The sequence below is a fragment of the Pleurodeles waltl genome, chromosome 3_2 (genome assembly GCF_031143425.1).
Source record: "Pleurodeles waltl isolate 20211129_DDA chromosome 3_2, aPleWal1.hap1.20221129, whole genome shotgun sequence".
NCBI lineage: Eukaryota > Metazoa > Chordata > Amphibia > Caudata > Salamandridae > Pleurodeles > Pleurodeles waltl.
This window is the reverse complement of record NC_090441.1, coordinates 52,473,467-52,617,645: the sequence shown is the minus strand read 5'-3', so window position 1 is coordinate 52,617,645 and position 144,179 is coordinate 52,473,467. Positions and strand designations below refer to the sequence as shown.

Here is a 144,179-nt window from a genome sequence, read left to right as displayed (position 1 = left end):
TTCACATTGGCATACTGGAACACCCTTATAATTCCCTAGTATATGGTACTGAGGTTCCCAGGGTATTGGGGTTCCAGGAGATCCCTACGGGCTGCAGCATTTCTTTTGCCACCCATAGGGAGCTCTGACAATTCTTACACAGGCCTGCCATTGCAGCCTGAGTGAAATAACGTTCACGTTATTTCACAGCCATTTACCACTGCACTTAAGTAACTTATAAGTCACCTATATGTCTAACCTTTACCTGGTAAAGGTTGGGTGCTACGCTACTTAGTGTGTGGGCACCCTGGCACTAGCCAAGGTGCCCCCACATTGTTCAGGGCTAATTCCCCGGACTTTGTGAGTGCGGGGAAACCATTACACGCGTGCACTATACATATGTCACTACATATGTATAGCGTCACAATGGTAACTCCGAACATGGCCATGTAACATGTCTAAGATCATGGAATTGTCACCCCAATGCCATTCTGGCATTGGAGAGATAATTCCATGATCCCCCGAGTCTCTAGCACAGACCCGGGTACTGCCAAACTACCTTTCCCGGGGTTTCACTGCAGCTGCAGCTGCTGCCAACCCCTCAGACAGGTTTCTGCCCTCCTGGGGTCCAGCCAGGCCTGGCCCAGGAAGGCAGAACAAAGGACTTCCTCAGAGACAGGGTGTTACACCCTCTCCCTTTGGAAAAAGGTGTCAGGGCTGGGGAGGAGTAGCCTCCCCCAGCCTCTGGAAATGCTTTGATGGGCACAGATGGTGCCCATCTCTGCATAAGCCAGTCTACACCGGTTCAGGGATCCCCCAGCCCTGCTCTGGCACGAAACTGGACAAAGGAAAGGGGAGGGACCACTCCCCTGACCTGCACCTCCCCTGGGAGGTGCCCAGAGCTCCTCCAGTGTGCTTCAGACCTCTGCCATCTTGGAAACAGAGGTGCTGCTGGCACACTGGACTGCTCTGAGTGGCCAGTGCCAGCAGGTGACGTCAGAGACTCCTTCTGATAGGCTCTTACCTGTGTTCCTAGCCTATCCTCCTATCCTCCTTCCTAAGTAGCCAAACCTCCTTTTCTGGCTATTTAGGGTCTCTGCTTTGGGGAATTCTTTAGATAACGAATGCAAGAGCTCATCAGAGTTCCTCTGCATCTCTCTCTTCACCTTCTGCCAAGGAATCGACCGCTGACTGCTCTGGACGCTTGCAAAACTGCAACAAAGTAGCTAAGACGACTACTGCAGCCTTGTATCGCTGATCCGGCCGCCTTCTCGTCTGCTTTCCTGGTGGTGCATGCTGTGGGGGTAGTCTGCCTCCTCTCTGCACTAGAAGCTCTGAAGAAATCTCCCGTGGGTCGACGGAATCTTCCCCCTGCAACCGCAGGCACCAAAAGACTGCATCACCGGTCCTTTGGGTCCCCTCTCAGCACGACGAGCGTGGTCCCTGGAACTCAGCAACTCTGTCCAAGTGACTCCCACAGTCCAGTGACTCTTGAGTCCTTGCCTCCCCACGCTAGACTGCATTGCTGGGTACCACGTGATTTGCAGCTGCTCCGGCTCCTGTGCACTCTTCCAGGATTTCCTTTGTGCACAGCCAAGCCTGGGTCCCGACACTCTAACCTGCAGTGCACGACCTCCTGAGTTGTCCTCCGGTGTCGTGGGACCTTCTTTTGTGACTTCGGGTGAGCTCCGGTTCACTCTTCTTCATAGTGCCTGTTCCAGCACTTTTGCGGGTGCTGCTTGCTTCTGAGTGGGCACTTTGTCTTGCTGGACGCCCCCTCTGTCTCCTCACACAATTGGCGACATCCTGGTCCCTCCTGGGCCACAGCAGCATCCAAAAACCCTAACCGCGACCCTTGCAGCTCACAAGGCTTGTTTGCGCTCTTTCTGCACGGAAACGCCTCTGCAAGCTTCTTGACGAAGTGGGACATCCATCCTCCAAAGGGGAAGTTCCTAGTCCTCTTTGTTCTTGCAGAATCCACAGCTTCTACCATACGGTGGCAGCTTCTTTGCACCCTCAGCTGGCATTTCCTGGGCATCTGCCCACTCCCGACTTGAGTGTGACTCTTGGACTTGGTCCCCTTGTTCCACAGGTACTCTCATCTGGAAATCCATCGTTGTTGCATTGCTGGTGTTGGTCTTCCTTGCAGAATTTCCCTATCACGACTTCTGTGCTCTTTGGGGAACTTAGGTGCACTTTGCACCCACTTTTCAAGGTCTTGGGGTGGGCTATTTTTCTAACCCTCGCTGTTTTCTTACAGTCCCAGCGACCCTCTACAAGTTCACATAGGTTTGGGGTCCATTCTTGGTTCGCATTCCACTTCTAGAGTATATGGTTTGTGTTGCCCCTATACCTATGTGCTCTCATTGCAATCCATTGTGACTGTACATTGCTCGCATTGCTTTCTATTGCTATTACTGCATATTTTTGGTATTGTGTACATATATGTTGTGTATATTTGCTATCCTCATACTGAGGGTACTCACTGAGATACTTTGGCATATTGTCATAAAAATAAAGTACCTTTATTTTTAGTATATCTGTGTATTGTGTTTTCTTATGATATTGTGCATATGACACTAGTGGTATAATGGGAGCTTTGCAGGTCTCCTAGTTCAGCCTAAGCTGCTCTGCTAAGCTACCCTTTTCTGTCAGCCTAAGCTGCTAGACACCTCTTCTACACTAATAAGGGATACCTGGACCTGGTGCAGAGTGTAAGTACCCCTTGGTATCCACTACAAACCGGGCCAGCCTCCTACACTCACTTTCTTACATTTCTTACATTTGAGCTAACCTGCTATACATGGGTGCAGTTTGCTCCAGGAGTTTGAGCATATGGTCAACATCGTATATGATAAAAAAAGACAGAAATTCACTGGGGAAAAAAATAACAGTTAAACCGATGTTATAGTTAAGTATCATAATAAAATATCAGCTTGACAAAAACAAAGGGTTAAAGTGAATTTATAGTTGGGTGTTGAAATGAGAATTAACATTTAAATACCAAAAAACACTGAAGTTCACCCGTTATAGTTTAGTGAACTAATTATAATGTGCACCCCATCATGCACTATTTGTGACATCACATATTACATCACTCATTACATGTTAAATAACATCATTAATGACATCTCAAATGTTCCTCCTCATCATAAAATTGGATGAAATGCCAGCTGAGCACTCAAATTGCCATAATCAGTTCCTCAATGGGGAGCACTCAACAGCCCTACCTCCATTGACGCACCAGTTGTCATCTTCCGCACAGTTTGGAAGTCCTAGTTGACCTCTGGTTGAGTATATATGAATGCCCTCCTCAAAGCATGGATCATGAGCCTGGTCAGAAACTACCATGGGGCCTGCATCTCTAGACCAATTAACTCATGTTGAGCTTGCGGCAGAGTGTGTCGATGACTCGTGGTTAGTAAGCTGAGATATGGAAAGATATACACTCTGGAGACTCCCATTCTGAGACACTGCTTTTAGAAGCAACCACTATGCTTTTTTTGTACCTAAAACTGCTTTTCTGATAGTGGGTCCTCTAGTGTACAGCCACACTATCTTCAGTATTTGCAGAGGCAACTAACCTATAGATTCCATCAACTCATTTTATAGAAAGTGGTGCACCAGACTGTGTCTGCCTAGCTGATTCTGGCTCACTTTCCTGAAATCGGAATATTAGCTTAACAGGATTCATTCTTCAGATGTTCCACCTTTCCCTCAAGTTGTGCCAAAGAGGTCAATCTACCTTCCTCAGTTTTTTGTCAGGTGAGGGCCCCTTACTGTGATCAGAACAGTCTGCTCTTGGATGGTAATCCTCTGGTCTAGGTGCCTCATTTTATGTCACTCACCTGTTTCTTTATCTCCGCGGGAGACCCTTCTTTCATGGCCATTTTGCTCTCTTTTCTCATGGAAGCCCCCTGCAAATTTACGTATTGCTAAGACACGTCTCTCCCTATGAGAGATCCCACTATTGCCAGCTTGTTCCATCATTTCTCCTGTCACCTTTGTGGATAGGCACTCGCAGTTGGTAAAAGCCCACCCTCCGCTTCACATTTTTCTTATTGTCTGTGGGAGACCTTGTGAAAGCAGGGCATGCATCCCTGTGTACCCACCCTTTGTATCTGCAGAATGCTGTAAGACCTCAATATTTAGGTTCCACTTGGCACACAGCCCTGCTTCACCCATGGCAGGTTTCACGTGTCCACTTATTTCGGCCACCTTCTCTCTTGCTGTCAGATCCTTCATCTTGGATATCCATTTCGGCCCAGGGAGAAGCCTTGCACCATTAAATTGCATTGTATACCCTGGGTAGATATCTCCAAAGTTGCCTGTAGATCATTGCATAGCCTCAGATAGAACCATTTTGTTACTCAGTCTGCATTTCCTACTGGTGTTGAAAATAGAGCCAGAAACGAGCCCCCTATCCAAAGGGACCTACACCCGTCAGTCACGACTCACTTTCTCATAGCTGCAAATTGAACACCACAGTGTCAGCAGAGGATCATTGAATACTGCTGCACTGGAGCTTCAAAAGAGTGAAGATGGCTCACAACCCAGAAAGCTCTGCACTTCACAAAACTCGAAGCCCTAAATCTATGGGGATTTAGTGCAAGGCAGTCCAGCAAATCACCTTGCTGTGTTCCTCTGCATCAGAGTGAAAGGGCAGGAATGCATTGTATCTATGGCATTCAGCGCATTCCTGTCCTTTCCCGCGTGCTGGCGCCGTTTCAGCAGCCTAGCACCAATGCAGGCATCCTGTCACCATGGTACAAGAGTATCTCTATTGTAAACAGTATTGTTTTTGTACAGGAAGGGGTACCTTTCGGCACAAAAAAAATCCTGGGAGGCTTTTTCCTCTTTTTATGTGTGTGGCAGAACACAGCACACATAGAAAGAGGGAAAAGATTAGGAGAAATAAAGATATTTCTCTTTGTTGCGCCTCCCGCTGGGGAGGCGTACGTTGTTGGCACATCCTCAGGTTTACAGGCTCTTGTAAATCTGGGGATGTATCAAAATCTATGGGTGTTGCCTGGGAAAACCCATCACAATGCCCTGCCTCCCTGGTGCAGATAAGGCCAAGCAGCGATTTACACTTCCTTGTCTTACTCCATATATGTGAGGTCATTCAAAGCCACGCAAAGTGGCTCTGCGTGGCCCTATAGATAAGTTTGAGATGTTTGTGCCACTTCTGCGTCATTAAACGTACCGCTGCAGGCCTCTCATAAATATACCCCTAATTCTTCATGGTTTTATATCACTGCCATTCATTTCTACCACTACATTCCCTAGTTCCTTTTTCATAGAGTTCCTTCTGTGATGATGTATGATAAATCTAAGTCTTCCATCACTCACAGCTCCATGTTGACAATCTTCATGAAGGATCAGGAACTACATTGACTATTTCAATTATTATGCAACACCAAACAATCATCTTCCAACGATTGATCCCAAAACATATTGTCAATGAAAGTAGAATAAAGGAAAACAAAATATTTGTACTACTAGCTATGGTCACTTGGTGGTCCAGCCCAAAAGACCTTGTCATGCAGTGAACAATGCACATTGGTGGTAGGTTCAGCACGCCTAATGTAAAGAACGACACCAACATGTATGCAACTAGCTATGTCGAGAAGGCGTCACCAATTTCCTTAATTCTCCTTTTGATATTCTAGATCGCCCAGCATTTTCACTCAGCATCCGATTGCGAGACATAGGGCCAGATGTAGCAAAGAGATTGCGAGTCGCAAACGGTGAAAATTGCCGTTTGCGAGGCGCAAATGCCTCTTTGCTATGTAGAAAGGCATTTTGCCAGTCGGAACCGACTTGCAAAATGCATTTCCGACTTGCAAATAGGAGGGGGTGTTCCCTTCCTATTTGCGACTCGCAATGCTATTCATTTTAATTTCGCGGTCGCAAATGAAAGCGCAGTTACCATCCACTTGAAGTGGATGGTAACCCATGCGCAAACGGGAAGGGGTCCCCATGGAACCCCTTCCCCTTTGTGTCTGGAAAAAAAAAAAAATTTCAGAGCAGGCAGTGGTCCAATGGACCACTACCTGCCCTGAAAAATACCGAAACTAAAGGTTTCGGGTTTTTTTTTCAAAGTGCAGCTCGTTTTCCTTTAAGGAAAACGGGTTGCACTTTGAAAAAAAAACTGCTTTATTAAAAAGCAGTCATGGACATGGTGGTCTGCTGTCTCCAGCAGGCCACCATCCCCGTGAGTGCTCCTACTCGTAATGGCGTCGCAAATTGCGACCCACCTCCTTAATATTAATGAGGTGGGTCTTTGCGACCCCATTGTGAGTTGCAGAAGGTGTCTGAGACACCTTTCTGCATTCCAAATTGCGACTTGCAATTTGCGAGTCGCAGGGACTCACCAATTGCAAGTCGCAATTTGGAATCTTCCTACATCTGGCCCATAGTTCCTGTCTAGCCCTGGAATGAAAGCACTGAAAGCCTACAGCCACTCATTTGCTTCCTCTCACTTTCTCTCCTAGATGCAGGCTGTCTTAAAACCTCTGAAGCAGGCGCTAGCGGAGGAAATGAAATGGAAAATGGTAAATATGTTGGAAAACCAGAGGCTCTATGCAAATCCGGTAATTATAAAGCAGACTCACACTAATGAGGTTCCACAAATCACTGAGTGGTATCTGATGAAACTGGACTGCATTAGCGCCGCCAGTCTGCTCCACGTCATCAGTACACCATGCTTCCAGTCATGGCCAGTTTTTAATTACAAATCGTTTTCAAAAAGTGACTTAGTTCAATCAAAGCAAGCCAAGGTCTAGAATGCAGTAGACTGTCATACAAAAGCATCTTACCAGAAACTATGAGTTCTGTCAGGATGAGCAGAGTGGAGCTTAGTATGTGGGGAGTCATCCCCTAGAATATTATGGCACGAGGCTGGGAGACAGAATTCACTGGAACTCAGGTTGGTTGAAATTCAAACTGTAAGAAATGCAATCAACTAAAACGTAAAACAAAACACTGAACCACAAGAATAGTGTATCACAAGTCGTTCCACCAGTGGATTCTCTTCTATATGTAGTACTTCTTCCAAAAATAGGAGAATATTCGTTTACATGACAAATGTAAATCAGTACCAAGTTTACCTAAATATAGCGCACACCCAAAGAGACTTAAAATGTCAAACACGTAACAAGTCCGTCTTAAAATCCATCCAATCAGCGAAATAAGAAGACCTCCCACAACAGAACCAAAACACCCCATGACAAAACTTACGTAAGCGACTAACTTCTTTCAGAGCAACACTAAAAAAAAAGCTGGTCCACTTATAGCAGAGCCAACACCTCAAAACAATGTAGCTTGCCTTTCACATATTTAATCACAGAGACAATGACATCATCAGAAGTCCTCACTGTAACAGAAACAAGCATTGACAAAACCAATAGTTCTCGCTTACACAAGGTATTGACATTGTCAGTCTTGTTAACCATTGATAACGCGTCCCGACCTAGGTAATTTACTTCCTTTGGGACTCGTTTTAGGCCAATGAATCTTTTGACCCTGATTGGAGATACCTTAAGACGAGATGACTAATTAGCATGTCAATCAATAGATCAATAACCTCATCAATATTCACTATAACAAATCAATCAAATTAGTTAATGACATTAATAAGAATCGGAACACACCATGACCTTTCAGCCATGAATAATCACACAAAATGTAGTAAGATTTATGATATTTATCCCTATTTATTACACTCTACTAACAAGTTTATTAGTCTCAAAACCAGAAAACACATCAACAATGTCACAATATGGCAACTCGAATAAGATTTCATCAAGGCAAAGATCATAAACATTAGAACAAAACACGACGTCAACATGGATTAACTTTAGCAGAGTATCATTAGCGCGTTATTCAACAAAGCATCAATTCAGTCATTTGTCTATTTGCGTTTGTTTTAGTGAACCCCTTGACTAACCTCGAATTAGCATTGGCATGTTGGGCTTCAGCAAAACAATTTAGCAACACAAATTTAGAAAACATCTAACGATGGTCTCTATCAAAAGGAAGCAGTTGGTACCTAGAAAGGAAAGGCAAACAGACAATTACAATTTCATTAACATATAGTTACCCTCCATAATGGGTCAGCATACAGAGTCAGTCTTCGTCTTCAGGGCATCAGATGATTCGTCATCAGCCAGGAAACGCAGCAAAGTTCAGCAAGATAGGCAATACTGGACACTTCCCTCATAAGGAGGAAAAGTATAGAATGGGCAAGGCAAGGGTAAGGACGGTTTGAAGAATCAAACAGCAAAAGTCTTTAAGACAGAGTGACAAGGCAAAGAATGGCACGTAATGGCAATGGCAAAAAGTGGCTAGGAATGGCTGTTTTCTCCTTGTGACACAGGATTATATCAATTATGTTGTACAGTCTCCTAATTTCCAATTGGGCAAACTTTGGTGCATCATTATCTCCAACCAATAATCAGGTGGTCACCTCATTAGGCTTGTCACTTTAGAACAGTTCTCACATAGTTTATTGGCTCCTGCTATTGACGTCTCCAATGGGTAGAATGTCAGGTACAAACTTTTATTCTTGCGGTCCCAGTCAGTAGTTCCATTGTCTTTACCAGTTCAGGCGACCTTGTACCTGTTGCAAGTTTACACTGTTGCATTTGGAAAGAATGTCTCCTTGAGCAAGTCGAGTCTCATGAGAAAGAATTTACTACGATTACACACATCTTCTAGCTTCTGGAAAAGTACGGCTACATCTCCTTCAGCAAGTCAGCACATTGCACGTTAGAGAAACACATTTAATATGAGACCGGCAGCTAGGCCCAAACTCATGCTAACTAAGGTCTAGTTATTAATTTTTAGCGGCATCTTAACATATAACTCTTAACACTAATACAAAATCATACATTAGTACATCAATAATTCATTATTATTCAATTTCATTTAATCATCGTATACATTGGTGGCCACTCCCCGTGGGTACATTTCAAACACGCGTTTAGTTTTTCTATGCGGCATCATTAGGCATTAATTTGCAAACATTTCATGTTAATTTTGATTATAATAACTACACTCCAACAATCCCTCCTCTGATTTCTGTTTCGTCTTTTCATATCGTGCTCTGAACATTTTCTCCCTTTTCCTTTCTTCCGTCCTCGCTTTATGCTTTGCCAATTTTACCTTAACTCTTTCCATAATTTTGCTCAACAACCATAGTCCAAATAAACAAGCCAAAACAATTACTATTCCCTGTATTAGTTTTCCCAAGAACCCTTGCCAAAGACTACTAAACCAACTTCCCACACGCGCAAATCCCTCTCCAACCTTTTCCCAGACTCCTGGTTCTTTCAGTTCCTTCAAATCTGCACTATCTCTTGTTAGGCTAGTAAGCATACTTCTAATCTCATTACTATTGTCCAGTATGTAGGCACAACAGTGGTGCTCATTAAGCATCTTACAGACTCCACCACTTTTCACTAAAAGAATGTCTAAAGCAAGCCTATTTTGAAGAGTCATAGCCCTCTCCACACCAAGTTCGGTATCCATCAGGAGTATAGCCCCTGTGAAATGTGTCAGCATGTTATTCACAATAGTAGACAACTTTCGAATCTTTATGGAGTTCAAAACAACTCCCACTGAAGGAATTATTGCTCCAAATATGTCTCCTACTACACCAGCAGCAGTTTCTCTCTTTTGTCTAGCACGAAGTAATCCTGTCACTTTCTGAAATTTCTTTAAACCATCTAGTTGATAGATCTTTGGAAAAACTATTCCCAAATAACATGTCCCATACCATCCCTTTGGAAGACGGTAATAAGCACTAAGTCCACAAATGTAATAAACCCCTGGGATCGCTTGATCTATTCCATTTAACAAGAAAGTCAATTTATTCTGAAACAAAAACACATGCGTACACTCACTCGTTCCCACAAACACATTGTTATAGTATGATTTTGGTCGCGTAATGCAAAGCCTACCTACATGTTGTGCATCTAAAGCTAGCTTCCCTTGTTCCCTAATCCCATTATTGCTATTACTAAGAAATGATCGTTGCTGCAAGCCCTTTTCTAATTTCCCCTTTAAAACCCTCCTTCTATCTTCAATGTGATGTAGAAAGCTCTTTTCTACAGATGTAAGCAAGCATGTCAAATTATCGCGGTGCGCATATGATGTACTAATTCTCACCCTAGGCTCGAAGAATCCCTTAATCAACTTTATGGCATAATATTTAGCTACGCTATTCAAATCTTCTATGATAGGCACATAAGAAAATGCTAAATCGTAGTTAGAGTAAAAATAGTGCACTTCCTCTTGATTATAAAAGCGCGTTAGTAGCAGACTACAACTAATCCTGTATGTTAATGGCAAGCTGTGATATGTAACTCCTTCTTGGACTGAAAGAGGAATTTGTGTATACCCATAACAAGCCTTCGCATCCATAATGTCAACATACTCACTCAACAAGCGATAGAAAACATTAGTAGATAGCTCCCCTTTTGTATTAGTTTTGTCATGCAAGTGCTTAGTATCTTGCTCAAACTTATCCCATGGTGTTAGTGTAGCCGTCTCAGAAACTGTAGCATTGTTAGCTTCATACTCATCCACCAAACGCATTTCCACAAACAAGGCTATGACAAAAATCACACACATAACACCCAAAGCAATACCCAAATATTTACAACGCTTATTCCCCTCAACATCATCTCCTGACCTAGGCATGATCTGTAAAGAATCAGAAAGCAAAGCACTATAGATGTAATCAACTAATATGAGGATGGTCAATAACTTTCCCTCTTTTTCTTTTCAACTTTTTTTTTTTTTCAATAGAGCCAAGCAAAAAAGTATTTCTTCAGCAAGTATTTACTGCTTTCTCATGCACTCCCAGGGTCTTTTGTCAATCCAGTTAGCAGCTTGTCACAATCGGTTTTTCAAAAGTCAATTCAGGTTAACAGTATCACATCCGATAATTTATCAGTCTCTTTTCTCAGGTTTCCCTTTAACTCAATTTCAACTTAACACAGTCTCTTTTATTTGTTGCCAACTTCAAGTGCAATAATATTGACCTGGAAATCCACGATCAAAACAGAAAGCCAAGAACTCTTGTTACCATTCAGCTGAAGTTGCATAAGCCCATTCAGGACCTGTGTATCTTCTGATAGCTATTCTCTTTCTTTTCAACTTGCGGTCACCCTGCAATTCTCCTTCACTCAGGTCTTCTTTCCTTGTGGTATCGACCTCTTCCTCTATTGTTTCATAAATGACCACCTTCCCTTTTTCAGTTTGCGATTCTGGCCACTTATCCCCTCTCAATGTTCTTTTTCCGTTCTGCTTTTCAGGTTGCTGTTCAATGCCCTCCTCGTGTGCTATGGTGTTTTCTCTTGATGGATCTGTAAGTGGCTCGGGAGGAGTCTGAACACTTTGACTTCCCTCTGTTTCACCTCCTTCGCCTTCCGGGTCTGTCTGGGGTTCCACATCAAACCCGTATCCGTCTGCTTCTGGGAGAACCTCTCTTTGGGTCGGTCCTCCTGGGACCTCAGTTGAGATAGGCTCACCGTCACCCTTCTGGATCTCGTTTGCTGTTGGAGTGACCAAGCCATCCTCAACGGGCTCTCCTTCAGTCTCAGTTCCCCTTTGATTACTCTCCGGCCCTGAGACTTCCTTTTCTGTAGCTGTTATTTTCGACAACTCAAGTTCCTCATTAGTTGGACACCTCACCTTCTTTGTGTGACTGGCATGGATCCAGTTTGGAATTCCCGCACATTTCACAGCAGTAGTAGTTGTCAGTATCACTTGATACGGCACCTTTGAACATGGCTCCAAACACGACTTCCTCACGTGTTTCTTGACAACAACCCAGTCACCGGCTTTCAGATTGTGACCTGGATCATTTATCGGTGGCAATGTGGTTGCCTCCGCCTGGTGAGAGAAAGAGCGTACCACGTCACCCAGACCCTTGCAGTAGTCCAACACCATATCATCCGTGATATTCACAAGAGCATTTGCAGGCACTGCGGGCAATCTCATAGCTCGGCTCATGAGAATTTCATGAGGAGACAGTCCTGTTTTCTTGTTAGGTGTATTTCTCATTGACATTAGCACTAAGGGCAATGCATCTGGCCATTTCAAATTGGTAGCTGCGCACATTTTCACCATTCTCGACTTCAAGGTACCATTCATCTGCTCCACTAGTCCTGAGGCTTCAGGACGGTAGCTACAATGCAACTTCTGTTCAATGTTCAGTGCAGCACACAAGAACTTAACCACCTCATTGTTGAAGTGACTTCCTCTATCTGATTCTAAAGAGATTGGGAACCCGAAACGTGGTATCAATTCCCTAAGCAGCAACTTCGCTACTGTGAGACTGTCATTCCTACGTGTAGGGTATGCTTCAATCCAATGACTAAAGATACACACAATCACCAACACATATCTCAAACCTTCACACACAGGCATCTCGATGAAATCCATCTGCATCCTGCTAAATGGACCTCCAGCTCTCCCAATGTGTCTCAACTTCACCACAGTCCCCTTCCCCGCATTCATCTGCTGACAGATAATGCACCTGTGACAGATTACTTCTGCTTGTCTGAGTTTTGGATTGAACCAATTGATTTTGAACAATCTGATCATGGCGTCTCTCCCAATATGTGCTTGACCATGGTAAAACCTTGCAAACTGTGACAAAAGACTGTTAGGCAAAACCATTTTCCCCTCATCTGAAACCCACAAATCATCAGGTCTTTGTACACATTGCATTTTAAGCAAAGAACGTTTCTCTTCTCTGCTGGCATGTCCCTGCAACAATTTTAACTCTTCCATTGTGTCCACCACCCTCAATGCATAGCCTGTGCATGTCTCATTTTCAGTTCCAGGTAACAATTCCCACTGATCCTTGAACGATATACAGTTGAATGCACAAAACCTTGCGACTTGATCTGCATATCCGTTTCCCATTGACACAAAGGCCCTCATTCTGACCTTGGCGGTCGGCGGAGAGGCGGCGGTCGGACCGCGAACAGACCGGCGGTATTAAAAATGGCATTCTGACCGCGGCGGTCACCGCCGCGACCGACCGCCACTTCCCCACTCCGAAAGCCACGGCGGTCATGACCGACGGGCTGGAGTCTGCGCACTCCGGTCCGGCGGTCGCCCCAAGACCGCCAACGGTATCATGACCCTGCTTACCGCCGCGGTTTCTGGCGTTCGGGAACCGCCATGCGAACCATGGCGGTAGGCACTATCGGGGCCAGGGAATTCATTCCCTGGCACTGATAGGGGTCTCCCCCACCCCCCACTGCCCCCCCGAGTCCTCCCCCCACACCCTCCACCCCCCTGCCACCCCCCAGAGGTGGTACGAACCCCCTCCCCACCCCCACCCCGACATGCACATACACGCACCCCGACATGCACACACCCCCAACATGCACATATACACACCCCCTACACACACACATACACAACGGGGACACATACCCGCACACATACATGCCGACATGCGCACCCGCCGAACTACACACATTGCCCATAGGCACAGCAGCACTCCCCGCCCGCATGCACGCACTCACACACCCCCTCTACACACTCACACGCACACCCCCATGCACGCACACATCACACAACACCCCCCCACCCCCTCCCCTCACGGACGATCAACTTACCTTGTGCGTTGGTCCTCCGGGAGGCGACAGGAGCCATGGGGAGGTGACCGCCAACAGAAGACCGCCACACAGAAATGTGGGTCGTAATTCTGTGGGCGGTGTTCTGCTGGCGTGGCGGTGGAGGTTGACCAGTCTCCACTTTTCCGCCGACCTCCAGTGTGGCTGCTGGCGGTTTTCCGGCGGAACGCTCCCAGCGGTCAGAATGCGCACAGCGGCATACCGCCGCGGTCGGCGGTCTTCACCGCGGCGGTAACTCGGCGGTCTTGCGAAAAGACCGCCAAGGTCAGAATGACCCCCAAAGTCTTGTGATTTCACATGAGCGCTGCATTTCACCACAGCAATTTCAAGAGGTAACTGAATCGCGTGCAACAACTCCTTAATTCTTTCACCATTTTTTACTGGAGAACCAGAAGAGGTCATGAAACCCCTCTGTGACCATAGCTGGCCAAAATCATGAACAATTCAAAATCCGTATCTGCTGTCAGTATAGATGGTGACTTTCAATTTGTCAGTGGCACGGCATGCCCTAGTAAGACCAACCAATTCAGCCACTTGAGCAGAATACACTCTTTCGAGCCAATATGCTTCCAGGATACCGGTGATTGTACACACAGCGTATCCGGCTCTCAGTACTCCTACTGAGTCTCTCAGGCATGAACCATCAACAAAGATGATGTAATCATTTTCCTCCAATTGAGTATCTTTAATGTCAGGTCTCGGTTTGGTGCACAGTTCTGTTACCTCAAGACAATCATGTTCTACCTCCTCAGCATCATCAACATAAGTATTCTCATTGGGAAGCAAAGTTGCTGGGTTTAACACAGTACAGCGTTTCAATGACACATTAGGTGACCCCAGTATAATCGTTTCATATTTTGTATGACGAGCATTTGTCATGTGCTAGGTCTTAGTTCGAGTGAGTAGTATTTCGACTGAGTGTGGGACCATTACTGTTAAGGGATGTACCATCACTATACCTTCACATTGAGTGAGGCTTTGACCAACTGCTGCAACCGCACGCAGACAAGCCGGTAAGGCTGCTGCAACTGGGTCCAAAGTAGCTGAAAAATATGCTACTGGGCGGTTTGCACAGTTGCATGGACCTGTGTCAGGACAGACAAAGAACAAGCATCACGTTCATGACAAAACAGGACAAAAGGCTTTGTGTAGTCAGGCATACCTAAAGCTGGAGCCCTGCACATACATTCCCTCAGCTCAATGAATGCCCTAATTTCTTTCTCTGACATAGTTAGGGTATCCGGGCCATCCTTAACTTCCTTGACGGTCAACCTCACCAAAGGCTTAGAGATAATTGAGAAGTTGGGAATCCACTGGCGGCAGTAGCCCACCATTCCCAAAAATATCCTAACGTCTTTCTTGGATGTTGAGGGACTCATCTGTAATATGGCTGTCACTCTTTGTTTGGATATTCTACTTGACCCCTTCTCAATCAGGTGGCCTAAGTACTTCACCTCTTTCTGACAGTACTGTAGCTTCTTGGGAGACACTTTATGTCCATTCTTTCCCAAATGATTCAGTAAGGCAATAGTATCATACCTGCAGTCCTCTTTCCTTTTGGACGCAATCAACAAATCATCAATGTACTGTACTAGAGTCGAATTAAAAGGCAATTCCAATGACTCCAAATTCTTCTTCAATATCTGATTGAAGATGGAAGGCGACTTTGAAAACCCTTGAGGAATTCAACACCAACTGTAAACCTTGTCCAAGAATTTGAAACTGAAAAGATATTGGCTGTCCTCATGAAGAGGCACAGAAAAGAACGCTTGAGACAGGTCCACGACTGTGAACCACTCTGCATAACATGGAACCTGAAACATGATCACAGTTGGATTTGGCACCATTGGACAACATTTTACCACTATCTCATTCATTTTCCTCAGGTCTTGGACAATTCGAACTTTCCCACAAGGCTTTCTCAATCCCATTATTGGCGAATTACATGGGCTGCTCATCACTTCTTTTAGGACCCCTTGCTTCACAAAGTCTGCAATTATCTGTGTCACCTGTAAAAAGGGCATCTTGTGCCATGTGGTACTGTGGTACCTGGGGAAACACAGCATTTGGCTTCACATCCACTTTAACTGGTTCTACTCCTTTTATCAGTCCCACTTCCTTTCCTGTCAAATCCCACACTTTCTCAGTGACTGTACCCTGCAATTCTGCTGGCAAATCGGTCACTGTGAACATCGGCAAAAAGCTTTTCAAAGGGTACTCTTCATCTGTGTTCTCCGTCTCTGGTTCTAAGATCTGACCATCATCCCCTTCATCATCACTGTTTGTCTGTACCTCAATTCCTTCATTGGAACAGGTGACCGAACACCTCGTCTTACACAGCAAGTCTCTTCCTAGTAAGGACACAGGACTTGAATCACAGACTACAAACCTGTGCAATCCCTGAAAGGTACCAATCTCAACCTGAACAGGATCTGTAATTGGGTTAGTCAGGAGCTGATTTGCCACTCCCACTACCTTTATTGTACGTCCTGAAAGGGGCAATTTCGGCACCTCTGCACTTCTGACTGTAGAGTGTGTAGCTCCTATGTCAACCAGGAATGAAACCTTGTGACCCATCACCTTCCCCCGCACATAAGGTCCTCTCTGATCTACTTCTAGGGACGCTGCAAGCCTGCACTCCTCACTATCCGAACAGTCATCCGACCATTCATCGTTTATTCCATTCTCACCACGCAATGGGAACTGCTGTACTGCAGTATTTTGACTCATTGTTTGACCTGTGACCTGTTGAGGAAGCATCACCTGTTGCTGTCCCATTTGAGCTGCAGGCAACTGCATTTGCTGTCTAGGTACCATGGGAATCTGCTGTTGTACTTGCTGCACCTGCACTGGTTGAACACGTGGCATTTGCATTTGTTGCATAGGCTGGGGACCCTGCATCTGAACCATTTTAGTCTGGAAGTTCGGATTTGGATCCCTCATTCTTGGACCCCTCACATTTTGAAATGCACTGACATCGTTGCTTTGTTGAACAACACCATCCTGCACCATCATTGGACATTCCCGCTTCTAGTGTCCCACGCCCCAGCACGCGTGGCATGGGGACATCTTTTTCGTCCCTTGCACGTCATTTTGAACCACAACAGTATTCAAATCTGGACCACGGTTCACAAAACCCCCCCGACCTCTGCCTCTCGTTTGCGGCTGAAACATTCTGTTTCCTTGCAGTTGCTGCACCATCTGCTGCACTCCATTTCCCTGCATCCCTGCTTGAGCTGCCTTAATTTGCATCACCATCACCTTCTCTTTCAGCTTTCTCTGCTTCAACTCAATCTCATCACTGCAGTATTTTGCATACTGCAACACCTCATCAATCGACTTCGCTTGCCAGCAGATCAAATGATTCTTAATCATCTGACTAATCTCTGGTCTTAATCCTTCAACAGACCTGAACACAAGGTGATTCATGTCTTTCGGTTCTATGACCTCTGTGCCACTGTAGTGTTTAAACGCCTTTAACAACCTCTCATAGTAAGCGCGTATCGACTCTTTGCCTTCTTGTGTCGTTCGATCAATTTTCTGCCAGTCGGTAACTTTCGGCAACACTTTCTGCTTCAAGAACTCAATCACCTTATAGTAGTGCTTCATCACCTCTGGAGACGGTGCTCCTGTAGTCCTGTCCCATGGCGGTTCCGCTGTCGGCCAATCCACACTCCTCTTGCACTCAAGCCACAAATCAGCTGGGACTATAATCTCAAACAATGTGTTCAAGTCTTCCCAAAGACATTTCGCAAGCTTCACAAACCTATCCGTTTGCTGATACGACTCTATTGGCTTTTCCCTCAACCTGGGATAATCATTTGTGAATGACAAAATGTCACCTCTAGACCATGGTACATGAACTAGAACCCCTCCAGCTGTCTCTCTCGTCGGTAACATCTTTATTGTTCCTGTGTCTGGCGCAGCTTTCGCCTGCTGCTGTTCCAGGCAGTCACTTTTCCACTTATCTATCTTCATCGCCCAACCGCCTTCCCACTTCTCTAACACTCCCCAAACTTGAGCACTCTGTAGTATCTCTTTAAGGTGTGCCTTCATCCCAATAGATCTTATATGATCAAAGTCTTTAGGTTCGAAGTCTAACCTATAACTACTCTTCAGATGCTTAGTATTGTCTAAGTCTATGCCGTATTTGTCTGCCAAGTTTGCTAACCTCTGGTGCACCTTACTCACTTCTTTGGTTATTTTCGGGCACAGATATCTTAATTCTGCTTCAGTGTATGATTCTAACCTGTTCACTCCCATGCTCCCTTCAACTAGCTCAGCTGCTTCCACCCCCAACCTCACAAAATTCAGGTATTCTTCTCTTTCTGTCCGCTCTGCTGTCGCAGGAGTAGTCTGTGGAGTGTTAAGTTTATCTAACCATGCATTCAGTAGTTGCGCAGTCAAACCTTGCAACAAGATATTTCCAGCCTGCATCATTGGAGTTTGTGACGTATTTGCACTCAGTGCCTGTGGAGTCAGTAGACCCAACCCTGCTTGTCTCATTGTCTCTAACGGAACCCCAATCGGACTGAAGTCCAACAAGGATCTAGATCTCTCGGCTGTCTGTTCTCCCGGTGTCATCCCTTGAGAACTGCCTGTGAACCCTCCTCTTATAATCTCTTGAGTCATTACTCCTTGGTCGCATACACTAGGCTTCCTCTGCGCGTACAGCGGTACCGGCGGGCCAACGGTAATTGGCAAAGATATAGCAGCTGGTGTCTGTCCAGTTCCCAATCCCGGTGGGGCATTGACTCCCATAGCCTGATTCATTGCTGACTGCGGTCCTGTGACCGAAGTTTAATTCGTAACCACCTGTTGCTGCGGCTGGGGCAGCAAATGTGGAGTTGGCTCAATCTGCACTAATTTTGATCTCACGTATACTGGATCAGGCGGCACCATCAAATTCATAGTCGTTTCTAATACTAGGACATCAGGGTAGAGCCTCTGAACTGGTGGTGGCTGCAACTGTATCGGCGTCTCGGGTGCAGTGGATACACTAACATCATTCTATATCGGATCCCCTGATTCTGTGTCGAACTTACAGGACCGGCACTAGTACTCGGTCTATTGTCATTTATAGCATACGTTGGTGGTCGATCATGTAACAACTGATTTAGAAACTCATCATCATCAGAATCGCCTGCATCTACCCAAGACTTCTGCGTCTCCTTTTGCTTACTAGATCCTTGTCTGTTTTACAAGTGGCCTTTCTTCCCTGTGTTTCGTCCTCTTTAGCTATTGCCGGAAACATCCTAACTCCGTCTATTATTTCCATTCTCCACATCTTGGTCTCACTATCCCATCTAGCCTCCGCTAGAGTCTTTTCTGCTTTTCTCATCCTTCTCTCAAATTTCTGCTGCCTCTGTCGCATGGCCATTAATTCCCAAGTCGCTAATGCCTCAAACTGAGCTGGCCTCGGAGGCGGCTTTTGCTCATTTAACGCTTTCCGCAAATTCTCTAGAACCCCTATATTAAAGGTTCCATTCTCTGGGAACGCCAAACACCCATCTTTCTCTGTCAATTTGCACCATTGCTTTAGCCAAAGACATGGCGCGACTCCCTTCTCCTCCATTACGGCAAAAGCCGGAGTATCCTCTGGCGGTGTAGGCTCCCCCACACTCGCTGTAATGTACACATCTCCCCTCAGAGCACTCTTTAATGCTTTGAAAAACTTCATTTTGTGTCTTTTATTTTGTTTAGAATCTAATCAGGAAGTGACTTTAACTCCCAGAACACTCTTCGCCTACCTTCTCGACCAATTGCCTCTCACGGACGGTTGCCAATCCGTGCGCGACCCTTCTTACTAACTGACCAATCCCAGCGCGGCTCCAATGACGTCACACTCACACACACTGCAGCTGACAAAGTCTTGCAGCTTGTCTTCCTCACTCTAGATCCACACAAAACTAATGCAATATATTGCGAGGACCTTAACAACAAACTCAAATTTGCCGGTTTACTACAGGAAGGGTAACACAATCGCCTCAGAACTTTACAGAGATTTCACTTGAAGCCTCAGCCGCTACTCTCTCCTTCTCAGATCCTGCACTCGCAGGCAAAATTTGACCCGCAAATTTCACTCTCGACTTGTCAATGGTTCGTCCTAGTGCACTTTAGAACTCACCAAATCTCCATCGAAGGTTTTCACCCACACATTTTGACTCAAACTCGACTTGTCAACCACGCCCGATTGACCTATTAAACCACGCAAATTACAACATAAACCAAGTGTCTTATACACTTATCAATATACTCCAGAGTCTTAGACAACCACGTGGACAATTTTTGAGCACAAAGCGCCACACTCACATGAAGTTCACCGACTTCCCTACTCTCATACTGCGGAGTACGCCCACTCCTACTAAAACATTACCTGGCCTAAATTCTCACAAACCTCACAATTCACCTGCGATATGCATAAGCTGTTGCAAGCGCAAACCCTACTTCACTCATACCATCACTAGAATGCCAAGAGCATACCCAACTCACTTCGGCAAGCTCTGAGATTCCGGGAAAGTCATTTGGGACTTAGGGGCACATCATCTCTCCAATCTGCATCATTTCGAAAATACTTCCAAAACAATGGTCCCTCGTCCTAGGCCCCCAAAGGGCCTAAACCGTCCTCTGCTACCAGAACTGATAACGCATCCCTACCTAGGTAATTTACTTACTTTGGGACTCGTTTTAGGCCAATGAATCTTTTGACCCTGATTGGAGACACCTTAAGACGAGATAACTAATTAGCATGTCAATCAATAGATCAATAACCTCATCAATATTCACTATAACAAACCAATCAAATTAGTTAATGACATTAATAAGAATTGGAACACACCATGACCTTTCAGCCATGAATAATCACACAAAATTTAGTAAGATTTATGATATTTTTTCCCTATTGATTACACTCTACTAGCAAGTTTATTAGTCTCAAAAGCAGAAAACATATGAACAATGTCACAATATGGCAACTCGAATAAGATTTCATCAAGGCAAAGATCATAAACATTAGAACAAAACGCAACATCAACATGGATTAACTTTAGCAGAGTATCATTAGTGCGTTATTCAACAAAGCATCAATTCAGTCATTTGTCTATTTGCGTTTGTTTTAGTGAACCCCTTAACTAACCTTGAATTAGCATTGGCATGTTGGGCTTCATGCAAAACAATTTAGCAACACAAATTTGGAAAACATCTAACTATGGTCTCTATCAAAAGGAAGCAGTTGGTACCTAGAAAGGAAAGGCAAACAGACAATTAAAATTCCATTATCATATAGTTACCCTCCGTAATGGGTCAGCATACAGAGTCAGTCTTCGTCCTCAGGACATCAGATGATTCGCCATCAGCCAGGAAACGCAGCAAAGTTCAGCAAGATAGGCAATACGGGACACTTCCCTCATAAGGAGGAAAAGTACAGAACGGGCAAGGCAAGGGTAAGGACGGTTTGAAGAATCAAACAGCAAAAGTCTTTAAGACAGAGTGACAAGGCAAAGAATGGCACGTAATGGAAATGGCAAAAAGTGGCTAGGAATGGCTGTTTTCTCATTGTGACACAGGATTATATCAATTATGTTGTACAGTCTCCTAATTTCCAATTGGGCAAACTTTGGTGCATCATTATCTCCAACCAATAATCAGGTAGTCACCTCAATAGGATTGTCACTTTAGAACAGTTCTCACGTAGTTTATTGGCTCCTGTAATTGACGTCTCCAGCGGGTAGAATGTCAAGTACAAACCTTTATTCTCGCGGTCCCAGTCAGTCGTTCCATTGTCTTTACCAGTTCAGGCGACCTTATACCTGTTGCAAGTTTACACTGTTGCATTGGGCAAGAATGTCTCCTTGAGCAAGTCGAGTCTCATGAGAAAGAATTTACTGCGATTACACACATCTTCTAGCTTCTGGAAAAGTACGGCTACATGTCCTTCAGCAAGTCAGCACATTGCACGTTAGAGACACTTAATATGAGACCGGCAGCTAGGCCCGACTCATGCTAACTAAGGCCTAGTTATTAATTTTTAGCAACATCTTAACATATAACTCTTAACACTAATACAAAATCATACATTAGTACATCAATAATTAATTATTATTCAATTTCATTTAATCATCGTATACATTGGTGGCCACTCCCCGTGGGCACATTTCAAACATGCGTTTAGTAAAAGCACAGCAATACATTTTCTATGCAGCATCATTAGGCATTAATTTGCAAACATTTCATGTTAATTTTGATTATAATAACTACACTCCAACACCATGCTGTATAGCAAAGCGGCAGCTGTGCACCTTGACTCAAAGTTGTAAAAAAAAAAAATGTGCTATGATGTGGCCAAAGTTGTATCATGGTGTGTTTTTTTGTTGATGGCAGACATTAGGAGGGAGGACATGCGACATGGAGAGTGTAGTAAAAAAAAGTGCTATGACACAGCAGCAGTGCCCATGCCAAGGTGTTTTTTTGTTATGGATAACAACAACTTGGGGCAGTGGAGAGCAACAGTTGGAGGAAGGAAGGGAGGGATTGTTTCATAGCTGAAAGTTTGGGGAAAAAGCGCTATGGAGCGGCCAGCGTCATTGTGCTTTTCTTTTTTATGGTGGATGGGGGCAGGGGCAACATGGACATCAAGAGGGGGCATGCAACAACATAGACAGCAGGAGGGGGGCTGGCAACAACTCGTAAGGCAGAAGGGGGCAAGTCACAACACTGAGCACACAAAGGGGCCAGGAGCAACACAGATAGTAGGAGGAGTCAAGCAACAACACATCAGAGCGGGAGGAGGGTAAAAAGGGGCAAGCAACAGCACAGAGGGGGCAAGCAACAACACTGCGATCACGTAGGAGCAAGCATCATCATAGACAGCAATTGGAGGTGGCAAGCAACAACACGAACAGAGGGTGGGAACAAGCAACAACACAGAGGGGGCAAGCAACAATATAGAAGGGGCCCACATCAACATGAAGGCCAGAAGACAACAAGGAACAACAGGTACAGTAGGAGGGGGCAAGCAGCAACATGGACGGTGGGAGGGAGCAACAACAGCATGGACAGAGTGAGATGGCAACTAACACTACCATCAGTGGATTGAGGCCAGGAGGGAACACGCACCAACACGGACAGCAGGAGGGGGCAAGCAACAACACAGACAGCGGGAGGGGGAAAGCAACAACACAGGACAGCAGGAGGAGGGTGCGGAAGGGCAAACAACAGCATGGAAAGGACAATAATACGGAGCGAGCATAGGGGCAGGCATCATCATGGATAGTGTATACAGGGGTGAGCAACTACACTGACAGAGGATGGGGCAATCAACAGCATGGAGGGCGGGAGGAGGTAAGCAACAACACGGAGGGGGCAAGCAACAACACAAAGGGCGCAAGGTGGCAAGCAACAACAGGGACAGCAGGAAGGGGCAAGTAACAATACGGACAGAGAGAGGGGGCAAGAAACAACAAAGTCAGTGGATGAAGGCTAGAAAGGAGCAAGCACCAACATAGACAGCGTAAGGTGCAAGCAACAACAAAGACAGCAGGAGTGAGCAAGCAACAACAAAGACAGCAGGAGAGAGCAAGCAACAACACAGACAGCAGGTGGGGCACGCGACAACACAGATAAGGGGTGGGGTAGCAACAACGGATAGCAGGAGGAACGTGTAAAGGGACAAGCAATAACACAAAGGGTGGGAGGGGCAAGCAACAAAACATACAGCCCCGGGAGAGAACAAGCAGCAACACAGGCAGTGGGAGTGGCAAGCAGCAACATGGATAGCGGTGAAGGCATCATGAGCACTTGAGGGGGACAGAAGCATAAAGGTGAGAGAGAGGGAAATGGGGTGCACATTAGGGAAAACAGTTTGTAAAAGCATGCACTATCATGGAGTGCGTAAATAGAAAAAAACGGATTTCCCAAACCACAAGTAGTGGAAGGATACAAATTCTTGAGTCATGCTGCAGGGGAGGATCAAATACAAGAAGACATGACGCACACATTAACCAATCAGCAAAAAGCAAATAAGCTTAATGGTGAAGTCAACCAATAGTAAACAATGGGTGAGCTCTAAGCCCACTATAAGTAAATAATATGTCACGCAAGTGACAGAGCATGTGCTTTCTCAGGGAGACCTAAAAAGGACCCTGACCTCACCCTCCTATCATCTGTCTTGATCACATGACAAGTATCTTTAAAGAGTATTTAATACAATTTGCCAAATAAACTGTTTCAAAGCTGCATACCTACAATCTCCCTTTACAACTATGGGTCAGATTTAATAAAAGTGGTGCTGCATCAACTGCAGTGGCACTTTCCTTGTGCCCCATCAACCACCACTAATTGTGCGCCGTATTTAAAATACAGTGCACCATGGCGCAGGGTAGGGGGCAATAGCGTCAGAAATGTTTATGCTATTGATGTACTGTTCGGATTAGCGCCAACATTTTTTTCGCTAACCCGATCAGTACATAGGGGCCCATTGTAACCAATGGTGTGCCCCCTTTTAACACCTGCTCTAAGCAGACGTTAAAAATGGTGAAAAAATGGCGCAAACAAAATCTTTTATCCATTTTGCGGCCCCCCTTGCATGCATTATGCCTGCAGAGGCATAATGTGGTGCAAGGGGTTACAAAGTGGCACATTGCATGTATTGGATCACTTTGTAAGTATGGCGTGGCGTTTTTGCCATAATATTGCCACATTAGCGTAAAAAAAATGATGCTAATGTGGCGATATATGTGGCAAGAGGCTCTTAAATCTGCCCCTATGTTTATAGTCAGTCTGGGTTTAGGTACAAACAACCAAATTATTTTAATTTTGCACACTATTCTGTCCCTTTCTACTAAAGACCAATTGAGCTGTGTTATATGGACAGACTGTCAATCATGCCAAAGTGACAAATTTAGATGAAATGCGTTGGGCCGGTGGAGAAGAAACTCCTTAATGGGCAGAGAACAGAAGCCACAGGGCAAATCACACAGACCATGGGAAGTGAGGGCAAATCTAAGGCGGGAATAGCAAGGGAAAGTAGACAGGTCACAAGAGGATGGTGCAGAGGATAAGAATATGTGATGTCCTTTGTTTTTATTCTTTTCTCTCTTATTTCCAACCTTATTCTTCCTCTTCTTCCTGCTCTTTGGCTCTTTATTCAATTCTGTATACTCGTTCTGTGGATGTCTTTTCCTTTCTTTTTGTATCCTTCGCCTTTCATTTTCTTTGACCCTTCTTTTATATAATTCTCTGCATTGTTCCTTCTCCTGTTTAATTTTCTCGTTTTGTCTCACACGTATCCCATTTGTAGGAGGTTGAACAGGAAGTAGCCAGGCTGAGTCGACTAGCCTGTGAAATGATGCTCCAACAAATAAAGTGAGTGGCTTCATTTTCCTCTCTAGTGAGCAAGCTTCTTCTACAGCAGGGCTTTCAAGCTTTTAATCACCAATAGCTTGGACAGTGTTGTGCCCCAGATACTTGAGTTTCAGCATTATTGAGATGCCGAAGAATTAGAATTGGTTCTTCCGACCCCAACAAGCTTCCCACCACAAACTTCTGACCTGATGGATCTTCCGCAACAGAATTGTCAGGTCAAAGGGACAGATGTCCCGTCTCTTTAGGTTCGGGCAGTTGTCACTTGTTTTCCTCACTTAGGGCCAGATGTAGCAAATTTGGAAATTGCGACTTGCAATTTGCGAGTCGGAGCGACTCGCAAATTGCAAGTCGCAATTTCCAATGCAGAACGGTGTCTCAGACACCGTCTGCGAGTCGGTATGGGGTCGCAGAGACCCACCTCATTAATATTAATGAGGTGGGTCGCAAATTGCGGCCCCATACCGACTATAGCCACTCGCAAACATGGAGGCCTGCTGTAGTCAGCAGACCTCCATGTTCGTGACTGCTTTTAAATAAAGCAGTTTTTTTTTTTTTAAGTGTAGCCCGTTTTCCTTAAAGGAAAACGAGCTGCACTTAAAAAAAAAACGAAACCTTTAGTTTCGGTATTTTTTCAGGGCAGGCAGTGGTCCCTTGGACCACTTCCTGCCCTTAAAAAATTGTTTTGGGTCCATTCACAAAGTGGAAGGGGTCCCATAGGGACCCCTTCCAATTTGCGAGTGGGTTACCATCCACTTGAAGTGGATGGTAACTGCGACACCATTTGCGACCGCATGGTATTGCATGCCACTCCGAATCGCAAATAGGAAGGGAACACCCCTTCCTATTTGCGATTCTGAAATGCATATTGCAAGTCGGTCCCGACTCGCAATATGCATTTCTGCATAGGAAAATGCGATTTGCGAGTCGCAAACGGCAATTTTTGCCGTTTGCGACTCGCAAATCGTTTCCTGCATCTGGCCCTTAGTACCGCCATGGAGAAAATTCCCTGCGTTTCAGACCTTTGATATTTTTGCTTTTGAAAACAGCTCCGACTTTTGGAACTTGTTTACAAAAAAAAAAAAAATCTTTGCGGAGCGTGCACATTAATCCTTCACCCACTCAGCAAAGATTTACTGCTTTCAATTGAGTCCCTGAGCCAGCAGCTCAACTGAAGGTAGCAAGAACCCTACATGCCAGGCTGTAGTATGGTAAGCAGGTAAGCAGCCAGTGTAAACTAAATTAGCCCTATTGTCTTTCCAAGTGATACAACTATAGATACACACCAGGAACTTCAGGCTCTGGGATCCGTGGGATAGACCAGGACTCTTTTCTTTTAAGATGTCAAGTTGGTTTAGAGGCATGACAAAGGCATTAGATGGAAAGCTAGCAGGACGTTCCAGGACTCCCTTGTGGTCCTGTAATGGGCAGGATATTTTAGTGTTCTTCGTGCCCATTTTACACTCACTGTCAAAAGTGCACAATTGTTTTTGGAAGGTCAAGACATTCACTCCAAAGCTGACACTTGACTCTATTTTTAGATGCATGAGTTGGAAAAACAGACTTGGTTCCACCTTTGACACTGAATTAAATGCAAGCTAAGAGCCAGTATAGGAATCATTTGTGTTCATCCTAAACTGCAGACATCACCAGTGATTTCCGTCATTGTGAAGATCTTCAGATGTTTTAGGACGTTGGTGCTGCCCCTATAGCCCCTCTAGCACACCAGGACCAGCTCCAATGAACTCCAGGTCGGTTTACACCAGCTGCAATCCTTCACTTACCCAGACATTGGTACCATTGACAGAGACTCACTGCTGGCACCATGTCTTGATGATGCTCAAAAGTAATTGTGGTGTATCATGCCGTAGGTAACATGAGGGTGAAGTGCATAAGAGCAGCATGTCTGGTGGGGCCAATGAACAAGGCATATGCAGGGTGTGGAATTGTCAAGAAGACCTGGAAAAACAGGGAAGGATGTGATAAAAACAAAACAATCCTAGGCAAAACTCACAATACACCACAGTGGATTGTGCAAAGGACACTCCAACAAGTCAGCCAGGGTGGGTGTACAGTGGTTAGCTCAGAAACTGAGAAAGGCAGGACTATTATTTGGCTGATGCACCATGCCTACCTGTTGAGTGTACCACTCTTACTGATTTAAGGTAACCAAAAAGTGTAAGGAACTGGCCTAAAGGGCAGGTGGCTGCAGGCTGCACAGTTGCACTGTGCAGCTCACAACACAGCAGTATCCACTTCAGAGGCTACTGCGAGCGGCTTAGGTGTGAAGCAAGACAGAGTCTATCTCAGTTGCAACAAAATCATCTTAAAATATTCCAGCAGAGGAGCTCTTCCAGGTGTGACAACCACTGATGAAAAAGAGATGTGTGCTAGCGCCAACTAAATTCTAGACCGACAACATCTGAGTTTCTTAATGTGTGGATAACAACATTGAAATCTTTCACGGGAAACAAAGGAGGCGCTGTGAGGAAAAAGGTGCAAGTTTCTTTCAGCAAAGGGTGAATTGAGTGAGTTGAAGTGGGATGCCTCAATGAGAAACAATGTCAATGTATTTTATTGAAACAGGGGAGAATACACACCTTGCTTTGGTAATGTTAACCATCTGGGGCAGTTAGGCGGGGGCGAAAGCACATCCTGGGTCAAGGGGCAGAGCCTTGTGCATAGGTATACTGCATTATAACAAGGGAATCTGGGAACAAAGAAGGATTGGAATGTTACACTAGAAAATAACGCTTAACCCCAGGTTTGTGTAATGGTGTGAGGTGTTTTCAGCAGAGACTTCGCAATTTCTAGCAATCTCAGCACTGAAGGTAAGAGTGGTGCACTGAGTGGTCCAAGATCACTCAGTCAATGCAAATCCTGGGAGATTAACTTTGCAGTTGGTAGGCGAACCTAACCCGTCTGACTGCCCCCACAGTGATAGGATGTTTTCCATACAAACACTGTCAGTGCTTGCTCTCACATTGACAGCTACTGTCCAGCACCCCGTAGATGCTACTTCATTGCTCAGCGCACCATGGGGCCAGATGTACGACGCATTTTACCGGTCACAAATGGCCAATCCGGCCATTTGCAACTGGTAAAATGCGTTTTGGCATGTAAAAAAGGTAAAATGCGAGTTGGTAACTTGTTACCAACTTGCATTTTGCTTTTGCGATTTGGTATTAAAAAGGGGCGGGTAAAGGGCATTCCTTCCTAATAGCGAGTCGCACTGGTATGTAAGGAATGTTTTGCGACCGGGAATGCGGTTGCAATACAGTCATACTTTTACTGACTCCTTGAAAGAGGTGGTAACCCATTTGCAAACAGGAAGAAATCTTTCACATATCTGGCAGCAAAGGTTGGAACACCTTACCCCTTCATCTCAGACAGTCGCCATCACTGCCTCAGTTCAGGAAAGACCTCAAGACCCAGCTCTTCACCTGATATATGAGGACACACCGCTCAATGCCTTGAGACCCTATGGGTGAGAAGAGAGCTTTAAATCATATGATTGATTGATAGGTATCTAAGGAGCCCCTTCCCCGTTGTAAATGCTTTTTTAAAAAGCAGTCACAGGCGGTGTTCTGCTGACCCCAGCAAGCCATCACCCCTGTGAGTGCCTACCATTCCCAATGGGTCGCAAATTGTGACCTGCCTCATGATTATTAATGAAGCAGGTTGTTGTAATCTGTCTCGAGGATCCTACGTGATGCAGGCCTCGAGACAACGGAATGGAATGTAAAATACGTGTAGCTCGGCGGTGCTCTCTCCGCGGCAGTTACTTGCTGACCTTGGGAGAGAGTGCACCGCGTCAGAGTTGTTCTTCAATAAAGCTTTCTTTTCCGTCTTTACGGTCGTACGGAGCGTTATTACTTCATTTTTGGCGACGAGTTGGCCAGCAAGATCACTCACCTGATGACAACCCGTCGTGGATGCTCAGGACTCACGCATCACAGACTCGCGAATTCCAAGTCCTGATCGGAGGTGTGTCCGACTTCATTTCGGCGATCCTGGTGTCAAGAAAACATTTCCTTGTACTCTCCGGTATTGACATTCTTTATTTGCTTCTTTTGTTTTTAGAGGCCGTTTGCATCCCATACGTGCTAGCTGTGTTACCTAGCAACGTGGGAACGCTGTGAACGTAGTTTTCTTAAACGCTGCGCGTGCTCTTTTTCTTGCAACACTCGTAGTTTATTACACGCTGGTTACGTCGCAACTTCTGTATTCTGCACGTTTTTATCAACGTCCCTGCATGGCGGCCACCTTTGATGATGCAAGGCCAGTGAAATTAATACCAGCTTTACTACATATTACCCCTGTTGGCCATACTGGATATATATAGTACACAGACTAATTCATTCAATTGAACAATGGGAATTTCGTGCTGTTTCACATATTGAATATGGTCCTCAACGGTGATTGACGTACTTTATACTTACTTATAAACATGGAGAATTCAGCTGCAGCAATCAGCTCTCCTCCACTATTTTTAATGCATCCTGGCGCTCCGCCAATTGAATGGAAAGAGTGGGTGGAAATATTTGACAATTATTTGGAAGCGCTGGATGGGTCGGGGTTTTCCTCTAACAGAAAAAAAGCGATTTTGCTCAGTTTTTTGGGCAATGATGGTCACCGAGTGTTTAAATATTTACCTAAGGCATGTGATCAATCTGGGCAACCTATAGATGATGTGTTTGTTGAGGCAAGATATAGATTGGAACTGAGATTTGCTAAGACTGAAAATGTGGTTTTGCGCAGATTTAAATTCTACACGCAATCTCTAAAAGAGGGAGAATCTGTAGACGAATTTGTTACTCGTTTGAGGGAGTTGTCTATTAAGTGCAAGTTTGGCCCCATGACGGAGCAGTTAATTAGGGATCAACTTATAGTGCAATGTAGAAGCAGAAAAACGCAAGAAAGGTTATGGGCTGCAAGAGATCCAAAGTTGAAAGATGCTATTGAGATCGCTAAAGTGGTTGAAGAGTCTGAGTCATGTATGAAGTTGATGGATAAGAGGGAGGTTAAATATTCTGATGATGTGACATGTGTGGAGAGTGAGGTTGCAGTTACCTCCAGAATGTGGGGTGGAAAGTCAGGTAAAGGGATGCCTGGCGGTAGTACAAGCGGTAGTGCTTTTGGCAATAAATTGTGTGCTAAATGTGGTAGTAGATATCACACTTCTGATTTTAAGAATTGTTTCCCCATAGGGAAAGAGTGCAGACGATGTGGACGTAAAGGGCATTTTGCCAGAGTATGCAAGGGAAAAGACGTATCCAAAGGGAAAGTAGCTGTGGTGGTTGATGAGGGAGAAAACCCATATGCGTGTGATGTGGTTGACAGGGTACTATATGTATCTGGGTCTGACACTAGTCTAGTAGGCGTAAGAAGAATGCAAAGGCCCAGAGCTACGTTCATTATTAGGAATGTGCCTGTTGAATTAATGGTGGACTCTGGCTCTTTATACACCATTATTCCAAAGGAATTGTTTCTTTGCAAGTGGCCGTCCACTAGATTATTACCCAAAGACATTAACCCGGGGGGTACCAAGGAGAACAAATTGATATTATAGGATACATGCTTGCAGAAATAGCTTTTAAAGGGAGGATGGTCATGGGCAAAGTGTACATATCGGAGTCAGGTCCTCCTATTTTGGGTTGGCAACATCAGTTTGATCTGTGCATTACGATTGATCCGTGTGCTCCCAGTCAAGTTATGGTTATTGGTGAAACTACTCTAGACAATATTTTGTCTGGTGCTAAGAATGTGTTCAAAGAAGAAATGGGAGTACTAAAAGGTTATGTTCATGAGATCAAATTAAAGCAAGGAGCTGTCCCTGTGCAGTACAAAGTCAGGAAGGTGCCAGTATCAGTCAGAGGTGAAGTCAAAGCACTTTTAAGTGAAATGCTGGACAGTGGGGTCATAGAACCTGTGGAGGCCTCTGAATGGCTTTCGCCTATTGTTATTTCCAAAAAGAAAAGATGGAAAGTTAAGATTTTGTGTGGACTTGAGGGGTTTGAATCAAAACATTGTGACAGACAACTTTCCTTTGCCAAATATTAGTGAATTGGTTTTGCTATGCAAAGGAGCTAGATATTTTTCTAAGTTGGATCTTAAACATGCTTATCATCAGATAAAACTTCATCCAGCATCCAAAGCTCTCACAGCCTTTGTTACCATGGAGGGGACATTTCAATTTACCCGTATGCCTTTTGGTTTAGCATCGGCTGCGAGTGTTTTTCAAAGGATGATGAGCGATGTCTTCAAAGGATTGCAGAATGTTTTATTCTTCCAAGATGATATACTTGTTTTCGGTGATTCCATTGCTAACCATAATGTCACTCTGAAAATGTTGTTGGACAGACTGTCAGAGTGTGGCTTGACATTGCAGAAGGAGAAATGTCAATTTCTGGTGAAGGAAGTTGAATACTTGGGCCACACTCTATCCGAATTTGGAGTCAAGATCTTTTTTAGGCTTAGTGGAATACTATTCTAAATTTGTAAAAAAATTTGCAAGCAAAACTGAAAATATGAAGACTTTACTACGCAAAGGAGTGAGTTTTGTGTGGGACAAGGCGCAACAACAATCTTTTCTTTCTATAAAACAAGCTGTGTGTGGTGCTGGTATTTTGATGCTGTTCGATACTAAGAAAGATACCATCATTACTGTTGATGCCAGTGCCACGGGAATAGGCGCCGTCATGTCACAAATGCATGATTCTATTGAAAAGACAGTTGCTTTTGCTTCACGGACTTTGACGACCACAGAGAGACATTATGCTGTTATTGAACGTGAAGCATTGGCTGCAGCGTGGGGTGTGGAGTACTTTCGCACATACATTTGGGGTAGTAGGATCACTCTACGCACAGATCATAAACCTTTGCTGAAGATTTTGTTGCCTGGTGGTACTGGCAAAGGTTCAGCGAGATTAGCCAGACTGGCTTCACGTCTGCAGGAATATAATTATAATATTGATTATATTCCTGGCTGGAAGAATGCTCAGGCTGATTGCTTGTCACGTCTGGCACTTGATTGGCATATTGTTGATGAGCATGAAGTTTTGAAGAGTGAGCGCGAAGGTGCTGTTGCTTCTGTATGTGTAGTTACTCATTGGAGTGGCGGAATCGTGAATGAGCAAGAGTGGCATTCAGCAATGGACGAGGACAATGTGCTGATGTATGTAATTGACCTTATTAGGAAAGGTGGTAGAAGAGAAAGTACTCTTCCTCCTTTGTTGCGACCATATGGCAAAGTGCTGGATGAACTTTCAGAGGTGTTTGGTAAAATGGTTCTACGTGGAGACAAGATAGTTCCACCCATGGGTGTCAGAAAAAAATTGTTTGATATAGCTCACGAAGGGCATCTGGGGCAGACTTTTACAAAAAAAAGGCTCAGGATGGAGTTTTGGTGGCCAGGCATGGACAGTGATGTTGTAAGCTGGATAGAAAGGTGTAGCGAGTGTATTCAGAGTGAAAAACGCCTTAAAGTTGGGGCACAGTTGCAGGGCGGTAGTATAAGAGATCCTGGAAGGCCATGGCACAGTGTGTGTTTGGACTTTATTGGACCTTTGTCAGGGGTCGGTAGAAGCAAAAGCTTTGCGCTTGTTTTGATTGATGTTTATTCGAAATGGTTGGTTGTCAAATTCATGGCTGAGGTTACCACCTTAGCTACCATTAGTGTATTGTGTGATATTTTCACAGAGGAAGGGTTTCCGGAGGTGTTAATCACAGACAATGGTACTCAGTTAACCTCCAGGGAAATGAGAGAATACTTGGAATCATGTGGGATCAGACATGCGCGCACCGCTTTGTATAATCCTCGTGCTAATGGTATTGTGGAGCGCGCCAATCGTATGATTAAAGGAGGGATACAATTAGCTAAAGTTAACAATTTGGATGTAGGGAGTGCCATTTCTGAACTGATCTGGGCATATCGCACCACTGAACATGTGAGTACTGGAAGGATTCCATTCGAGGTCATGAGGGGCAGGAAACCTGTGGGTAGAATTAAGCCATCGTGGATGCAAGAGTTCATTTCTGGATGTCAATGCCATCATGGCAAGTTCAATAACACGTTTGATTGTATAGACAAATCTGAGCGAGTTGATGTCAGAATCAAACCAGGTGATTGGGTAAAGGTTAAATCAGGAAGAGTAAGGGGAGGTATGTCCAAATTCTTAGGGCCATTCAAGGTTCTTGAAGTGCATAAATGGCATGTTGTTCTCTCTAATGGCCAACGATGGAATAAGAGGAGGGTGGCTACGTTTGCATCGAATTGGGGCGATGGTGTGTATGGAGAAAGTTGTACAGGTTACATGTTGATGGGGGATGGTGAGGTGGTGAATGATCTGTGGTGGTGATGGTTTTTCTGTGCCTGATAGTGGTGTTATGAACGAGAATACTAGGACTGCACACTCCAGTGGTGTTAGTTCAAGGCTGTTCAGTCTTAGGCCTACTCGGTCTAGGAGACCACCTGTTTTTCTTAAAGATGTTGTGTCTTGAGTTTCTTTTTCCTTTGTTCTTTACAATTATAACTGGAATTGGTTTATTGGTTTCATTTCTTTTATGTTTATGTTTTTACATGTTTTATTCCTCTTTGTAATATTAACGGGAAGAGATGTGTTTTAATCTGTCTCGAAGATCCTACGTGATGCAGGCCTCGAGACAACGGAATGGAATGTAAAATACGTGTAGCTCGGCGGTGTTCTCTTCGCGGCAGTTACTTGCTGACCTTGGGAGAAAGAGCACCGCGTCGGAGTTGTTCTTCAATAAAGCTTCCTTTTCCGTCTTTACGGTCGTACGGAGCGTTATTACTTCACAGGTCCCTTGCGACCCATTTGGGAATTGCAAACAGTATCTCAGAATCTGCAGTACATCAGTGTTTGTGACTCGCAGTTTGTGAGTCACAAAAATTGCAAATTGCAAGTCACAAACACTGAGCGTCGTGCAACTAGCCCCATAATTCTTGCACTGTTGGTCTTTTCATCCTTCACCTTGATGCAATCCATGACATTTTAAGATTGATTGAGCTCTTAAGACTGACTGATTGCTTAAAAGTGATTAATACTAGTTGATTGTTTATGGACATTTCTAACTCGCTCACTATCAGAAGTTTCTTGGCGAGTGTCTTGAAAGTTAACTAAAATGAGTGCATTTTGAAAGGGGGCATTAAAGATACTTGCAGTTTTGCCTAAAAGCGATGGCAGCGTAATTTAGATGTCTTTGTAAACTGCCGCGGCCCAAGGTCCATTGCTGAAGCCCAGCACTTTGCTATATGTGGTATATGTTGCGGTGCTAATAAAATCAACAGGGACTGATGATTCGATTCTTGTGTATGTGGCATTTATGACCCCTCTGTCGTTTTCATCGGTATTGCAGGCTGGACCGAGAACACGATGAAAAGGAAGCTCCTACCTGCTGTTTCCAGCTGTTCCGTGGGCAAAGTAGAAAGGAGCGCTACAGAGCAGCCAGCAGAGAGCGCTACGAGCAGCCAGCAGAGAGCGCTACGAGCAGCCAGCAGAGACTAGTGCGCGTAAAGAGTTCGCAGGCTGAAGACACCACCGCAAGACATCCAGCCCAGTGATGGGGTGGGCGTGAGGGGGCCATTGTTGCGAAGTTCAGGCTTCCTTATAAATATGTGACAGTTTGTGAACACCGCCCAGCACTTAATAAAGTATTTATCGAAAACATATATCAGTCTTATGCGTCACTATAAATGTTTGTGCACCCCAGAAGGAACAACTCAAACAAGAAGTCGTCCCGTAACTGCGACTCAGAGACAGTGCTCATGGTTGAAGAAAATGTTCTCAGTCTCAGGGTCTTGGTAGACCCCATAAAATGTGTAACTAACATAGCCATGTTACTGGTTTGATTGCTTAGCGGGCACCTTGATTTTTTCTAGCGCCAACGTCTTAATCATCTTCCTTACGTCATAAGGCGACCCATGGTCAGCCTCCCTGAAAACACCTCTTTACCTGAAGTGATGTTCCTTAGTGCCCACACGCTGGGGGAGGGTGCTACAAAATGGCTGGGCTTCAGCTTATTAAATGTAAAGAGCGATCTGTCTTGGAAGTGCATCATGGATCACCTCATGATATAAGGAAGAGCGTAAAGTGACGTAAAAGGGCGTAAAGCAACGTAATTATAGAGCAAACCTCGAAGGTTAAGTCTCAGTTGATGAAGGCCCATCAGGACAACCGTAGCCAAACGCATGTGTGAATGTATCGCTCTCTCCTCTTTAGCCCACTCCACGCTTAACTGATGCTACAAGATCACAGCAAGGCAATAAGACCAACCACTGGACACCAGGCACAACATCCGATAACATCCGTTGTACACCCACACTCTAGCAGCCAACAACAGTATTTAGAAACAAGCAAATCTAGATCTCTCTAGTTCGTGCTCCGCTGCAAGTTTATGCACAGCTGGACATGACATTTAAGGGACACCTCTCAGGTCCTCATGCATGACACCAGTGTCATATAAGCCACACTATACACACTCACTCTCCTGACCAAGCACAACTAAAGGAGTAGCGTGCAATCCGTCCACGTAGGGCACTCCAGGGTTCCATCAGGGTATGATGTGCTACACAAATGCAACTACAATGCATGTCCTACATATTCATTGGGGGAGAGACCAGATGCAATCCCTGCAGCATCCCAGTAAACTACTGTGAGGACTGCAGGTGGGTGCGCTCTAGCAGATGTATATGGAGAGCCAAGTATGAGCCAAGCCAGGAGTCTGGCTGGGCTCCAAGAGTCACAAAACAAGCTGTGCCGTCAAAAGACTGATACAGCAACTGTCAAATCAAATGTGATTAAGAGTCTTTCAAATTAAAGCAGGTTATTTCGTCAGCATTTGTGTTTCACATTAGTGCATCAGATCATGTCACTGCATCACCATCTTTGAAAGTTAATAGATATTAAACCATGTTGAAGTGAGATTTTTACACAGCACATATCCCGAACTTAGGGCCAGATGTAGCAAAGGTTTTAACCCATTCTGTGTCTATGGGAAAAAGTGTTCGTACATATAGCCCTTAATTTCTTCCTCAGTTTGCCTAAGGTTTGCTGCTTAATTACAATGAGACACAGTGAAGTAAACAGATTAGCATAAGACCACACAGTTTTGTCAAGGAGCTGCGATTTGGAATCGCCTTTGTTGGTTACACATTGTGCTGTTTTGCCACTTGATAAATATCTATTCTCTCACTTTCAGCCACATAGGATAATATTTTGAGTTCAGTTATTTATTGAACTAAATTAGTTCAGTGTTCAATAAATACAAGTACCACAGGTTAGCTGATCCCACACACGTGGGTGCTTTAATTGTTTCGGCCACCCCATTTTCCTTGTGGCTATTGATGGTTCACGTGGCGTTGAGTGGAGGGCTAAAGTCCACCCAGTGCCTACTATCCCTATTACGCCCCTTGATGATTATGGGTTGAAAGGCAGTGCCTGGGATAATTGGCTCAGCTCTGTTTTGGCTCGCCAGCCCCAATGGGACAAGGGCCGAGGTAGAGACAGTCATTCATCCTGAGCAGGCTCGAGCCTTGCTGGCTTACCCAACTGTGGCAGGGATCATGAGTTACCCTCCCTCCACCCCCTTCGGACCCATGCACCCACACTGGATAACTATGGACTGCAACAAACAGGTGTGGCTTTGTATAAAAATGCTGTGGGCTCCAGCAGAGGTGCTTTAACATTCAGTCCTCTATAGAGTGCAACGCAGCGGCGTGATGCATACATTCAAAAAAAGTGTATGTCTTGTGACGTTGGAGTGCAGAACGTGTCCCATTTTTTACGTCATAGCATTGAGGTGTGCAGTCTCTTTCCTGTCTCTCGCTTGTCATCAAAACACGTGACGTTTTAATACGAGTACAAACGTTAATCAGTTTTAATTTCTCGGCGTTAAATTCTTCTTAATTACGCTGCATCCCTGCTCATGCACCAGTCATTTCACTAATGTCCCTCTCAATGCAAGGCCGCAGTGGTTTCCCAGGTTTCGCAAGCGCCTACCGCGGCCTAGCCTGGAAGGTGCCGGCCGCTCCAGCACCTTCCAGAACCTGCTGCGCTTCTCTGGATGCAGCAGCTGCCCGGGCCGTCTCACCCCAGCCATGTGTTTCCCAAGCCCCAGCTGACGCCCGCTTCCATAAATAGACAGGTAGGGTCGTGGGCATTAGGAGAAGAGGGGTGCGGGGCGCGGGTTTCATCAATATTTCCAAAGCTCTGGAGCTCAGAGTACCCCGTTCTCCACAACTGGGCCAGTGTTCCAGGTAGCGAGCTTAAATGCGGTGCCCGGTGGGTAAATTCAATACTCTGTGTCATTATCAGCGCCACTGAAGCAGGAGGGTTCCCCCGGGGCCCCGTGGTGAGTGCACCCCCCCATGGGCGCTTGAGCTCATATCATGGAGATATATATAACCTGAATGAGCCTCGCCTACCAGAGCACACGAGGGGACGAGAGCAGGTCGACGGGCGAGCACAAGAGCCCAGAGAGTTTCCAGCACTTCCTTTTAATACAGTGAGTGTCTTTCTGTTTATTTGACTTTTTTCAGAGCTGTCGATGTTGTGCACGGGGTATAGTATAGGAACGCTTCATATAAACAGAACTAACAAGTGCAGGCCTGTGCCCACTAAGGCCCACCCGAGATTCTGCGCTAGTGCTAAGACTTGTCACTGGCTGCACAAAGCGCTAGGCCTCCTTGTGTAGGCTTCACAGCTTCCGAAGATCAACGCAAAAGCAGCAATAATTTTAAAACCCTCTATAGATTTGACTTCATGATACAAGATCGGTGGAGCCCCGATTTTTGTTTTAAGATCTACAGTTGTATGTCCAGGATGTTTAAGTCATAGTCAGGCATGTGACTGACTGACCCACTGCTACCGACCTTCCAAGGGAGGCAGCATTCGTTTGGAAAATCGCCCATTATTCCTACAGGCTGGCCCCCGGGACCAAGACAAATTGTCAGAACCTTAATCAGTGTATGCCAGTGACATCTTAAGGATTTGTGGGTCTCCCGGCGAATATATTTTGGGTCTCTCTATATGGAACAGATTTGAACCCATTACCCGTTTTTGGCTCATTAAAGCCGCCATGATACCATACAAGTTGGAATTATATGTTAAACGTGCGGAAACGGGGACAGGCAAAAACTGTCCGGAGTTCCAGCCGCGTGTCCGCCAGGCACATAGTACCAAAGAAAGCTTGAGCAGGCATTGCTAAAGTCATTTATTTTCGAGTTTGGATGTAGAATTGTTTACTTGCAACAAAAACACTTTATGTGAAAATCAGTGTCTAACTAGCTTGTTACTCCCACTGTAAGAAGAAACATGCTAAGGATGACTTCTTAGATGTTCAGTAGATTCGTGCATAATAAAAATGCTACTTGTGCACATGGAACTTGAAATTACAGATTTATTTGCAAAATATGTCTAAGCCAAATATATCCGCTGTCATTATTGGCATTGTTACTGCAACAGTGAAAATCAAAGTGTTGCTTTTAGTATTTTGACCATCCTGCTGGTTAGAATCGAATAACGTTCTTCTATTTTCTCTTGCACTGCATTGCCCCTCTTCACTTTATGTGTAAGCGGTTCAGTGGCCAGACAGTACCTGTGATCCCTATGAGTGAGATGAATGGGGCAGGGCGAGATGCAGGAGATGGACCGCGACCTAAAGATAACAGTGTTTGCAGCTAGAAACCTGAAGTATAGGAACAAGATGACAAGGATAGAGGTGATGTAGGAGGACACAAGCTATGGTGAGAAGTAAATACAGAAAGGTGAGGTAGCCCTAAGGAAATATACAGGGGGGTCGAAAGACAAAGATGTGGGGGTGGCAGGGAGGCAGGGGAATGGGTAAAGCTTTAGAGTGAGAAGAGAAGCAGAGCTAGGTAGAACGAAATGTAGACAGAAAGGCAGAGCACTACGGTACTTCAAGAGGCGAGGTAGAGATACAGAGGGGTATTGTATAAAAAGAGGTGAATTACAGGTAAATGCAGCAAAACGTTAAAACTTGAGAAAGAACAAAGATGCAAGGTAAATAGAGAGCGAAATGAGAAGGTTTAATGGAAAACAGGACAAGTAAAGAGAGCTACAGGGAAGAGGAAATGCAGAGAGTAGGCCACGGTAGCAGAGATATGGAGCGAGGAGAGGGAAAGATGATTATTTTAACTACAGCTCTGATTGCTGAGCTGGTCACACAAGGGGGAGGAAGCAGTGCAGAGCCAAATGTATTCAAACCCTGGCTGGCTGCGGCTTATTCCACCTGTGATGATTGTCTAGCGCCTCGCACAGCCTTTGCACAGGCTTGCAGAGGTTGTGTGGACTGTCTAGCAGGACATTTGTACTGGAACCATACTCTTCAGGTACAAACTCAAATACATGCCTAGACAAACTCTTAAACATTTCACACATTGTAAGGGTGCTCTGTAGTGCAACACACATGCAATGTGTGAAATATTTGGCGAAATGAAAGCATTTTCCAGGTTAAGGCCTGCTTAAAGGAGGCTTTATTTTTTAACGCAAACCCTGCACTGCTGCCTTAGTAGATTGGGCTTTCCTCCCAGAACCGTGGATGCTTTTGCTAATCCACCCAAGTGATGCCCCCTTGTCGGCTATTTTGGGGTGAGAAAATGACACATTTCCAGCGTAAAAAAAGTAACCAGCCATGTAAGAATCTGAGCTGCTTTGCATCACTCTGTTTGACTTTGCCCCAGTGCAAAGCCTAAGTAAATATGGTTCCAGGTTTATGTTAAGCATGCTGGTTTCTCAAATTAGAATACGTTCTTTTTTATGAGCAGTCGTACTATAGCAGGAATTGTGATTGTCCCACACAATTTACCAGGAGGCCCCTGTCAGTTGCCCACTGTGCTCAAGCCTTAGAAGGCCCCTGTGTGTATCCAAGGCCTCTGTGCATCATTTGTGCCTCAGTCCGACCTATGCTGCGAGCACGGCGAGGCCTGGGACTTGGCAGTGTTCCAGTTCTCTCCAGCGAAGCTGCACATCCGCAGCTGTAGCGCTGAACTTGCCAGCAGCAATGTGCCTACCATCATCATAGGCTTTTGTCTCTCCCACAGCGCTTTAACAACCAGGCACTACTAACTATTTCTGACTTGTTAAGCCATTCTCCACTTACAGCATCCCTTATCCAACGAGGCCCTGTTATGACACCGTCATTAAATAGGACTGTACAACCCAGAGTAGCAAACAATTTAACGCTATACCTCCAGAAAGGAAAATTGTTTAAAGGGGTTTGGATGAAAAACATCTAAATCGATTACAAGCATTGGCAAAGCCACAGGGTTCTGTTTATATTCAAGTGAAAACGCTTAATTATTGATTGTCTAATTTGTGTGTGAATGAGTGTGTGCATGGTCCAGTGAGTACGAGGATGGATGAATGCCTGGGTGCCTCTGTGGATGAGCACGTAGATAGGTACATGTTACACCAACCCTACCAGTTAAGACCTCAGACAGTAAAGTCAGGAAGTATGAACACCATGCCAGATGACACAGCTTTTCACGTGACTCGCTAGCTGAACTCACTCCTCCCTGCTTTTTGTGGGTTCAGAGGCAGAGAGCTGGGCCCTGCTTCTTCGGCAGGCATCGCGTGTCCTCCATCCCGTGTGGCATGCGTTTGTGGGACGGCAGCATACAAGGCCGCCATTGTCCTGTCCCCGGCAACATGGCAGGCTGGGCTCCTGCGTGCTTCTGCAGGTCTCCCTCGCCCTGCAAGCGCGTGCACCTGCCACACTGCTGGGTGACCGAGGTGGGGTCATTTACAACAAAGGGATCTTGTTTCCTGAGTGTGGCACCCAGTGCTAACACTACCCAGAGATACTACGACCCGGATGTTACGATATTGCGCAACATTTTGGGAAGCAAACATTTTAAAACGCACTGTCTTTAAAACAAATTAAGTAGACACTTAACAGAGTGGCAGCTCAAAATAAAGCTATTTTAACCTCAAATGCCAGCAAGATGACTGACTGAGGGGGAAGTTGGCTGCTGGTTAAGGTGATGTTCTAAAATTCAGAAGTTCAAATGCCATAGGAACCGAGATGCACCTCAGTGACAAACCCCACAAAACATGAAAAGGAATTGTTTGTGTTCCCGTCCAGAATGCCTGATCTAGCAGTTGGAACTGGACAAACATTTTATTTGTGTGTGTATATAGCGCTGGCTACCCTAAATGAGGTGTTGAAGCGCTTTGCGGCAAGTAGCACTCTATTCCGAAACCTAAGGTTAGAGGTAAATAGGTAGTAGAGAAATAATGTGTGCTTCTTTTTCCTTGTAGGATTAGTTGTGATTAAGTTTGTCAAGTTTGTGCGCTGGAGATTTCATGCATTTCCTCTAGTACTTTGCATAGGGATATATTAATTGAAGTGGATTAGTAAAGGGGGGAGTTGAGATGTTATTGGTAGTATTGGACATGCACACATTAGTGGCCTGAATTAGACAGAAAGAGAGAAGAGTTTGGAAAGCATGTTTGGGAGTCTATTGTAGTCTGAAAGGCTTGGGATGAATCATAGAGTGTAGAGAAAGGCAGAGGTGGGAGGATTGGTTTTAAATAAAAATAGTATATTCATGAAGCATACATACAAACACATATATGTAAATACATGATGGACTCAAATGCAGAGCAGAGTAATTACCAATGGATGGGATTGTTTTAGGATCCCCACCCATCACTCATTTGCTTTTCCCATGTGTTTGTATCCTGGCAAGGCAGACTGTGCTTTTGGTCGAGGTTGGTAAATTGCTTAACATAAATTGTGTAATAGGGTTTAATATTTACAATCCTTGGAAATGGCACAATGCGTTATTTAAATGTTGTTAAAATCTTTCTTGAGTTGAAAGCCCCCAGGCTTCGCCTGACTCTTACTTGCAGGTATGGGGAAGCCTATAGTTGAGAACTCTATCATTGCCCCATTCCCTGAAGCTGACATCCAGAAGGCAGGGCGAGAAGGGTGGTCGAACATTACACAAGAAGGGATGAAAGGCCATTCTTTGGTGCAGCATGGGCACGCAAGGGCACAGCGGCCTCAAGCGATAGCACCATTATACAAATACTGAGGGCTTATTGGAAAGGAGACTTTAAACACTGAAAGCAGCACCAGTAACATAAGAACCAAAGGCTTACTTGAAATAAGACCAAGAAAAATATTTCAATTCTCAGTAATGTCTTACCCGGTGCTTCTGATCCTGAAAACAGTGTCCCTCATGCGTTGTGATGGAAGTGCTCCCTCCCTATGAGGTGACCTAACACACCTACAGGAGGACACCATGATGGTGGGAAAGAAATACTCCTCTGGTCTGATCCAAGATGTGATTGGCATATTCTCCAACCAGTGGCTGAAGAGGGTTGACCCAAAAACAACCAATGACTGAAAGGGATGGCCCAAAGACTGTGTATGTTTTTCCAAATCAAAAGTTTTATTGTTGTGTCAGTGGGACAGGGAGAGAGGTTTTCAGGATATGTAGAGGACGAGAGGAAGAAAGAAGAGTACATGGATGTCCCCCTGTTGTGTAGGCTTTAAATTAAAACAAGCTAATCAGTGGTGGATAATTGTCCGCCTCAGGGTGGGAAGGTGGTGGCACCACGTTGGAAGTGTTCATTGAAAGAGCTAACAATTCTCATTATAGGACATTAAAATGTATTATTTTACACTAAATATGACATTTACAATTATTTCTTCAAAACTTATTGCGTTTTCCAAATTTTGATTTTACTTTTTTACACAGATCCCATAAAACAGCCACTGCCACACACTTTTAGACTGGTCTCCACAATTGTTTAACCTCTCATCGTATACATCAGCCTTCATGCTTTATAAAAAAAAAAATGTGTACCTCAAAGAGGGTGTCTGCGATAAAGAAATAAATGATTTATTGCATGATTAAACGTATGAGTAAGGAACAAATCAAAGGCAAGAATGAATGCATTTTTGATTGAATGAAAAACATGAATCCCTCATGTGGTGTTCGTAATAACCATTCTAATCAAAGATTAACACCATGTGGCACATTTCGCAATGGAGTTGACACTATGATGTAACGATTGTTGGTTGTAGGGTACACTGCTGAAAAGGTAGAGAGAGGGGTTTGTATTAACTGTGAAGTTCCACTCACTCACAAAAATGGTAAACTTGGGTGCTTATGTGCAGTACTTTTTTGCCGTCGGAAACAGGCCAGTTTGCAAAGTTGGCCTATTTCCGACCGCCAAAAAGCAACTTCTAATGTCCATATACCAAATTGCGATTCAGTTACTTGTTTCCGAGAGCCAATTTAGTTTAGCAATCAATATTTGAAAGGGGCATGTTTAGGGCATCTGTTCCAAATACATATTCGCAATGGTATGTATGAATGTTTTGTGAACTAATTACGGTCGCAAAATATTCATATTTTAGCGGCATCTCAAAGAAGGTGTTAACCATTCCCAAATGGGAAGGGATCCCCAAGGGAACCCTTCTCCATTGTGAATGCTGAAACAAATATTTTTTAAGGGCAAGCAGTGGCCCCCTGGACGACTTATTGCTCTTCAGAAATGAAACAAACGTTTCATTTTATTTTGTGACACACATCCTGTTTTCCTTTGAGGAAAACGGGCTGCCTTTCAAAAACACAGAAGACTGCTTTATTAAAAAGCAATCACAGACATCGTTGTCTGCTGTCCCCTGCAGGCCGCCAGCCCTATAATGACTGCGATTCCTAATGGGTCGCAAACTGTGACCTAGCTCATTAATATTCATGAGGTAGGTTGATTTGCGACCCACTAGGAATCCCCATTTAAGTGGTGTACAGTGTTGTACATTAGACATCGCAATCCATACATTTTGTACAAATGACCCTTAGTTTTGACAAAGGTGAGCAAAGCAGGTGCTTCTTGAGGTGGTGTTCATAACTTGCTCCCTGTAATCAGTAATAATGTTCTGGTAAAATTAGGTTTCCAAACTTCTACAGATCTTTTACAAGTAACTATACAGCGCACCTAAGTAAGTCATCAATTGAAGAAAGGTTTATTTCAAGGCACAGTTACTTATGCATAAAACAACATGTGAACATTATGGTTGGGACTCATTCCTACTGATTTTTCACCAAAACATAGTTCTCCCTCTGGCGTTAGCCGGCCACCCAGCATTTCTTTGCCTTATAATGCCTAAAATCATGGGTTCATAATGGAAAACTGTAGGTAGAAGAGTGCAAATTAGAAAGACGTCCAGATAGATTATCAAGCCTGAAATGGTACTGTCTGAGATCTCCGCACTTTGTTATGCATGTTTCAGTTTGCTGAGCAGTATCACACTTTACATAACAGTACACTTCATTTGAAACCTCACAGCTGATGTTTGGACTCACTCCTTCCAGCACTGACAGCATTTTAGATGCACTGGCCAGCCCAGTGACTTATTGTCTGTGTGAATGTCAGTAGCTTTTCTGTGGCCTCTGTTCTGTGGCCCGACCATCTAAATAATTGCTCCAACCCTACTGGCCTTTCAAATGTACTAGCCTGGCTATAATTTTCACTCCCCCAAAGCTACACTGCCCTGTAAGAGACACTTGCATCATCATGTTACTGACTACTTTGCAGTCAGGTACCCAGCACTGGTCAGTCCAATGTGACGGAATCTTTCCAAACCAACTTGCCTCTCCGAGGTACCAACCTACCAGAAATTCCCCCCATATTGTTATCCCGTCGGCCTCTACATGTCATGCAGTTTGAAACATGAAGGTTTCAGCCTGGTGCTTCATACATGACACTGGTGAAGTGTAAGCCTGGTTCATCAGCTTTAAAGTGCAGGCAGCCCTTGGCTATCAATAACTCATAATATTGATTGATATATGGAAGGCTCTGTTTTACTTGTGCGTGCTGAATGTCTGGTCATGGACACAGCACCTGTAGTATTTGTTATCAGCCTTCAGCTTATGTGTCTGTTGTGAGTAGTAAATGGTGCCTCTGAAAATACTGACCATAAGCTCCTAGCGCACCTTCCAGCTATTAACCATCCTAAGCAATCTTTCCAAAGAATGTTTCTTGTCTGTCTACACCATTTTAATTGAGCGTGGATCTTCTCTCCATCCCTTAGGTGTAACAGAAATCGTCATTGTTGGAAATGGCCCTTTCTTCAGGGTTATCCCCAAACCTTTTACCTTCCTCCTCCTATTTTTCCAACCCTCTTTGTGTTGGCTTTAGGACTTTGGACACTTAACCACTGCTAATCAGTGCTAAAGTGCATGTGCTATCTCACCTAAAACATGGTATAATTGTCTTACACCTGTTTAGCTTATTTAATTTACCTTTAAGTCTCTTGAAAAGTGGTATACCATATACCTAGGGCCTGTAAATTATATTCTACTAATGGACCTGCAGTGCAGATTGCACCACCCACAGAAGTAGCCTTTCAAAGTTGTCCCAGGCCTGCCACTGCAGTGCCTGCATACGCAGTTTACTGCCCCATTGACATGGCAAATCAAACTACTTGTCAAAACATCAAGTCCCTTGTTACTTTACTTTTACTTTTTACTACACCTACGTCACCCCTAAGGTAGGCCCTAGGTAGCCCCATAGGCAGTGTACTGTGTATGTAAAAGGTAGGACATACATTTTTATGTGTTACATGTCCTAGTAGTGACAAACAGCCTATTTCGTTTTTACTACTGTGAGTGCTGCTCCTCTCATAGGTTTGCATTGGGAATTCCTTATATATGTCTAAGTGGTAAATCTTGATCTGTAAGGAGTAGCGTGGGCATGTTTGGTATGTTTGGAATGGTAGTGCGAAATCCTGCTTACGGGTGTAGGTGGATTTTACATTACTATTTTAGAAATGTCACTTTCAAAAAGTGGGCATTTCTCTGTGCTTATAACTCTAGTGCTTTGCAGCCTGACTCCAGTCCATGTCTGGGGCAGAGCGACAGCTCCACTTGGTGCATACTTTCCAGACAGCCATCACACAGGAAGGGATGGGTGTGACAGAGGAGACATCTACATACGTATAGTCATTACGGGCTGGGGAGAAGGTGGGTCGTTCACACCTTACATGTGAATAGACTGTGTCCTGCCCTCACAGAATGGACTGATTACCCCCTACTGATGTCTGGAGACAGGACTGGGTTGAAAGGGTGTTGTGCTTCACTTGAAAAGGTTTCCTTTGAAGTTAGCCCCTAGACAAAGGCATTTTTGGAGTATATGTGCAGGGGCTCTCGCCCATGATTTTTAGAGCACTTTTGGGACTGGGACTGAACCTCTTCGAGAGCGTGGGCAGAGGAAGACTATTGGAAGCTACACAGCCCTGGAGCGAGGGTGGGGGGGCGCCAGCAGCCCCAATTTTTGTCCTTGTTGCCCATTAGCCTGCCTGGGACCTCAAGTGTGCAGCTTCCCCTCCTAAGAAGGTATAAAGAAAACAACCCCTAAGGGTGTGGGACCCCGCACAGCAACTCCAAGGAACATACCTGTGAGACACTTGGCCTGAGATGTAACATTACGGTACAGATTCCCCATGGAGGCCCTAATTGCCTCAGAGGGGGTGTTGTGTTTATGGATCTAGAGATAACCATATTACCAGTAGTAGGTGTGCAGGAGCTCCTGTGCCCTGCGTAAGAATGTTTAATGAGCCCGCCCAGTCTAGTAGGGATTCAGGTGTTCCGGGGCCTATGTTTCATTACTACTGCTGATGTTGTTATTGTAACCTTCTGTGCTTATGGTAATATTTGGTGATGAATGTGGCATGTTCCTATCCTTTGTACTGTACAGTGCCTAAGAGGAGCATAGGAGCGTTGTGCCCTATAATGTTTTTGGGACATGTGTGCAGTGGGGATGCTGTGCGCAGGGGGGATGCTTTGGTAATTCCATATGTATTGTGGTTGGTGCCCTGATGCAATGATGTATGCTGTTTTACCCTTGCATTGACAGGATAGCGAGAACCATTTCAAGGATTTCATAAGATGTACAGTGTTGCTGACTCGTGTGTTTTCATTCTCCAACCTGCACATTTCCTGCCCTGATATCCTAATATGTCATTATGTCTTGTAGAATCAGGATAATGAGTATTATCTTTGAGGTTGCATTGTATGCGCAGGGTTGATGGTCTCTGTCAGTTGGCCTTGTGTCACTGATGTGAGTGTGTTGCACAGGACCTTTACCCATGACCTGTGAGTATAATTCTGACTGCTCTGTACCAAGCTACCAGGGGGTGAGCACAGGTTATCTTTGGTGTGTAACTTACCCTGACTAGAGTGGTGGTTTCTGCCTGGCTGAGGTGCTTACCCTAGCCAACCAGAAACCCCATTTCTATCAGACATGAAGTATCACCTATGTACAACTTGAAATCACTCCCAAGGTATGAGTGCTGCAGGATTGATGGCACTCACAGCTCTCTGCAGCCCTTGCGAATGCCACCTCCTGCAATACGATTCCTAAACTGCCTGTGCTCCCACCACCACAGAACCAGGAAGCGTATCTTTATTCCATGACCAAGTCTTTTATTACACACTGCTTTCTTACATCCACTCCCTCCATCTTCCAGTATAGAACCTTTTCTCTGCTGCCTCTTCCGATAGTTCTTTGCGCTCTTTGAAGTGTCTGAACTACTGTCCCTTTTCCTTGTACCTCCTCTGTACCTCTTCAGTACTTCGCCTTAATGTTTGCTATCTTCTCTATTCTCATCCATCACCCCTCAATACATCCAGTTGCCTTTCTCTACCATTGTCATTCTTTTAATATCTTCAACACCTTTTTGCAGAAGTTGTCCTCTGCATCCTCTTTCTCCTCCAGGGCCACCATTCCTGCAGGTATGTGTGAGAGTCCCAGCAGAGTGTTGCGACACCACAGCAGTTGCAAGGTCTTGCAGAGCTGAGTACAAGCTCAGTACAAGCCACATGTCTGGAGGTCCTTCAGCAATCCAAACAGTGTTTCTCCTTGAGGAAGGAAAAATAATTCAAGTGTACATGGTCCCTGGATTACTTTGGGAGACTCCAGAATAATGATTGGTCCCTTTGCAAGACCATGGATTTATGAAGAAACCAGAAGAAACTTTTCGGAAGAGTGTGAGAGAACACTCTAATTAGCAAGCTGTAAGCAGGTTCTCTTGAGTGCTGCAACACAGAGCAGCACTGTGAGGCCTCAGCCCCACCACGCTTTGCATGGATTGCAAGTGGCACTCATCAACCCTTTGGGAGGACCCTCAAGTGGGTCCATCTCCAAGTGGAATTACCAGAATCTAGGAGCCCAATAAAATAGATGGCCCCAGCATTAGGCCTGATTGAACTACCGGCACGCAGATACTTGTATGCAGGTGGTGTCACAAATCATGTCATTACAAGGTACAGAAAACGACGAAGAATGACTAGAACCTAACCCACTGATTCCTTGTGAGTGCAATAAGAGGGTGATGCTCAGTGATTTACTACAAAGGTTACCAATCCTGTTGGGATGTTGGAGGAATTGATCTCACATATGTGGTTTCTTGTCCACAATTGTCGTTTCTACTCACTACTTCTGCTACAACCCCAGAGTAGCTGTGGGGCACTTATGGGTAGCCCCCTCTAGGGAGGGAGGAGGTGCCTCTGCCTGTGGTGAGAGAGATGGAGCATTAACTCACATGAGTAAGACTTTGCCACAAGTACTGGAGTCTATGAGGTGCAGTGAGTGACTCTTTGATCCTTAAGTGTGTGAATATAACTGTCCTTCTGAAGGATCAGGGTTGCCTTTAGCGATATCGCGATTTTATGCCCTGCTGCGGCACATAAATTGGGTAAATCAGCTTCCTGCTTATGGCAGCCAGTTATTTGGGTGTACTTGTATTTCTTTCATAAACGCTTTCTGAACCCACCACCGAGAGGGAGGCACTCCAGATATTCTCGACGGACGATCCTCTAGGCCCCTATTGTACATGTGCACGGTTGACAATGACGAGACCCCCGTCATCTACAGGTAATGTCAGGAGGTTTGCGACTTAAGTGGTAAAAAGTGTGTGTGTGTGGAGAAAGCAGGACTCTAGTCCCCTGCCTCGGCAGCCTACCCTCTCTAGTACACAGATTTTTCGCTCATAACTGTTCCCTGCCATGGCCCTTTTTTTGAATTTTCAGTGCACTGTTCCCCTTCACACCTCTAACAGACACTTCCACACTTTCTGGCCGTTTCATTTCCCCTCTCCATCCAGTGTCATCTTAAGGATTTTGGGGTCCCTGGGTAAATATAAGTTGGGGCCCATAGTTCGGAACAAATTTGCATTTTATTCCCCTTTTTCTGCTATTTCAAGACTGCATGATGCCAAACAACATTGAATTATATTTTAGATTCTCAGAAACAGTATACTACAAAAACAACCAAAATATGCCTTGGTTATGGCCCCAAAAATCCTTAAAATTTTACTTAGCAGAGAGAAAAAGATTTAGAGAGAGAGGTAGGCTGAAAGAGAGAGGTGGAAGCAGATAGAGACGGGGAAAATTTACTATCGTAGGCAGTCAGAATATTCAGAGCAGCACTTTGATGTTTATTGTTGCAGAAGGAATGCCAATAGTCACCAGTTTTAAGGCATGAACAAAGTGTGCAACAGTCCAGGGCCCCCACCTTCCAACTGCGTTTTGCTGTGCTAGTCGAGACAATATTTAACAATATGTTGAATCTCTAGAAATGGAGACACATGAAAACAACCGAGAACTCAAGTTGCCTCGTCTTCACCATCCAGATAGTACCAAAAAAAGCTTTATCAAGCATTGCTAAAGCCATTTCTTTTTGAGTCTGGATATAGTTTTGTTTTTTACTTTACACTTTATGTAGAATTCAGTGTATACACAGCTTGTTACTTACACTGTAGGTAAAACATGGTAATGAAGACTCGTTAGGTGGTTAGTGGATTAGTGCATAATATTAAAATAATATTTATGCACATAGAGCTTGAAATGGTAGCTTTACCATATATGAGATTCCAAATATTTCTAAACACAAATATATCCCCATTCACTATTGGCATTCTTGGTGCAACACTAAAAATCAAAGTACTGCTATAAATATTTTGACCATTCAATTGGTTATAATTGAATAACTGTCTTATAATTTCTCTTGGCTTGCCTTGTCCCTATTTCCCATTGTATATGTAAGCATTTGTCTGGCTAGACAGTTACCTGTGACACCTCTGAGAAAAATTAATGGGATGTGGTGAGAAAGAGCAGATGGCCAGAGACATAAAGATAACAGTGAAGCTATAGATGTGAAATAGAGGCAAGAGGGAGATAAGGAAAGAGATGATGTAAAAAGACGTGAGGTGGGGCGAGAAGTAAAGAAAATACAGAAAGGTGACGTAGCCATAAGGAAAGATAAAGAGAGGTAGAAAGAGGATGAGAGAGGTGGAGAAAGAGAGATAGGAGATAGGTAAGGCTTTTGAGTGTACAAAGAGATAGAGTGAGTCAGAGATAGGGAGAAGGACATTTAGACAGAAAGAGAAGTACAGTGTTCCAAAAGGTGAGATAAAGGTAATGTATAAAAAGAGGTGAATTGGAGGTAAATGCAGTGAGAGGTAGAAATAGAGACTTGAGGAAAAACAAAGAGATGCAAGGGAAAGAGAGCACAAAATGAGATTGCGTTTAGAAAAACAGGTCAAGTAAGGAGTGCAGTCGGAAGAGGGAAATGTAGAGAGGAAGTGGTGAAGTGTAGAAAAACAAACAGGTAAAACCGAAGGAGAAAACTGATGGACATACCTGAAATAAAGAGAGGTGAGGTGTGCTCTGATGTAGAGTTGTGAGAGAAAGAGATAGTGAGGTAAAGAGATCTATAAAAAAAGAAGTGCAGAGCAGATGCGCTGGAAGGTGTGAGTTGAAACGGAGAAGCTCCAGAGGTAGATGTGTGTTTGTATGTTTCAGGACAGGTAAGGGATGACGTTAGAGAGAAAGGGTTAGAGATAAAGAAACAGTGGTAGCCAGAAAGGAGTAAGACATGTAGAGACATAAAGGAAGGGGGACAGAGGTAGAATGAGAGACGAGGGTGGTGGAGAGGTGAGGTAGTGAACTAATGGTGAGGTAAATTGTGCGGTTAGGGAGTAAGAGATGGAGAGGTGGGGGGCTGGTGGGGGTAAAGAATGAGCTGAGAGAAAGGTAGAGGTGTATGGTAGTAGGAACATGGAGAGAGGGGATGGAAAGATAGAGGTGGCGTTGAGTAAGAAGTGAATTAGATAGATGAGAGATGCATGAGGTCAGATGGAAAATAGCAGTGAGGAGGCGAGAGGGATGGGATCAGAGAGATTCGAGGTACAGAGATGGGATAGGGAATGATAGATATAGCTGGAGACACAGTAACTCATTCTGTAGTGGTGGGGAGGAAGAGGTAGAAGAAGGTGAAGTGGAGTGACATACATGGGGTATATTGAGAGAGGTGAGGAAGACAAAGGGGAGGTGGAGAGGCTGAGATAGAACAGATGATGGTACAGAGAGAAGTAGAGACAGAAATGTAAGTTAAGAGCGGGTTCTGGTAGAAAAGATAAGATGCAATATGCAGAGAAATTACACAGAAAGATTATTATTCAGTGTAATGGCCACCGACTGTGAGGTGTGAGGGTTAGTTATGGGGGGCAGGCATGCGCAGCAAGTTACAGATGTGTGAGTTTTAGTGATACTTTGGTTGTTGTGCTGTGTCCAGAAAGGGAGGAAACACTGGAGAGACACATTTGTTTTGACAAATAACCTGCTGCTGCTCATGGTGCCTGTGATGATTACCGTACTGACAGCACACTCTTCCAGCGCAAAATCCTACGCCCAGACACATGTGGAAACATTCCACACATTGTAGGCGGTCTGTGCAGTGCGGCACACATGGAATGTGTAACGTGGCAGCGCCTGCTTAACAGTGTTTTAATACAAACCTGGTCTGCTATTTTAGGAGATTGGGCTTTGCATCAAAAACTATGGTTGCTCATCTACCCAAGTTACACAGGTAATGTCCCCGTGAGGGCTATTTGTAGGTGAGAAAATAGCACCTTTCTAGCGCAAAAAGTATATAGCGTCTTAAGAGTTTAAACTGCTGTGCATCACCCTGTGTGACTTTGCCACAGTGCAGAGCCTTAGTAAATATGATAGGAATACTCTACTCATGGCTTGAAAGTGACAGAAGAGAGAGCATTAATCAGTTTGGCAATTTAACAGCAAAATGGCAAAACTGTATCTTTGTGCTTTTCTTATATTTCGCTACATCTATTTGCCCTTCTGAGCTGTAAACTCGCGGTCTTTTTTAATGGCTAACACTCCTTTCTCTTCCCTCCCATTCTCTATCTCTAGCCTGTGCCTTCACCCCTTCTGTAACTTTCTCATTCCTTTTCTTTGGGTTTCACATTTTCAGCTTTCATTTCTCTATTCTCAGTCTTATCCAGCTCTTGTCTAACTTCATTTATCTTTTACGTCTTCTCTTATACTTTTCTCCCTCGCGTTCACTCACATATCTCCTTTACCCTCTTCTCTCCCATCTTAGTCTTATACTCTGTCACACTCATTTTTCCTTCTTGCACACCTCTATCTCTCATCCACGTCATCTCCTACTTTCTCCTGACCTTTATTTTTATATCACTCTCCACCATCAAGTCAGTGCAAGGATGTTTGTGACCCTAGATGTAGGCAGCTAATGCACCCACCTCTTATCTTCTTCCCCTAAGTACTTCCGCTGCTAATTCCTCTCTCACAGCCATATCCTGTTTCACTTCACTCTTGGACCCTTTTTAATCACTCTTCCACCTTTCTCCTCTTTAATACATGCTCCTCACACACTCCCTTGTTCGCCTCTCTTTCTTTGTCTCAAGACCACCTTCTCTCATACATTTCCTTTTCAAACCCCTTCTGTCTCCATCCTCTGGCAAAATGCTCTATCACGGCACGGGCACTGGCTGGTCTATTCCTGACGTCATCTCCCTGGCAGCCATCAGTTCCTTCCTTCCATATACAGCGAGTGCAGAATTATTAGGCAAATGAGTATTTTGACCACATCATCCTCTTTATGCATGTTGTCTTACTCCAAGCTGTATAGGCTCGAAAGCCTACTACCAATTAAGCATATTAGGTGATGTGCATCTCTGTAATGAGAAGGGGTGTGGTCTAATGACATCAACACCCTATATCAGGTGTGCATAATTATTAGGCAACTTCCTTTCCTTTGGCAAAATGGGTCAAAAGAAGGACTTGACAGGCTCTGAAAAGTCAAAAATAGTGAGATATCTTGCAGAGGGATGCAGCACTCTTAAAATTGCAAAGCTTCTGAAGCGTGATCATCGAACAATCAAGCGTTTCATTCAAAATAGTTAACAGGGTCGCAAGAAGCGTGTGGAAAAACCAAGGCGCAAAATAACTGCCCATGAACTGAGAAAAGTCAAGCGTGCAGCTGCCACGATGCCACTTGCCACCAGTTTGGCCATATTTCAGAGCTGCAACATCACTGGAGTGCCCAAAAGCACAAGGTGTGCAATACTCAGAGACATGGCCAAGGTAAGAAAGGCTGAAAGACGACCACCACTGAACAAGACACACAAGCTGAAACGTCAAGACTGGGTCAAGAAATATCTCAAGACTGATTTTTCTAAGGTTTTATGGACTGATGAAATGAGAGTGAGTCTTGATGGGCCAGATGGATGGGCCCGTGGCTGGATTGGTAAAGGGCAGAGAGCTCCAGTCCGACTCAGACGCCAGCAAGGTGGAGGTGGAGTACTGGTTTGGGCTGGTATCATCAAAGATGAGCTTGTGGGGCCTTTTCGGGTTGAGGATGGAGTCAAGCTCAACTCCCAGTCCTACTGCCAGTTACTGGAAGACACCTTCTTCAAGCAGTGGTACAGGAAGAAGTCTGCATCCTTCAAGAAAAACATGATTTTCATGCAGGACAATGCTCCATCACACGCGTCCAAGTACTCCACAGCGTGGCTGGCAAGAAAGGGTATAAAAGAAGGAAATCTAATGACATGGCCTCCTTGTTCACCTGATCTGAACCCCATTGAGAACCTGTGGTCCATCATCAAATGTGAGATTTACAAGGAGGGAAAACAGTACACCTCTCTGAACAGTGTCTGGGAGGCTGTGGTTGCTGCTGCACGCAATGTTGATGGTGAACAGATCAAAACACTGACAGAATCCATGGATGGCAGGCTTTTGAGTGTCCTTGCAAAGAAAGGTGGCTATATTGGTCACTGATTTGTTTTTGTTTTGTTTTTGAATGTCAGAAATGTATATTTGTGAATGTTGAGATGTTATATTGGTTTCACTGGTAATGATAAATAATTGATATGGGTATATATTTTTTTTTGTTAAGTTGCCTAATAATTATGCACAGTAATAGTCACCTGCACACACAGATATCCCCCTAACATAGCTAAAACTAAAAACAAACTAAAAACTACTTCCAAAAATATTCAGTTTTGATATTAATGAGTTTTTTGGGTTCATTGAGAACATGGTTGTTGTTCAATAATAAAATTAATCCTCAAAAATACAACTTGCCTAATAATTCTGCACTCCCTGTATATATTCCAGTCTCACCTTCTTCTCATCCCCTTCTACGAGCCCGCTTCTTCCCCCAAAGGCCTCTTTTACCATCCCACTCTCACTCACTCTCCCGCTCCCTCCCCTCACACCCCAGACATCTTCCCCTCTCCCCAGTCTTCAGTTCCCTCACAAACCCCCTCACTTGCTCGTCTCATAGACTCTGTTGGGTTCGACTCCAGCGCAGCATAACGCGCCCCACACTGTACCCTCTCTCCCCCACGCCACTCTTTCTTACCTCCCGTTTCACACTCTCACCCACGGTTTCACCTTTATGCTCTTTTTCACACTCACACACACCTAGGAAGGCTGTGTCGTGCACGCTTTTGTTAGGCACCAGTGCCATTGTTGACTGGGCATTTTTCAAGCTTGCACTGATTACAACAACGGCGTGTTCCACAATTAGCCACTGTCTAATCAGAGGCCCTATTGATGACGTCTGCAGTGACAATCCTACGCAGGGTTTTAGACTTAAATCAATGCAGTGATGTTTTGAAGATGGTTGCAAAAAAGAAACGACATAAGATGTGTAGTGCCTTTATTGAAGAGTAACACTAACTTCTTACAGTTTTGAAGCAGTTCCTGGGTCACTACGCTCCAGTCAGGCTCACACGTGGCAACAAAAAGTTGTGGATGCGCGTGGTGGGTGGCTTGCGTTTCCGGCCTCAGTGATGCACGTGTTTAATATGTTGAGGGCGGCCACTTTCACCGTTCGCTAGTTTCCCTCCTAACAAATTCTCTTCGGGGTCGATGGGATGCTGATGATCCATATATATTCTCCACGCATTCGGTGCCCAACCTTTACTTCCGGTGCCCTCATTCAGGAACGCCGATAGGTTCTCGCCGTCACCAGCTGCTTGTCAGCAGCGGTGGTTCGTTTTGTGGCCCCCATCCAAATTCCCCCCATCACCGTAACCACGGTCCCCCAAACCACTTACTGGTGGTTTCCTCCAGGGTGAGGTACATTCATCTTGTCTCCCCCACATCTCAACAATCTGCTCTCTACACACTCAGTCAGCCATCGCCCGTCCTCATCGTCAACACTTGCTGCGACTTGGTGAGTCCAGATGGACAAACAAATCAATTTAAGTCGATAAGGGTTACATATATACTCTCTCCCTCCCAGAGAAGTCCATTGTTGTAGTGAGGAGAAAATGTGTTTTTGTTGGCGCATTGCTTTATGCTGCCAGTGGGGAACAAGGTACTCCAAGCACGATGTGTGTGTATTTTTAGTTTAAAGCAGAGTCGGTTACTCTAATGGACAAGGTCTGACAAGTCGAGTACTGGGCGTGAAATAAGAGTTAGACAGCGATGCAGGGCCATTGCCGTCGCAGAAGGAAAATACAATATTTTGTATTTTTATTATAAGTTGAAACCGCAACGTCAGGCTTCAACGCGGCGGCTCGGGGGGCATAGGGTTCGAGGAGGGGGGCTTAGGAAATGCAAGGGGTAGAGGCCGGGGTGCCCCTCCCAAGCGCCGCCTGCAGCACGGGGACCAGGCCTGCACAGCGTGACAGGTGACGGTGACAGGTGAAGGGGTCAGGATGCCAGCAGCCGGCCCATATACGGTCAGGAGTGTGACAGCTGATAGGGCTCCCCTGCCACGGGGCCTGCGCCGCAAGTGCTGTGGGGAGACCTCCCCCACCGCAGTCCCTCGGAGTACCAGAGAGAGATACAGGACCGGAGCGCGCGCCGCCTCACTGCTGAGGTATTTTATTTCTTTCAATCCTATTTGTGCAACGCGCGCCTCAAATAAAGTGCATTCAATACAGGAAATGTGCGAGGCCGGTTTACTCTTTATTTTTGGGGTAAGAATGTAGACGTGTGTTTTTTAGCCGACAGAATGTGTGCAGACATTTCGAGATACTGTTGAGACATCACTTGGATCGCTGCCTGAACAGTAAGCATTTTTCTGAGGAATCTCAGACCTCTTGGTCAGCGGGGGCCAGTATTAACGCAGTTATTCAAGGGCTGCAGGAGAAGTGATCTGTTTACTGTCTCTTGCAAGGAGAAACAAGCATCGGCAAAATCAGTACGTCTAGTGTTGGCTACAAGTTTTTTGGCTTTGTCGATGCTTGATTTGTTTTTGCAAATTGTATAATTGTGGAATGGGCTCGCAACAATCTAAAAAAACATTGCCTAAAAATATTTTTTTTGGTCTCAAAAAGCCCGCAATGCAGTAGCAGCCCCGGGCACAGAGGGAAACTACTTTATGTGTTAATGTGCTCCTTGTGAAAGGAAAGACTGCACTCAGAATGAAGTTAGCAAATGGTTGAAGTGACCTGACCCATGCTATGTATGCTGTAGTGGGTGGAAAAAAAGTGAATCATACAACAAAAGACCAAAGGACGAAGAGAGCTGACAGAAACCCTTATTAATAAGTATATTTTATACATACATTTATGTAACGGTGTCGATGTCATGCAAAGCTTTCGACTACTGCCCAGCGAGATCGCACTGCCTGCGAAACAGAGCGAAAAAGTAGTCCAGAAACCATGCGGAAAGCATGGAGCCTTGTATGTTTTCAGTAGTTGGCTGGTGCGCTCGAGGTGGGCTAAACACCAGAAAAGGTATGATATATGCATGCCTTTCACTAATTAAATCAAGTGAATTTTAAAAGGCAAGCCCATGAACCAACCAAACTGATGGGCGTGGTTAAAAGCCCAAAGAGATTACACCGGGGATAGAGCGCCTTGAGTGCTCGACCCTAAAAAGTGGAGGCACAAAAATTAAACTCTTATTTCTGTTCATTAGGTTCAGAAAAAAGTTTGAGACCCACTGCCTTAGGAAGAGTTAACTTAGCAGAACTTCGCTGACTACTTAATTTAAAGTGAGCATTGTCTGGTCTTATAAGTCATTACATCTTTCACGAATATTCAGTGGGTCAAAAGCCTCACAGGCATGTGCTTTAAGCGAGCAGGCATACAGTACTGTGCAGTAGATTAGAAGGCCTACATAAAAGACATTGTTGGTGATCTGCTCTACACTAAAGTTCTATAGATGAGATTGCCTTCACTAATGTGCTAGAAGCAAGCAGGCAGGTGTGCCTGCAGTGTGAGTTAGCAGACATGCGCTGTTGTGCTGTGAGTGAGCAGGCATGAGTGGTTGGGCTGTGAATGAGCTGGCTCACAATAATGCAGGATACAGACAATTTAAAACATATGAGCAGCAGTAGTGTAGCAGGGTTCAATGAGTCTAAACGCAAACAAGGACATGGGGCACAACCCCCAAGTTTGGAAGCAAAAAACAGCTGTTATTGGGGTGCATTGGGCCTGTTAGATCGTTGAGCCCAGGTAGCATTGCACCTCCTGAACTATTAGACCCACATTTAAAGTGTGGTATGTGTGCAAAGCGTGCTAATGTGCTGTGAGTAATCAAGTCCACACTAGTGTGATATCTGGGTCCAAAGAGCCAGAGTCCCTCGGATTTCACTATCCACTACATAGTACAGAAGGTCCCTTGTCCATGCTCTCAAACCTATGACTCATACACCAGATTACACAAGTGACAAACTTGTTGTTTTGCAGTTTGTATAGTGAAAACCTGCACCATCAGACTACATTACACATGTTTATCCTTTCTGAGGCACAGGGAGATTGTGATTTGCTCGGAATCACAGGATGCTTAGCGTCAGCCACATCTCTCCTGGGTGAAGAGCATGTTGCAAGAAATGAATATCAAGCCCAAATCACAAACTGCATTTTGTAGTCCGAAAAGTAGTGCCACAGTATTGTTATTCTTGTACTTCAAAATGCACTTTGTGACCTTTCGGCCTGAGCCCTCTACCTCTCCTATTCTTATTCGAACCCCATGGTGGTGTGGTGTCATTTCTTCAAAAGATCTGAAGTTAGTTAACAAAGTGTCAATGATATCACAGGAGAAAAGGTAGTCCCGCACCAGGACTTTATTAGATGAGTGGCTAGTCTTGTAATAATTTTGGATAATAAGGGCCTATTCACAAATTGCACTTTGCAGCAGTTTTAGTAGTGCCACAATAATACTAATCATGTACAACAAAATTATATTAGTAATTCAACGTGCAGAGATCACTGCCTCTTCTGTCTCTCTAATGTAGAGGTCGCAGCCATGTGTGGGGAGATCTATGCACACGTAAGTATACAAATTTGTGGTAAATGTGGAAGGGACCCTGGGTAATGCTGTTGAAGTGGGGAATAATTACTGCCAAATGGAAGGAATTTGGGGGTCACATGCTGATACAATACACACAACCTCAAAAAAGTAAGACGATTGAAATTCACAAAATACATTTCTAAAGTTACTGCAGCTCAAATGGTGTCAAAATAGAATCAGATGTACACCATCCTTCCCTTGGAGTTAGTGAAGCAACATTACATGGCCTACCAATGATACTGAAACACACTCCCATTGAAAACAATAGAGGCAGGGGATTAAAATAACACCCAATAAAAATCATAGAAACTAATGCAAAATAATTCAATTAGTATGACATTTACATTTAAATATATACAGTTTTAGGTACCAAAATATTATATATCATTATTGATTTGTCGAATAAGCATAATTAACAAAAATAATACATTATTTCAATTTTGTAAAAAATAAACAAGTTTTAAAAACTTTGAATACATCATTTTAACCATGGTTATTAATTAATAAATGCAAATAAAAGTGTTAGTATGAGTGAATTTTTTAAAAGTATTGTTTCAAAATTGATATTTACGAATTCAATTATTATATACAAATTATTTTATTGTTTAATGTACATTTTATTTGATGAGATAAGGATACAATGGGCTGTATTTTTTATTTGATTATTTCCAAGTTAATAATACATATTTCAAATTAATTTATATTCATCTTAAAATATTGGTAATTATATATTTAAAAAAATAATAGAAGTTCTTACATTTCCCATACTTTCCTATAGGGAGATCTCCATCCCGGTTGTGAAAATCTCCACCAACAGGTGAAAAGGTACCAGTAGTAGTTTTGGACCCATACATTTTATTGGAGGATGCTCCTCCTTTTTGGATAGATGGAGACATGTTAATTTACACTTAAGTGCAAATCTCAAGTTGGAAATGGTGAATAGCAAAAAAAGCATATAAACATGAGTAAGTAGATACATGAGTAAGTAGGACCCAGAATATCCCAGTCTTCAGTGGTAATAAATCCTAGAAATGCCATTTCACAGGCTTGCTCCAATTGATCTGCCCTTACCAGACACCTAACAGGGCAGTGTAACGGATATGTATGTGTTACCGAGACACATCCAGTACAGAGTGATCTGGCGGCCCCCTCTCCCCCGAGGTCTGACCAGTTGCTTGTATGGCCATTGGATGCACGTCTACTGAGTGTTAGAGTACCTGCGGTCCCATTATCAAAGAATAATACATTTCCAGAGACACATTCTCTCAAATTTGGCTTTGAATTGTATTCTCCTCGTGTGACAGAGATCCTGTGCAGTACTTATAGTGTCCCCTCTTGTTTCACACATGTCTAAGATAAATGATAGAATTTGTTCCAGGTCTATAATTGCAGCACATCTTTCTTATTAGGGGAGTGAGAGAACACTCCTTCTGCTTCCCCTTCCCACAGGAAGTCTGCAGCTTGGCAAAGTTCATGCACATCCTCTATTACATTATGCTCTGTGTTAACCTAATACTTGATATCATGTAGCATATATTGGCCATGTCACTTAACTTGTCAATCTAGCTCAGGAAATGTAGTTCTAGTCAGAACACGTGACAGCTAAAAGTTCAAAAATCTTGCCACATTCACAATTGATGCCCCATAATTGCATCGATTAAAGAATCAAAATCAATAAAATGATCAGTGCCTTTTAGGAGCATTTAATGTGGCACACAGATAAACCTGTGAACACATTATTAGTACACTGCAATGCAGAGTTCATCAGTGCATCATCTGCAGCTGCATGGCTAGAGTTCACGAGATGGGTAAAACATATCTTTAGAACTGCTGGAGAAGACATACTCATCATCAGTACATCAACACACACGCAAACAGTCCATGTTGTTAAGCATTTTGTGTTTCCTTTAAATAGTTCAGTAATCCAGGATCATTTAATTAGTCACACAAAGAGCTGTCATTACTATAATGGACCCCTACACAGTTACAGCAATGCTTCGGCCTAATCAGCAGAGAGAACCGTGGGCCAGATGTACATAGGTTTTTTGTGCTCATAAAATTGGGCCATTTGAGACCACAAAAAAACCTTTTTGTATGTACGAATCCCATTTTGTAATTCAGTAACCTATTACCGAATCACATAATGGGTTTGCGATTTGGTGTTAGGAAGGGGCATGTTAAGGGCGTCCCTTCCTAATAGTGACTCACAGAGAGATATAAAAATGTTTTGCGACAGAAATGCGGGTGCAAAACATTTTCAGTTTACCACCAACTTCAAGTTCGTGGTAACCCATTCGCAAATGTGAAGAGGAACCCCTTCCTCTTTGTGAATGTGGGTGCATCCCACGGACCACTGCCTACTTTTAAAAAATGAAAAGAAAACTTTTCATTTTGTTTTTGAAACGCATCCCGTTTTCCTTTAAGGAAAACAGGCTGCATTAAAAAAAAAGTTGCTTTATTCAAAAGCAAACAAGGACATGGTGGGTTGCTGTCCCTAGCAGGCCACCATGTCCGAGTTTTTAGGGATTTCCAATGGGTTGCAAATTTCGACCTACCTCATGAGTATTAATGAAGTAGGTCAATTGCGAGCCACTGGGAATCACAAACAGTGTCAAACACACTCATGTACATAGCTGTTTGCGATTTTCTAATAGCGAATCACAAAAATTGGCTATTAGGAAATCACAAACCCAAAGCTACGTACATCTGGCCCCATGTTTCTTGATGAACTAGGAGTCACACTCAGTAGCACCTTTCAGTAGTTATGTACATGCTGAAAGTCTCAAACACATTTTTGATGGATGCTGCAGTGCCCCAGAGAAGGTGCATGGATCTAGGATTTGGCCAAAGCCCCAGGTTCCCTACCTTACTGCTGTTCAGTCCATTAAATCTTGCTCACATTCCCCGTCTCCTCTTCTCTTCCAGATGGAAGACCCTGTGCAGCTGAAGGAGGAGGGCAATAAGTTCTTCCAAGCCAACGACTACGACAATGCCATTCAAAGCTACACCAAGGCGCTGGGCCTTATCAAGGACAAGAAGGTGCAGGCTGTTCTCTACAAGAACAGAGCCGCCTGCTTCCTGAAGAAGGTGAGGACAAAAATGGGCAAGATGTATGCTTGTAGATCGTTTAAGCAACTTTTGTTATGCAAACCAGGCAAAAAGTGTTAGTAAATCTGAGCTATAATCTTAAAAGGTCGAACTGACATCTGAAGCTGGAGTTATCTTTTTCAATTTTTTTTCAAACTGTCCTGTCAGTGGCGATTATACGAACATGTCTTAGGTGAAAATGTTCCCCTGCATCAAAAATTCAGGGTATAATAATCCTGAAGGATCATACAGAGCAAGAGGGGGGCACGGAGAGAGATGAAAAGAGAGAGAGAAACAAGGGTGCAGCTCTTTCCTTTATACTCCTCATACACTAGCACTTTTGCCTTTTAACATAATATGCATTTGTAAAGTGCACGTTCACCCTTGGGACTCTTGCCACCGAAACAACAGATGTTTATTGTTACCCAACTAACTGATACACTTTTTTTTATCAATCTCAGAAGGCTCAAAGGCTGATTGGATCTGCAAGGATATGAACCTATGACCATGAGGTCAAACACAGAACCCTTAAGTGATGCACTAGTTCAGTAGGTCACTTGACCAACATTAAGAAATAGTCAATTTAGAAATATGCATTTGCAAAGTAGTTTTAGTATACAGCTGGGTTATCCAATGGAGCAATGGTAACTGATCTACATTCCATAAACAGTGCTGGGCACAATCTCAGGTGTCCACAATTCTGTCCTGGTTTACATTCACGGCTCCTTCTGTATCCATAATTTGAGCGGTTAATGGCCTGGGGTGTGAGGGAAAGAATTGTTTCAAACCAGGCTTAGACTGGCCCTATTGGACACCAGGCATTTATTTCCCTGAGGCTGAGAGGGTGTGGGATGGTTTTGTTGCTGAGGGCCAGGCCGGCTAGGTTTCCTACTTGTGCTTCAGTTCTTTAAAAGTAAAAAATACCAGCCAAATGGCTATAAAGCATGCCCAATCAGACCATGCTCACTTTAAAACCATTTGTTTTTGGCTCTCGTCTAACAGTGCGCATGCGCTGTTTGCTGCGAGGGATATTATTTACAGTAAAGGGCTTGGAGCCCGTCCTTATTTACCATTGGCTCACTACATATTCTCTCTTCAATACAACCTTTTAAATGGGTATCATAGGCCATTGCTTCAGTTCTGTCGCTTCAGTGGAGCATGGACGAAGTACACATTAATTAAACTCCGCTGATTAAGGTACTATTTTCTTTTTCCCCTCTTAGCTCCCCCTTGTGCTTTTTTCCCCTCTAGCGCAAACTCGACTCAAAGGTATTGGAGCACTTCACATAAGCTCCCGTTACGTTGCATTCATGTTTTTTATTTTATTTTTTCAACCCGTAAACCTACAACCAAACAGACTGCGTGTGTGCCCTCTGTCACTAAGTGTGAAAGTTATTTCTTATGTTGTGTTTCATGGACAGCGGCAAAGTGCGGTCATATAAACGTGCACACATTTTCCCCCAAAGGCCTTTCTTCGTTATCAAAACATGAACATTTATTTTGTTCTAGCACCAGAATTCTGCTTTTTGTCGACTTTAAAAAGCAGAATTCTGGTGCTAGTACAAAATAACCATATTTGTTAAATAGATTAAAAGAAATGGGGGTTCATGTTGCTCAACTATGCATTTACTTTTCATGTTTTGATAATGAAGAAAGCCTTTGAGGAAAAATGTGTGCTTGTTTACATGACAGCACTTTGGGCCTCATTATAAGTCTGGCGGTCAATAGACCGCCAGACTCGCGGTGGCGGTCATGACCGTCGCCGGTTTGGCAGTCTGACCGCCAAATTAAGAGTTTGGTGGTCGGACCGCTAAATGACCACCGTCTCCACCAGGAACAATGTTCCCGACGGGCTGACGGCGGTGCAGGTCGGAATCAGCCAGGGCGGCGCTGAACTCCGTGCCGCCCAGCTGATTACAACCTGGTTCTCCGCCAGCCTTTTCATGGGGGTGAAACCGCCATGAAAAGGTTGGCGGAAAACAGGTGCATGGGACCACAGGGGGTTCCCCTGCCCAGCACCCTCATAATGCACACTGTCTGCTGACAGTGTGCATTACGAGGGTGCTGGTGCCCACTGCGGCTGGCAGCAATGCTGCCAGCTCAATTATGAGCCGCTGACAATGCTGCTGCCACTTTCCCACTGGGCTGACTGGCAGAACCCTTGGTTTCCACCCATCATCCCAGTGGGAAAATTGTAATGGGGCCGGCGGGGAGGTCGCCAGTACGGTGGCAACCTCCTTGTTGGAAGTTCAGTGGACGGGTCTTCCCATCCGCTGAACTCGTAATTAGGCCCTTTGTCTCTGTCCGTGAAACACAAGATAAAAAATAACATTCACACATAATTACAGGGGGCACTCACCAACCTGTTTGGCTGGAGTTTACAGGTTGAAATAGAACTGATGAGGCAATTCACTAATCCCATAGCCTACTGCATTTCTGAAATAAATACTTGTGTAACATGCAGGTCATAATCTTCGTAAAGTGTCTCAGTTGCTTTTTGCTCCATCTGCAAACAGGTGGTGCTAACCTAGAAGGCTCAAGTGGTGAGAGGATGTGAAGTAACATCCAGCGCTGCCGACTTTTGAGTAGGGCAACTGTATTTGAGTCTTGGCTTCGGCTCAACATCCTGTGATTCTGGGCAGATCACTTAATCTCCCTGTGCCTACAAAAAATGAATGTCTAATGTAATTGGTGCTCAAGTAAAGCGCTCCAATACCTTTTGATTGAGGTTGCGCCATATAAAACTGCAAAAATAGTTACAGTCTATACAGGTTCTTCCTGTTTTACTTGCTAAGTCTCAGCAGTATTTCGTGAGCTTTTTGAGCTGCTGCAGGGTGTGAGCATCTTGAAGGGTAGCCATTAAAAAATCAGCCTGCAGAGTGGCCCGACTCTACCACACACCCTCCTCCAAGGGCTGCTCCATGGCTTAGCAAGAGAAACAGGAAGAATCTTATCTGCCCCTCTTGTCATTATGCATTTAAGAATAAACAAGCTGACAGTAGAAATGTTGCAAAAATGGAACAGACTTGCTAAGTAACCAAGAGTGACTTGAGTGACTTGGTGAGCCGGCCTGCCTCAGACACCTCTGGAAAGTCAGGGAAGGGATTAGCAGAACAGAGCTGCTTTACCCTCAGCAGTGAAAATCAACCTGCACACAAATGTGTAAATACACAAAGGTTTGTGAGCCAGCTCAGAACACTGTGCCTCCTGCAGAGCCCGTAAGCTGTAGGAAGGGAAGAATAAGCAGAACAGAGCTGAATTTACGTGCATGGGATCTCCGAGAGCAAAGGAGACAAACATCGATCTCAAGAAGCCCGCAGAGCGGCCCTGGCTCTCCCCTCCTCCTTCAGTGTCCACACCTGCAGAGCCCAAGAGGCAGAAACGGAGATGCAGAGCATCCTCTGGCAACTGCAAGCTACGTCTTGCCCTGAATTTCTCTGCTCCCATTAAAGCACTCAGTGAGGCTGCTGCCTGTGCTTTTTTTAAACCAGAAAAATATAACAGAGCGGTTAGTGCTCTGATCCGTAGAAGGCAAGCTTTGCACTTATAAAACTCTGTTATTCAGAGCGCTGATCTCAGACGGGTGACAGAAGCTAAATAAAAAAGTAGTGCGAAAAAACGAAAACAAATGGACGATAGTGAAAGGATCCATGTAGCAGGGGCAGTCTCCGGGGTAGGAACAAAACAGCCAAAAGGCAGGGTAAATGTAAGTATTCACCAACGGAACCAAAGGAATCAATAAAAAGTGGTGGGGCGTGTTCAAAGCCCAAAGAGAGAATACAGCATGTCTCGAAGACAGCGCATGCGGGCTGCCTAGGCTTTACCTAAAAAGATTGAAATGCATATATAGTAGTGGATGGGGTTAAGGGCTTGAATTACAGTATTGCCATAATATTAAAGGTGGAACACATAGGGATACATGTCTGTAACTGGTGTGGTCCTGGTGTGTTGTTAGTGTGGGGACCACTGTGTTCTTGGTTTCTGGCTCCTTTGGTTGAAAAAAACACCCTCAGGACTACTGGGGTGTAGTGTGAATAGTTTGTTGAATATGAAGTGGGTTTCTGTCTCAGAGTGCTTTATGGACCACCAAGGGTATTTTTAGTGTGATTTGTTGTTCTCGAAATGCTCAGTGGAGGCATGAGTGCTATGTTTGCCATTTTTCTTATTTTTAAACCCCATTATTAGTTTGACTAACAAATGTTTGCACTTTCTGGAGTTTTCTGTCCTGATTTTTGAAATTATAGATACTTGAGAGTACTCTGGGAGACCCACGACCGTAACACATGCTGGTTCTGTCTTTTGGTCAATTGAAAAATGGGAATGAAAGTAAAAAATAGTCTTCATGGATGACAGGACTAAGTCAGTGTTGGAGTAAGGTAAAAGCAAGGACCGGTCGTAGGTTAAGGACATTACCTACTTTGGTTAAGGTTGGTGACCATTGTGGACACCAAAGTGTTCCATTCAACTAGAGTGCAGGAGTCTTCTCTAGTTTTTTGTTGTTGTTTCATCGATTGTTTTAAACACTATTCACAAATCGTTTAAAAAGTTAAAGTCACTCAGTGGTCGTGTTAGGTTCCAAAACACCTGACAGTTTTATTCATGGTGATTGCTACACAGCTGAAGGTTGCCCCTGCAATTTAAAAACTGTGATTGAAAATCATGGTCTGGTTTAGAGTTGGGGCTTGTCTTCCACATCTCCTGTCAGTTTGAATGTATAGGTTGCATTTGCATCCCTTTTGGAAGTTTAATGCTTACAGGCTGCACTTCCACCACCCTCAAACTTCGTATTCTCAGTTAAACCCCTGCCTCTCACACAGGCCACCTGTTCATAAATTGAACTCCTACGTCCCGTAGAAGGTTTCCTTTCACAGGCTGAATGGCCACCTTCTCGTAAAGCTTCCCAGACACAGGCTGCATTCCAAACTCTTTTGCATCTTCTTCATTGACAGTCTCAACACACACTGAAAGCTCCATTTGAGAGGCTGTACTCCACACATTTCTTCAAGCTTCCGACTAGCAAGCTTACACCTCACATCCTGCTGCACTCATATCATTTCTCTGGCCTTCACATCCCATGTTAAAAACCTATAATTTCTAAAGCCCTCCTATTCACAGGCTGTACCCCCACCTCCCCTACCTCCCTTTCATTCATAAGTGAATGCCGTCTCATGCAAGGTCCCCGTCACAGGCTGAACAAGAACCTCTTCGATGAGGTTTACGTTTGTTCACAGACTAGCCTAGATTATCACCCCTCTACAAAGTGCCTTGATCCCAAGTCTCCCCCCTTCAGTTTTTCCACAATGATGGTTCAAAACCATGATTTTAACATTTACTGTGCAGTTTAATCCAAAAAGGTTAAGGTAATGAAACATAAAAAATGCATTGCTAAATGACCGTCTCAGGACTAGACTGTAGCTAAAGACAGTTTTTTCCAAGACACTTAAGTGGGTTTTTCTTGTTGGGATTCTGTTTGTCGTTCATATTTTTCAAATTGAATTGATTTGTTCATCACTAGTGGTATTTAAACTCATGTTCCTCTGATTCCACAGGAAAGCTATCTGCAGGCAGCAACAGATGCATCAAAAGGTAAGTAGAGAGGAGCTTTATGCTTGAGTTATTTAATAAGGCAAATATCTATGTTAAACTAGGTTGATCATCGCCCCCTAGGTCATCATGAACACTGTTTCTAGGCCTAGATTTTTGTTGTGTGCTACCCTAATGTATCATGGGTGTTCCATTCTTCTTTCACTTCCATTGATCTTATTAGACCAGCACACCAGAAATCAATGATTTGTAGGTGAAAAGGTCTGGACTGTACACTGTGTCCAGAATGACCAGTAATATTCAGAGTCAAGGTTCCAAAAACAGTATAGGTTTTAAAATAATGGCTACAAAGTGGGTCTGGGATAGCGTGTTAGCACTGAAAAAACAAGTAAAATAATGAAGACCAAAATAAATTGTAATTCATTATTCCTAATGTTTCATTTAAGGATATGAAGCCAGTGGTAGACAAGATAAATATGAGTTCTCATTTTGAGTGACTACAGTTCTCTTGATCACTTAATGTGTACTTTATGTTCACATCCTACACCATTTATCACAAAAGATGCCATTTATTGAGATAACTTAGATTTAGGTCAGTCTTAAAAAACAATCACTGGGTTCAAACCTGGACCTTTTTTGATGTTTGTTGTCTGAGAGAAACCACTAAACACTGAAATATGCTTTTATAATGTTTAAATAGAGGAAAATTTGCCAATACTCAAAGTGAATGATTCCTTTCCTAGCTCTTGACGTGGATCCCTCAGATGTCAAAGCCCTCTTCCGGCGCTGCCAAGCACTGGAAAAACTGGGAAAGCTTGATCAAGCCTTCAAAGATGTCCAGAGGTGTGCCACCATCGAGCCCAAAAACAAAACTTTTCAAGAGACTCTACGACGACTAGGCACGCATATCCAAGAACAGGTAGATGCTATTTAAAAGGTCCGGCCTCCTGTGTACCTTGTCATTGGAGGTTCTGAGAACTGATGATTATTTCCCTTTCAAGCATACCCTCTGGAATTGTCCTGTTCCCACCAATGCTGTGAGATGACATGCCTTTAAGTCAACAACACTTGTACATCAACTTCACAACCATTAAAACTACTTGCCACTGCAGGTGGAGATAATGGTCCTGTTGAAATAAACGTTATGTCGAGGGGCGAAGAATATGTTGACTTGGTGAAACATTTTCGAATTTATGCCCACTATTAACATGAAACTCTGTTCCAGTGCCAAGAACTTGAGTTCAACTTAATAAAAACAGTAGTAAGGTGGCATATACCATGTTTGAATCCTAGCTGAGATAGCCACTACTGTCACTAGGAAATATAAGTTTTTTATGTTAGTATCGTAGTTTTATGTTATTAATTAGAATACTTGGAGGTCCATTTCCTCACAGGATTATTAGGTCTTGCTATACCATGTAAATCAGACTAGTAAATGGCATCAACTTCATTAATCTTACGACAACGGCCCTGTAACTCCCTGCATCAACTTCTGGACATGGATTTGACCGCAGCGTATCTATACACAGCATTGGTGGTCTTCATTTATTTGATGTTTTGTGTAAAGACCGGGCATTTTTTGCAGCTGAAGTGTTGTCCAGTTTTGAGTGCATTTGCAAGGGTGCTGAGTTCTGTATAGAGAAGGGAGGTTCGGTCAGTCTTGGCTGTCTGTAATGGGTGGCTGGTGTGTGAAGGATGAGCATAAGAATGCTCCATGGCTAAACCGGTGCAGTAGCTACTGTTTCTCAGTGCTTTTCATCATGGTGAAGACGAGGAACTTCCATTTGGATTCGTGAGTCTGGTGGTGTTTTGCTTGATTCCTACGGCAGTAGGAAAATGTAGAAGTCTACCCAGTAGTCACTGTACAGAATGTTAGTATGAATTAAATACCTTCCAGTTCTCATGTATCATTTTCAGGTTTAACAGTTCCTAATCATCTGCATCCTTTTTTTTTATGTTGGTTAAGCATTGGTGTACCAACATCATCCGTCCGGGGGAAACTGAAACATATCTTTGCACTGGTTCATTAATGTCATCTTGTGTACATACTTCTTGGGTCAAACCATGCTCACAGAATCTTCTGTCCCTCATCACAGCTTCGGGTGCAGTTCTCCACCGACTCCAGGGTGCAGAGAATGTTTGACATCCTGCTGGATGAGAACAGCGAGAAAGAGAAGAGGGAGAAGGTAAGTCAGAGGCAGGGCTAGCAGCACTATTATGGTTGACACTGGGCATGGATGGGAAATCAACGCACTTGTCATTAATATTGCTACCCCTGACATCAGAGGGCAGGGATGTTGTGGTACTGGTGCAGACATATTTGCTCTATAATGAAAGATCTTTGGGAGCCTTCTCTGGTGCCCTCCATATGCTCATTTTAAAGTGGGTTGTTTTGTCCCTGTTCGCAGGCTGCCAACAATCTAATCGTGCTGGGCAGGGAAGACGCTGGTGCGGAGCGCATTTTCCAAAACAATGGTGTGAACCTTCTTATGCAACTGGTGGACACTAAAGACCCAGAGCTCGTTCTGGCTGCAGTGAGGACATTGTCTGGAATGTGCACGGGACACCAGGCTAGGGTAAGGATACTTCACTGGGGCACCTATGGAGATGTTCATGAGCCTTTGCTTAAATAGCAATCATATTCTCTATCCACATTCGGTAAGAGGGATTACATTATAAAGGAAGAGGGCAGATGCAGGCCCTCTGGATAGAAAGGGGAATAATGCGGTGACAGGTAGCAGCAGACCAGTCAGTCAGATGTTCCTGCTAAAAGTTTCTATTAAAGCTACATCTCATAGGTTACCTTCCGTTGACTTTATTTTTTAATCATATATACACACACTCACATAGGAATCACAATAATGAAAGCCCTGTTGGCCCTCACACAGATTCAGAATGTAGAGTAGTAGGGACTAGATAACTAAACTTTAATTCCTAAGGAATAAGCATTGATTATTGTGGCTTGCCAATTGTGGTGTACCACCCACGACTAAAAAGAAATGAGGGCCTTATATTTGTAGATAGTACAGGGACTCTGAGAAATGCCTCTACCCCAGCCCTTGCGGAAATTATAGGGTTGGGCTGAAAAGAAAGTCCTAAACTAGGATCATGTATGACTCTTCATGTTTGAAGCCAAGGCCCAGACCCAGTCAAAGACCCAGCATCGCTGTACATTGACTTTGCCATCCTCCTTCTGGATTCCAAGGCACTGTATAACCAGTGGAGGCAGGGGCGTTCTGTCTCTGAGAGTGATAGTTGAACCAGCCAGGACATTTCCCCCTTCCCAATTAAGTTGTGTGCTATACAAATGTACATACCATAACATAACAGACCTGCACCTGCTACTGTCTCAGATTTAGAACACCTATTACACAAATGTCCGGTCAACCTAGGTAATCTGTCCCATCCTGGGTGGCCTTTTGCACAGGTATTCCACAAGGGGTACAAAGCACTGGCTTTCTTAAAGTCTTCCTCCTTTTTCAGCTGTTGCTTTGACTTTGACATCTCCTTCCAAAGGATTCAGACCCTGGCAGGCATCAGGTCTCTGGTGATTCACAATTCTTCCATGCGGAGACGTCTAGCCCTGCCCATGTAGTTCACCCATCAGCCCTCCTGTTGTTAGGAGAAACCCACAGCTATCCCTTTGCCTGTAGGCAGTGTCAGTACTACAACCTAAGGGGACAAATGAGAGCAAGCACAGAGTACATCCTTGTTCCCAATTGAAAAGCTAACTCCTGGGACCTAGTTACAGTGCTCATCTGTCCGTCTCTGCAGAATGGAGCCCCATCACCTGCTTAGGTCTCAGGTAGTCTAAGAGAGTACACTTGGTCAAAGCCTGGTGGTTTTCTCATACAGATGTCTTTAACCTGAGGGGCAGCACCATGCTCAAGTCTGCAAACAAATGTGTTGTATATCTTCATAAGTCACTTTAATTATTACAATAATACAAGTACTCCCAAAAGGTAAAGGTTCAAATAAACAATATACAATGGTTATCAACATGTCTTGCTTTTTTTGTTAACATTCCTCTGCTTTCCCAGGGGTATTCCGTGAACTGCTTTGTCCTTATCTTCCTTGCTTTTTCTACAGGCAACTGCCATTGTGCACATGATTGGGTTTGACAAGATCGTTCGGATCATGTCTGTAAACCATGAAGAGATTGCCTTGGCAACCTGCAGCCTAGTGCAGTCCATCGTGGATTCTCTGACCGGTGAGGAGAAGAGAGAACATGGGAAGGAGGAGGCTGTAGTCCTGGGTAAGTAGCATCCCCACACGTTTCCTGCCTCTATGAGCCTTTCCCACATGAGACTCTACACCTTGCAAATAGATCATGACTGCAGCAAAATAAGCTGTGATCTGAGATAGTATACTCCTAAAACAGACTGCAGAAAAAAGTAAAATGGGAAGGCAAGGGAAAGGCTTACATTTAGGGGCATTCAGTGCAGCGTCACTTTTCTTGCACCCCTTAGCGCCCCCCTACCGCCACCATGTGTGCGCGTATTTTAAATACGGTGCACCATGGCAAAGGGTAGAGGGCAACAGCGTCAAAATTGTTGACGCTATTGATGTACTGTTCAGGGTTAGCACCAAAATGTTGGCGCTAATCCTGAACAGTACATAGGGGCCCATCGTAACCTATGGTGTGCCCTCTTTTAATGCTTGCTTTGAGCAGGCATTAAAAGTAGCTGCAAAAAATGAAGCAGTGGAATCTCTTAGATTCCACTGCGCTATTTTTGGGGGCCCCCTAATGGAGGAACGCCCCCTTTGCATACATTATGCATGGCACATGCATAATGTAGCGCAAAGGGTTACAAAGTGGCGCAATGCATGAATTGTGCCACTTTGTAAATATGGCGCAGTGATTTTTGAAGCCTAACGCCACATTAATGTAAAAAAAAAAAGACGCAAATGTGGCATTAGAGCTTCTTAAATCTTGGTCTTAGTGCCTTAACCTGTAGTAGTGTATTAAGTACTGCCCAGGCAACAGAGTAGGATAGTCCTAGAATCTCAAATACAGCAGAGTAGAATCTTCTCAAATAAGGTTAAACTAACCCAATGTCTCAGATCACTTAAAAAAATTATAGCTAATATTCCAAGTTCAAAAGATAGTAAAATCCATCCACTGCTCAAAAGGTAGGAATGGCTCAGTTTCATTGTTTGCCCCCATCAACGTTCCCCGCAATTTTCTCCACTTTTCATGCCATAGCAACGCAATGGGTGTATCTATTTCCTGAACAGGTCTTATTTTTTACACCCCAAATATTTATAGGGCATTCTGCTGTGTACAGTTTCTTAATTTTAGAAAGATAGGACAGCAAAACAGCAAAACACAGGCACAAACTGTTCCATGTAATACAATTCTTAGGAGATCGTGAACATGCTGTGACTGCCTTCAAATTTAAGGGCCTGATTTAGAGCTGGGTGGTAATGGAAAATCCTCCAAATAAATTCTAGGGAAAATGCTAAACCTAGAGGTGAATACCTTAGTGGGATTTTCTCCACTATAAGGTGGAAGAAATTCCAGTGGTGGGCTCTCCTTTACTCTTAACACTCTTACCAGAACACACGATTTTCAGTTCTCTCCAGCCTACAAAACACATCACCAAGTTGGTTTACCCAACATCCCTTGAATTCTAGTGGCTGCAGCTCAGGAAATACACTGCTGCCACAGTGGGAGCATAATATGTCCAATGCCACAATGCCCACAAGTAGACTAGAAGATCATAAGGATTGAAAAGTCGGTATAAACAGTGAAAGGGGATGTAAGAAGGATGCAGACATGGACAAAAAGATAACATGTGGTGAGCACAAAAAGCGACAGCAGATAGCTTGATTCACTCTTGGATGTTAATTATGGCATTAAAGTCTGTTAGGAGGCTAAGCCAAAGGAGTCACAGTTAAACAGTCATGTTTACCCACTGTTTTAGCGAACAGCCTCAATAGTAATCCTGCCCCTTGTAATAGTCCCAATCTGGTCATTCCTCTTTGGAGGTAATTATACTTAATTTGAGGTTCTAGTACATGACCTGTTAGTCACAGAAACTCATGATATTAAAAAGAGAGATAGTTTGAGGCTGAAATCAGTGAGGAAGCCATAAGAAATTCCATAAATACCTGAAAATTACCACTGCAGCCATCTTGTGGGTTAGGAGGTAATGTTCAATACAGATGTGTTAAGAGGCAGAGGAATGTGGTTGCAAAGGTAGCGCCACACTGCTGGATGTTTACCACCAGCAAAGAAAAACAGACTTGTATATCCCTGTGGTGTTTGCGGCACATCCATAAAGGTCATGCATGAAATTGTCACCGACATTGACAACTATAGAAGCAGATTTATAATCCGTCAGAAAAAAGTGGGAGATGAATAAGGATGCTTGAAGAAGTATTTTGCACGTCACAGAGCACCAGTTATTGGTTCTCTCAAGAAACTACTAAACACTGAGAAATAGTGAGGTAAAGCTGATGGCAATAAATGTATACATTTCAGCACAGCCTGCTTTCAAGAGAACATATAGTTATGCATTGCGTAGGAACATTAGGTGACTTTATTTAGAAAACAGGTTTGGGAGACCCACAAACATTAAAGCTTCTCAAATCTGAGTTGAAGAAAAAGGAGAAGTTGATTTAGGCTGTATGAGAGGTTTTAGAAGTACAGGTTAGGGTAGATGCTCTGTTTCTTTCATCTGCCTTCAGCAGACTTACTAATCCAGCTCTCTTTTGTGTTCCACATCTACAGACACCAAGAAGGATCTGCGGATGATTACTGTGGCCCTGTTGGACATGCTGGGGAGCAAGCAAGTATCTGGACATGGACGTGACCAGGCACTCAATCTACTCAACAAAAACATCCCCCGTAAGAATCTACGCAACCCCGATCACTCCAGAACCCTTTTCGTCATTGACCATGGTACGTAAGTGGGACACATTGCCAGTGAATTAGATGTGTACAAAGATTCATGGAGGCTCAGAAAAATGTAAAGATAATTGCAAGAGTCAGAAGTATTTGTAAAGTTTGATATTTGTCAAACAGCTATGATCGCTGAAAAGCAGACCAATATGGCTGTGACTACCTTGGATCATTGTGTATTGCTTTAGGTGTTTTTTCCTTTTTGAGTAGTCAATATCCATTATCAACTTTGTTGCTGCCCTTTATTTTTTCTAGGTTGACACCTGTTAGCTAATGGTATGGAACCAAAATATCTTAATCAAAATATCTTCTGGTAGAAATATCATGTATTAAATGTTTTCAAAAATACTGCAGCTTTGGAGTTAATAATAGAAAAAAGTTACATAAAATTGGACCATATTTTTTTTAGCGATATCTAGCATGATATCTGACATACAACCTAGCTAATGGATTAGGTGATGGTTTGTACATAACTACTTCGTCGGCTATTTGGTGCTTACATCACTAAGAATAGCATATGACTCCATGTCACCCACACACCATCCTTAAAGCTCTTGTCCTTCATGCCTTCGCATATGATAGTTCAGAGCTAAAGCAGGGTGCCTCATTGAAAAGCCCCATAATAGATCTAAGTGATAACATTTTCAATTTGTCAAAATAAGTTTGTGCATGTTTTCTGGTTTGCCAGTCTGTCAGCTTTGTGGGTACCTTTACATTTATTTCTTAAAGTACTATATATGCTTGCTGGTTACCTGAATCAACCATTGCCAATATATCTGTTTTCTTATGTGACACCTTTCTGCCCTTAATGAGACACCTCTTAAGTTCTGGAGATGATTTACCAACGATAGAACCAGAGCCAATTGGATTGAATAGCATCATCACAGTCTCATCCACTGATGCCTCTTTCTTCTTCTGCCTCTGCCCATCAAGTCTCCTCTTATGGGCTGTGGGCATGTCTTAAGTACCTTAGTACAGCTTTTTTTAGTTTTTACTTTTGGATAGTTGCACTTATCATTCCAATCATTTGGTACTTTTTTTTAGGTAATATGTATGACTTTAGGAGATAAAACCCTCGTGCTGGGGTAGATCTAGAATGCTTTGCCATGGGGTGCAACCCACTTGAGCATTTGGGAGAAATGTCAGGAACTATTTAAGACACTTTGCAAGCCTTTAAAGAAGCTTTAGAAAACATACTTTAGTCTAAAGGACCTTGTTGGACTCTAATTAAAGTCATATGACTCTTTAGAATAACCCTTCGCTTCTCACTGAGGCCAATGGAGCAAAAGGAAAAATGCAAATAACAGGAAAGCAACGTGGCTATTAGGGCTGCTGCCTTGAAATGGGTTTGTGGAGGAGCCCAACTAGAATTTCAGAAAGAACTAAAAAGAGTCAAAATCAGTATTGTACTGACAAGATAGCTTAAGGAGTCAACAGCATTGCCAAACTGGTTAAGCTACTTAAAAGGTCACTGGGCTGTGCTGTCAGGGATCAAAAGTGCTCCAATCTAGGTATCACCAACACATTGGTTGATGGTGCCAGTTTAGGCTAAGGTGTCTGGTTTTAGCTGAACATCAGAGGACAAGATTTGATCCTAGCTGCTGCAGGATTTGACAAATAAAGGTACAGCTGTAAATTACAAATCTTACTATTGTAAAATACAGTCATACTCAGTTTATTAAACCCAGAAGGTGAAAGGCCGAGTTGGATGTGCCAAGATTCGCTGCACTACATTCTCTCTCCTTTTCCTTTTTCCTCTCTCGTCTCTTTTTCTCTCTCTCCCCCTCTCATTGTTTGTGTCTCTCTCTGACATTGTACAATGTATGCTCTCAATATGCAAAGAATTACCACCACACTGCAGGGACTGTAATTAGCACCATTGTCAAATGAGTGTGCATAGTCTGTGAAAAATAGCCACCATTCTATCAGAACCAGACTTTTGCCAGAGATATGCCTTTTGATTTAATTGATGTCCACAACATGGCACACATCATATAACCTGGATGTCAACAATACACTAAGAATGACCACCATTCTATCAGAAACACATTGTGAGGAAATATCATAATTACAGGAGGGGACAGGATTCTACAAAGGGTTGATATCATACCATGGGTGTCTTCAAGTTGCCGAAAATTACCACCATTGTTTGAGGACTATCATGCTACCTTGGTCATATCATGCACAAATGCCTACATATTGTTAAGAAATACCATCATCATGCAAAACTATGCAATGAGCTTCATGCCGTTAATTCCTAAAAGCTTCAAAGAAATATCTCAACTCTGCAAGCATCAGTGTTGTAAGAAGTTGGGCATCATGCAATGAAGGCACACAAGTTAGCAAGAATATCAGTATGAGGGAAGGGAGTGGAAATGTGTATCATGCCATGGATTCCCACATGTACTCACTCATGTATCCACACAAAAACAGACATGCGTGCGCAGACACACACTCAAAGGCATGCCCACACAGGCACAGCATTTATAGGTCTGCACTTTGAGACGCTAGATCATTGTTTTACACAGCAGGCTCCCTCCTTCGACCTTTTGAAATGTTGTTCACGTTTTGCTTCTGCTATTCACACTATTAAACTTGGTGCAGTGGGTCTGCTCACTTTATCCATTTGCTTTATTCACTTTGATTGCTGGTTTAGCGCTTGTGCTCACTGTTCCCCTTAGAAATAGTTCATTTCTCTTAAGTGACAAAGCTCATTAAAGTCTGTTTTGTAATTTTATTTTTTATATCATATTCAAAAAAACACCTATAGATTTACCTTGCACGTCAGGTGTCTGGTTAGATGGTGTTTTATTTCCTGTCTTCTTTTTCAAGTTGCTGTATCTGCAATTTGAGTGCTTGACTGTGTGGTGACTCCTTCTTTTCTTCTGCATAAATAACAAGAGTAAAGTGCATAGTCCAATTGAAAGGCTTTTTTCTAAACATCAACAGCCACATAAGTGAATATTTTTAAATGGACCGTTTTTATTGACGGCGTAGGTAGGCCACATTTAAATAACAGCATGTTTTTTCGTTTGTGTATATGGCAGACAATTGCAGTAACATTTTTTTAAAGTAGTAGTAACCATTGAAAGAGCATACGAAAGGCAAACCTATTGGCTTTACCAATGCTTATTTATCTGCACTCCGAGGACTGCTCTGCCTCTCCTCTTCCACACATGGCTGTACTGCTGCGGATGTGTACAAGCTTCCTGTCTGGAGCTTCCAGGAGGTGGTGCAGTTGCGAATGCAGTGCAGTGCCTGGGACAGAGAGGGTGTTTGGGAGTGCCTGGGGGACTGAAGAGTTGCAAGGGTTTGTTTTGAGGAGTGGGCACAGCACAAGGCGTTACACTGGGAGGGTGTTAGAAATGGGGTTTTTGGTTGGCAGTCAGGTTGCCCTCTGTCCAAGCAAGAACCCTCACTCTAGTCAGGGTAAGTCACACACAATCCAAAATCAGCCTGTGCTCACCCTCCGGTAGCTTGGCACGAGCAGTCAGGCTTAACTTAGAAGGCAATGTGTAAAGCATTTGTGCAATAAATCATACAACACCATAGCATAACACCACAAAAATACACCACACAGTGTTTAGAAAAATATATAATATTTATCTGGGTATCTTCAGGTCAAAACGATCAAAGTTGCAATATGAATTTGTAAATATATCACTGAAAAGTGATATAAAGTGTCTAAAGTCTTTAGAAAGTAAACAAAGTCTCTTTCAAACACAAAGTACCTGGTGGAAAATCTCCTCAGAGGGCCACAGGAGAAGAGGTACGTGGAAAACTGGTGTGTGCGTCGATTTCTCCTCAGCACACACGGACTTGCGTCGTTATTTTCCACGCGGGGAGTCGTGCGTCGTTTTCCGGCACGCGGACAGTCTCTTTCCGTGGTTCGCGGGGAGTACCAGATGTCCTGGGTCTGTGCGTGGATTTTCCTGCTTGTTTTCCGGCTGCGCGTCGTTCTGCGGGGCTGCGCGTCGAAGTTTCGATCTCACGGCAGGCGTCGCGTCAATTTCTCCTGGGAAGTCGGGCGGCGTTGTCCTTGCGAGGCCGTGCGTCAAAGTTTCGATCTCACGGCAGACGTTGCGTCGATTTCTCCCGGGAAGTCGGGCGGCGTTGTCCTTGCGAGGCCGTGCGTCAAAGTTTCGGTCGTCCCGAAGGCGTCGCGTCGATCAGCGTCGGTGTGCGGCGTTTTTCTTGCCGCAGAACAAGCTGTGCGTCGAAAAAGTTCGGCGCACGGAGCGTCCAAGAGGAAGAGAGAAGTCTTTTTGGTCCTGAGACTTCAGGGAACAGGAGGTAAGCTCTATCCAAGCCCTTGGAGAGCACTTTTACAGCCAGACAAGAGTTCAGCAAGGCAGCAGGCAAACAGCAAGGCAGCAGTCCTTTGTAGAAAAGCAGACAGGTGAGTCCTTTGAGCAGCCAGGCAGTTCAGCAAGGCAGCAGGCCAACAGCAAGGCAGCAGTCCTTTGTAGAAAAGCAGACAGGTGAGTCCTTTGAGCAGCCAGGCAGTTCTTCTTGGCAGGATGTAGTTTCTGGTTCAGGTTTCTTCTCCAGCAAGTGTCTGATGAGGTAGGGCAGAGGCCCTGTTTTATACTAAGTTGTGCCTTTGAAGTGGGGGTGACTTCAAAGAGTGTCTAAGAAATGCACCAAGCCCCCTTTCAGTTCAATCCTGTCTGCCAGAGTCCCAGTAGGGGGTGTGGCAGTCCTTTGTGTGAGGGCAGGCCCTCCACCCTCCCAACCCAGGAAGACCCATTCAAAATGCAGATGTATGCAAGTGAGGCTGAGTACCCTGTGTTTGGGGTGTGTCTGAGTGAATGCACAAGGAGCTGTCAACTAAACCTAGCCAGACGTGGATTGAAGGGCACAACAAGATTTTAGTGCAAAGAAATGCTCACTTTCTAAAAGTGGCATTTCTAGAATAGTAATATTAAATCCGACTTTACCAGTCAGCAGGACTTTATATTACCATTCTGGCCATACTAAATATGACCTTCCTGCTCCTTTCAGATCAGCAGCTGCCACTTCAACAGTGTATGAGGGCACCCCCAATGTTAGCCTATGAAGGGAGCAGGCCTCACAGTAGTGTAAAAACGAATTTAGGAGTTTTACACTACCAGGACATATAACTACACAGGTACATGTCCTGCCTTTTACCTACACAGCACCCTGCTTTAGGGGTTACCTAGGGCACACATTAGGGATGACTTATATGTAGAAAAAGGGGAGTTCTAGGCTTGGCAAGTACTTTTAAATGCCAAGTCGAAGTGGCAGTGAAACTGCACACACAGGCCTTGCAATGGCAGGCCTGAGACAAGGTTAAAGGGCTACTGAAGTGGGTGGCACAACCAGTGCTGCAGGCCCACTAGCAGCATTTAATCTACAGGCCCTAGGCACATATAGTGCACTCTACTAGGGACTTATAAGTAAATTAAATAGCCAATCATGGATAACCCAATCAATAGTACCATTTACACAGAGAGCATATGCACTTTAGCACTGGTTAGCAGTGGTAAAGTGCCCAGAGGTCAAAAGCCAACAACAACAGGTCAGAAAAAATAGGAGGAAGGAGGCAAAAAGTTTGGGGATGACCCTGTCAAAAAGCCAGGTCCAACAGAGGGTGTGCACAAGACTGCCATGGGGCCCTTGGCCTGGGAGCACAGAGGACTGCTACAAGAAGCCTGAACCAATGAGCACATGGGAGTCCCGGGCTATGGAAGGCCAAGCACAACCAAGACTAACCTGGAGCACAGCGCTACCTCTAGCTCTTTACCTTGCCACAGCCAGCTAGAATGCCATGTAGCCCTGTAGTGGTTCTGAAATTGGTTTCACCTGCGCTAGTGCGTTGTCCAGCAGAACACAATTGGCAGTACCATGGTGGATAGAGGCTGAGTGCTGGATTGGGCTCTCTTAAGGGGCATGGAGGATGTAGCAGGAAAAGAATGGAAAAGAATGAGTGCTGGTGCCCGAAGCTCTGCCCGACCCCACGGCCAGTGCAATTAAATGTCAGAGTGCTGAATATCAAGGCTGCATAATCTAGAATCCAACTCATGCCTCTTTGATCCAACACCAGACAATCCTTGCCCCTTCATCTACTCTCGCAGATTTCTACTTTCTCCCAATGTGGCGGTTTTTCCGGCTTTCTCTTTCACATCTCTCCTATTTGTGTGTTTTGTCCATCTTTAGCTCTCGGTAAATATCTGATGCGAAAAAATACTAGCTCAAATTAAGCAATGCAGCGAACTTGGAGTCCATGTCTCAGGAGTGGCTGTGGGCTTCGTACACCGCACAATTCTGGGTCTCCAAATGTCAGCCTGCTCACTGGTGTGGTGTCAACGTATTGTTATGGGCAGCGCCAGACAAAACCTCATGACTTCAGCCCTAATGCATCCAAGAACAGGAGAGGCCAGAAGTCCATCAGTTTGCAAAGTTCTTTTTTTGCTTTCTGATCGTTGTAGTTCTGAATTTTTACTGCTGATACTGCCATAAGCAGAACTCAAAGTAGCGAAATCCAAACATTCAGGAGTGATTAAAAAATTCACAAGTGACACCTTGAAATCTCTACCTTCTCAGGCACGTCGTCCAAAGTTATAAAAATCTGATAAATCGAAAGGTAAGCAGATTTTGGGGTGAGTTAGAGTTGGAGGTCAATTGGGAAATCTAATGATTTCTAGAGGATGCGGTAAACCCAGGGTAGAATCCAGTGGCTGAAGTTAACATTTTACCACCTTCCATTACTACGCAGTGCTAGACCAAGCCTTAAGTCTTCAAATGATTGTTCCATCCCCAAAAATCATTCCAGCCCCATCTTCCATCTGAACTTTACTTTAAACTTGGTAGGTCTTATCACATATCCTGAAAGAGTGCAGTCTAGAAGATAGACAGTGTGCATGACTGTCAACTGGCCTCATGTAATGAGACTGACTCTCAGCCAGTCCTGTATTTCGTTAGCCAGTAGCACAAAGTATCCTGGGACTTGTGGTCACACAGTTTTCATTTTAAGACTAGCATTGTGAGTTCCAGTATGCTTATTACTTTAGGGTAAAAACCACATTTGATCAAAAGTCACATGTATAGGTGACATCTACACAACCTTCGCCCATTGCAGTTCAGTTACTAATAGTAAAACAGGCTGTAAAATATCTGCAACCTTACAAAAAGAACTTCCATTAAAGTGTTGACCTAGACAAACTGCTTCTGCTTAATTGGTGAAAATGACAATTTTATTATTTTTCAAGGCAAATCTCGAGCCTATCTTGAGCATTTCAGTAAAATGCTTCTATCTGAGGGTCTGCAATGTAGTCTGTAGTCCTGGAATTGGGATAAAACACAGCCCTTCACTGCTTAAATACAAGACTCACAACAGAAAATTCTGTGTACATGTATACACTCATCTACCTCCGCAAACCTTTCCTTGGAATGTAATTAGAAGTAAACTGACTAGAAACAGGACAGCTCACCAACCAATTAATGGCAGTGGTCCTGTTACTAATAGTACTAAAACCATTGTCACGTGTTACTCAGCCAGTTTTCTTCTATTTAAATTCTATTTTATAGGCACCAGCACTCTGGTTAGAGCCCCTATGGCTCGGTTTCTGCTAATTCACGCGCATGGACGGACACTTCCCTACTTTATTGCACTCTTTTCTTTCTCTTCCACCAGGTTTTCTTGCCTAAAATGTTCTCTTTTCTCAAGTATTGTTCCCTTACTCTCTCTTTTCTCTATTTGTCAATTTCACACACACACAGTACTTTACTTTGCCTCTTCACTGATTCTTTCCACATTATTTTCCTGCAAACGTTTTGCCTGTCCCTCTGTCTCTCCTTATCGTTCTCTCTCTCTCTCTCTCTCTCTTGTTTCTCTTCTGCTTATTTCCAGAGTGTCTTCTTGTGAGTTACTTTTTCTTGTCCCTTTCCTTTGCACTGATTGCGGTCTTCTGCACTGATTGTGCTCTGTGGTCCTACATGTCTCTTTACAGTACCTTCAGAGTGCTTTACCACCCTAAACTCATCTCTGTCATGTATCTCTTTCTTGCACCTGGTTCTGGCCTTCATAACTTTGGATTATTTGCTACTTGTTCCTCGCCTTCACATGACCCTTTTTTCCTCTCTCAGGAGTCTATTTCTGGCACGCTTTCAAGTTCCCTTCCCTATAATTGTTTCTCTTGTCTAGTTAAGAGTTTCTCACTTGTGTTAATTCTCTCTCATTACCTTTGCACTCTCTCTCTTCGCTGCCCTGATTTTCATCTATGTTGACCCCTTGAACGCCCCTGTTCTCATCCTCCTTTTTCTCCTATCTCTCTCATGTAGGACTAAGGAAGATCCTGAAAGTCCTGGGTCAGATCCCAGAGTTGCCCAACTGCCTCCCCTTGACTGAAAATACTCGGATGACTGCCTCCATCCTCATGAACAAGCTCTTCGAGGACCTGCGCTGTGACCCGGAGAGAGAAAACTACAGAAAGATCTGTGAGGAATACATCACGTAAGCCATGAAGAGTAATGCACGGGGCTGAACCGGCCCTCCTGGACACTGAAGAAAACACTAGAAGGCCAAAAGACACAGAGGCACAGATTTACTAACGCTTTAAGCTGGGTTTGCATCTAAAACTGACACTCTTGCGGTGCAAAGTGTTAGGGTGGGAGTTACTATCCACTGCAAACCTAGATTTGCACTTGAAAGTTTCCCAAAATAACGCACAATTGTGCTATGTGCCGCTTTGCACCACTTTGCAAAAAAGGGGGACTACCATGGTTGGTACATTGACATTTCCATGAAACCACCCATGGGGTTTGGCAATTAACATTTGTAGACAGGGATTTGTGCAAAAACCTCATGCCTCCTTGAGGCATGTGTAACCTGAAGAAATGTTTTAATTTCTCCTTATTTTTCCAACTTTGCCTTGGTGCTGCATTGTACAGCACACATATAAATTGGGAAGAGTCTTAAAAGATCATTGTTGTACTGGAAGGTTCCCCTTCCAATACAAAACATATGCTTTAGAGAACCTAAATACCAGTGGACTATGACACATTGATGCATGGCAGGCAAAAGTGCATCCGCTCTGATGCACCATATCTTAGTGGATATGGCATATTTGTTCTTTCTCCCTTACATGCAAGGCAGAGCAGCAACAGTGGTGGCTGCTCTGCCTTGCATCAAATGTTAGTAAATCTGGTCCTCGGTGACTTACGTTGCTGGATGGACAGATGGACCGTCAGTGCATCCATCAATGAAAACAGCCCTGAGAGATTGTAACACTGTTTTTGTAGGCACATATATAATTTTCTGCAGGGAAACAATGCTTCTTAGTACTCTGCAAGATCCTGTAGGGATTATTTCATGTATTCTGTTCAGGTCTTCCAATACAAGTTATGGATTATTGGTCAACCTATTTGGAAATTGTGCTGCAATCCAAATGAATTTGCCTGAGTTAAAAAACAAATAGGGAAAGATCTACCTCTTGGTCCTGTAGAGGGTTGCACTTGTTCACTACTCTTGATCAAAGGAGACTGGGATGTGGATTAAACCTTTTCCAGGGCTTAATGGCTGCATTCAGCCTCCAAGAGGGCCTGGGTACCTTGTACATCCAAAAGCCATTCCCCATAATTGTTTAAGCATACACCTTAACCTGAATTTTTCCATGAACATTTTTTGTGATGTTCCTCTGTGGTATTTGAAGGGTGGACTCACGCAGTGCTTAATTTGTAAATAAAAACATGCCGGTGCCCAAAGCCCTCCTCTTAAACACGGAGCTGCTGCAATTAAATGTAGGAACACGGAATACTGTGGCAGCGTAATCCTGAAGCCATCTCAGGCCTCTTCAATCCATTTAAAGCCACTCCCTGCCCCTTCAGCTCACTCTTGCAGCTTTCTGCTTTCTTCTATTGTGAAGCTTTTCCGTTTTTCTCTTCCTCCGTCTTTCCAATATGTGTCTTTTGCCTGCAGCAAATGCTTGCAGCAAAAGAATAAGCGCCGGCCCTCAAAAATAAGTGCCGGTGCTCAGCACCACAAACAACAAGCACAATTTAAGCACTGGACCCACGTGACAATACTACATGAGCACAGTTATGGTCATGCAGATGGTTAGTGACCAGCAGCCACGTTTGCATCTAAACCTACTCCATGCTGTGTTTCATCCAGATGCATTTCTGCTCCAGACCAAGAGAGAGCTCTATCTTTGACTCAAAAAAAGCATGCTTCAAGAAGATTTTTAACACCAGAACATTGAAATTTAATGGAAAGTCATTTTTGTGGTAATATTGCATTTGCATAAGTACAGTGCAATAATGGACAGCAAGGACAACATGGCTTCCTTCAGATAGTAAACAATGTGCAGCACTGTGTCTTTTCATGTCCCATCACCATTGGCCGTCGAATTATATGTATTGATTTCCCTCTAACAGCCCTGTGGGATTCAGACTGGTAACATATTCCTTTGTTTTCTCCTGAAGGGGCAAATTTGACCCAAACAATATGGAAAAGAATCTGCATGCAATCCAGACTGTCTCCGGCATCCTGCAGGGTCCCTTCGATATTGGTAACAAGCTGTTGGGAATGCAGGGGGTTATGGAGATGATGGTGGCCCTTACCAGCTCAGAGAATGAGATTGACCAGCTGGTGGCGGTGGAGGCGCTAATCCACTCTTCAACTAAACTGAACCGAGCCACCTTCATTATCACCAATGGTGTGTCAATGCTGAAGGAGATCTACAAGAAAACCAAGAATGAGAAGATTAAAATCCGAGCACTGGTGGTGAGTTGTGCAGATTTTAAGAGCCAATGTCATAGATTAATATTAATATTATTGAATCCTGACACAGTGGCCTTTATGGTGCTTCATGCTGCAGAGGTGCAAAGCTTTAACCATCAATGCTTTGGATACGGCTACTTTTTATACATTGTAAAGCACAAGTGAGAAACCTAAATCCGGTTGTCATCTTTTTCTGGTACTGCGCTGATGGAACTAGTCATTGTCCTGCTTGCAGGGCTGCTCTAAGAAACTCATGTAGGGTATAGGCCCTTTAGATTGGTCATTTCTTCAGATATGAATTGGGCCAATTTAATCCTTCATTAGCTTGGGAAGTAAGCACAGTGGATCGGGTTGTGGCTTATCATCTACTATGATTTGTGAGAAGGACCTAGTGGCTCCATGGTAAGGATTCAGGAATTGAAGGATAATATATGGGCTTGTGAGACAATCTTGATGACTCACAGGTATAGTTAAGGGGCCAGCCTGCTGGCACAAAGGATATACTGTAAGACTGGCAGCCGGTTTGCTCAGAAGGTGGGTTGTGGAGTAGGTTTCATGGCTCTAGTGTAGATTTGGTGGACCTAATGTCTTTGTGGTAGTATTGCAGGTCTCAATTCCTAGTTCCACTGTAGCTAAAATTTCAGACTCTGTGTTATGCTTCTGGGTTCCTCAGGGGTAAGCATGTGGGCTTGTTTCTTCAGTATTAGTGTTGCAAGAGGTAGTGGCTTAAGAAAGGCTGCAGGTGTTACTAGTACTCTGCTACTGTTGGGGTCCTTGATGCTCACGGGTAGTGTTGTAGACCCCAGTGCCTTAGTGATGCATGTTCTGGAGGCTTAGTAGCAGTGTTGCAGGCCCCAGTGGCTCAGTAATAATATTTCAGTGACTCAGTATCAGAGTTGCATCAACTGTTGGCCCAGTGTCGCAGGACCTGATGGCCCATAGATACCTTTTGGGGCCCGATAACTGAGTGGTAGCCCAATTAGTACATTACTAGGTTTCTGAACAGCTCTAATATTTCAGTGGTGGTGTTATGTGTGAACAAGGGAAAAAGAGTATCATCTTGTTATTTGAATCATCAATATTTGCCCCTTCCTTCCTGCTTTACACTGTTAATGAGCTGCATGAGTCCTGATCATTTGGTCACTGACCTAGATCCCATGGCCACAGCAACAGGATGGATAAAATATATATTGCCATGCTGTTGTCTCACACAATTTCTTTTTCAGGGTTTGTGCAAGCTGGGCTCAGCGGGAGGCACGGACTATGGTCTGCGGCAGTTCGCAGAAGGATCCACAGAGAAACTGGCAAAGCAATGCAGGAAGTAAGTATGAATTTACCAGTAGTGCTCTCAGGGTTGTCTGAAATTTGTTCTTGCCTAAGAGCTTGAGGTGCAATTTTGCCCTGTGATGGCAGTTAACACCGCATCAATCATTTGCTCTACACATTCCAGTTGCAATCATTACACAAACTCTCAGCCTAGGTGCACAGACAGTGGTCTATTCCAGGATCATTATTAAATTGGAAATTGTTCTAATAAATTCCTGGATCAAGAACCGCTTTTCTCTCATGTGAGCTCATTGCAACTTCATAACATGATTCTAGATCGTTTCAAGAAATGGCATAAATACGTGAAAACCAGATTAATCTTTCCCTCGACGGGCAGCGTACAATGATACAGACTAACCAGACTCTTAAGTTTGTCCAAGATCTTCGTCATAGATTTGTCCTTTAGTCTGGTCAGAGCTGAAGGGTACCAGTGAGGCTCCGGCTGTGAGCTTGGGGTCCAGTCACCCCATATTTCTCTTCAGCTGCAATGAATAGTTCTGGTCTCAGGTGGCCTTGGGCAAGAAAAGGCTTGGCATATCTGTGTCTGTGTTCTCGACAGGATAATTCTTATTGCCCAAGATTAGATTGCCCCCTAGAAGATCCACTCATTCTAATTGTGAACCTAGGCTTTCATTAAAGGTTTGCTAGAAAACTGGAGCAGATTGCACTCCACTCTAGGAAGATACACATAGCATGGGATTTGGTTTTCCCACCCAGTGTAAAACTGAAGCTGTATTACAAGTGTGCACAATGAGCAATAACTGCAGGAATCTGTGCTTGCACTCTAGTTCCTGTATGTTTTTCACCCCACTGTAAGCCTTTTCCTCGTGTGCATATTGCAGTCAGTTTTACCTGTCAAAATGTGCAGAGGGATAAAGAAACAGGAGTGTGGGTGAAACTTGTGATTCCGAGTTATGCTCTTAGCTCCTATTACTTGTCAAATCAAGAAGTAATTGGCCCTTATAATGATTGCCTTAGGGTTGTGGTCCGGAAAGGGTTCCTATAACCATTTGTTGGCTGATAATCATCCTCTCCAATTTGGATAGTAAGTAAAGATAAATAGCCTCATTCAGAGAAAGGTGGCTGGAATGCCTGGTAGGCCGAGGGGTATCCTCCGTTGACCTGGCACAAGACTGTCCACCATACCATGCCACAGGTGGAGATCTATGTGGCAGCTACAATGAAGGCACTTAAGCTCTGCCATGTGGGCACCATGTTGAATGCACCCAATTGGCAAAGATTTATATTCTTCTCCAAAAGGGGGGATTTGTTAGTGAAAAAGAAAAACAAACATCTCTGATGAACTCAATCACGTCTGGCCTGTGGCTGCACGAGGAAGCTGGTACTAGTACACTGTGGTTGTTAGAGGGATAAAGATAAACGTATATGAATCTGTAGCTCAAATAAAATGATGATGGAAATGTGTGCAGCCCAGTAATGCACTTGCTTTTATGAGGGTCACGAGACAATGTATCACATTCCTGAGTTAATGGGAATTAAAGATGAGTAGAGCCCAAAGGTGAAATATCACAAAGGAAGGTTTCAGCCACTGTACCCATCTTTAGTTAAGGGGAAATGGAATTTCTATCCCATGCAACAATAGACAATTAAAACAAAGTCACATCATGAAAAGTAGTCCGACCTTTATTCTGCAGCTTTTTTTAAAGTGCTGGTTGAATTACGAAAACACGCTAGCATAGTACCCCAGTGAAGAGAAATAGAATATCAAAGTTTAATTTTCAAATCTAAGTGAAGAAATCAAAAGAAGTAAACAAGAAACAGAGAAAGGAAAGATGAGAGACGAAAATAAATTTAACAAAACGAAAAAAGCAGTGCTTGAAACCACTAAAACCACTGTAAAGCCAGTGTACCAAGATGTATTATTTAATTGTGTTACCCTTTCGTCACGCATAGTATTGCAAGGGCAACCCAATCCTTAAGTTATATTTACCAAACAATGCACGGTCACCTTGTTTGCCCCTGATTTGCTCCCTGCATTGCTTGGTAAATCTGAAGTAACACATGGTAGCACAAGTCACTGCCTTGCATTAGTCTGCCCTGGGAAGGCTTTCAGTTGGTGCATCTACCCATGGATTTGGACACATTCCCAGATTTACCAAGACTGGTATTATTAGGAATACATCAAAATTGTATGTCTTCTGGATGGAGGTGCAACAAGGAGAAATAGCTTTATCTTTCCTTGATGTTTCCTCTTTCTAAGTATACGGCATTCTGTAGCACACTTAGAGGAAAGCGCCTTTAAGGATTGTTACGTGCCGGAAGGTCTGCCTTCCTGCACAAAAACAATCCTGCCTGCGTTGGTGCTAGGCTGCACAGAGTGCCAGCGGTGAGATAGCAGGAATGCAACATATCTTAGCAGATATGACGCATTCCTGCCCTCTCCATTTGATGCAGCAGAGCAAGTTGTCTTGATGCAGTGTGCTGCATCAAATGATGATAAATCTGGCCCTAAGTGTGTTGTATACGTTGACAACAGCGCCATGTTCTCTTTTGAACCAATACAGATTCCTGAACCCACCAACTATTCAGCTTTTGATTTATGCAAGCTTGTTAGGATGCCGATTTCAAATATTAGTCTTTTTTAAGCAACAACAGTAATGAATATGGATATTTGCCTTTTTGGTGAAAAACAAACTGAAAAACAAACAGGACAATCGCAGTTTTACAAATCCAAATTAGTGACTCTGGATTGGTGAATTACCAAAATGGAACAAAGTCAGAGTGCTGAAATCTGATTGATGATTGTCATCATGAAATACCACCAAACCAGTATTGAATCCTGTGACTCGACTGATGGAAATAATAACAATTCATAATACATCCTAAAATTGCTAAAGGGAAAGGAGTATGTGATTGGGGCAGGGGATGTAGGCGAATTAAAAAAAAAAATCCAGGGGGAGGGAGAATTAGGGATAGTAAAAAAGATAGGTATTAAATGGGCATTCATTGGGTTGATATTGTCAACCCGGTGACTTTATGTTGAAAAGTTAATTGGAATAGATCAATCAGTTAGGGTTCATCAGTGTCACGTTCGCGAAAGAAATGAGGTTAGATAAAAAAACTTGTAAATACTACTTGTGAACTTGTGTTTTCTTTCCACACAAGGCTATACAAGTGTTATCATCAAGTTGCCTTTGTTTATTGTAGATTTATGTTCCTACATTCTCACTGAATCAGTTTCCTACGATAACACAAGTGACAGAGATTTCTCATGAAATAGGTTATGCAGCCTGACATGTAATGAATGATTGTTGTATCTTCTACTGTTTAGATGATTAAAGAAGCTATGCTTCATCAGGAGGGTATTATTGAATGAATAAGACCTAACTAGGTCATAGCTGAACCTGTATAATTCTTACAGCACAAGTAGTTTATTCCCTAACGATTAATAAAGCACTGTGTCTGAGAACAGACTATGCCGATGTATGACCTGGAACTTTCTCGCCTCCTCGCTCAGGTGGCTGTGTAATGCAGGCATTGACAATCGAACCAGGAAGTGGGCGGTAGAGGGGCTTGCTTACCTGACCCTGGATGCAGATGTCAAGGATGACTTTGTGGAGGATGAGCCAGCTTTGCAAGCCATGTTTGAGCTGTCCAAGGTAACTTGTCCATCTCTCAACTTTGTCCTTCGCTCAAACTGTTTATATTTAGTAATATTTGCCAGATCTGTGTTATTCCAGCCTGTCTGTATTGAATTCTGGAAGAACCCTGGATTTATAAAACATCTCTTAAGTTTTCCTTTTGCTGTTCCTCTAGACACTGTGCTCCTGCAGTTGCCTGATAGTGTAACAGCAAACCTTATTTCGTTAATATATTACAAGTAGCAACTAGAGAGTTAATGGACCACACATTTTTAAAAATCCTATTCTTCCTACAATGTAATTGCTCAAGATGTTCCTACCATCTCACTCTATCTGCATATTTCTGAAAGAGACTTCTGGCCGCAGATTCCTTGCCTTTTAAATATTCCTCAGGCGTATCCAATCTCCTTCCTCAACTGGATGCAGAAACTTTTCAGTAGTACCTCTGGGTATCAGGAGGTAGAGCTGTTGAGCTCCACATGTATGCTGTTCCGCTTCAGAAATGGAGTTCAGAGCCTATATAGGTGCCACTCTGCACACTGATATCAGTTTGTTTTTTTCTGCTCCACCAGATGCAGTTCCAGAGCTCCCTCTCGTCTTTTTAAGACCCTTACCTCAATTCAAATTAATTTTGCACGCTCAGTCCTGTAGGACCTTATGGTTTGATTCCATGCACAGACCCACCTCCAAATAGGTACTGCATTTGTTATCTAGTCAAAGGGTGAGGAATCTATGGCTAGAAGTCTCTATAAGAACAAGTTACTTACTTTCGGGAATGCTCTTTCTGGTAGAGCTTCTATCTTGCTGCAGATTCATCACTGACCCCCTCCTCCTCCTTGTGTGAATGGACTCCATCCATCCAAATTCTAGGAATCTGCACTCTGGTCACAACCAATTTACTATTGGGGCTCTGCTTCTGGAGTCGTAGACAGTCTTGAAAATAACTCACGTCAGCATGTGGGAGTGGTGAGTATATAGGCTCCGCACATCATTTCTGGAGCAGAATTGCGTGCAGAGCTGCATGTCGCCACCTATCGGTGCAGATGCAATCTGATGCCTGGTGAATAGTCAAAATATGAAGAATCTGCGACTAGTTAGAGTCTCTACCAGAAAGAGCACTAGAGAAGGTAAGTAACATGTTCATCATTCTATATGAATAAGGAAGCCATCTCACTTTATATGTATATATGTCACTCTGTATGTATATTCATATTCCTTTCAACTGGTGAGCTACAACAGATTTCTCAAATTAGTGATGAGGTCATCTAAGGCTCTTGTGCCGTGTTAGTGTGATGATTTACTTTGATCCAGTCCCATTGTCAGAAAAGCATTAATAATAATCCAGTAATGCAAAAGGGTGTCACAGTGGATGCTTAACAACTTCGTAATCTAGTCCTGGAAAAGCAAAACAAATTCTTCATTTGTATTTATCTAGTAATCGGTTCTTGATTTTCAGTCAAGCGATAAGACGGTCCTGTATGCTGTAGCATCGACCTTAGTGAACTGCACCAACAGCTACGATGTGAAGGAGATAATTCCTGAGATGGTACAGCTGGCCAAGTTCTCAAAACAGCATGTGCCTGAAGAGCATCCCAAGGTAGGCCTTGCCCATTGTTGATTGAGTTCTTATGAGATAGGAAAAGCCAGTTTCATTGCAGTAGTGAGGAAGAAAGTGGTACATTTGAGCAAGACAACCCTGCAACACAATAATCACATTCAAGTACTCCCAAGTAAAGTAATCCTAGATGCAAATGTAGTTGGAGTAGCACAGGTGTGCTATAGGCATAGAAGAGGCCTCTCCAACGAGTAACTCATGACCCACTGGTAGCTCTTCAGCTACCTAGAAGGAGCTCTCCACAGTGCAGCGCAACTTAATAAATAAGAAGCTTTTGTTTGGCTGAATTAGTATACATGTACTGTAATGTAAAGCTGATATTCGAACGATAAATCGTTCAGCAATGCATAGTATTCTTACTACCTGGCAGGCAAGGGCATTGCACCTAGGACTGTTATGTATTACCCACGTAGAGGCATTCAACATTGATAAAGCCTTTTCTGCATTACTGATGGCAACTATGATGAACTGAGGTAATCAGTGCTTGTAATCTTCCATATGATGGCCAATAATGAAATCCTGTCTGAAGTGGTCACTGTTACAACACTAATAATATCAGTAGCTAAGGATGGTTGTCATTAGCTATGTATAGCTCTTTTACAGAAAAGGTTGGCAACCCCTGCTGTAGACAATAAACAGAAGGATTTAAGGACCTTTCCTGACTCCCATGTGCTGTAGCCCTTGTGAAGCTTTGACTCTGGGGAATCATAAATCTTCAAGACATACACAGGTTTAATTTCCCTTCACACGTAACCCATTTGTATAACCATTACTGCCAAGGATTAACAGATGTATCCCACCTTTCTCAGGACAAGAAAGACTTTGTGATGAAGCGAGTGAAGCGATTGCTCAAGGCAGGTGTGACTTCCGCGCTCACGTGCATGGTAAAAGCAGACAGTGCCATCCTCACTGATGCAACAAAGGAGCTCTTAGCAAGGTAACTATTTAACAAATATAATATAGAGACAGGTTGCATTGCCTCAGTATGACTCTTATTTTGAGGATTTACACACAACCTTTCTCTGTTTGGAAAAGGAGATAGCTCTCTCAGCTTTCCTTCCTAGTTGACCCATTGCCCATTCAAACAGGACTTTCTTTGCAGGACTCTGTTGAGACATGTACAGATCTAGTAGTGGCTCAGTACTGTGTCTTTTTCTGTTCTGTTACGAAAGCACATAGTCACTATGAGTAGCAAGGAATGTTATTTCCAGAGTTATATTTCTTGGGTTATTCCAAGTTGTCCTGTGTCTCTAAGCCCCAAATTACCAAGTGCATAAATACTGGACCTGATATCCCGGGACTGAAAACTATGGACCTGGCCTGCCCTGGTCCTAAGCATTGATGGGAGCTCCCAGCTCTCCAGCTACCTACCACACATGCATATACACCACTGGCCTCCACAAAGCCCTTACACCCATTTACCACCTGCTCCAAGCAAGTAGGAAATGTATGTGGATTTGGGCCCTATAGTTCCTCTAGAAGGGGGAACACATTTTGGACTTAAATGCAGTATTCTACCATCTGCATTTTATTCCCCATTATGGATGAAGTAACTTGTAATCAGAAGAGTCCCCGACTCCAGCATTATCCCTTCATCTAAATCTGGTGATCTCTGAGACTTCCATAGTGAACTTTGGTAGACAGTGGTCAGTATAAGAGAGTTAACAGTGATGTAAGAATCCAACCCATGGCTTATGTGGTATGTTACAACTCTTTCAGGTGATATTTCCATTGAGTTGTTTACACTGCAAGATCGCTTTCACACTAACAAGATGTACGTGACTCTCCTATAGATCATATGAATTTATTTTCTTAAGAGACAAACAGGGTGAAGCATTGTATATGCCAGTTCCTCCAGTGCTATAGTCTGGCTTTAGGGCTTGAATATATGCATCATTCCCAGGGCCTAAGCTTGTAACAGGAAATATGTTGTTCAACCAGTAAATCCCTAACCCAGGAGTAATGGTATGAAAGCAATCTAACACATTAAACGCCACACTTCTAAGCACTATGGCTAAATTATGTCAGAATGCCAAGCGAAGCACTCAGAAACCTGCTTAAATTTTCAGGGACCTTAATATGCATTTGCTCACTCCTCACAAACACAGCCTTTGCGACTTTGCAGCAGATGTAGACCTAACCCAAGGACATGGGAATCAAACTTTAATATAAATACATAACTAATGGACATACATTTACCCGTGTTTCCCTTCCTTCCTGGCTTCATAGTGCCCTTTGTTGTTGCATGCCTGTGCCTGCAGTGGGTTAGAGGGGTAATAACAGCAAGCAGTCAATCAAATGTTTTGTGGCATATCTGAACCGGATAATGCATAGTAGTAGGACTTTAGAAGTTTGTATAATGGAACAGGAAGACACTGTTCTGCACAACATTTGTTGAACAAAATAAGGTGTTTATCATATTGTTTTCCATTTTAGGATATTCCTAGCTTTATGTGATGATCCAAAGGACAGAGGTATTATTGTGGCACAAGGAGGTGGAAAGGTAAGAAAAGAAAAACATGGAAATTGACCTTTAAGAATAGAAACCCCATGTAACTACTACTTACATAAGCATAGAAAACTATTATTTTCAATGGTAGGATTGGCTTTAAACACAATAGGCCAGTGTTTTAAATACTTCAAAAATCCAAAGAGCTTTTAGAAGCCTCCCATTATACAATTTTTTGTGCCAAAATTCAATATTGGGCAACTATTTTTGATAGGCCCACTAACCAAAGTAGAAATCATTTCTAAGTAAAAATCTTTTCAAAATATTCCCTGATCTTATTATACCTTATAGGCCCAATGAGAACAATGACCACAGGAAATGTGTAACAAAATCAGTGAAACCTTAGTTAATCAAATTAGATTGAATTGAAGCATTCAGGGGACAATTAAATTCAGTGCCTCCACAAATGAGTTGTTTAAAAATATAATCAAATATCATCGGAAACTATTTAATATTCTAAAATTTTTGGTCTGGTGTCACATGTATCTACATTTCACATACAAGAATTCTCTCTTGAATACAACTGAAGCCATATAGGCAACACTTATACCGTGGACAAAGCATATGATACTTTACCCAGATGAGTTTTGGCTTGCGTCCCCGTTCAGTTTGGCCCCCATCATTATAAACTTAATCAATCCCTCTTAACCGCAAGGAATCATCCACCATAAGCTAATAAAGCTATTATTGCACCATTACTTAAAATGACCTCATTGCATCCTTTACAAAAGGCAGACCCCTTTGACGGTCCACTACGTGTAAGCATAATGCTTGATAACAGAATTTCTGTTTGATTGCAATAGCACTTGCAGTTGCAAGGAGTTCTTGGGCCCAGATTTACCAAAAAGAAGTAAGGCAACACAGCACAGCAACTTCCAGTACAAAAACTATTCTTTCATACTTTTAAAACTTTTCTGCTTTGTATGTGTGCTGTGCAATACAGCACGCATGCAAAGTAGGAAAAACGAGGAGAAAATAAAACTTTTCTCCTTGTTGCCCCTGCCTCAAGGAGGCATAAGATTTAGGGGCAAATCCCTGGGACTTGTGTCAGTACCCAGGGATGGTTGCATGGGACCACCCATGCACCACCTATGGCACACTTCCTTGAAGCAGTATAGCGCAAAGCAGCTCATTATCCAACTTTGGGAAACTATCTAATGCAAATCATGATTTACGTTAGGTAGTAAATCCTAACATAACACTTTGTCTCAGGTTTGCATTACAAAAGTAGCACAAACCCAGTACAAAGCGTCAGTAAATATGGTGATTCATGAGTCTCAATCTGGTTTCCGCCCATGCCACTGAACTGCAGTATTGGATGTTATAGATTCAGTTCAATTGATTGCCAGTGGTAATTATGTGGCAGTCATGGTGGCCTTTAACTCAGTGGATTATTACATTCCACTTGTAAACCAAAAGAAAGAAGTTGGGGGAGGAGTGGAACCAGGAATTGAGTTATCATAGTGCCACTAGTTTTTAGCTGATCTTTAATGGACAGTTAATTTGAGGTAATTTCTGGATGTATCAAGGGCTCTAAGTTTAGGGATGCCACTGGGCTTTCCCTTGTTACCTAGGTTGTTTGATAATTATGTACGCAATCACCTAGATTTGATGAGAGCCAAGAGTCTCACGCTGATGACACACAACTTCTGGTAAAAAACAATCCATTATGAGAAACTTCAAGAATGTCTCAAACAAACTAAAACATGTGTGAATGCTTGCCTGCTCTAGCTTTATTGAGCAAAAACTGAAGCTTTCTCTTTTGGTATTAAACTTAAAAGCAAACAGGCTTTGGCTCAGGTCAGACACTGTTTGCCCGGGACAATGGGAAGACGCTGGGAGTGGAAGTGGAGATCATCATTTTGTTCCAGGTTTTTCCATTGACTATCTCAACACTCTAGATCAGTGGTCTTCAAACTTTTTAAAAAGGATCATTATTATTCTACTAAGCTGGCAATGTTTAAATATTTTTTGAATTATTTAAAACATTGCATTCGAGTTCTGTTACCTTTTTAAAAATGCAAACAAATACATGATAGTCAAACATAGTATTCTGGTCATGCAGGCCTTACTAATGTGTAAAGGTATCCACAGTGTGGATATTAGAAGATGGTGTGGGTTTTGAATAGTACTTGGAGTCCCTTCCCTTTCGACACATACTCCCAGCTTGGATATAAATGGCAAAAAATGTTACTGATGGCCCATTACAGAGCGGCTTACTGCCCCTCATTTTATTCTCCTTAAAACCAAGCACTGTTATCAGCATAAAGCTTCTTTTGACCAGAGCTTGGTGCCCTCCTGGGACCACTTCAGCTGCCCCCTACTGGGGCCCGCCCCTGCAGTTTGAAGACTCCTGGACTAGATGCTACTATAGCCACATCACTCATTCATAAACTTTAGCTATACTACAATCCATATGTTAAGATTGCTTTGGGTCTTTATAAGTATGAATAATTCTCCCCTGGAGATGCCAAATTAGATTCAAAGTCTTGCGTGTGGTGCACAAAACATTCCATGGGACAGGGTAAGGTTATATGATGCCAAAACTCCACCAAGAAGAATATGTGAGGCAGGTGAAATGGAAGTCAGACATTTCTTTTTTCTAGGGATCAAATATCATGGACACAAATTCAGACAATATTAGGAAGACCAACCACAACCTTACATTTTCGTCCTCTTGAAAACAATCTCTTTAACTGATTAGCTTACTGATCCAGCTGCCCTTCCTTGTTTTTGGTAATTCATCACCACAGTGCCAAGAGACTGTATCATAATGTGCACCATATAAATGTAATCCAGCCATCTATTCTTTCACCCTACTCTTAAAAAGCTTACACTCTAGTATTCAGTTAATCATCTCAAAACTGTGAACCAGTCCTTGATAGTCACTTGGGCTCTGTATTGGACTGTTTTACCCATCTCTGGTATAGGATCAATAGACTCACCACACTACTTGAATGTTTATGAAGGTGGTTCAGACAATCACTGTTCACAAGTTGCACACCCTCCTCACTGGAAACTAGACTCAAATCTGGTCTTCAACCTCCCATGCTTCTTATTACTCCTTCTTGGCTGTTACCAGGTTTGTCAGAGAGTCTACCCAGGGGCTGGTCTGAGGTTTCTCTTAACTTATTAAGTATTGTATTGACGGATGTGACCACTCCACTGTAGGTGCAAAGAAGCAATGAGTAGCTTTGCCCTAAAAGACAATAATAACCACCCCTTGACGGAGGAAACCAATCCAGCATTCAACTATTGAAGCATACCAGTTCATCCAGAGGAGACACCACAAGCTCCCTGGGTCCATAATAAGATACCATATTACCAAGAGGAGAGTACCACCACAGCACTTTGCAATAGGATGTAGATATAGCAAACCTGAGCGAATCACGTCATCCTTCTATTTCAAATTGCACCATCACTGGTATCTGTATTGCAGAGATTATTGGTTGTGTAGGAAGAAATGTACAGCTATTATGGACAATAAAAGCATTGAAGTATCCTGTATCCTATCTCTCCATACAATAAGGATGGGTGAGAGAATGGAAGATAAAGCCTACTACAAAAATGCTAATGCTTCAGGCGTCTGTGTGCTATAGTTACTAACTGTGACCATCTATTGTATCTTTTTCTAGTCTCTCATACCGCTGGCCCTTGAGGGCACTGATGTTGGAAAAATAAAAGCCAGTCATGCTCTTGCCAAAATTGCTGCAGTTTCAAACCCGGATATTGCATTCCCTGGAGAGAGGGTAGGTCCTTATGTAAAAATTCTTTGTTTTTTCTTAAACCTCATTAGAGTAAATGTGTCCCACTTTCAGTCCATCTGAAACTTTACAAGAGGTGAAGGTATACTTTCCATACTTCATATATCCTCCAGGAATAGAGGGTTGTATTTTTGTGTGAAATCGTCTACTCAAGAAATAGCTCCCCACCAAACCATAGAAATTAAAAGTTGTATATCCTTGCACAAAATTCATGAGCCATCTAATCCTAAAGGTGAAAGGTTCAATATCCCTATGTCAGGCCTCCTAAGCTATCTAAGCTATCTGCGGCTAGATGTACAACGCCATTCTGCAATCACAAATCCTGTGATTTGCAAAATCACAGTGTTTATGACCATGGGTCTTAAACCTATTTGTGAGTCACAAAAGCATTTCTAACTCGCAAAATGAGTTTACAGACCCATATCTAGTTGCTGTTATGAAGAAATGTGAAAGGGGCATTTCGTCCTAATTGCAATTTGGTGTGCTATGCATCCGCAATTGTGATAGCAAAATATTGAGTACCGACACCGCAAAAGAGTTGGTAGCTGGTAAAAAGGAAGGTGTGAATGGTGTTAACAGGCTTCGGGGGAGTAAGTAGTGGTCCAGGGGACCGCTGGCTGCTCTTCCCGATATCTTCCAAAGCAGGAAACTGCTTTTGTTTAAAGTAGAACCGGTTCCTTTTCAATAACATGGGCTGTTTTAAAAAAAAAATCCCATTTGGAAACCAAACACAAGAATGTTGGTCTGTTGTATCTTGCAGGTTACCATCTCTGTGTTTTTTCCAATCATAGGGGGTTGTAAATAGCGACCTGCTTAGTTATCATTCTTTAAAAAGGTCACTCTTTGACCTCTTGTGACTTGAGATATTGCAGAGTAATCTACTAGTACATAGGCTGCAGTGCAAAATCAAAGACTGGTCTCAAAAGTCCGTGCACAATTTCAAATCACTTTTTGCAGCCTGTCTTTTAGCACAGCAGGTCCCCGGTCTTATTCCTTTTACGCTCTTGGCTTTCTAAGCTCTCCATTAACATTTTGTAGGTTAAAGGCATCAGTAGGTTCTAATGGTATTGGTAACATACATACATTTAAAAATCCCTTGAACAAAATTGGCCTAGGATGGCGACTCAGCCCAGAAGAGAATTAGACTGATGATAACATATTCTATAGAATATAATTATATTGCCTTAAGTAAGGAATTTACTGTTTCCACTGGTCCAGTTGCAACCAGACCACCATATTTATTGACTGCAGCCATGACATCAGTTAACTTGGCAGGTGCTACCTGGTAACACATAACAGTGACAGGGGGTGGAACAATCTGTGACTTTTTATTCTCCAAAGAAATAGCCCCAGAGTAGGATTCGCCATTGAAAAAAATGAGTAAAAATAAAATAGAAACAAATGTCCCTGATGCACTGGAAATTTTTGTCTGGCATGCAGTGAGCCAGATTTTTTTCATTTTCTGCCAAACATATGAAAATTAAAGAATCATTACCTTATAAGAAGTCTTAAGTTCCAACTTTCTTTGATTAGTTTAGTGGTATTTCATATGCATGGTACTTTGTGCTGCCCGTTGACCACTTAGAGCATTAGAAGGGACATGAGCTAGATGCTTTCACATCCTTATGTGTTTGGAACAAAATTAACAAGTTTAAATAGCCAGACTGACCTCTGCAGTAATCTAGAGGTTTCACAACAGGTCAATGCCTCTAAAAGGTAGGCAGAGCTGGAAAGAAGAAGTCACATATCTGATTTTGTATGAAATGCTGATGACTATTATTAAGTCATTGATCTATCTAAAGGAGGGTAAAAGGAAATATAGTTGTTGCACCACTTCCCTTTAAATTTCTTTATTAAATGGGTACCCCAGGTAAGGTTGAAAACAAAAACAGGGATGTCCAATAAGTGCTATGGCTCAAACATTTAACCACATGCCTGGCCTATTGACATATGGCTTAGAGACCTTCTCCAGGGTTGAGATAGATTCCCAACCTAATTGCTACATGTATCGTGCATAAAGGACCTTAATAGGAACTTAATTTCATAGTTTATTGGGCTGAAATACCTACATTCACATAGCCTTGTCTAGGGGTTATCATGTCATCATGGTAGTAACAAGGAATTCACCCTCTGTAGTCAGATGTTTGTCAAGAGATTGGGCCAGCTACTTAGCCTAATCATATCCTTTTGTCCATAACAGTGGATTAGTGACTCCAGTAGTCTGCCACAAGCTTAAAGTTGTTCGATTGTGTGTGATATATATTATCAAGTCAATATCTAACCATGCATACAGCATCCATTTTAGGACATCCTCATTCCTCACTCTTCATTCCTACTTCTTATCTATCACCCCTACTTCTCTTCCATCATCCCTACTAAACATCCCTCATACCTACTTCTCATCCCTCATCCCTGCTCCTCTTCCCTATTTCTCATCCATCACCCCCACTTCTCATCCATCATCCCTACTTCTCTTTCATCACCCCTACTTCTAATTCCTCATCCCTGTTTCTCATCCATCATCACTACTTCTCATCCATCATCCCTATTTCTCTTCCATCATCCTGACTTCTCATCCCTGCTTCTTATCCATCATTCCTATTTCTCATCCACCGCCCCTACTTCTCATCCCTCCTCCCTGCTTCTCATCCCTACTTCTCATCCATCATCCCCACTTCTCTTCCATCATCCCCACTTCTCATCCCTCATCCCTTCTTCTCATCCCTACTTCTCATCCACCATTCCTACTTCTTATCCATCATCCCCATTTTTCATCCATCATCCTGTCTTCTCATCTATCACCCCTGCTTCTCATCCATATTTTCCATCTTTCTTCCATACTTCTCATGCATCATCCGTTATTCGTACTTCTCACCCATCATTCACCATCCCTACATCTCATCCAGCATCCCTATTTCTCATCCCTCCTTCTCATCCATTTTCCTTACTCGTCATCCATCATCCATACCTCTCATTCCTTCTTCTCATCCTTAATTCATCATTCCTATTTCTTATCCCTACTTCTCATGAATCATCCATTATCCCTATTTCTCATCCTTTCTTCTTATCCCTCATCCACCATACCCCCTTCTCATTCCTCATCCCTTTGTCATACTAATACACTTTCAATTCTGTGAAACACACCTTATTATTGATCAGAGTTAAGAGAGATGGCTGCATCCTATTGGTCTAAATACTGGAAAAACAGCTTTCTCATTGCACACTGTGCAGTTTGCTTTCAGTGAATCCAAGGCTGTACAGCATGTCATTGTATTTAAGTGATTTTCTGTTTATACAGGCCTCTGCAGAAAACTCTGATGGTTTGGAAAAGACAAGGGTCCTGGGCTTGGACCATAAATCAACACTTGGAGACAGTGGTGTACAGATCATCAGAAACTGTACCTGGTTTCAGTTTAATACTGTACCAAAGAAACTTTAAAATCAACTCTTGGAGACAGGGGAATATCGTTTATCAGAAACCTTTTCTGCCTTCAGTTGTATTTGTAACAAAGAAAATGTTGTAGACTGAGGCTGCCTTTAGCTCTGAGAGCTACATTTTTTTCTTTATGTGCAGTTTGAAGATTTCAGGCTCAACAGGACCTCAATTATGTAGGAAACCAGACAAGCAAGTCATGGACACAGTTATTATATATGAAACTGAAACCAGAAACGATTCTGATAAATTTTAAATCCCTCTCTCCAAGTGTTGATTTATGGCTGAGGTGGGGGGCACCCTGTCTTCCCCAGACCATCAAAGCTTTCCACAGAGGCCTGTGTAAATAGAACATCTCTTATTTAAATCAAATTAAATACCGTACAGCCTTGGATCCACTGAAAGCAAACCCCAGTTATGTTCCCTATCATCTGTCCTCAACCAGCATATGCAATGAGAAGGCTGTATTTTTCAGTGGCTAGATCACTAGAATGCAGCCCTCTTTCTTAATTCTGATTGGCTTTTGCCAGCCTATCAGTGTGAAGGGCTGTTTCACAACATTGAAACTGTGGTGGTATGACTGAGGGATGAGCAATGAGAAGTAGGGTTGATGGATGAGAAGGAAGGATGACGGATCAGAAGTAGGGATGATGGATGAGAAGTAGGGGTGATGGATGAGAGTAGGGATGGTGGGTGGGAAGTAGGGATTATGGATTAGAAGTAGGGATGATAGAAGTGAAATAGGGATGAAGGGTGAGAAGTAGAGATGATGAATGAGAAGTAGGGGTGATGGATGAGAAGCAGGGATGTGAAGAAGGGATGATTGATGAAATGCAGGTATAATGGATGAGAAGTAGGAACAATGGATAGGAAGCAGAGATGGATGAGAAGTAGGGATGATAGATGAGAAGTAGGAATAAGAAGCAGGGATGATGGATGAGAAGTAGGGGTAACATAAGAGAAATAGGGATGAGAAGCAGGGATGATGGAAGAGAAATAGAGGTGAAGGATGAGAAGTAAGGATGATGGATGAAAAGTAGCGATGTGAAGCAGGGGTGAGGGATGAGAAGTAAGGATAATGGAAGAGAAGTATGGATGATGGATGAGAAGTAGGGATGAGAAGCAGGGATCATGGATGAGAAGTAGGAGGGCTGGAAGAGAACTATAGATGATGGATGAGAAGTAGGGATGAGGAGTGAGGAATGAGGATGTTCTAAAATGGATGCTGTACATGCATCTTGCTTCTCTCTGTGGTCAAAATATTGAAGTACAGCAAACAAACCCACAATCAAAAAGTTATTGCAATTTTGTATTATTTCTTGAGTAAGTCATATTAGCAAACAATTCATAGCATACTGTGTACTTCAGAAGTTAATTACTAAATAGTTGCTGGATCAATAAAAATCAATTGGAGAGGGTTCTTTTTAGTACCTTAATGGTACACATCAGGCTCGCTAAGCTTGTGATATATTTTAAAATCCTTACCCAAATACAGGTGACATTAGGGGCATGATGACATCAGTGAGATGGTAAAATCCTAGTGGAGAGGGATTACACGTTCTCATCCATCAAGATGGATGAAAGAAAGGTCCAAGCAGACTGCTTCATGTATGCAAGAGCACTGAGAGGTAATATGAGTATTTGAGCTGATGGCCCAGTATTGTGTTCCCCCAAAGGGAGGGAGCTTAGGGCTCCTCCTTCCCAAGGATAAAAAACCTCAACAGTTCTTGAGGAGACCCACTGTTGCGCTCCTCGTTTACAAGATTCACATTAATACCATCAAAGCTGGTCAAAACGTGAGCAATGTATGGCATTGCAGCCAGCTCTTTAATGCGGATTATTATATTGTACTGGCACTGTGCGGAGCCAAGGGTATTTTTTATTAAGAATGCCCCTTGCAAATTGGGTTTCACCTATCTGCCCATCCACTGGAAATGACAAGCAGGTGCTCTCACTGATGGTGATTTACTACCTGCAAGAACCACTCCTGTCACCAGATGTCACCAGATTACGGCAGAAACTTTCACTTGGTGTGCATGTCTTACCTTTGAGGTTGCTTCTGTAATGAGGACCTGGTCTTTTACAGGGAAGTCTTTTCATCATGTTACTTTATACAGGTGTCACAAAGTCTGCATCAATGCACCCGGACCATGAGTCAACAAGTGAAAGTCTGTGCCACCAAGACATCGAGGTGAAAGTCTCTGAATCATTGCACCAATTCTCTGCTCCAGTAGACACCTATGCACTTATTACGACTTAAGGGCTAAATTTCGATCCCTTTGCAACCATATGTTTGCTTAGGGGGGGTCTAAGGTTCCTGTATTTTTGCGTATGAATCTCATTACAATCCCATCTACTTCTAATAAAAATCTGTCTTTGTTTCTCAGGTGTACGAGGTTGTGCGTCCGCTAGTCAGCCTGCTGAACACAGAACGGGATGGCATGCAAAACTATGAGGCTCTTTTAGGTCTAACAAATTTTGCAGGGAAAAGTGACAAATTACGGTGAGTAGGTGTTGTCTTACAAAAAACTGCTTAAAATTCTCATTAGACATTCACACATGGCATCGAAATACAGGCTATGATGCTCAGCCCCAAATGGGTGACAAAAGTAGGATATAGTTTCCAAGTTGTGGTCAAAGGGGGAGGATGAGATAAGGCTTTCAGTGAAGGGCCTGTGAATGGACCCACTCTTAGCATAGGACCATCAATTTATCACAATTGCCATAATCTTTGATAATTGTGAGACACCTCCTAAAAAGTAAGTACATAGTTGAAATTGATTTCAAGTGTTTCATTACATCCAGAATGCACCTCCTATGTCTTGTCCAAATTCTAACAAGTTTAGAAAACCACTGAAGATCATTAATAATTGGCCAGTGTTTCTAAAAAAGAAAGGGGAGATATGAGAAGTTTTTTTAGACCCAAGCCTAAAACATCAGTAATGTCAAAATTCAGGTTAATCTAGGAAAACCGCTCATGGCAAAATTCTGTGGTCTGTATAAATTGGGAAACAATATGCCACAATATCAAGGGCAATAACATGGGCATGCGCACATATCTACAATATCAACAAACTGCATATCATCAAGGAAGCATGCATAGGGAAGTATAGTTAATCTTCTTAACTTCACTTGTCTATATTGTGGAGTTGATTTGAGTGCAGATTGGTATTTAAACTTTAATACTGCTGTAGAACAGACTATACGTAGTGAGGCCCCCAAAACCACTTCCTCAGCCTCATCTTCTTCAGCTGCTTGAATGATTAGTCTGCTCTCTCTATACCAGTCAGAAATTGATGTCCTTTAAGACAGTTGCAAATGTGGCGTCTGTTCCTGCCAACATTGATTTGCATATTGACCTCTGAATGGTCACAAGAGGGTGAAGGCTTTTTTCATGGCTGAACTCAGCTGTATGTGAACTGGTCCCCAAAAACAAACAAAGAAAGACATGTAGTGCAGAACAGACTAAGGGCCACATTTACAAACTTTTGACGCAGGGCAGCGCTGCAAACCTTCTTGCTGTCCTGCTCTGCGTCAAAAGAAAAGGGCAGGAATGCGCCATATCTACAAGATATGGCTCATTTTTGTCCCTGTCCCCTGCAATGGTGCACAAATTGCTGCTTAGTGCCAACGCAATCCTCCTTGCACCATGGTGCAAGTGTGTCTGTGTTGCGGGGATGATTGTTTTTTTTTCAGGAAGGGACACTTTCCTGCACAAAAACAATCACATGTGGCATTTTCCTCTTTTTATGTGTGCTGCAGAATGCAGCACACATAAAAAAAGAAAAAACTAGGAGAAATAAAGGTATTTCTCCTTGCTGTGCCTGCCCCGGGGAGGCGTAGGCTTTTGACGCATTTCCAAGTTTACAACACCCTTAAATCTGGGAGTGGGTCAAAATCAATGGACGTTGCATGGGAACACCCACTGTAACATCCACTGAACGCCTCTATGACTCAAAGTAAGGCAAGCAGCTAATTGCGCTGAGTTGCCATACTCTATATCTACAAGGCAATTTAAAGTGACTTTGCGTGGTCTTGTAGATATGACCCTGCAGCCTGTGCTGGTGCGTCACAAAAAGTGACGTGCCAGTAGGGGACAGGCCGCTGATAAATATGGCCCTAAGTTTGAGACAGTCATTGGGCTCACCAGGACTTAAAATCTTAGGAATATCATATTGATAAACCTTTTGATGCAACCCATCCAGTGCCATAGCAACGGTGTGATGGGCCCTAATGCAGGGCCCCTTAACCTCAGTTGGGTATGGAAGACTGCTACTATTTAGGTGCAGGGGTCCCCTCACACCCCTGTGTCCCGGTGGCACTGCATCTGCTGCATCATTGGTAGCTATACCCGGCTCCATGAGAAAACAGCCAATATTACGCTTGAAGGCTGAAGCTCAGGAAATGTATTTTATGGTATTAGTATAGAGGAAATTAAGGACGTAACATGTATAATTTATTTCAGCCACAATGCATCCTATCTACAGAATGATAACCACTATATACTGAGCATTCATTCTACCATGATTTTTGTAAATTATGTATTTCATTGCAGTGCAACTTTTAGTCAGTATCAGAGACAAACTGTTTTACTTAAAGGTTACATCTGATTTATGTTAATTCCTTGCACACTGTTTATGTTCTGGACCTGCTTATTGGTCACTGTTTCTCATATTTTGAATCTGCAGGCAAAAGATCATCAAAGAAAAAGCAATTCCGGACATAGAAAACTACATGTTTGAGAATCATGAACAGATCCGTCTGGCAGCCACAGAGTGCATGTGCAACTTGGCAATAAACAAAGAGGTAAGAGATTACCACAGTGTGCATGCAGACTGGAGGGGGAGAGGAATGAAGAGTTAATGTAGTCAATTAAGGCCATGATGGGAGAGACAACAGCAGGGTTACTCTGAGTTTTTGGTGAGTTGAAAGGTTAAAGGCAGACACTTTGTCAGTCTGTAAGATGCAGTTGAGGAGAAAAGCAGCTCTTAACATAAGTGTGCATTATGTAGGTAAACAGAATAGTGAAAGACATTAGGAATACCAATTTGTAAGGCTGAGTTTATCAGAAGGCAAAAGCAGTCACAGTGCGGGTGCCAAATATATAGCTGTAAGGCAATCCATTGAATCACAAAGTGGGTGTAGTACATTTAAAAAGTAACGTAACAGTTGCAAACCTGTAATTTTAGTAAGTCATCTTTATCAAAATGAAGCAAATCTGAGGTTCAAAGATGATAAAAACAGCAGGTATCTCTGTATATATTTTTTAACACATTTTTATTGCTTTCATTTTTAATATTTTTTAAACCTAACTTTAATATTTTATGGTGGTATAGCTGCTGTATTGGTTTTTTTTTTAATGTACGTTATTATATATATATTTGAAATTGAATGTGTTAAAAACTTTAACATATATTTTTATGTTTTCTAATATGTATTGTATGTTACATTATGTGTTATTAATTTTATATTTTAAATGTATTACTGATAAGTTGATATTTCCGTAAAAAACTATATTTTTGCATATATTCTAACCATATTGTGTAGAACAAATTTGACGCAGTTTTTTTATAGTATAGGATCACAATATTTTTGACAATTATATTTTTGACTCAATATTCATATCAGTTGATATTGTTTAAACAATACTATGTCATACAACCAAATGCGGCATGTACCTTATCTACAATATATTCAAAATACTTCAGACAGGACAGTTTGTTGTCTTAAAACAAAGCCCTTGGCTCTGACTCACTTTGTCAGTTACACTTTCCTGTAAGAAAAATAATTGCTTTTAAATCATATCTGAAAATCCCAGATTTCATCAGAAATAAATTTCGGAAATACTTCCCTCAGAAATATTAACTATCGGTCACCAAAATGCTCACAAAAGTTGGACTTTTCAAGGAGCACTACAATGCAATACTCGAACAAAACAGACACATTTGTAATTTTGAAGAATTGTAAAAGCCTGGCTTTACTCTACTTACTGCGCTGATGCATTTGACTCTCTTGTAGCCCAGGCAAGTCAGACTTCTGCAGCAGAGTTCCAAGGTACCAAGAGTCTTTTGCAGGATGTATTAAGGGATCGAAAAAACTGCCATAAAAATAAATAATTCACTAATAATGAAGAGCCTTTGTAATCAAAAGGTACCACAGCTGCACTTTTATTTTATAAAAGAATATGTCCAAATACTTGTCTAGTGTGCTGTTTCTTTCCTGGTGATATTTAGAAATACTCAATGAGTGTTCTTACTAAGAGTTGAGGAGTACTTTAAGATAACTGAACTCTGTCGACTGTGGCAATAATTGGTCGGAAAAGTCTATTCCTGTGTCAATCATATGGCCCTAAAAGTAGATGAAAACCCCATGGATACCTTTGCCAAAATAACTATTTATCTAGTTCCACAGGTTAAAATTTTAATACACATATCCAATTCCAGAAGACATCCCAACTTAATAGCAGAAATGATCTCTACCCTTATACCAATCCCTGTGTCATCCTTTCCTAGATACAAAAGGTACTATGACTAGTGCCCGTCAACTCAACCTTGCAGCCATAGAGGAGAGATGCTCAGTATCCCAGTGCCAATCTATAGCTCTCCAAGTTAGATGTAAAGGTGTCCCTGTCTGTGTGCCATCTGAACAGATGTTTATATAGAGGGAAATTGATTTGTATCCTTGTACCAATCTGGGATTCTACACAGCCCCATAGAGGTAATGCCCCGTCCCTGAGTACATACCATCAACCGTACAGCTCTAGAGGTGAAAGGTGGTGTAACCTTGTGGCTGTCTCCTGGCAATCCAATCTGAGAGGAGAATGTCGGTATCACTGTCCCAGTTCCTTATTGTCACACACACCCTCAAGACGTTACTTTGCCAATCTTTGAGGAAATCCAAGGCTATTGATAAGCTGTTTGGTAACAGCTCTTTCTGCTTCATTGTAGGTGCAAGATCGATTCCTGGAGGACGGTAATGACAGGCTGAAACTGATGGTGCTGCTGTGCAGTGAGGACGATGAGGAGAAGCTCCAGCGTGCTGCCGCCGGGGCTCTGGCCATGCTCACCTCCGCTCACAAGAAACTGTGCTTCAAAATGACTGAAGTGGTAAGCAAGAAGCGCACACAATCCCAGCTGAACATTTACAGAGGAAATGCCTAAGTAGCATTGTTGGCACTGCACAAGAGTCAGACAAGGGCGGGGACCAGGTGCTCCGCACACCACTAACAGCACCACTACTGACTACATAGCCATGGGTGTAGTTTGTATGTTGAAAATACGCATAACATTTCTGCTAATGATTCAAAGGTGTATTCAATGGCAAGAAATAGTCAGATTTACAAAGATGTAACAATGAAGGTAAACTTTAAAACATGCTTAATCACCTCCATCGTCAAAGGGCTGGTGGACAGTGAATGCAATGGACCAAAATGACTGTATGAGGCCACGTCAAAAGTGATATTGGCTGACATGAGCCGTGGTGGGGTACAGTTGTTCATAAGTAACCTGGAAAAGTCATGGGTCAACCATTAAGCATCCTACCTCTAAATGTCCTTATATGGATGGAGCTGAAGAACACTGTCACCACACAACTGGTACAGTTACAGCCTGGAGGTCACCAGTATCTCACGGCTTGGCACAAGATTGATGTGACACTGCTCAGGCAGCACAGCAGATGACTTATGTTAGCTGACATGGGCTGTCTGTCTGTGCTCATCCTGCGGGTCACAGTAGCGGTTATGAAAACGAATCATCAAGGAATGTTGTAGTACCCGAGTAATTAAAAGTGAGTAGTGCCAGCTGACACAGGCTCACATTTGTTTCCCTCCTCTTTTTGCCAACTGGGAAGTTCTGCTGTGGTGTACCCGTCTTCCCTTTGTGCATTCTAGTATGTTCGCTGATAGCATCCTCAGAGGGGTGATTACTGAAGAAATTACTGCCAGGAAACATGTGATGCCCCAGGTACCCACTTGTTCTGCTTCACTGTCCCTTGTATCCTACTTCTTATCAAATGTTATACCACCACCATTTTTAGCTCTTGGCTTCACAGTATGCAGTGGGATGGCAGCCACCCAAATGAGGATTATAAGCAGTCATGGCTATTCCTTTCAGGCTGGTACTGCCCACTCTTCGTTGAAAGTGGCAGGCTGGAGCTGCCAGTTCCATGGAGGTGACTGCTAGGAGGCTGCTGCTTGTTCATGAACATAATTGTTCTGCTAATGCTTTCTCCACAATGGCTTTAAATGGTCATTCACTCTTGCCAGCTCCATGGCTGTCACAACTAGTCTTGCAGTGTCTCTGCTATTGATGTTACTGCTAGGCTGGTACGTCCTGCCTTTCACTGCAAGGATGGCCCTGTCTAATCCATAGTTGCAAGCGGAAAGGTATGTACTGCCTGCTTCACAGGTGTTGCTGCTCAGCTAGTGCTAAAGTCTGTGACTGTTATGCTGGGCTTGCCCAGATCACGTTCCCAAAATGTTACTGCCCGCTGTATGACCCACTATAAATAAGCACAGCTTTTCATATGCCCACAACTTGCCAGTCCTCATCAAAACTGGATCTTAGCAACCTTCTCCTCTGAGAAGAGAGACTCCTTGCATCAGCGACAAGTGTGCACTTCCGCTAAACTGCTTGCGAAGAATAAGGGGAGATGGCCTCCTCCGAAAATTGCCACTGTGGACAAGTGGAAGATATGATCTGCTTTGTGCTAAAATGCCAATCCCACGAAAGGATAACGTCCAGCTTGATTGATGGCACGGTAAAAAAACATAACAGCTGGAAGCTATAGAGGAACGTATGTTCCTCCTGTCGAGTAATCTATTTGAAGCAGTTAAGAGAAACATTGGACGTTTCCTCATGAGCTAAAATCTTTGGGAAAGATTACAAACAATCATCAACTAAATCCTCTGTGACGTCTGCCAAGTGGTTACAACAAACTGCTTAAATCCATGTTCTCACGGCGTTATCTCTGAATTCATGATTATCAAACACAATGTTGCCTTTTTTGATTGTATGTATCCCCGCTCTTTCTTTCTTCCTTTCTTTCTTTCTTTCTTTCTTTCTTTCTTTCTTTCTTTCTTTCTTTCTTTCTGTCTTTCTTTCTTTCTTTCCTTCTTTCTTTCTTTCTTTCTTTCTTTCTTTCTTTCTTTCTTTCTTTCTCTTGTGTAAATTATTGTGTTATGTGCGAAAGGCAGCGTTTTGTTCTAGTAGCACCTTTTAATAAATTCAAATTACCTTTTCGAAAAAGAAGCCTAGTTGAGTTTTTTAGTGTATATAACCTACAACGACATGAATCAGTTCTTGGAACCAGACCTAAGGTATTTCATTGGGAATGAGTGTAAACCTCCTAGGTGCAGTGGTACTCAGATACACTCAGGAGCTATATGTTCTCCGATCTGCACTTTGTACGACAGACGGAAGCGTAAGAGGGAGAAGTTGTACAGACGCACATGTTCCCAAACGTACTTATGTTTACATAAGTCACTAACAACTGTAGGTTGCAGGTAAAATGACCAATCTACCGCTGAGAAAAATGATCTTTGTTGCCTGGGATGGTCTCAGTGCGCCAGCCCACCCCATGGCCAGATTTAACATGGGTAGGGAGTGTTGGATCTGTCTTATTGTCCTTTACACTTTGAGGTCCAGGTGTACAAGAGCCATCACATTTTCAACAAAGCTAACATCTGTCGTGAACTAACAAGTTGAATGTTCAATAATAAAACTTGAATACATGTGGAAAAAAGCAATAACTATGAAAACATAACAATTGAAAATCGTTGTTAGGAAAGATAGTTTTAATATTGAAGCAGAAAAAAGAGACAATAATACAAAGATAGAGAAAGGTAGGGTTGAGAAAGGGTTAACAGCAGGAACTGGGGTTCTGTAGAGGGACTCTAGTGGAAAGTGCCAACTATAAGGAGTATGGGAAGGAGAAATTAACAAATTTTAAAAATGGATGACGTAGGGTAGTTGGAGGTTGTGCCTCCCAAAAAAAGGGGAAAAGGGGTAGGGGAGAGAGAAAAGGAAAATGAGAATTGAATTGGCAGAGGATTTAGGGATGGGGATGGGAGATATTTGGGTCACCCCTTGAACAGAGATTTTCAATTAGAGTGTCACTCGAAGTGGCAAGGGATGCGTGGTGAAGGGAGAAGCATCTATGCATACCTTCGACATAAACCAACCCAGGTGACCAATTTTCAAGAGTATCGGGATTTGCACTTTAAAGGAAGCATGTAAAGAAAGGTTTGAAAAAACAGACCTCCTATGAATTAGTTTCTTTCAAATGGTAAATGACATTCGTCTTAAAAATCAATTAAACCGTTTAAGTAAATGGATTTCCAGAATTGGTACTCTGTGAATTTATTTTAAGAAATCGCCGGCCGTCGTGTTTAAAAGGTTGACTGACTTCTAAATGTGTGCAGTATTTGACCCATCACATGCTTAAAAAATGATAAAAGTGATTTGATATCACTGTAACTTAGAGCAGGTTTCATAATTAACATCACCCTGTCTTCCGGCTACTGTGATTAAGTGGAAACTTTACGGGTGGCCCCAGTGTCACCAGATGTACCTATCCAGCATCCTTTTCTAAATGCATTTGCATTAGTGAGACCACTTTTCTCTCAGCTGAATTGCCGATAGCTCTATGTCTCCCGATTGGGTTTTGCAGTGCCTCAGCCTATGCAAAAGTGCAAAGGGGAGTTGCTGTTCCTTCGACTCCACATTCAGTGTTGTGACCAGGTGGCACCCTGTATGGCCACATCCATCGCCTGTATCCTGATTAAGTGAGTTCAATGGGCAGGGTCATTTAACCTGTTACTGTTGGGTTAACGTTAATATGCCAGCACCCTGCCCTGCGTCAAAGGGAAAGGGCAGGAATGTGCCCTATTTAAACAATACAATGCATTTCTGTTGTTTTTCCCTGCTCTAGCGCCATTTTGGCAGCCTCGCGCCAATGCAGGTACCCTTGCACCATGGTGCAAGGGTGTATGCATTGAATGCAGTATTGTTTTTGTGCAGAAGGGGGCGCCTTCATGCACAAAAACAATCCTGTAGGCTTAATAAAGATATTCCTCCTCCTTATGCCTCCCTTGTGGAGGTGTACGGTTTTGGCACATCCCTAGGCTTTCATGGTCTCATACATTTGGGGATGCATCAAAATCCTTGGGCGTTGCTTGGGAACACCCACCGCAATGCCCATGAAATGCCTACCCAATGCAGAGTAGCAAAATGCAAAAACTTGCGCTTCGTTGCACTACTCTACATTTATCACTGCCTTTGTGTCGCATCATAAATCTGACTTTGAGCGTTGCGTCACGCATATGCTACTTTGCGTGGTGCAAGCATGATGCAACACCCTCATAAATATACCCCTTAGAGAGCACCTGAAGGTAACCACAAGTACATATAAACGGATAGAATGAAAGTACAGATATATATTTTACTATGATCTCATCCTCAACATAGTTAGGATTTGCTGTTGTTGACTATTTACAGTGCTCACTGTTCTTCTCTTTAAGAAACAGTCTGTGTGAATGATGGCGTACATCCCCTGGTTTAAAGTGGGATATGATCCCTAGTGAGACAATAGTTTCCTAATAAATGCCTCGTTATTGAATGCTGATGGCCATGTTGGGCACTTGATTAAGAAACTTGATGGCAGTAACTGCAAGCAGTATTATTTCATAAGGGAAATGCTACAGTGGTGGGATTGTTATTTTTAATTAATTCAAAGTCCTGGTCCATAACTTTGATCAGTTGTGGTTCTTCCTTTTGTGACTGTTTAATTTCTTTATGTCCATTACAGACAAACCAATGGGTAGAAATCCTGCAACGGCTGTGCCTGAGCGAGGACCTGGAGGTGCAGCATCGCGGAGTGGTCATCGCCTACAACCTGATCAGCACTGATAAGGAGCTGGCGAAGAAGCTGGTGGAATGTGAGATGCTGGAGATCCTGACAGTCACAGGCAAGCAGGAGGACAACCCCCAGAAGCAGCACATCATCAACGTAGCACGTGAAGCCTTGATCAAATGCATGGATTACGGGCTCATTAAGCCCGTCTCCTAAGCATTAAAAGGATGGAATCGTCTAGCACCTTTCCCAGGACCCTGCAGAGCTTGTCTAGCTCTGACGACAATCTGTTTTCTTATGTGCACCAAAGAAACTGTGAAAGACAGGCACATTCTGACCGGGACCCCTCGGTGATGGGTGGGTTGATCAGTGAGGAGACTTATATAATAACGCCATAAAGTGAATCAGATCTAGGCACCTCAATAGGAACTAACACATCTACTATCCCCAACAAGATCAGCTTCTGGGCCTATTCTGCATGTGTCACACTGAACTAGCTCCTAAAGATGTCATCAGAGAAGAAGCATCAGTATTTGACATGCTCGCAGTTGAGGGCGTGTTCTTCGTCACTGAAACGGTTTGTTGGTCTTGACCACACACTGCATTTAACCATGGCACTGGAAGAATCAAGGAGTCAAAAAGGTCCCAGCTAGACATCTCCTAGTCCGCTCATGTCCACAGTGCTGCCATGTCACCTACTTTACCTCACACCTATCCACCTAGGCTTCTACACGGTGGCAGCTCTCCGCTGCTTCACACACGTCACAGAACTGCACATTTTTTATATCAGACTCAGGATGACTAAAGCAGAGTGACCACCATTGTTCCCTTATGCTCATACTCACTCACTGGCCTTCTCTGAGCAGTATTTACTGCAGTGCCATAGTTTGTCACTTAGAAGCAACAAATTCACCATCAATAAATGAAGACTGGTTGATTATTCTCCTCCAAACACTATGCGTGGTTACCTCGTAAAGGCAAATAACTCTTCCTTCAGTGAGGGTCTCTCAATAGGCAGAGTTCCAGCCACAACCCCTCAGCTTAAGTAAGTTTCCTTGCACGAGTCTTGCTTCTTCACACATAGGCCCGTATTTATACTTTTTTTAGCGCCGCATTTGCGTCGTTTTTTGACGCAAAAACGGCGCAAACTTGCAAAATACCATTGTATTTTGTAGGTTTGCGCCGTTAGCCGTCAAAAAGCGGCGCAAATGCGGCGCTAAAAAAAGTATAAATACGGGCCATAGTGTTTAATGTTATCACTGTTTCCAAGCGCTCAGAAATTGTAGCAAAAAAAAGAGACCAGCACATAGACATGTAGTAATTTCCTCGCAACGAGGCAATGTGGCTACTCAGGATGCAGACATCAGAGCCATTAGACACCTCCATGCATCTGCAGTCCCAAGTGCGAGCCTAGAACAAAGGCTGCTAGATGGGGGGGGCAGAACTCTCCGATGTAGCCAGTGCTAAGCACATACTTCTGCATTTCCAGACACTCGAAAGTCCATATGTAAATTATCCACAACCATTTCCTAAGCACAGCGAACAACTAAAGAAGCTGCTCTGTCATTCCGGGGGCAGGTTCTCATTTTACCGCAGATCACACCTTATCAGCCCCCTCGTATAAGGTAGGAGTCATTAGGACAGGGGTGCTGCGGACCCCCCCCCCCATCTAATCATTACTGGAATCCGGGGACCCCCACTGGCCATTATTGGAATCCAGGTGACTCTGGCCTAATCAACTGAACTGCAAAGCAATGGGCAAATAAATACGGAAACAAGCATTTATCAAACAAATACACAAATTACAGAATACTTTATTTAACTAGCAAATATACATTTACATGACGTTTCAAAATTGCAATTTTTATACTTTCCCCAGATTAATCACCGCTGAGCATAGACCCCTCTGTTGCAACCCGAATGCTACTGGCAGGCTGAAGCTGCATAGGGAATAACAGGCATCCTAAACTCTGAAACAAGTTTTTTGCATCCATCCCTCCAAAACGATTGGCATTACTCTTTCGTGGCTCATGACATGTTGGCCACATTATCGGCCTTTCTATCCGTCGCCCCCTCAAACAGGCTGTGAGTGTACCTGCTGCTACAGAGTCTGGTTACAAATGAGCCTCATTGCCTCTCCAGCTCTTCCATAATGCTCTCCAGGTCAAAGTCTTTACCAGTGAAAGATGACTCAGAGGTCTTGATGCATTACACAGATCCACTGATACTGAAGTGAGACTTGACAATACATCACTGAGATTCTTATGTTACATATATACACACACATGCCATTCACCAGCTCCCTTCAGACCCACTGCCCTCTTCCACTCTTTATTTCATTAGCATTTCTGTAGCCACTTCGACCATTAAAATGGTGCCGGAGAGTGCTCGAACCACCAATATAGACCATATGGCCAGCCTTCTTACTTTTGCACAGAGTTTCTTCTTGAAGTATTCCTCCTGCAAATAAACAAAACACAGAAAAATACAAAGCCAGGCTCAGTGTTCAGCTGATGGTCTTCAAACCATTTCCATAGCCCACCCGGTCTGTGCTGGAACCCAGAGTTAGTTGCCAAGTATACAGTTACCCACCCTTTCAGGAGCATCAGACTTCTGGAAACTGCTTCCATATCTTGCGGCAAAACGGAAGACAGTAGAAGTGGCAACCCTTGAAGTAACGTTTGTATCTAACACGTAATATTTATGTCCGAATTACACCTTTTTAAAAAATGCGACTCGTGCTCTATTTTGTATGATCTTGTGATGTGTGGATGTATATGAAGTGTTCAAACTGAATAAAAAATTAATTATGAGTTTCAGATTTTGGTTGTGTATTTATAGGAAAACGTGCACACTTATGAAAGGGACCACTCAAAATTGACCACAAACCCATAAGTAGCACAGTCGCATTTAAAAGTGATGACTTTGCAGTCAATGATACCACTTAAAGATCTAGTAATTCTAGTACTTCATTTAATCATTACCTCTTCAGCTGAATAACAGAAAAGCATCCGTTATATAGATGGGTGAATTAATAGTCTGAAAGTGCAAGACATTTACATGGCACTGCTGATCTCAGTGACATGACTTTATACCAACCTGTAATATGTGTGTGGTTTTGTTTTTACAACATAAAAAGGTAAAAACTCACAACTTACACGACTATAAAACACGAAAAACTAGATCAAGGAACTACTAGAATGAAATTCAAATTGCCAATTCTTTTATACTAACTGGCAGCCAGAAGGAGTAAGTCCCATTCTTATGCCTGCCTTCCAGGAATAAGATAGAAGTACTCCTGGAATACAGCATTAAGCCATGTGTACTCCTTAAGTAGGTTACAGCAAAACATTTGTCAATCGGGAGCCCATACTTGAAGGGTGGGGATGACAGTATGTATATCCTCTTTGTAGGCATCTCTTGGGTACTTAAGCCTGGAACAAGAAGCAGTTGCATTAAATATTGACCTCCAAATGGGACACATCAGTTATCAGGCTCTTTGTTGCTTTATCGCTCATGAATACTTGGAGTTTCATCTGATGTCTTACTTTTCAGAGTGTTACAGAAGCTCTTAAGATTATTAAAAGGAACAATATTTCTGTATTACCATGTTATTACAAGTGATCCGCCTTAGGCTCTTATGGTATGCATGTATGTATAGGTGTTTGTAGAACATGAACTAGGGAGCAAGGAAAGAATGAACAGAGGCTCCGACCCTGAACTAAGATTCAAGATCATTTATAGTGAAGCAGTATGCTAGTGGGTGGTAAATCCTCTAGTGTGTAGGTGTAGTGTTCTCTGAAGAGAGGTGTTAGGAATGGGGTCTTTGGTTGGCAGTCAGGTTAACCCCTGTCCAAGCAAGGACCCTCACTCTTGTCAGGGTAAGTCACACACAGTTCGGTGGCATGTGTAGCTGCAGATACACATGCTGTGCATTATCCTGCCATCTAGTGTTGGGCTCGGAGTGTTACATGTTGTTTTTCTTCAAAGAAGTCTTTTCGAGTCACAAGACCGAGGGACTCCTCCCTTTTGGCTCCATTGCGCATGGGCGTCGACTCCATCTTAGATTGTTTTCTTTCCGCCATCGGGTACGGACGTGTTCCTCTTCGCTCCGTATTTTGAATCGGGAAAGTTAGCTAAATATCCAAAAATCAAAGGTATTGTTCTCGTTCGGTATCGGTTTAGTGTTATTGTATTGGCACCGATGGCAGAAGCGCTCCGGCGGCCCTTCGGGGCTTCTGTTCTTCAGTGGGGCCTGGTCGGCCCGACCACATCCATCGTCGAAGACTAATGGACCGGACCGCCTTCCGCTTCTGTCCGAAGTGCCACTCGAAGTATCCCTATACAGACCAACACCTGGTCTGTAATCTGTGTTTATCACCAGAACACAGGGAGGATACTTGTGAGGCTTGTCGAGCGTTTCGATCTAAAAAGACCCTACATGATCGACGAGCGAGAATACTGCAAATGGCATCGACACCGAGAGAACAACTCAACGTCGGAGAGGAGGATGAATCTGAAAGTGAGCGACCCTCAGCAATGCAGAGAACAGTGAGTAAAACTGCCCTGTCCAAAACTCACACAAAGATCGTTAAGGCCAAGGGGACGCCACCGCCAGCAGGCCATGGCTTAACCCATCGAAAAGAAGGTGACCAAACATCGGCACCGAAAAAGGCCAGAGATTTGCAGAAGACTTGCGACTCCGGTCAAGATTCCGGCACCGAACGATCTCGACACTGAGAGTTTGACTCACCGAAAGTGAGAAAAATATCGTCGGAACCGAAAAATACTTTTTCGGAAGCATCGGTACCGAAAAAAGCGGCTTCGGAGCCGAAAAGAAGCTCTTACACAGAAGAGCAAGGACTTTCCAGCCAAATGCATGAAAGACACAGGTTTAAGCAGAAAATAAGTATGGATGAACCAGACCATACGCAAAGGAGGTTGCATATCTAGAAAGAGACTGGAAAAATACAAACTCTTCCTCCAATTAAAACCAAAAGAAAACTGGCATTTCAGGAGACAGAAATGCAGCCGAAGGCGAAGGTGGCCAGAGAAAAATCCCCACCACCAAGGTTCTCTCCACAACCTTCCCCACTACACTCACCACAACTGTCTCCGGTGGGAACACCTCCAATGCAGTCACCTACACATACAGGGATGACACAGGATGATCCTGATGCATGGGACTTATATGTTGCACCAGTATCAGATAACAGTCCGGATTGTTACCCAACAAAGCCGTCACCTCCTGAGGACAGTACTGCATATACGCAGGTACTATCCAGGGCAGCTACGTTCCACAATGTAGCAATGCATTCTGAGCCAATAGAGGATGATTTCCTGTTCAACACCTTGGCATCCACCCACGCTTCCTACCAGAGTCTGCCAATGCTCCCGGGTATGCTCAAACATGCAAAACAGGTATTCCAGGAGCCAGTTAAAGGAAGGGCTATCACGCCTAGGGTGGAGAAGAAGTACAAGCCTCCCCCCAACAGATCCTGTGTTTATAACACAACAACTTACACCGGACTCAGTGGTTGTAGGAGCAGCAAGAAAGAGGGCAAACTCTCAATCGTCAGGAGACGCTCTACTGCCTGACAAAGAGAGTAGAAAGTTTGACGCAGCAGGCAAACGAGTGGCAGCACAGGCAGCCAATCAATGGCGGATCGCTAATTCGCAAGCCCTACTTGCTCGCTACAATAGGGCATACTGGGACGAGATGCAACACATTATACAGCACTTGCCCAAAGAACACCAGAAACGTGCCCAGCAGGTTGTGGAAGAAGGACAGGCAATATCCAACAAGGTCCGCACTAGACTCGGCAGACACAGCAGCAAGAATGGTCAACACTGCAGTAACCATTTGCAGGCATGCATGGTTAAGAAGCTCTGGATTCAAGCCAGAAATTCAACAAGCGGTGTTGAACATGCCTTTTAACCAAGAACAATTGTTTGGGCCGGAAGTGGACACAGCAATTGAAAAGTTAAAGAAAGACACGGACACGGCCAAAGCCATGGGCGCGCTCTATTCCCCACAAGGCAGAGGCACATTTAGAAAGCCACAATTTAGAGGGGGGTTTTGAATGCAAACACCAGAGCCTTCCACCTCGCAAACCAGACCCACTTATCAGGCACAATACCAGAGGGGAGGGTTTCGTGGCTCATATAGAGGAGGACAATTCCCAAGAGGAAGGGGAAAGTTCCAGACACCTAAAACAAGCCAAACCAAACAGTGACTCCAATGTCACAAAACCCCAACACTTAACACCAGTGGGGGGGAGACTTACCGCATACTATCGGAACTGGACACACATTGCCACAGACGCCTGGGTCCTAGCCATTATCCAACATGGTTATTGCATAGAATTCACAAATTACCCGCCAGATGTGCCCCCAAAGGCACACAATCTGTCCAAACAACACTTAGACCTATTACAAATAGAGGTCCAAGCACTACTACAGAAACAAGCAATAGAGTTAGTACCCAACCATCAGAAAGAAACAGGCGTCTACTCACTATATTTCCTAATTCCAAAGAAGGACAAAACGTTAAGACCTATCTTAGATCTCAGAACACTGAATCTCTTCATCAAGTCAGACCACTTCCACATGGTAACACTTCAAGACGTGGTTCCCTTACTAAAAAAGGAGGACTACATGTCAACATTGGATCTCAAAGATGAGTACTTTCACATACCCATCCATCCTTCTCACAGAAAATACTTAAGGTTTGTAATACACGGCATACACTATCAATTCAAAGTGTTACCGTTCGGGATAACAACAGCCCCAGGGGTGTTCACAAAATGCCTTGTAGTAGTAGCCGCTCACATAAGGGGACAGAACATGCACGTATTCCCATACTTAGACGACTGGCTAATAAAAACCAACACTCAACAACAGTGTCTTCTTCACACGCAATACGTTATAGAAACTCTACACAAACTAGGGTTCTCTATAAATTACCAGAAATCACATATGCAACCATCCCAAATACAACAATACTTGGGAGCAACACTCAACACACAAAGAGCAATTGCCACTCCAAGTCCACAAAGGGTCCAAGCGTTCCAAAATATAACATCAAGCATACAGTCAAACCAACACTACACAGTAAGGTTTGTAATGAAACTTCTAGGCATGATGTCTTCATGCATAGCCATTGTCCCAAACGCAAGATTACACATGCGGCCCTTACAACAGTGCCTAGCAAAACAATGGACAAAAGCACAGGGTCAACTTCAAGATCTAGTGTTGATAGACCGCCAAACACACTTCTCGCTTCAATGGTGGAGCTCTATAAATTTAAACCAAGGGCGGCCATTCCAAGACCCAGTGCCTCAAGATGTGATCACAACAGATGCTTCCATGATGGGGTGGGGAGCACACCTCAACAAGCACAGCATACAGGGTCAATGGGACAATTAACAAAAACAACTTCACATAAATCATTTGGAACTGCTTGCAGTGATTCTAGCATTAAAAGCATTTCAACCACTCGTAGCCCACAAACACATTCTTGTCAAAACCGACGACATGACAACAATGTATTATCTCAACAAACAAGGGGGGACACACTCGTCACAACTGTGTCTCTTAGCACAAAATATTTGGCATTGGGCAATTCACAATCACATTCGCCTGATAGCACAATACATCCCAGGCATTCAGAACCAGTTAGCCGACAATCTTAGTCGAGATCACCAGCAAACTCACAAATGGGAAATTCATCCCCAAATCCTACAGGATCACTTCCTCCGCTGGGGAACACCAAATATAGACCTATTTGCAACAAAAGAAAACGCAAAATGCCAAAACTTCGCATCCAGGTACCCACACCCTCAATCCAAGGGCAATGCACTATGGATCAGTTGGTCAGGGATATTTGCTTACGCTTTTCCCCCTCTCCCACTCATTCCTTATCTGGTCAACAAACTAAGTCAAAACAAACTCAAACTAATACTCATAGCACCAACCTGGGCTCGCCAACCGTGGTACACAACACTGTTGGACTTATCAGTAGTACCTCACATCAAATTACCAAACATACCAGATCTGTTAACACAACACAAACAACAGATCAGACACCCAAATCCAGCATCGCTCAGTCTAGCAATCTGGCTCCTGAAGTCTTAGAATTCGGACATTTAAACCTTACACAAGAATGTATGGAGGTCAATAAACAAGCTAGAAAACCTACGACAAGACATTGTTACGCAAACAAATGGAAAAGATTTGTTTACTACTGCCACACTAATCAGATTCAACCACTACATGCCTCCACAAAGGACATTGTAAGCTACTTATTACACTTAAAAAAAGTCTAATCTAGCATTCTCTTCCATTAAAATACATCTCACTGCAATATCTGCCTATCTGCAGATTACACATCCAACATCGCTTTTTAGAATCCCAGTCATCAAAGCATTTATGGAGGGACTAAAAAGAATCATACCCCCAAGGACACCACCAGTACCTTTGTGGAACCTTAATATTCTTGTGAGATTCAATACTTAACTTGGAAAGTAGCCTTCCTAATAGCTATCACATCACTTAGAAGAGTAAGTGAGATACAAGCATTTACTATTCAAGAACCCTTTACACAGATACATAAACAAAGTGGTTCTCCGTACAAATCCCAAATTCCTACCAAAGGTCATATCACCATTCCACCTTTCCACAACCAGACTCAGTAGCCGAAAGAGCCTTACAAACATTAGACATAAAGAGAGCACTAATGTATTACATTGACAGAACAAAACAATTTTGTAAAACACAACAATTGTTCGTAGCCTTCCAAAAACCTCATGCAGGTAATCCTATATCCAAACAAGGCATCGCCAGATGGATAGTTAAATGTATTCAAACTTGCTATATTAAAGCAAAAAGAGATCTACCTATTACACCAAGAGCACATTCCACTAGGAAAAAAGGCGCCACAATGGCTTTTCTGGGGAATATACCTATGACGGAAATGTGTAAGGCAGCCACCTGGTCTACGCCTCATACATTCACTAAGCATTACTGTGTAGATGTGTTAGCAACGCAACAAGCCACAGTAGGACAGGATGTATTAAGAACATTATTTCAGACAACTTCAACTCCTACAGGCTAAGCCACCGCATTTTGGGGAGATTACTGCTTATTAGTCTATGCACAGCATGTGTATCTGCAGCTACACATGCCACCGAACGGAAAATGTCACTTACCTAGTGTACATCTGTTCGTGGCATGAGACGCTGCAGATTCACATGCGCCCTCCCCAGGAGCCTGTAGCCGTTATTAGTTGAATGAAAATTGTAAATTTGTAAATAAATATTATTTTAATACACATTATGTACATACATACCTACTCCATTGCATGGGCACATCTAGTATACTCACAACTCTTACCTCACCCTCTGTGGGGAAAACAATCTAAGATGGAGTCGACACCCATGCGCAATGGCGCTGAAAGGGAGGAGTCCCTCGGTCTCGTGACTCGAAAAGAATTCTTCGAAGAAAAACAACTTGTAACACTCTGAGCCCAACACTAGATGGCAGGATAATGCACAGCATGTGAATCTGCAGCGTCTCAAGCCACGAACAGATGTACACTGGGTAAGTGACATTTTACATCTAGATTATCCTTTACCCACCCTGTGGTAGCTTGGCACTGAGCAGTCAAGCTTAACTTAGAAGGCGATGTGTAAAGTGTTTGTGCAATAAATCATGCAAGAACACAGGGGAACACCACAAAAATACACCACACAGGTTTAGAAAAATAAAGAATATTTATCTGAGTAGATTAAGGTAAAAATCTATCAAGAATTGATAAAGACAAGTTGAAATATCACTTTTGTACTGTTAAAATGAGTTTTAAGTTCTTAAAACTCACAATTGTCTCTTGCAAGCACGAAGTACCTGGTTTACGTCAAAATGACATGCACAAAGACCGCAAAGGAGGAGGTACGTTAAAAAAGGTAGGTGTGCGTCAAATTTCCAGGCGTCAATTCTTTTCCACGCGGCAAGCGCTTTGCGTCAAATTCTTGCATGCAGGCTTGAGTCCTCTTTGCGGTGCGGGGTCTTTTGACATCCAGGGAGGATGCATGGAAATCCGGGCCATGCAGGACGAAGTCACAGGGGTTGCGTCAATCTGGTGGGTGTTGCATCGGAGTTTCTGTTGCACGGCAGGTGCTGCGCCGATTCCTCTCGCAGGAAGTCAGGGTGGTCATTCCGGCTCGGCGATGATTCGATCCAGTGAGCTGTGCGTCAAAGTTCCGGTCGCAACGCTGGCGCTGCGTCAATCTCCACTCGGGGAGTCTGGCTGCGTTGTTCCGGTTTAGCGATGCAGTGATTCTTTTCCCGCCAGGCAGTCTGTGCATTGTTTCCAGCAGGCTGTGAGTCGATTTTTTGCCGCACAAGGAGTTCTTTGCAGAGATGAAGTCGTTTTGGCCCTGAGACTTCAGGAAACAGGAGGCAAGCTCAATCCAAGCCCTTGGAGAGCACTTATAAGAAAAGCCAGAGCTCAGAAAGGCATCAGGACAACAGCAAGGCAGCAGTCCTTTACAGCAAAGCAGTCCAGGTGAGTCCTTTGGGCAGCCAGGCAGCTTCTCTTGGCAGGTTGCAGGTTCTGGTTCAGAGTTTCTTTCCCAGGAAGTGTCTGAGTTGGTAGAGTCAGGGACCTAGTTTATATACCCAAATGTGCCTTTGAAGTGGGGGAGACTTCAAAGAGTGGCTTAAAAGTGCACAAGGTCCCTTTTCAGTGCAATCCTACCTGCCAGGGTCCCAGTAGGGGGATTGGCAGTCCATTGTTGAGGGCAGGCCACTGCCCTTTGAAATGGAAGGGTCAGACCCTTCATGTGTGCAGGTGTGACTGAGCATCCTGTGTTTGTGGTTGTCTGGGTGAAATGCACAAGGGAGCTGTCAACCAGCCCAGCCCAGATGTGGATTGTAAGGCACAGAAGGATTTAAGTGCAGAGAAATGTTCACTTTCTAAAAGTGGCATTTCTAAAATAGTAATATAAAATTCAACTTCACCAGTCAGCAGGATTTTGTATTACCAGTCTGGCCATACTAAATATGACCTGTTCCTAATCAGAATCTACCACTCAAACAGTTTATGAGTGTAGCCTTAATGTTAGCCTATGAAAGTAGCAGGCCTCACAGCAGTTGAAAATAAACTTAGTAGTTTTCCACTAGCAGGACATATAAAACACACAGATATATCTCCTGCCTTTTAGCCACAAAGCACCCTGCCCTCTGGGTTACCTAGGGCCTACCTTAGGGGTGACTTATATGTAGAAAAAAAGGGAGTTTAAGGCTTGGCAAGTACTTTTAAATGCCAAGTTTAAGTGGCAGCAAAACCGCACACACAGGCCTTGCAATGGCAGGCCTGAGGCATGGTTAAAGGGCTATTTATGTGGATGGCACAACCAGTGCTGCAGGCCCACTAGTAGCATTCAATCTACAGGCCCTTTGCACATGTAGTGCACTTTACTAGGAACTTACCAGTAGGTCAAATATGCCAATTGGGTATGAACTAATGTTACCATGATTTAAGAGAGAGCATATGCACTTTGGAACTGGTTAGCAGTAGTGAAGTGCGCAGAGTCCTAAAACAAGCAAAAACAGTGTCAAAAAGTGGAGGGAGGCAGGCAAAAAGCTGGAGGTGGCCACCCTAAGGCTGTCAGGTCTAACAAGAGGGTTCTCAGCTCCTTTATGAATTGCAGACATTCTGGGACAATTAAATCATTGATAGGGGTGTTGTTGAACATGCTGTAGCAAAGATGGTGAAAGGCTGTCCTCTGGTTTTCTCTTTCTTGCTGTTTTTTATGTTTCCATTTTGGCAGTGACTTGCTTTCTGGTATGGCGTTGTCCTCTTGAGGTAGTTACTTTTACTGCCAGGCGTTGAGACTCACTGGTTCTGGTGGCCTTGTATGTTGATTGGAGGGGGCAATTTGTTTCAAGTAATTTCTTCTTCACTGTGAATCTACTTGGAGTTACAGTTTCCACTTAGAAGCAGCACTTGTGCTGGTCTGGTGAGATATTTTTGTGATGATGCCTAATCTCTTAAAACACCAAAACTACACTAAAGATCTCAATGACTTTCATACTAATCAGGTACAATGTGACTGGCTGAAGGGGTCAGGCCAGAGTCAGACCAGGCAATTATAGGTCTAGATGAGGCAAGCTCAAATTATTAGATGTAGCCAGATGGCTAGGGCTACACCAGCTATTAAAGGCCCTCTCCTTGAGTTATATGCCTATAATGAAGGAGAGGGCGTAACTGAGGCAGGAGGTTTATAATACTATTAAAACATTACACCCACTGAGGGTACAAGGTTCTAAATTAAGCACAAAACAGAAACACAAGCATTGTAAGTTGGGAGCCAAAGTTTTGAACCAACTATTATTGGTTTTCTGGCACTTCATTACCTTCAATTGAATGCTCTCAATTTTAGTGATTTAACGGTTAATATAGACTGTGCCGGTGTATTGAGTTATAACTCTGTACACATATTAACATTCCAGCTACAATGTGTTGCGGGGAAACAATATAAAAAAAAGACGAGACTCCTCTCAGCAAAGCAAATACAGCTTATTACTGTTGCGGCAGGGAGAGTAGGGACCTCCATACAGGTAAACAGCTGCTTTAAAAGGGCCTTATGGTCATAGAATGGTATAAGGTACTGCCTTCAAATTAGGATTTGGAGAGAAATGTTGGCAAACAATACAATTCTGAAGGTACATGGTAGCCATATCATGTAAGTTGGGAACGAACCAATCCTGTATTTGCATAAGTAAAGCCTGAGGCATCACTGGTTTACCTGTAGATTTTTGCCTATAAAATAAGTCATCCCCATACTATGAGCATCCACTAGTCTCCCATAACTGTTTTCAAGTGGTGGAGCAGCTTTCTGCAATTCTCGAAGATGTAAACTCACTTTTTCAGCATAATGAGGCATGACATTATCAGTGGTAGTGTCAGATTCGGCCAGCAAGACATTCTGGGCCACTGAAACAGGTACATGTGAACCTGATGGCAGAGGCAGGGCTGTGCGTCTAGCTGCTTCTTTAGTTGCCCAATTTGCTAGTGTATTTCCTTGTGACACAAAATCCTGTCCATTTGTATGTGCTGCACACTTCACAACTGCCACTGTCTATGGTAATCGCTAGTGCGAGTCCTATGCATAACAGGACTTCCCTCTGACTTGAGGAAACTTCTCCTGCTCCATCTCATAATCCTAGAATGTATAGTGGTAGTTACATAAGCTGAATCTGAATATATCATGATGGCATTTCCTGCTCCTTGCTTAAGAGCTGCTATCCAGGCTGTTAACTCTGCTGCTTGTGCAGAATCATGTGCTGGTAGTGTTACCTGCTCTACTAAGTGGAGTGGGTAAGAAAGAATTATGCTGTTGCCCTCTGATTACTGCAGCACCTGTGTGTCTCACTCCTGTATCCTGGCCAATAGTAGAGGAAACATCAACAAAATTGACAATACTATCTGGAATAGGATCCTCTGTTGCTTGACTAGATTCATTTATGATATATGTTGCACAGTCATGCGCATCATCCTCAGAGTCTAATATAGGATCAGTAATGACCATCACAGGGATCACTTTATGACACTTTAAAACCTTCAAAGATGGTAGTGATAGCATCACCTAATATCCTGACACTCTCTGTGTAGTAGAGTAGTCTTAGCATTTTGAATGATGTCAAACACTGCATGTTCTTCATAGAACATCAAAGGTGCTCCCATAACAATGGGGGTGTTCTTCTGCACTGCTAAGGTTGCAATGGCAAGAGCTTGCTCACAAGGATAATGTCCTCTCATAGCTGAATCTAACTGTCCGCTAAAAAATGCAATGGGTTTGTGTCCCAAAGGATATTTCTGCATAATAACATCACTTGACCATTGCAAAGAAAAAAAGAGATAAAACTCCTTGGTGTAATTAGGAGTCCTCAAAACTGGGGCAATTGTTAGCTCGGTCTTCAATTTCTGGAAAGCCTCCCTCATTTCTGGTGTCCATGTTATCTTATCATTTCTGTCTTTCGCCTGCTTAACACAAGCCAGTAAAGATGCTATGAAAGTTCTCTAACCAAAAACCTGTTGTCTCACTTAGTTACAGAGACCAAGAAACTTCTGCATTCCATTAACAGTTTCAGGCTCAGTCATTTGACATATAGATGCTGCTCTTTCAGAAGTTACTCATCGACCAGAAACTGACAGTAATTGTTCTAAGTAATGGACAATATTGAACTTTGTCATTTTCTACCTTGTATCCTCTCTGTGCGAGAGTAATCAAAAGAGATATGGTATCTTTTCTAAACTGTTGTTTTGTAGGACTGCAAACTAATATGTTGTCAGCTTACTGCAAAAGGTACTGTCACACTGGAACTTTGACAGATCATTTTTCACCACTCTTTTGAAAATGCTAGGGGACACACAATACCCTTGAGGTAAACAAGAATACAAATACTGAGTCCCGCAATAGGAAAACGCTGTCAAATAATGGCTGTCTGGATGAAGAGGGATGCTAAAAAAAGTACTCGTGAGGTCTATAACAGAGAAATATTTAGCATCCTGAGGAATATTTATCAAAATGATGGAAGGGTCAGGAACAATTAAATATTCTGGTAGTACAACAGCATTCAAGGGACGTAGGTCTTGAACCATATGCCAAGTATTACCCTTAGATTTCTTAAACGTACAGTATAAATAGAAGTATTACATAGAGACAACCCAGGGTAAAATACTCCTTACTCTAGCAATGCCTGTGTAGTAGGGGTGATGCCTTCATCTGCTTACTTAGAAAGAGGATAATGTCACTGTAGGTAGTATAGAGCACCTTCCTTCAGTGTAATTCTAAATGGAGCAGCAGTGCAAATAAGAGCCACATCATGGGGACCCTTAGTCCACCAAAAGTGTCTGCTACCTAGTGTAGGTGTCCTTACTTCCAATACTGTTCTCAACGGTATGTCATCCTGAAAGGCTACAATTGTTTTCTTAGAATCATCATCAAACAGTTGATCATCCATTATTTCTCTAACCAATTTACCTGGTTCAAAGAATAATACACATGCCCACAGGGCATAGTTATGGTCACTGGCTAGCAGAGCACCATAGGTTGGTCTAATCTCTAAGGCCTCTATTTGTAATATCAGCTCATTGCCAGGTGTCCAACAATCTTGCCCTTGTTGCTGGACAAGAAACTCTTTAAGTAACTCCACCTCTCTTCCCAATAACTCTGGTGGTTTTGCTACTATTGTATGCACTGCTGTAATGAATGCTTCTATATTAGCAGGCTGAGCTCTGATTTGATCTCCAGTAGAAGAATCCACTGTTATAGCCAAGATCATGGAGGGTGGACCTCCAGGGGTAGAACACATCATAGTTCCATCAAGCTCAAAATAAATGGTCATATTTAATTTGGCCATAAGATTAGATAGATCCCTAATAAATTAGCTGGGTCCACTGGACAGAACAGTAAACAACCATCAATGTACCTCCCACCTATTTCCATCTCCACTGGTGTAGCACCTATAACCCTCATTACTGCCCCAGAGAATCCTTGTGTGTCCACTGATCTATTAGAAATTGAAAGGTCCCCTTCTCTAATACAAGATTGGGTGGCTTCCGTATCTATGAGGAATGCATACCACTTGTCATTGATAGCTACGGTCATAGTGGATTACTCATCTGGCCTGTGCATCACTGACAATAATGGACACATGGAACTACTCTTTGGGCACCTTCACTGCGTGTATCTTCCCACATAATTCATCTGGAAAGATTTTCCTCCTCTCACAATCACACCTCCCTGTTCACTTAAGGTTGAGTTGCAATTGGGAGTGCTTGGTAACTGCTGTGGTTACATTTGTTGCACCTGAGGCATTGCTGGTTGCAGCACACTTTGTGGTGATGTCTGAGGTACATATATTATTTGTGGGGTTGACTGTGACTGCACTACTGAATTTCCTGACTGATTGTAAACACCTGTCTTTCCATTTTGTTCATCCAATCTCTTAGTCCTACACCTACAATCTCTAATGAAATGTCCATATCTGTGACAGTAATGGTATGTTTGACCATCCTTTGGGTACCTATCCTGCCTCTTTCTAGTCCTCCTCATTCTCTTCTGCTACCTCCTTGTGTTCTTACATTATTCTGCTGTGGGTACTGTTGTTTGGTGGTCCCTGGGACAGATCCCGCAGACACTGCTGTCATCTGAGTGGTGGCTGCTACTACAGCTCTCTTTCTACTGTTTCTTTTTACAGAAATGGATTATATGGGCCTGTATCTGTGCCCAGGGCTTGGCTTCCAATGCCACTATATTTTCAAGGTTGTCTTGTATATCAGAGAGTAACCCCTTTTTCACTACATTGTAGAATAACACACCATTTCCCCCGGTACACCCAAACCTGACCGACTTCTTGAGTCAACTTTTCTTTCATCCTGCTGAGGAACTGAGTGGGATGAACATTTGGCTACATTAATTGAGCATATGAGGGACCCAATGTCTGGTCTGTCAGAATACATTTTCCTCAACTGATTCCAAACTACTGTCCGAACTAAATTGAAAGGGGAACCATCATACAGTCCCAGTAAGGGTAACATTTCTCACTCCGGCTTACTCACTGTGCCACTGGATTAAAGCTAGCTTGGGTGATGAAGGGTGATTCCCTGAAACCAGTCCCAGGATACTTGTTTTCTGTCCAGGGAGGGCCTGGCCTAGCAGTTCGGGCTGGACAACTTCCATGGGGAACAGGGTCAAGACTGATTTGCATATGGCTGGATCCAAACTGGGGTGACCAGGCGAGAAAAATCACAATGGATTAAACCCAGATCTGTGAATAGGGGTGAGTGTTTGAAAAGGTCCAATACTCCGTCCATCATTTTATTTTGTTTTGTGATGTTGCCTTGTGCGCCCTAAGTGGCTAGGATATGCCCAGAATGTGGTCCCTTGCTTGCTGCGCCACAGAATTCAAGCTTGCCTGGCTGATGAAAGGTGATACCCTAAAATCAGTCCCAGGATGCTTGTTTCGTGTCCATGGAGGACCTGGCAGTTCCGGCTTGACTGTTCCCATGGGGAACAGGGTCAAGACTGATTTGCATATAGGTGGGTCCAAATTGGGGTGATGTGTTGAGCAAAATAACAATGGATTAAACCCAAATTTGCGACTGGGGGTGAGTGTTTGAAAAGTTTCAACACTCCGTCCATCATTTTATTTTGTTTTGTGGTGTTGCCATAATGATGTGCTCCAGGTCCCTTATGTATCAGGGGCATCTGATATATGGAAGTGACAGAATATTGGGGGTTGTGCTATCTGGCATATTTTTGCCATACACACAAAAATTTCTGTATGTAGGGATTGTCCCAGTCTGGATCCCCCCCACCATAAAGACTACTGTCCGCAGCATTTGCTGTGTCTCATGAATCAAAGACCCTTCTCGTGGCAATGGACTCATCTGTGGGGCTAAACCTTCAGTCCTTCCTGCTAAGTTATCCACCTAAGGTACAACAGTGTAGCAACTATTTTCTCCTTCAGCAACTATCTCACTAGGGGTGAGATCAGTGCTGTGCAAAACTGATTGGACACTCATCTGCTGCATTGGTTTATCATGTAGTGTCACAACTCCCATAGCTTCACCAGATCCCATCCTGGGGTCTGGCTGGCCATGCATTCCCTGAAACCGCTCAAGCTCAGTCACTCAGGGTTTTCTAGCTCTAGAGAGCATGTCCTGCTCTTTTTCTCTAGTATCAGTTTGATTAAGCAATCCCTTTGCTGCCCTCCCCAGCCCCACTGGCTGCTGCGGCTGCTGCCTGTGCCTTTTGCCTGGGACGAACTGAGAGCCTCCTGACTCTCAGTTCGCGGCCTTCCTCCACCTGCAGGCTCATCCCTGGTGCTCTAGTGGCCATCACAAGTATTTTCCCTCTGTTGCTCTTTCACTCTTGCTTTTTCTGCCTTTTTTCACTCGTTTTCCCTTTTCTTTTCCATCTCTCCTCCTTTCCTCTGCCCTCTTTCCCTCTTGCTTTTTCTGCCTTTTTTTCACTCGTTTGTTCTTTTCTTTTCCATCTCTCTTCCTTTCCTCTACCATCTTTCACTCCTGCTTTTTCTACCTTTTTTCACTTGTTTTTCATTTTCTTTTCCATCTCTCCTCCTTTCCTCTGCCCTCTTTCACTCCTGCTTTTTCTGCCTTTTTTTCACTCATTTTTTCTTTTATTTTCCATCTCTCCTCCTCTCCCCTGCCCTCTGTCACTCTTGGTTTTTCTGCCCTTTTTCACTAGTTTTTCCTTTTCTTTTCCATCTCCCCTTCTTTCCCCTGCCCCCCTCCCGCGCCGCTCTGGCCTCCGGCCCCAACCCCTCTCCTTCTTAATTGCGCCTGCAGCACTGTGAGAGGGCAACTGCACTGACCTCCTGGTCAGCGTCTGCTGCCCTCCCCAGCTCCTCTGGTGGCTGCTTCCTCTGCCTTTTGTCTGGGACAAACTGAGAGCCTCCCGACTCTCAATTCGAGGCCCTCCTCCACCCGCAGGCTCATCCCTGCGTCTCATCCCTGGTGGTCTAGTGGCCATCACAAGTAAGTAATTTCTCTCTGTCACTCTTTCACTCTTGCTTTTTCTGCCTTTTTTCACAAATTTTTCCTTTTCTTTTCCATCTCTCTTCCTTTCCTCTGCCCTTTTTCACTCTTGCTTTTTCCGCCTTTTTGCACTCATTTTTCCTTTTCCATCTCTCCTCCTTTCCTCTGCCCTGTTTCTCTCTTGCTTTTTCTGCCTTTTTTCACTGTGCCCCCCTCCCGTGTCACTCTGGCCCCTGCAGCGCTGCCCCCCTCCCACCACGAAGCACCGTTCCCGCCCTGGCCTGCCTCCATTACGACACCAAGACCCTCCTTCGCCTCAACACCAGACGTCCCCGCAACTGCTGTATCATCTCCCCCAAGGACACCCACTGCAACTTCAGTGCCAGCCTTAACAAGCTAAAGGTACTCTCCACACACAGAGATACCAACAACCTCCACGACCCCATCAACTGTCTGTTCCTGAACATCTGCTCCCACCACAAACACGCCACTGAACTCTGGGACTTGATCGACACCGCCCAACCAGACATTGGCTACCTTACCAAGACCTGGACCAACCCCACCTCAGGACCAGACATCGCCATTGCCAATCCTGACGGATACTGCATCCTAAGGAGGGACCAACCCTCCCGCCAGTCGGAGGACTCGCCATCGTACACAAATGCTCACTACATGTCAAGGCTATCCCAGAAGAACAATGCACCACCGTGGAACACCTTCACTTTCTGGTCCACTCCAACCACAACTCCTCCATCTGCGGCACCCTTTTGTACAGGCCATCTGGCCCCCGCCCATCATTCACAGACGACATTGTAGACATCGCTACCCCCCCAGGCCCTGGCGTCTGATGACTACATCCTCCTCAACAATCTGAATTTCCACCTCAAGGACCACGCCGATCTGAACACCACCGCTCTACTCGACAACCTTGCCACCCTCGGCACTCACCATCTTCAGGAAGAACCTCAAGACAAGGCTCTTCGGATGAGGCCCCCATGCTCCCCCCAGCGCCTTGAGACCCTCACGGGTGAGTAGCTGTGCTCTACAAAAACGGATTGATTGATTTGTATGGTTAAGATCAATAAGGGACCTTTCCTTAGTACTAAGATCATAAGTAGAATGCCTAGCCTCTGGAGATCGGAGTATTTTGCCCATATTATTTACACACCTATGTTTTGACTCTACTCTCTTTGCCATCCTCCCAAAACTTCCCTGAATCTGCCCTGAAAGATTACCATAATACCCTTCTCTCCTTATTTCTCTCACATCCCTTCTATCCTCACTTCGTGATAACCATTCCTGAACACTTTCTGGGGAAACTATCACATTCCCCTTCTCCTTTTGCGAAGGTCGTAGATTTTCTTCAGTCCTCCTAAAATCCTCATCTCTTTCTTGGGATACTGGCCATTGCACCTTACTCACAGCCCTGTCTGCATAGTGATTCCATCTAGCAACATCTGCATATCTTTGTTGTGGGTTAGACATCCGTTCCCTAACTATGCATTCTGTGGCCAAGATGGTGACCGGAGCGGACGCTTTGTGAGAGCTCCAGTCATGGCCTGATAATTATTTGGCAAAAAATATCCGGTCCTGCGTGGCATTGAAGCCAGATCTGGGGTGTGCGGTGCTCCCTTGGACCGCAGGAGGTGACTACAAGCACGAAGGTAGCGCTCTGTCTGCCTCAGGACGCGGACCCGGAGGCAGGCCTACGAGCGCCTGAACCCTCGACAGGGCAACGAGAAGCGGCAGAGGAGGAGAGGCGGCGTCCGCTCCGCGTCGCTGGCGCCGCTGCTCCTGGACTGCGAAGGGCCAAGAATCTCGGGTGGAAACGCAGATGGCGCCCGCTCAGGAGCACGGCTGGCTGAGCCCCAGCATTGAAGAGCGGACCCTGCGGGGGCCCAGGTGGAGTGGCGGACTATGTTGGGACTGCGCCCCCCTCCGCAGTCAGAAGCACAGTTGATCCGGCGGGCGGTGTCGGCTCTCATGAGGGCAGTGTGGTGATTGAGAGGCCACGCTGCTGCACCGGAGTGCGGTGAAGGATATGTACAGGCGCTGGTGATCTCTTTTGTGAGTTCAGGCTGGGGCGAGGAACCAAACAGGGTCGCTCTAACATATATGGAGTGCACTGGACACTGTTAGTGGCGTGCAAGATGGACAGTGGCGGCTGGGAGCCCCTTTTCCCTCACCTCCCCTTTTCGGCAGGTCTGGGTCCTGATCAGAGGACACGGCAATGATATAGTGAGTACTACTACCCCCACTGCAGCTTGCATGATTGGACTGTAGCTACTCACCGAACTGCACGTTATACAGAAATCATATGGTCCTGCCCATTGTTACATGAGGACCTTTAGCAGTACTGCGCCATAGGTGTGGCCTTCCCGGGATCGCGCTGAGCAGCAGGCTTGGGCGTCGGAGGCAGCCCACCTGGGACACAGAGCACGCAGACCCTGGGATCACCCTGCAACACACTAAAAAAACATGGATTAGAACTGGCCCAGAGATGAACACCAGCACATAGCTTTGTGCGACCTGCGCTGCGGATCGGTCTGTTGGCGTGGGATCAGGACAGTGTGCAGATTAGTGGTCTATTTCCATTGTGTGTAATCATGGTTAAACCAAAATCCACCAAGGTGCAGCATAGCGCGGACGGGGGTGTCCCTCCCCTAGCGGGTGCTTCGGATAATCAAGTCACCACTCTGCTCCAGGTGGGTGAAACACTGCGCGCTCACTCCCTACTGTTTGACAAGCTGCTACAAGCAGTGACGGACACTAAAACCTCGTTGGAGGGGAAAATAGACTCAGTTACGCTGGAAGTCACCCTACTCCGCACGGATCATTGTAAATTAGTAGAGAGAGTCACCATTACTGAGACGGCGCTCAGCACAGCTCAACCAGACATTAACAACATGAAAACTCAAATACAACGGATGGAGGAGGTGATTACTCAACTGCAGCGCAGGGCTGAAGATGCAGAAGGCCGTTCGAGGCAAAACAATGTTAGATTCCTGGGATACCCGGAACGAGTTGAGACACATAAAGACGAGATGTTTTTGGAACATTGGCTGACAGACACAGTATTGATGCACGACGCTCCCTCAGCATTGGTGGTAGAACGGGCTCACTGGGTGCCGGGCAAGCCGCTGCGCCCGGGGGCCCCACCTCAACCCCTAATTGCACGTTTCCTCAACTACAGTGACAGAGATCAGATCCTTCAATGCTTCAGATCTCTCTGCCCCATTCGAATGGACAACAGTGTCATCACGGCGTACCCTGACTATACTGGGGAGGTGCAGCGTAAACGGGCCTCGTTTGCAAAAGTTAAGCAACTGCTCTGCGACTGCAATAATACTTACTCGCTCCTGTTTCCAGCTGGCCTCCGGGTGATCAATGGAGAAAGGATCCAAATCTTCCCGACCCCGGAGGACGCCTGAACATGGCTGCACGCCAAGGGCCTGGTGGATCCGACCAAAGAGGATACCAGGCAGGAGGATTGGAATACCCCTCGCACCCTCAGGAGGAAAAGAACAAGGATAGAGGCGCGCCCGTCGAGGTCACAGGAGGCAGATGATCAAGCACAAGTCTTGAAGGAGGCCAGCCTATTGGTGGGATCACAACCCACGAGTCGTAGAGAGACTATTATAACTGGTTTGGGCTCACCGCAAAGTAGTCCTAGTCTGCCTACCTCCCCATTGCTATGTGGCCCGGACCTCACCCTGCGCACGGCCGATGACATTTGAAGCTGCCCATTGTCGCACCTAGGTTACAACTTCTTTGGACAAGAGAATCATGGTAGTCGCATGGGATCGACACACGCTCGTCCAGGGGCCTGCGGATGGAGGCGGACAGCTTCCTTATATGTGAAACGGAGTCTCTGTCCGCAGGCTAGCGGGCTCGTGTTCTCAGGGGAGCCTGAGTCGCTTTATGCCTCGTGGGTGTTGAAACACGTGTGACCACGCAGGAGCACAATTTGACTGATGCGGGCCGTAGCCTGCGTTCCCCACATCTTTTTCTGACTACGCCCCCCTACACCCACATGGGTCTCCGAATGGAACAAGTTCAAACAGTTGTCCATACTGGCACCGGTTGTGCCAAAACGTTCCAAGTTGGGCTTATCCCTGTAAGTTTTCTTTTCCACTATATTCTTTCTTTATCTGTTTCTCATTGCTTGCTTGGTGGGGGGGTGGAGCTGTGGGGTGCGGGGGGCCACCGGCCGGGGTGAGTCGGGTTGCCACCCAAACGGATCTCGCTGCACAGTGGTATATGGCTGGCCGCGCTTTCCCGCACACTAATCAACATGACTACATATAATATCTTGACATGGAATGTGAGGGGCATGGCTGGCATCCAGCACAACAGAATACACGCTTACCTGAAGCGCCACAAAATACACATAGCCATATTGCAGGAGACACACCTCACATCAGAAGATATTAATGCTGTTGGTAGGAGGTGGTCTGGACTGGTATAAGGCACCCAGGCATCGACATATGCCAGGGGAGTCATGGTGTGGATTGCTCAAGGACTCCCCTACACAGTGGAACACAGCACAGTGGACGAGGAGGGCAGATTTTTCCAGCTTGAGGAGTCCCTGGATGGGAGACCACTGGTTATAGTGGGCCTATATGCTCCAAATGTTAAGCAAGGGCAATTTCTGTTAGCCACTGCCTCACGTTTATTAAGGGATCCGTCGTTACCTAGCATATGGGGTGGAAATTTGAACTGCGTACCACATATAGACAAGGACAGATATCACCCTCCTCTCACGGGTGCCCCTAATAGGAGGACTTCCCAAATATTGCATTCTTGGTTGTCAGATCGTAGGCTTGACGATGTGTGGAGGTACTTACACCCATTAGATAGGGAATACTCCTTTTTCTCCCCGGTCCACTGTCTTTACACCCGAATAGACTTGTTGCTTAGTTCCCACGGCCTGACACACACTTTCACCAGCGGCACATACATGGCAAAGACCATATCATACTACTGCCCTTTGATAGCATCCATCCAATGGAGTAGAATGCATATGCGTATCCCCTCCTGGCGCCTCCAACCAAGCCTGCTGCTAGACCCTCCGTTTCGTGAGGAACTGGCTGATCACATAACAGCTTACTTCACGCTTAATGGTGGGACAACATCTTCCCGGGCCAATGAGTGGGACGCACATAAGGTGGTGGTAAGGGGCTTGTGTATGTCGGTGGCTGGGGGAGTGTGGGGTACATTAGCACAGGATCTTCGGAGGACTGAGGGGAAACTCCGGGCGGCGGAATGCGGGGTTGCAGAGGGCACAGTTTCCAGGGAGGAACTCGGTTCGATACATGCACAGTTGACTGAGGTAGACTCACGTCTGTGACAATATGACTATTGCCACTATGTAGCTCGCGCGCACTCTGAGGGGGATCATTCTGGCAGACGTCCCCGCAACTGCTGTATCATCTCCCCCAAGGACGCCTCACTGACATGCAGGTGCAAGACTTGGAGAAACCGATTGACCTGAAAGAGACTCACAACGACTTACGTCAATTAGCCCATAATAAAACACCAGGCAGTGATGGCTTGGCCGCAGAGTACTATAGTACATTCTCTGCACAAACTCTCACACCATATCTAGACATGCTGAAAGAGACCTTCAGTGTAGGTCGACTTCCAGAGTCACAGCAGGAGGCGGTAATGGTGGTACTCCCTACACTGGGTCGGGACCCACTAGACGTCCGGTCGTATCGCCCGTTAACACTGCTGAATTTGGATTGCAAGCTATTGGGGAAGGTGTTGGCTAACCGCCTACTCCCGATGATGCCTTCTCTGATACATTCAGACCAATCTAGCTTCATACCTGGCAGCAACACCTTCATTAATAAACGTTGCTTACTGAGGCTTATGGCGGATACCCCAGAGCTGGAATACAAATGAGTAGCAGTATCGTTTGATATTGAGAAAGCATTTGACACTCTCGGTTGGCCCTTTTTGATAGAGGCATTGAATTGAATGCGGTTCAGTAAAACACTAATTGGGTGGTGTAGGAAGTTGGCTCTATATATACTATCTCAAAGTAAGAGATAGTGAGCACAGAGTCCAAGGGTTCCCCTTAGAGGTAAGATAATGGCAAAATTAGATAATTCTAATGCTCTATTTTGTGGTAGTGTGGTCGAGCAGTAGGCTTATCAGAGGGTAGTGTTAAGCATTTGTTGTACACACACAGGCAATAAATGAGGAACACACGCTCAAAGACTTAACTCCAGGCCAATAGTTTTTATATAGAAAAATATATTTTCTTAATTTATTTTTAGAACCACAAGTTCAAGATTTGAAGTAAATACATAAAATGCAAGGTACTCCACACAGGTAAGTTAGGAACTTTAAATTAGAGCAATAACATATACAGTTTTTGTTAAAATGGCAATAAGCTATTTTAAAAGTAGACAGTGCAAAAATCAACAGTTCCTGGGGGAGGTAAGTATTGGTTAGATTGTGAGGTAAGTAAGACACTTACAAGTCTCACTTCCTGGGCATAGGCAGCCCACCGTTGGGGGTTCAAGGTAACCCCAAAGTTACCACACCAGCAGCTCAGGGCCGGTCAGGTGCAGAGGTCAAAGAGGTGCCCAAAACAAATAGGCGCCTTTGGGGAACAGAGGTGCTCCGGTTTCAGTCTGCCAGCAGGTAAGTATCCGCGTCCTCGGGGGGCAAACCAGGGGTGTTTTGTAGAGCACTGGGGGGGTCACAAGTAGGCCCACAAAACACACCCTCAGCGGCACAGGGGCGGCCGGGTGCAGTGTGCAAAACAAGCATCGGGTTTTGTATAGGAAACAATGGAGGGACCCGGGGGTCACTCTAGCGGTGCAGGCAGGGCACAGGGGATCTTCTCGTGCCAGCCAACACCTGGGCTAGGCAGAGGGTTGCTTGGGGGTCACTCCTGCACTGAAGTTCGGTTCCTTCTGGTCTTGGGGGCTGCGGGTGCAGTGCTTGGTCCAGGCCTCGGGTCCCTTGTTACAGGCAGTTGCGGTCAGGGGGAACCTCTTGATTCTCTCTGCAGGCGTCGCTGTGGGAGTCCAGGGGGGTCGTCTCGGGCTACTCACGGGGTCGCAGTCACCGGGGAGTCCTCCCTGTGGTGTTGGTTCTCTGGATCTCGAGCCGGGGGCATCGGATGCAGAGTGTGAAGTCTCACGCCTCTGGCCGGAAGAGTGAAGTTCTTTAAAGTTGTAAGAAAGTTGCAAAGTTGTTGTTGAAGTTGAGCAGAGCCGCTGCTCATTGGAGTTTCTTGGTCCTTAGGTTCAGGGCAGTCTTCTGAGGCTTCAGAGGTTGCTGGTCCCTGTCGGATGTGTCACTGGTTGCAGGTTTTCGAGTGAGGAGACAGGCCGGTAGGGCTGGGGTCAAAGCAGTTGTCGTCTTCTGTCGTCTCTGCGGGGCTTGTAGGTCAGCAGTCCTTCTTCTTGTTTCAGGTTGCAGGAATCTGATTTCCTGGGTTCTGAGGTGCCCCTAAATACTAAATCTAGGGGGGTGTTTAGGTCTGGGAGGGCAGTAGCCAATGGCTACTGTCCTGGAGGGTGGCTACACCCTCTTTGTGCCTTCTCCCTATGGGGATGGGGGCACATCGCTAATCCTATTGGGGGAATCCTCTAAAACTAAGATGGAGGATTTCTAAAGGCAGGGGTCACCTCAGCTCAGGGCACCTTAGGGGCTGTCCTGACTGGTGGGTGACTCCTCCTTGTTTTTCTAATTATCTCCTCCAGCCTTGCTGCCAAAAGTGGGGGCAGTGGCCAGAGGGGCCGGCATCTCCACTAGCTGGGATGCCCTGTGGCGCTGTAACAAAAGGGGTGAGCCTTTGAGGCTCACCGCCAGGTGGTACAGTTCCTGCAGGGGGAGGTGAGAAGCACCTCCACCCAGTGCAGGCTTTGTTCGTGGCCACAGAGTGACAAAGGCACTCTCCCCATGTGGCCGGCAACTTGTCTGGTTGTGGCAGGCTGGCAGAAACTGGTCAGCCCCACACTAGAAGTCGGGTTGGGATTCAGGGGGCATCTCTAAGATGCCCTCTGGGTGCATGTTACAATAAATTCCACACTGGCATCAGTGTGCATTTATTGTGCTGAGAAGTTTGATACCAAACTTCCCAGATTTCAGTGTAGCCATTATGGAACTATGGAGTTCATGTTTGACAAACTCCCAGACCATATACTCTTATGGCTACCCTGCACTTACAATGTCTAAGGTTTTGCTTAGACACTGTAGGGGCATAGTGCGTATGCACATATGCCCTCACCTGTGGTATAGTGCACCCTGCCATAGGGCTGTAAGGCCTGCTAGACTGTTGGACTTAATTGGGGACCTCTCTGGATTGAGGTTGAACTGGTCAAAGTCTTGTCTATTGCCGTTGAGAGCGATCCCATCGCATTGCCGTGGTGCTACACCACCTTCAAATACCTTGGGGTGAGTATGTACCATGTTGCTGCGGACCTTAAAGAGGGCAATTTGGGGCATGTGCTTAGGTCTGTTAGAGGCTCTTTACCCTTTTGGTGCTCGCTCCCACTATCACCGGTGGGCAGGGTGGCGATCGCCAAGATGATCATACCCCCACGGCTACTGTATTATTTTTCTACACTACCTCTGATACTCCGCCTTTTTTCGGAGTCCTGGCCAGTCTGTTGACCGATCTGGTGTGGAGCAGTGGACGTCGGCGTGTGGCCCCTACAAAAATATATCTGCCACTTACACAGGGCGGTTTGAGCGCTCCGCACTACGAGTTGTACTATGCAGCAGCGCAGATTCAATGGTTGGTGCGCTGGCTGCAGGACCCCCTGAGTTCAGAGGCGCAGACAGTACATACTATCTTGGGACACACTAATGTGCTATGTTGGTTACTTGTTCATGATGGTCCGCTGCACTCACGCAATGCCCTACTGAATGTGGCTCGCTGGGCTTGGCATCGGCATGTGTCACTTGGGAACCGCACCATGCAGTACTCCCCCAGGATTCCCCTGATGGCCATCCTGAATATAGGGACGGTGGCCTGAAGGCACAGACTGACGGCGTGACCCGCAAAAGGCATACAAACAATAGGTGTCATTTTTGAGGAGGGACACTTCTTGCCTTATGCGGAACCGGCAAGTACTCACGCTCTAGGACAAGGTTGGTTCATAGTGTACAGCGCGCTACACCAGCTAGTACGCTCCACTTGGAAATGCCGGGACCATGAACCTCCGGCAGCTCCTATCCTACACGACCTACTAGCTGGCTTGGACACAAAAGTTAATATATCAAGGATATATAGAATCTTGCTGGCTCACCCAGAGCAAATACAAAAACAGGCAAAGGCCAAATGGGATGGGGTCCTGACCGCGCCATTGACACAGTGGGCATGGAGCGTGGCACTTGCTTCGACGGACAAAGTCTTGCGGAATCCTCGATTCAGATACATGCAGTTCAACTACCTACACCAAACATACGTATCTCCACATAGGCTCCGTCGTATATTCCCTAAGGCTAATCAGGAGTGTCCGAGATGTGGTGTCTCGGACGCCACTTTCTTCCACATGACGTGGGAATGTCCCCCAGTATTGAGTGCATGGCAGGGCATAACTTGATTGATGGCTGACTGGGTGGGTCACCCTCTATCTCCCACACCCGAATCCTGCTTACTGGGGATCCAACAGAGATCCAGAGGAGGAAAACAGGTACATAGATGCATTCACCTTGGGGAGTGGCTAACCGCCCAATATCGTGGCCGCTTGATCGCGGGGCTCCCGACCCGAGCCCGCCACGCAATCAAATCCGTTGACAACCGGAATATCTCTGCACTAATGCAAGCAGCAGCCGAGGGGAGGAACGGACGAGGCTCCTGGGGAGCGAGTCCGATCGGCCGATCGGGCCCCCCCCAGACGCGCTGAGGAAGGCGTGAGACGGACGCGGCCTGTGATTAATGCCCGCCGGCAGAGCGAGAAGTGAAGCGGATCTGGGCGCGGCTGGAGCCGAGGACGCGCACCGGTAAGCAGGGTGCGGGGGATTGGAATAAACAGCCAGGAGTGGAATCGGAATCGGTGAGTGGGGGGGGGGAAACAGTTGGTGTGCCGAGGCCAGCCGCTTCCCCCCCGTCTCCCTCACAGAAGAGAGAAGTACAGAGTGAACGGGGCATCGGGGAGAGACGGGAGAAAGAAGAAAGCAAAACATTAAAAGGGGCCCCAGAGACAACGAAAAGAAGGTGACACCACCCAGCCCTTAAGAGGAAAAGACAATATACACCTAATTAATAAAATCGCAAAGGCGGCGGTGGGGGTCACGAGACACTGCTTGTTGGGTTGCGCCCCACAGCCCCTAAAAAGTTTTTTTTTTTAGAGGACAGGGATATGCCCTCTGGAGCACGCATGGAATAAGGAGGTGCTAAGAATAAAAATAACTTAAAATATTGACCGGCTGAGGGCCGGGTAGAATCTAACGCTTTGTCTCCCGTGTGACAAGCGTGAAACAACAGAAAATGTGCGCCGGACACGGAGGCTATCATTTATGAGCCTTGGTTTAAGAATAAACCAAACATAATTATTGTAAGCAGTTTATTGACTCAGTGGTGCGCTGGAGCCTCGACCGACCCCCTGACGCTGCCTGCCCGTAGACACGTTAAGGCATACAGTAATTACTTGACCCCCACTGCCAACCACAAAGCCTGAACATAAATTTAACATACACCATATGCTGGACCCATAGTGCACACCAACGCTCGAACTCACTGGAAGGTAACACAAATTGCACAACCAACCATGGGCCACACCAAAGGCAAACACTCCGAGAACGGAGAAGCTTCTGGCCCTAACAACCCAACACTGGAAATACCGGTAAAAAACCCTGCGGACAAACTTGATCTTATTCTGCAAGAAATCAAAGACTCTCGACAAGCAATCGAGAACAGGCTGGGCTCTATCACAGCAGAATTGAATATCCTAAGAGATGATAAAAAAAAACTATCTGACAGAATACAGAAAACAGAATCTAATATCGCAGAAATACTTCCAACCCATAATGAAAATAGAACCGCCGTTGAACTACTTCAACAACAAGTGCAGGCTCTAAAAGAAAGAGCCGAAGATGCAGGGCGGTCAAGACGCAATAATATCCGCGTACTAGGAATCCCGGAAGGAAAAGAAGGGAAAAACCCAACACAGTATGTGGAAGGATGGCTGAAATCAATCGCCGAGGATCGCCTATCAGTCCACTTTGTGGTAGAGAGAGCACACCGTATCCCAAGCAGGAAACCCCCGCCGGGAGCACCAGCCCGTCCCTTAATAGCGCGGATATTAAACTACAGAGACAGCAGAGAACTTGATCCCATTATAGTGGACAATTTCCCTCTACCCAGACTACACTATGATAGTTCAGAAATGCAGAACATCTTTCCAGGGAGTAAAGCAAAGACTCCGAGCGGAAGGGATAACATATGCCCTGCTATTCCCGGCCAGAATGCGAATCTCATATAACCAAAAGACTCTCTTCTTTCAGACCCCAGTTCTGGTGTGTGCCTGGCTGGATGAGACCTTTCCACAGTCAAAAACTAGAGAACCAAGTGATGCCCCCTCCCACAAGACAATATCACCAACCCCGCATAGACAAGCAAAACAGATTGCAAAAGCAGAGGAAAAAAGCTGGCCCGACACTCCAACAAGCGCTGGAAGGCCAAAGCTATGCGATACAATCAGCATATTCCCTGCAGGAGGCAAGCTCCCCCTCATGTGGTGTGGCCTTGTCAATGGACAGCACCGTGGCGTCGGACTCAGAAGGGAGCCTGACGCTATTTCCTGTAATCACCCCACAAACATCACAAGACCTGTGTTGAACACTCCCCTCAATGCTAGAAACTGTGTTATACCCATATATCATGGGGCCCTGAGGCTTTCTTCCAAATGGCGGGCTCGGGCGGTAGAGTTCTGCGGTCTTCTTAATCCACAAAAGAACCCACTGTCTACGGGCAAGAACCATAGACTCCACATCTTGTACTGCCCCATTGCGTATGCTCCTTACTATTCGGATGGTTTTGTTATAATATAATAGTTATGTATTACAGAAAAGTTTGGCAGAGCTGGTTCGTGCTCTACCCGGTATTTCAATTAAGATTCAGTATTGTTCACTGTTACATACAGTTGTCATCTACAAATAATTCACATATGCTAATACAAAGGGGACACCAGACATGGAGAGTCATGGGAGGGATAAAGAGGTTAACACCCCAGAATGACTGCACAGCATAAATACAACATTGTCACTTGGAATGTAAAGGGAATGGGAGCCATACAAAAAAGACATAGAATATTGGCCCAGTTAAATCGACGAAAAATACACATTGCTTATTTACAAGAGACCCATCTTACCATCCATGAAGTATCAAAACACCGCAAGAAATGGAGGGGACAATTTTTACACACATCATACTCATCGTTCGCACGAGGGGCGGCTGTGTGGATTAGGGCCGGTGTACCCTTTGAAGTACTAGATACTAAAACAGACGTGGAAGGCAGATACACTCTAATTAACGGCAACCTAGATGGGAAACCCATAGTAATAGGTAGCATTTACGCCCCTAATGTCGCACAGGATGCATTTCTGGAGAGACTATCGAAGA

The 144,179-nt window shown here is 44.1% G+C and overlaps 1 protein-coding gene across 4 annotated transcripts; it reads left to right on the top strand.

Moving 5' to 3' along the window:
- The first annotated feature begins 37,446 nt into the window (after positions 1-37,446).
- On the top strand, positions 37,447-115,838 carry UNC45B (unc-45 myosin chaperone B). Of its 4 annotated transcripts, none has more exons than XM_069226753.1 (22): positions 37,448-37,526; positions 59,417-59,463; positions 61,564-61,725; positions 67,275-67,311; positions 68,013-68,188; positions 69,366-69,455; positions 69,678-69,845; positions 71,359-71,524; positions 74,006-74,176; positions 82,481-82,652; positions 84,623-84,923; positions 86,147-86,241; positions 89,725-89,866; positions 91,305-91,445; positions 92,273-92,400; positions 93,900-93,966; positions 97,608-97,721; positions 103,557-103,672; positions 105,858-105,975; positions 108,117-108,275; positions 112,975-114,103; positions 114,264-115,838. In XM_069226753.1, the coding sequence occupies exons 3-21, from the start codon at positions 61,564-61,566 to the stop codon at positions 113,233-113,235; spliced, it is 2,784 nt and encodes a 927-aa protein (XP_069082854.1). In that variant the 5' UTR covers positions 37,448-37,526; positions 59,417-59,463; the 3' UTR covers positions 113,236-114,103; positions 114,264-115,838. The 4 variants fall into 4 exon arrangements, with proteins under 4 accessions (XP_069082852.1, XP_069082854.1, XP_069082856.1 ...); XM_069226754.1 differs by lacking the exon at positions 37,448-37,526 and adding an exon at positions 56,157-56,215; XM_069226751.1 differs by lacking the exon at positions 59,417-59,463 and having other exon boundaries at positions 37,447-37,526.
- Positions 115,839-144,179: the final 28,341 nt, after the last annotated feature.

What these genes read in the sequence shown, in the direction of transcription:
- UNC45B (XM_069226751.1), top strand. Translation starts at nt 61,564, where the DNA reads ATGGAAGACCCTGTGCAGCTGAAGGAGGAGGGCAATAAGTTCTTCCAA. An exon ending in GCACGGGACACCAGGCTAGG is followed by an intron (nt 69,846 to 71,358) that starts GTAAGGATACTT and finishes CTTTTTCTACAG; the next exon opens with GCAACTGCCATTGTGCACAT. An exon ending in ACAAAGGAGCTCTTAGCAAG is followed by an intron (nt 92,401 to 93,899) that starts GTAACTATTTAA and finishes TTTCCATTTTAG; the next exon opens with GATATTCCTAGCTTTATGTG.